Below are 139,004 nucleotides of genomic sequence, written 5' to 3' on the forward strand. Positions count from 1 at the left end.
ATTATCTTTCAGCTTGACATCAATCACCTCGACCAATCTACTCTCTTTAACTGCAAGAGCAAAGTCCCTCGCTAAGCACCTGTTTTGTTGAGTAACCGTCTTCTCACCTGTGATAAGCTCTACCAACACAACACCAAAGCTATAAACGTCGCTCTTGTCCGTGTACAACATCGTTTGGAAATATTCTGGATCCATGTAACCGGCGGTACCTGCTACTTCAGTGATCAAGTGTGTGTTGGCTACATTTACGGACCTTGAAATCCCAAAATCAGACAGTTTGGCTTTACGGTTCTCATCGAGCATGATGTTAGAGCTTTTTATGTCCCGGTGATAGATCTTGATTGAGGCGTCTGAGTGCAGGTACGACAAAGCTCCAGCAATGTCTACTGCGATGGCCAAACGCAGTTCCCAAGGGGAATTATCAGACCCATGATGAAGAAGATTGGACAGGTCTCCGTTGGGGACAAATTCATACACCAAGGTTGGCACTTCTGTCTCGAGGCAACATCCTAAGACTTTGACGATGTTTCTGTGGTTGATCTGCGCGAGGATCACAAGCTCGTTGATGAAATGCTCGAGCCTGTGTTCATCCACGGATGTGGACTTCTTCACAGCGACTATCCTACCATCCACAAGCATACCTTTGTAGACAGTACCTTGACCACCTTTTCCCAGCACCCTGTTAACGCTGAAGTTTTCTGTAGCTCTATTGAGATCGTTCGAAGTGAAGACTATTATCTTGTCAATGCTGCCTGCCGTTGAATTCAGCTGTTGTTGCAAGAGTAGACCACCATTGCGTTTGAAGAATCTCTTTTTTCGGTTGATCTGCCTTTGTCTCTTGATGATAACGTATAGCCAGAAGGCCACACCGACACTTATCAACACACCAAAACTCGTGCCAACACCTGAAAATGCACAAAAGAAAACTGAATAAAGACACTCTGATAACAAGACTCTGATAATTAATACAAACAGATGGGAGAGTGTGTGAACAATAACTTCTTACAATGTGACAATAGTATTCTTTGATTCAAAGCCATAATGAAGATGATTAAGAAACAACTTTTAAAGATCTTAACCATTCTTCTTCGACCAATTAACAACAAAGGAACACAAACTTTATCATACAGAGAGATAAGAAACTGATATTTAACATATCATTATGTACCATTATTATATTTCTCATGCAATTTCGATGGTAAAATCTTTCATATAAAAATAATGATAATAACAATAATTCTCATGCATTTTCACCATCCTGCATCATATATATGTATGTTTATATGTGTGTTCCGTCGCTTTGCATTTTATCCCAAAATATGTTGGATATATATGTATCTTATATTTTCCATAGATCTTCAAGTCAATCTGTGTGTTGAATTAGGTTGTTAAACCTTCTTCTCCCTAAAGGATCCTTTAGTTAATTTGCACAGTAAGATCTACCTAGCTATTGTATTATACATTTCTCATCCAAATCTGGCTTGATTTTTGTCTTTTGACCAGATAAGTTCATCAAAAATACAACAAAAAACAGAATCCAAAAATAATTGAAAATTGTCAGTTTTTAATTGTCTTTTCAATCAAAATTTTTCCCAAAACGTTTCTTCTTAAACTATGGCTGAAACAGAGCTTCACTAACTTTTATTCTTAAACTACGGCTGAAACAGAGCTTCACTAAAACTCTTACCTATTTCTAGACAAGAGATTATGAATACATAGATTTAGTCAAATTTATGTACCTATGATAATTGGTAACGCCTTGTTCTTATGGAACACGCAGTGATACCCTCCCGGAGTGTTAACACACATGCTACCTCCTCTACAGTATCTGGGACGTCCATCATTGTTGAGAATTCGACACTCGTCGATATCTGTAAATGAAAAACCAAATAATTGTTGTACTAAGCAAACATTTATGGTAATACAATAAAACCGAACGAGTCAGTTTCTCACCTTTGCATCCACCTAAAAGATACGGGTTACCATTGTAACCACTGGAACATGCACAAGTTGAATACCCAATCTCATACTCATACTCCGTTAGGTTATGGCACTTGCAACGGTGATCTGAGCACCCGATAGATGAGCGATTCACAGTTTGAATTGACCACCGTAGCTGCACCGTTGTATGTTTCATCGCATAAAACCATCTAGGATCACTGATTTTTGAGGAAGGATATCTATCAAACTCATCCGTCAAAAATGCCACTTTGCACCTTCCTATTGTTGTGTTTATACTATCACCTAGTATACTGAGACCAGTCACCTGTCCGATCACATCAGGTGCTTTCTTTCTGCAGCATATGTAACCGTTGCAGCCTTTTTTATCCATTCTAGCTTCTGGCGCACAAGTGGAGACACAACCAACTATTCTTGGCTCAATTTTTCTCAAAGAAGCCTTGATGTTGCAACCAATACCAACAACGTCGTTAGCGCGACCAATGACAAAAGGTGTGCCCGTCAAGTTCAATACATCTCCAACCTCATTGCCATCAAATTTAAGAAAGACATTGGTTGGAGAGCCGCATCCTGTGGAAAAGATGTCCATTTGTATGCGAATCGACCCATATGGAGTTGATGCCCGTTGCCTTGGAAGATTGATTTGCAAAACTGTTTTATTTATGCCCGGCAAGAATGGCAGAAGCTGACCGGAAGCAGGATTCCTATGGCATTGAACTTCGTGCCATTTACTGAGGTAACATGCCTCTCCGATCCCGAACGGATACGGGATTGAAACACTTCCACAGTTTCTTTGGCAATTGTTCTTAGCTAATGCTGAACCAAATATAGCTAACGCTAAATGCACCAACAAGAGAAACACGTTCTTCATCTTAGACAGAAACATGTTTTTCCTCTCAACAGAAACAGAGCAACGAGACACTTAACCGTAAGCCTTAATTCTTCCTATACCTAAGCAGAGAAAAAATTTCTTCAGTATAGAATACCTTTTCACTTCATAAGCCGATATACTGGATCTTGTGTAATTCCTTCTTTTTTTCGTGGTTTTGATGCAGAGCAATGAGCAGAGAAATCAGAAATGTTTGTTCTGGACTTGATTTGCTTTTACCGGGAAACATTTTGTTCTTTTCATTTCATTAAAACAAGTATACGTAGTTTCCTATAACAGAAGGTTGTTTTGTTGTCAATGTCAACTTTTGTTTCAAATAAAACAAATACCCTGGATTTTTGTATAGCCTCCATATATTTTTTTTTTTTTTTTTAATTTCCATTAGAAAAAACGTCCAACAACATACATGGCAAATGCCCAAATAGAGGCCACAGGCCCACACCAGAAAGAAACAAACCATTTCTTGGAATCAACAACCTACAAAAGAGAGAAACGAAAAGAGCAGAGGAACATCACTGAAACAATGAGAACCAAGTTGCTAGAAGGGTTAGAGCAGGAGGAATACAACGCTGTTTTCTCGAGAGAGGGTCGAGTCTCGCCCTGGCGATCATCTTAATTTCCTTGATGAGCGAAGGCGCAGACCTAGGAGAGGCAGAATGAATGCGCTGGTTCCTTTCCCGCCAGATTAAGTACATGGAGGCTTGATGAAGGAGCTTGATTATGAGAGTGATATTCTTGTTTCTCGAAACAGTATCAACCCAAAGGAGACAGCTCATAAACTTGGTTGGAGGAGTCAGGTTAGCCTTTGAAGTAAAGTAGCCCCAAATGCTAGCACTGAATCTGCAGGCAAAAAACAAATGATCCCTGGACTCATCTTGGGAATTACAAAGGATGCAGAACGCCGGGACAGCCAAGCCCCAGTTCCTCAATCTGTCTCTCGTATGCAGCCTATTCCAAGCAACAATCCAAGAAATGAAGGCATGTTTTGGGATGTTGCCACTGAACCACACAGACTTGTTCCAAGGTACCGTGGCTTGAGGAGGATAGAGGGCAAGCCAAGTCTTAGACGCAGAGAAGGTGTTTGAGGGAGCATGATGATCATATTTCCATAGATATGAATCGTCATTCTGGCTCTCAATCATGTTCTCCGGACTTGGGAGGATATTTCTTAGTAAGGTGATGGTCTGGTTCCTGCTTCTAGAAGAAGAAAGCCTCCAGGAGTTACCAGCCACAGCATCCCTAACCACAGCATCAAGAGGCAACCCAATAGTTTGTGGACCAAGAGGACTTGTTAAATCAATAAGAGGCCCATACCCTGTCCAATTATCCTGCCAAAACTTTGCAGTGATACCAGACCCCAATTCGCAGACAAACACTACAAGAAAACAGTCGTTTTACGACTACGACAATAGTCACTACTTAGTCGTAAAACTGGATAATACGACTAGGTTACGACTAATACCCGTAGTCGTAAATATTTAGTCGCTAAAATAAATAGTCGTAAATTTAGTCGCCTTTTAACGACAAACATACGACTAATATATATGAGTCATATATTAGTCACTCATTAGTCGTAACTTTTGATGACTATTTGGCGACTATGTTACGATTAATCAACACTCATATAAGGTCTGTTTAGTGCAGTCGTATACATAGTCGTTAATTTGTAGTGACTAAATGGCGTCTATTTTACGACTATAAATGCGACTATTGTAAGACAGTCATTACTTAGTCGTTAATAAAAGCGACTATATTGCGACTAATATACGACTTTTTTATGACTAATTGGCGACTATTGTTGCGACTAATATAAGAATTTGGCATTTCGGATTTTGTTTTCAAATTGTTTGGATTCCGATTTTGTTTCATTTCCGATTTTGTTTTGAAATTGTTTGGATTCAGATTTTGTTTCATTTCTAAGTTTGATTCCATAACCCAAACAACATTAATCTAAAACCAAATAAAAAAAAAAGAACTCCAAATCAAATAAAAGCCAAAACACATACAAAAGTACATCATTCACTATCAAAGTACACATACACACCATTCACAATCAAAGACACTTATAAAAAACTGAGAGAGTGATAAAGTTTTTGTTCATGATAAAAGAGAGATGAAAAGGAGAAACCTATGGATCATTTTGAGGAAGAGGCGAGAGAGGGTCTGTGGTTTCTTGAGGAGCTGAATGAGTGGCCATGAAGTCCAGGAAGTGCGGATCGGTTTGCCGCAGATACTTCTCTACCAAAGACAAGTGTGCGAGCTTCTCCTTTTGCTCAGCCGCTACTCGGGTTTGCTCAGCTTTACGGGCAGCTTCCTCAAGATCTCTCTTTTCATTATATGATGCCTGCTCTTCTATCTTGCGTTGAGCTTCCTTCAGCTGTTCTTGCAGATCCAGAAAGGATGTAGATGAAGATGAAGACTGTCCATAGCGCTTGCGCTTGCCAAGAGTCTCTTTGAGGCTTCCAATTCCATACGGAATTCCTCTAGAATCTACCTCAGTGGACTGTAAAAAAGTAAGAGAACAGCTGAGATTAGAGAAGGGTTAATTGAACTCCAGATTATATAAATGTAATTTGGAAAATTGAAACTTAACCTGCAGAAAGATGGTGGTGCAGTCCTCTGTTGTGAGCTCCCGGAGACGTGACTCGCCATCTGAAACACTCGAAGCATCTGCCTCTAGCTGAGACAACCTCAGTTCCAAATTCTGCTGGTATGTTGTTGCTATTTTCTCCTCCTTCCGATCAACATACGTACCATCTGGCTTAGTATGGGTCTTGATGAAAACCTCACCAAGACTGACCGCTCTTCCCAGTTGCTCTTCCTTCATTGTAACCAAATAACATGTGTTAACCAGTCATAATGAAAAGATAAATAAATAACAGATATATGAAGTCACTGACCATTTCATCTTTGATTTGTTGAAACGACTTAGGGCCTGAGAAATGAACGTGAGGACCAAGTCCGCCACGGTCAGACTTGCGAACTTTTGAATATGTTTCACTCCTCTTCTTCGCTTCTTCAGTGTCCCAGTAGGTGCACATTGTTTCCCAGAGAGTGTCACCAATCCATGGAGGTCGCTCTCGACTTGTCCTCGCTCCGCTAACCATATCTTTCATCCGGCGCTGACATATATCCTCAAAATAATATTGCACGGTGCCTGTTATCAAGGGATCCCAATGGTGTGTTTTCTACAAAAAAAAAAAGAAAAAAAAAAAAAAAAAAAAAAAAAAAAGCGGCTCAACAATTACCTCAGACGGCAGTCAGCTTCATGCTGCAGGCCACTCTAGACGAACAAAATTTAACTATGCAACAGGTCTGACGAATAAGTCAAGTAAATTAGCCATCATAGAACAAGAAACAACAACTCCATAAACCATAAAATAAAGGCAGAATAAGAAGTAAGCAAGAATCATACCATGAGGTGTTTTCCACGGGTTCGGGACAGAGCACGGTGGTCCACTGTTCCCTACCAGGCACACTAAGCAACGCATTCAATGCCCGCAGCGAGTCCTCCTGCAGCTCCGGCAACTCGTGAGGAATCTCGTCCTGGAAGTTGTTGCCTTGCGAGGAAGTCGTGTGGGGATGAGCCTCACTATGAGCCGGAGAATCCTGAACAATTGGCTGAGGAGTCGCTTGAGGCTGTGGGTTGTTCTCCACTTCTTCTGAGTGAGTCGCATCAACTCCACGTGGTTGAGTTCCGGAGTTCTGGAATAGTTGCTGAGGCGGTGGATAGTCCCGGACTGTCGTTGCCTGAGCTTGTAAATTAGCAGGTGGTACTTGAGGAGACTGCGTCGGAGGCACTTGGACCGCCGGAGTGAAGTTGTACTGACTGGGTAGACTATTAGGTCGTAGACCAGGCGTCGTCCCTACGACTCTCTGAGAAACGTTAGGCACGTTTCTTCTCCTTCTTCCTCGGCCACCCATCTGAGAGATCTGAGAGAACTGGGGAAGAATATGGAAGTAAATCGATCGATTTCAGTGAGAACTGGGGAAGAAGAAGAAGAAGATCGAAGTAAATCGATCGATTGGGGAAGAAATCGATCGAACAGAGAAAGAAAAAATTAGGGTTTTCAGAGGCGAAAACCGATCGATCGATTGGGGAAGAAGAAGAAGAAGAAGATCGAAAGAAGAAGAAGAAGAAGAAGAAGATCGAAAGAAGAAGAAGAAGAAGAAGAAGAAGATCGAAAGAAGAAGAAGATTAGGGTTGTGTCGTCAATTGGCTCATAAGTTAATGGGCTTATTGGGCTTGGACCGAGTAATTGGCTCATTTCATTTATTTTAGTCGCTATTTAGACGTCAATTAGTCGCATAATGTGATATATAGTCGTTTAAAAGACGGTAAAATGTCGCATTTTTATTTAAAACATAATAAACATAAGTAGATAACCTTAACATATAAACATAATTAATATCATACAAAAAAACACAAGTACAAACATATAGAAAATATTTAGTAAGGTTCATCGGATTCTGGTTCTTCCTCATCAGAAGACGATAAATTGCATCGGAATTCATCTTCTGGTTCAGCATCGCAGACATCGTAATCGAGTACTATTGGGTTTGATCTCTCTACCGGATTGTCTAGTACAAGATCTTCAATTGTAGTCATCAAAACAGCATCATCATTTTCTGTTTGCAAAAGAGTCGGATCATTGGTTTCATATTCTCCTGAAATGTTTCCTCTTGGATTCACTTTTAGAACATTGAGCCAAATTTGCTTCGGTTTCTTTGTATATGGATATGGAATATAACAAACTTGATCTGCTTGAGAGGCTGTAGACATAAAAATTTGCATGAGATTTATAGATATATATATATATATATATATATATATATATATATATGATATCAAGAATAAATGGTTGGTATACATAAGTACATACCTAGAATAAATGGCTCGTATTTATTGTATTTTCTCGATGATAGAACGTCTACTACGCCACCATTTCTCCTCCGAGTACCTCGACCGAGTTTAGGGTCATACCAGTTACACTTAAAAAGAGTGATCCTCAAATTGACCATGCCTTCATACTGGAGTTCAATAATATCCGTTAAGGTTCCATAGAAATCTGCCTCATCTGATGCATCCGTGTAATTTTCACCTTTAACACACACACCATAATTACATGTCTTTCGTCCAGCTCCGTGCTTCTGCGTATGAAACAAATAACCTCTTGTAAAGTACATTGGCCAAGTTTTGACCTTGTTCAAAGGTCCATGGACTATCTCTTGAACCCAAGTAGGAAATGGATTAGTCGAGTTCCAATATGTAACCTGCATATAAATATAAACCAACATCAATACAAAAGTTGAAATCCATGCATGTAGAAGTTATTTAATGACGTACATAGTCTTTCACCCATAAATGATATTCTTCAGCTCTTTTCGTGGAGAGTTCTTTTTCGGTCAAATCTGGATATTTTGTAGATAAAAAATCCTCGAACATACTATGCAAAACAGAAACAAATATATTAGAAATTATCATGTATATTACAAATTAAAGAGTGATTTTAGGAGAGATATTAACTTATATACCTCTCAATTGGTTGAAAATAGTCACAATTTCGTAAAACATATGCATGTGCGCATTGATAGTCTTTTTCGGAAAGCCATTCTTCATGCATTTCCCCACTTGGCCTCCCGACGTGAGTAAAAATAGTAGGTACTCCAGGGACATGATATACAGGTACTTCGCCTTCATCAAATCTTGTTAACCTGATCCAAATGAGTTAATTAAAAGTAATTCACATCAAAAATAGTGATCAATGCATTAAATTACCTTGATTTTGTTTGTATATGATCGGCAAAGTAGTGCTCTGAGAAATAAGCAATCTCGTCATTTATATATGATTCAACAATTGATCCTGCCGCATATCTTTTGTTCTTTGCTTTTCCTTTCAACTTTTTGAAAAACCTCTCATAGGATACATCCACCTATATTGGACAGGTCCACCCAATTCAGCTTCGTACGGGAGATGTATAGGCAGGTGCTCCATCACATCAAAAAATGATGGTGGAAATATCTTCTCCAAGTTGCATATGATTAGGACAATATTCTGCTTTAAAATCTGAACGCGACTACTCTGCAAAGTCCTCGAACATAAGTCCCGGAAAAATGCTCCAATCCCTATACATACAATTAAGAGGTTAAGTGTATCATCAAAACATGTTTAAAGATAAGTAGAATAAATACTATATGGAATGTGTGATTATTAGTACCTGATAACGCAATGTGGACGTTCCGGTCTAGGATTTCTGCAAAGATAAATGGAAGTAGTCGCTCCATAAAAACATGGCAATCATGACTCTTCATGCCTGAAAACTTGCCATTCTCCATATCAACACAACTAGCCAAGTCTGACGAATAACCATCTGGAAATTTAACCGCATGTTTCACACATTCCAATAAACTTGTTTTGGCAGCTGCTGTCAATGTGTAAGCTGGAAAAGGAGCTTTACCCCGACTATCAATATGTAACTGTGGCCGAGAACAAAATTGTTCTATATCCAATCTTGACATGATGTTGTCTTTTGATTTACCCTTCACATTCATAAGAGTATTCATAATGTTGTCCAAAAAATTCTTCTCTGTGTGCATCACATCAATATTATGACGAAGATTGAGGTCCCTCCAATACGGCAGCTCCCATAGTATGCTTTCCTTGTGCCAGTTATGTTGCTTCCCATAACCAGGCATCTTCTTTTCGTGACCGTTTCCACCGACGTCCTTGGTACATGGTGGATTTACACCATTCAACTTCTCGTAATAAACTTGTTCACCGGTCAAAGATTGAGGTGGATACTCTTTAGATGCGTCTCTTCCTCTTAGGAAGTCTTTTTTGTTCTTCCTTAATGGATGACCGTGAGGAAGAAATCTTCGGTGACAATCAAACCAACACGTCTTCCTTCCCTTAGGTAGATAAAAAGACTTTGTATCCTCCATACAAATTGGACAAGATAATTTTCCATGGGTGGTCCATCCTGATAACATGCTATATGCAGGAAAGTCGCTTATCGTCCACATCAGCACTGCCTTCAGATTAAAATTTTGATTCAAAGATACATCGTATGCATCGATCCCAGTAGACCACAACTCTTTTAACTCCTCAATAAGCGGTTGGAGGAAGATATCGAGACTAGCTCGCGGATGATTAGGCCCTGAATTCAGAATTGTAAGAAACAAATACTCTGTATTCATGCACATACCAGGGGGTAAATTGTATGGAGTTAGGATCACTGGCCACAACGAATGATTACGAGACATGCCAAATGGATTGAACCCATCTGTGCATAATCCAAGATAAACGTTACGAGGTTCTTCGGTAAACCGGGGATGTTGCTCTTGGAAATATTTCCACTCGGCCGCATCAGAAGGATGATTCATTTCTCCCTCCTTTGATTGATGCTCTGCATGCCATCGCATTGCCGCTGCTGTCTTGTAGCTCTGATACATTCTCTTCAATCGGTCACCAATAGGTAGATACCACATACGACTATATGGTACTTTGGTTCGTCGACGGTCATCCTTAGGCTTCCATCTTTGTGCACCACAAAACCGACATTGATCTTCCTTTTCATTTTCTTTCCAGAAAAGCATACAATTGTTCATACAAACATCAATTGTATGATAAGGAAGACCTAAATTGCGCATCAATTTCTCGGTATGGTAATGCGAACCGGTTGCCTGGTTTCCTTCTGGTAAAAAATCAGTCAACATTTGGCAAACCGAATCCACACATTTTTCACTCATATTATGATCCGCTTTGTTTTGCATGACTCGAGCAGCTAACGATAACTGCGACTGGCCTTCACGACAACCATCGTATAATGGATTTTTTGCACCTTCTAACAAGTCGTAGAATTTCTTCGAATGGTTTAGTACCGGTTCTTCCACATTCTGATAACTAAGATCCTCATAATAGTTATCATCAACCCCCACATTATAACAAAATGCATCATTCACCATATCCACATATGGATCTTCTGCTACATTACCCCCTACTTCATAATTCTCACTTACATACGTCCTATCAATGTAACTTGGTCCTATATCCATATTGAGTTCCTCTCCATGTTTATACCAAACATAATAATCTACCATAAATCCATGACTAAACAGATGACTCATAACTCTTCTACCCGAGACGATATGTTTATTGTTCTTGCAAACACTACAAGGACAGTGAAATTTACCGCGATTACTCTGGACTATAGGCTGGCTATTTGCAAACGTCAAGAATTCCTCCACACCCGCTTCAAATTCTTTTGAAAAATTTCCCGTTGCTTCATCGAACCTCTTGTACATCCACTCTCGATAATTACCGCCGTCATTACCGCCATAATTGTAATTTCCCGCCATTCCTCTAGAATAAATAACTATAAACGTTTTTTTTTCTTATAAACGCTCTGCTTTTTTTTTTCTTTTAAGTGTTGATTATGTTTGTTGTAATGAAGAGAAGAGAGAGTGATTTTTGTTATATAGACAAATTTGGTGACTAAACAGCGACTAAAATACGACTATTACTTTTACTCGCCAAAAACCGGTACACCAACCCCATCTACCTCTTCATGAAAAAAACATGTTTTTTACCGGCATTTTACGACTATTTACCGACTTTTTAACGACTATTATGCGACCCGCCGAATGAGTCGCTAAATAGTCGCCTATTTAGCGACAACAGTCATTAGTCATTCAATATAGTCGCCTATTTAGCGACTACAGTAATTAGTCATTCAATATAGTCGCCAATTTAGCGACTAAAATACGACTATAGTCGGGGTTTTAATTGTAGTCGTATAATAGTCGCTAATTTACGACTATTAGAATGACTACAGTATGTAGTCGTTAATTAGCGACAATACGACGACTATATAATTGTAGTCGTAACATTAGTCGTATAATAGTCGTATATTAGTCGTCTAATTTAGCGACTATACAATTAGTCGCCGATCGTAGTCGGTAATCGCCTGTTTTCTTGTAGTGAAAGAATGGTCTAGCAAGGGGTCTAAGTTTGCAAAGCTGTCTCCAAATCCAACTACTTGAGGAAGCCGGGTTTAAATCCCAGAAGCATCTATTACCAATCAAATTCAGGCGAATCCAGGAAACCCATAAAGAGCCAGCAGCTGAAAACAAAAGCCAAATCAACTTTAAAGCAAGCACTTTATTCCATGCCGTTAATCTCCTAAGACCAAGACCTCCACAAGCCTTAGAAGTGCAGACCACATCCCAAGCAATTTTTGCCCCTCGGGCTGAATTGGGTGCGCCCTTCCATAAAAAAGCGCAGCACATCTGTTCAAGTTTGAGTAGGCAGTGATTTGGAAGAAGGAAGATAGAGGTCCAGAAGTTTATGGTGGAAAAGATGACCGATTTCAGTAACTGTAATCTTCCCGCATAGGAGAGGTGTCTAGCAGTCCAAGAAGTGAATCTGAGATTAACCTTGTCAATTAGGCGCTGATAATCTTGTTTTCTCATCTTTTGAGCCATTAGCGGGACTCCCAAGTAACGAACAGGGAGAGCACCTTGAGTGAGGTTAAATTGGGCTGCCATGGAACGATTTCTCTCAAAATCGCCACCATCAATCAAGAGGGCGATTTTCTGTATATTGACTCCCAGACCAGAACCAGCTTTGAAGTCGTCTAAAATTTGAAGGATGCCAGCGATAGAGGCAGCAGAACCATCAGAAAAGACTAACACGTCGTCAGCGAAGCTCAGATGAGTGACAAGAGGAGAAAAGCACTTAGGATGAGGCTGGAAAAGACCACTAGCAGCGCCTTTGTCTAAGGATCTAGACAGAACATCCATAACAAGAACAAATAGATGAGACGACATAGGATCCCCTTGTCGTATCCCTTTCTTTCCTTGGAAGAAGCCAATCAATTCTCCATTGAAGGCAATGCTATAAGAAGGAGAAGAAATGCAAACCCAAATCCAGTTGATAAAAATCTCAGGAAGCTGCATTGCCTTAAGGATATTGATGAGGAAGGTCCAATTCACGTTGTCATAGGCCTTTGAGATATCTATTTGCAGGCAGCCTCTAGAAACTGCCCCAATTGTGTGAAAGTTCTCAACTAGTTCAAAAGCAAGAAGAACATTTTCACAGAGCAGTCTCCCTTTTATAAAACCTACCTGATTGCCTTGGACTGCATCCGAGATAAACAACTTGAGCCTCTTGGATAACAGACGAGTGATGATTTTGTAGACTGTGTTACAACAAGCGACAGGTCTGAATTTGGATAACTGGTCAGCCCCTGGATCTTTGGGAATTAACGTGATGGCAGTTGCGTTGAATTTTTTTAGTAGATGACCTGTCCTGAAAAAATCCCTAACCGCCGCCACAGTGTTGTCCTTTACCACAGTCCAAGCCTCCCAAAAGAACTCGGCCGAAAATCCATCTGGTCCAGGAGCTTTGTTTTTTGGCATGGAGAAGAGAGTTTGGATGATTTCTTCATCGCTTGGAATGGCTGTGAGTTTGGCAGCAAGATCAGAGTTACACCGAAATGGTTGAAGCTCTTGTAGCCTTTCAACAGAGAAAGGCTGAGATATGTCACTCGCAGAACCCAAAAGATGAGAGTAGTATGCAATGATCATATCCTTAATCTGATTGACATTATCCACCTTTTCATTGTTCTCACCCCGGAGATAAGTGATAATATTTTTTGCTTGATGAGCAAGAACCGCTCTGTGGAAAAAAGTTGTATTGGCGTCTCCTTCTAGCAACCAGCGAATCCTGGATTTCTGCTTGTAGAAAGACTCTAAGGCAGTCGCAAAAAAATCCCATTTTTTCTAGCAACATGCTCCTCTCTGAAAAGAGAATCAGACGGAGAAGAGAGTAATTCCGATTGGATATTCTCTAAGGCCAACAGAGCATCCTTGGTCTTTTGCTGGATATTACCAAAACCAATCCTGTTCAATCTCTTGCAACAAATCTTAGCCGCCTTTAGGTGTTCACCAAGAGAAAACATAGCTGAGCCCACCATAATCTGTTCTTCCCAAACAGCCAAAATAGAAGAGATGAAATCTGGATGTGTGGAAAGGAAGGAGAAGTACCTGAAACATTTTTTTGATCTCGCAGGTTGAGTGTCTAAATTGATGATGCAAGGAGCATGGTCAGATTCGCCAGGAGGATCAAAAACAGCCACTGCATTAGGGAAAGTAGAGAACCACTCACCATTTGCTAAGGCTCTGTCCAGTTTCCTTATTATGGGATTGTCATCCTGATGATTAGACCAAGTGTAATAAACCCCACGACTAGGAATATCATCCAGCTCATTATCCCTTAAGCAATTCTGCAAATCCTCCATTCCATTTAAAGACATAGTAGAATGAATAACCGAGAAGTGCTCAGAAGAATTCGCAATCTGGTTAAAGTCTCCAACCAAAGCCCAAGGAGTAGTATTTAGGGGAGAAGAAGAAGATAACGCAGAGATATCATCCCACAAAAACCTTCTCGCCGCTGGGGTGTTTCTTCCGTAGACAAAAGCGATCACAAAGGATCGAACAACATTAGGCAGCTTTATACTGCAGAGAATCAGCTGATCTGACTTCTTGAAAACCACACCTGAGACCGATGGATGCCAAACAACCAAAATACGTCCCAAATCTGAGAAACTATAATTATTATCCGAACGCCAACCAGGAAGAGTGGAGGCTAAGACTGAAGAAGCGTTGTCTTCAGAGACATGGGTTTCCAAAAAAGAACCAACCAATAAACTATTGGAAGCAACCCAACTTCTGACCATTCTCTGTCGGCCATGGCTATTCAAGCCTCTTATATTCCAACAAAAAACCCTCATAATGAACAAAAGGGGAGGGGTTGAAAGCTGAGCTTTCAGAGATGAGCTGTTCCGCTCGAGGACGCGCCTTGAACGGGAACATAAACTGCAGGAGACTTAGAACTTATATGGTTATGCCATTTCTTCAATAGTTTTTTCCTCTGTTTTTTTGACATGACGCCCCAGCCTGGTGGTATAGGAAAATTGGGATCAATCTCCTTGCCTTTCTCTCTACTTGTGACTTTGTCCTTCCCATGTTTTTTCTTATCCTCAACAAAACCAGAAAGAGTTCCTTCAGGAGGAGTAGTCTTCGATGGAGCAATCACTGCAGAGTTAACCCGTAAGGCCTTCCCTTTAACAAGATGATCCTGAGGAGGTATGATGATCAAGGTAGAGGTCGCTGGACCTTGAGTAGAAGGTGGGGAGCTTCTTGATCTTTTGCTTGATCGAGATCTCCTTCTTTTTGGCTTAATGGTCTCTGAATCCGGAATAACCTGATTGTCCCCAATTGGCAACACAGAATCTGACCGAGAAGGGAGGATGACTGAAGGATGAGCCACATCAGAAGAACCTGCGGGAATGATTTTCTTGAAAGGAGACTTCTTCAAGAGTGGAGAAGGACATCGACTAAGCAAGTGACCATACTTACCACAATTGAGGCAATGAGGAGGTGGACGCGGATATTCCACCTCAATACGAGCTTTGTTCCCTTGAACATCTCTGACTATGACAGTGGTGGGAAGAATCTTATCAAGCTTAATGACAACTTTCACCTTTGTCATACCCATATTGATCGGATCAAGCCTCGACTTCTCAGTGTGAAGAGGCTCACCTATACCACTGGCGATGACACTAATACCGTCAAAAGAATATAATTGAGGAGGGACGTTTTTCAGAATCGCCCACGTCGGAGCAGTCTGCAACTCTTCTAATTCCGAAAGGCCTTCTGGAGACCAAGGGTAAACTGTGCAAGAACAGTTACCAGCTTGCCAGAATCCCACATCAACAACCCAATCACGAGTGGCAACTGAGGGAATGAAGATCAGAGAGGCCGTTTCTGATATCACTCTCACTGTGATATTACCGTATCTACCCCAGATAGGATTCAGGTCATTGAAAATCCTCAGAAGACGTGGGACAGAGACCATGGAATTGCGCAATCAAATGCCCCTTCCACATCTCAGCCGTCTAAAGAAGAACTGAAGCCGGAGCAGTGACAACAGGAGTACCATCCTCGAGAAAGGTTGGTGAGGACATCTGTTTTAGGTTCCTGAGAGAAGCCTTAAACTTCTGAGCCCAAGGAAGAATCACATTCGACTTGTTTGGTCCGTTTTCTTGCTGCAGAACAACAGAAGGAGATGGAGGCAGGATTGCTTCAGACTTGGTCGAGCTTCCTGGAGGTGAGGGTGAAACCACAGTGGAGGAGATCTCAGACACCGTGTGTACCACGATAGGAGATTCGGCCACAATTTTAGGAGAAACAACAGGAGAATCCTTAATCTCACCAAAATTGTCAGGTCGAAGAGGAATTGAAGACTGAGAGATGGTTGTCGGAATTAACTCCTGTTCCGGAGACGAGGGAAGAATTCCCATTATCTCAACAGTAGAGGAATCAACCAAATCGACCGGAGAGAACTTTATCGGTATGGATCCGGCGGGGGCCGAAACCCGAGAGCGAGAGACTGGCTTAACAGTGGAGGCAGAGGAAACACGAGCAAACTTGGAGGTGACCGGAACATGCCATTTCGGCCGAGCTTTCTTCGCCGGCATCAAGAATTCTCACCCAACGGCGTGTGGCCGGGAGGCGGCGGCGATTAGGGTTACGGAAACTAATCGCCTTTGGAATCGCACGAAGAGAGAGAAAATCCTTTTTTCGTCGACTCAGCTTTTTTATTTTGTTGCTCGTTAGCCTCCATTTTTCATCCAGTAAAAGTTAAAAAGAATTAAAGAACAAAGATTCGTCCCAAGAAGAAAAAAAAAATGTCCCGGCAAAAGCAAATCAAGTCCAGAAAAAACATTCATCTTCTCATTGCTCTACGTCAAAACAGCAAAAAAAGGAATCACACAAGATCATGTATATCTTCTTATGAAGTGAAACGAACAGAGAGATTTAATGCTCCAGCCTACGAGCCTAATAGTCTGTACAGTTGGAATAGGACACAAGCTCCTTATAAAGTACCCGACGAAGGAAACCAAGCTTCCAAGTCATACTTTTTTGCAGCTGCATCATTCAATGCTCCAGAGACGACCAAGACGATTTGGTATGGAAAGGTTTAGCTGGTTAGAAAACTATTGGGAATTCATAAGGTTTCCCATCTCATCATCCGAGTTCTTCATCATCTCATCGACCATTTCCCACGAAGCATTCTCGTAGAGAACTAGTGATGCAAACCTGGTGAACACGGAAAATGCCACGTGTGTCTCTTTCATGGGAACCAGCTTCTGTTCTAAAGCAGGACGAGTAAGAAACGATCGTCTTAAAGCTGCGACTATCTTTATTTATATATTTATATAATATACCTTAGGGGACGATCAGTCGGATGGATCCACTCAGAAGCCGGTCCAAAAGGGCTCTGAGACCAGAAAAGAAACATACGTTTACCAAAGTATGGAAACACAAATCCTTGTGGCTTGTGAGTTGACTAGTGAAGCTAGCATATCCATCAGAAGATCCAAAAATAGCGCTGAGACAAGAAAAGAAACATATATTGATCATCAGTCTCCATTAAACCAGAAGCAGAAAGATAGACAGAAACAAACTCAAGACTTAAAAAGAGACCTGCATTGATTTGAAGAGCTGAAAACTGATCACACCTTCGTTTTTGTTTCCCTTTTAGGCCTGACATTCGAAATCAGAAATCATCAACTTATGCACAAACAACATTAACTGCATCAGCAAACACAACGGTAACTTCTTTCTCAAACTCCGAAGACCTGTCCCAGTCCGGTTTTTATAAATCGTTGGTCAAAACTCAAAATCAAATGTTAACCGATCACTTATCACAAATAATATCACGTCAATGACCGTAACTTATTAAATACGTGTACATTTGGAATTTTTGCCAATTCTTTTGATATCTATCTCTCTCTCTATATATATACTAGATTTACTCGCCCGCGCATCAAATTTTAACTGGCTACAATACAAAATGTTAAAAATAATCATAATCATTTGAATTTCAAAAACTATATATATATATATATATATATATATATATATATATATTCATACTTATTTTACAAAACAATATACAACATAGAAATTATAAAATATATTTGGTAGATACCACGTAATAACAAAAGTTATATAAGATCAATCGGTCTCGGTAGTCATCAATGAACTTTTATCAAAAAGAGAGTTATTTCCATAAACAAATCTTGTAAGTATATTTGTCGTGATGTTTTGTTGATCTATTCGTACCTCATACTAAAAGTAAATTTGCTGAGTTTGAACATCAATTTATGAAAATGTATAAACGTTATATTCATGCCGTTTCAATAGGTTTGGAGAGCACATTTTACCTATTGAAGCAAGACCATCATACCTTAAAGAAAGTTTTGACCAAATCATGAATGTTTTTATCTTATCTATCCTACTACGCTTACATGGCTCGACGATTTAACTCGAGGTTGAATATGTTAGTCTGGTTTATAGTCTGGTTTACTAAACCAAACTATCCAATAATGCATACATATATCTGATGCTTCAAGCATTACTAAATTTCTCTTCAAACATTTTTTCGTCATCTTCTATAATGCACTTGTTCGCTACCCAACATCTACTATTCTTTTATCTTCTATGCTCACTTACATATAATAAAACTTTAAATTGATTCTTAATTCAAAACTATTTCCTCATTTTCATCTTCTTAGTTTATTTTTCTTTTATTAATTATATGGTTTTCACGCTTTAACGTAATATAATTTTACGAAAGATATATATTTGTTAAAATTTCTTCAACAGTATTTATTTAGATTCTTAATTACCTATATTTAAGCAACTTCACCTTTTTATTTAGAAAGCAAACAATAATATAGATATAATTATATTATTTTAATTCTTATATTTTAATATAATTTAATATTAAGATACAATTAATCTTTCTATTTTTTCGTCAATGTGAATTTATACTATTACTCTCTTGAAATATAGTTTTCAATTTTAAATATAAATTATTTCTTATATCTTAAAAAACTTATACAATCATACATTTACTATAACATTTAACCATTTATTTTCTAAATATAAAAATAATATTATTTTAAATAAATTTCTTCCACTTCATTATTATCTCTTAAAGTTAATGTTTCAATGAAATATGAATATCTTCTTATTATTAAAAACAAAAAACTCTTATAGTCTTCCATTTCAATTGAATTCTTTTGTTCATCCTAAATTATATTTGAGGTTTTCTTATTAAACGTTTTTTTATTTTTAATAAGTTCTTATTTGTTTGTAATTGTATAATAAATTTCATTAAGAATCCTTTTGTCCATCTTAAATAGCATTAGTATTCCTATGAAATTTTCAAATATTTTGAAATAATTATTAGTGGGATCCATAATATTAATTTGGTGATGATGTGGACACCCTAAGAGGAGAAAAACTCTCCCATTATATATATAGATTGCTAAGTTAATAAATTTTCTTAATAAATCAGAGTAACACAATTAATGTTTTTTCTTTTCATTTTGAGGGTCAAAGAGTTAAACAGTTAATGATAATCTCTCTACTAATTAATAGTCAACAGTTTCCAAATTAATGAATATCTTTACTAATTAAATCTATACAACTTTTATATATAACACATTAGCCAAAAAAATTAAAAAAAACTCTCGTAGAAAACAAAAATGAAGAACAAGTCAATTTATGGCTATATCATCATCGTCGTCACATTATTGTCGGTCGTGGCTCGAGTCACCCTAGCTCAACCTCCAAAGGGACATCCAGGAGCCGATATCAACCCGCAACAAACTCTTGCGGCTCATAACAAAGCCCGAGCAGAAGATGGGGTGGGTCCAATGGTGTGGAACGATACTCTTGCAGCCTATGCACAGAGCTTTGCTAACAAACGTATCGGAGATTGTGCTCTAACGCATTCCTCGGGACCTTATGGTGAGAATATTATTCTCGGGAGATATCCGGACTCCAACCTGAGCGGACCCGTCGCGGTTGGATATTGGATGGAGGAGAAACCAAATTACAATTATAAACTCAATAAGTGTGATTTTGCGTGCCATGACTATACTCAGATCGTTTGGCGCAATTCGGTCCGGCTCGGTTGCGGTTCGGTGAGATGTCAGAATGATGCGAACGTATGGATCATATGTAGCTACGATCCTCCGGGAAATATCCCTGGTGAACGTCCCTATTGATGTTTACTATAATGAATCTAAAGCATATATTGAGCTATGTGCTTTTATGATATTAATTAAACAAAGAATAAACTAATCAATGAAAATTTTATAGTTATTATGATTAATAATGCCTGGTTACATGATAACATTTGACCTAGTATAAACAATTACATTGCAAATCAATAAAATAAAATAAAAGCAATCATATACGTAATAAATTTACGTACTCCCTATTGACCAATTGTATAGTTAAGCTAAGCCAGTGTGACAACTATAATCACAACTCACAAGAACATTTGAAAAATATCGAAACGACACCGTTTCCACATTTTGTGATCTTTTCGGATTTTTTAATAACCGGAATCCGGTTTGAGATTTATTTGGATTTTGTTAATTTTGATTTGTCTCTGCAATTTCTCAAGAGCCAGAGGCTAGAATGCCACTAAACCAGAAAAATGAATCACACCTGCCATTTTAGAGTATGTATGCCATCATAGTATGTGTTATTTCTATTTTGCCCTTACTGAATATTTTTGATTTAATTAATTTTGAGAAATTAAAACTAAAAGAAAAACAAAAAAATAAAAACAATTTTCTCGCATCCTCACGAGACCTCCGATTTTCTCCTCCCACACCGGAGCGGTTCGCCCACCGATCTCGCCGGCCATCGTCTTCGGCGTCTCATCCTTGCAATCTGTTTGTTCTTCTCTCTCCTCCGCCATTGATGAAACTGAGAGATTCTTTCTTAGTTCCTCAATCTTCCGCCATGGATATCAACAACAACCACCACCGCTCCGACGACGATGACGATTCATTCTGTTGTTATAAGAAGTGGGTTTGGTTCGTTGATATATGCTCAGAAATCTCTGCTTTATTTATACGTCAATTGTGGAGATGTAGCTAATGCATACAAGGTGTTTGATAAAATGCTTGAGAAAGATTTTGTGGCTTGAAATTTTGTGATTAATGGGTTTGGAGAAAACGGTAAACCAAACAAAGCTTTGACGCTTTATACTTAAATGGATTCTAAGGGTATTAAGCCAGTGTGACAACTATAATCACAACTCACAAGAACATTTGAAAAATATCGAAACGACACCGTTTCCACATTTTGTGATCTTTTCGGATTTTTTAATAACTGGAATCCGGTTTGAGATTTATTTGGATTTTGTTAATTTTGATTTGTCTCTGCAATTTCTCAATCCACCATAGCTGAGCTCCGAGATCACTTGTCGCCAATCGCCGTCGTTACTCAGAACAGAGCCATTGTTCTCCACCTTAAGCTGGTTCGTCTCTTATCTCAAATTCGATGATTCGTGATTACTCTTGTTTATTTTCTCCCTCTGTCTAGATTTTAGTTTCGTTGTCTATTAGGTCTAGCTAATGATTCTACTTCGTCAATTTGAATACTCAACTCGTTTGGTGCTCTTCGATTCTATATTCAATTGCATTTTAACACTCGGTATTCAGTTTTTGATTGAATTTATTATCGAGATTCAGATTCTAGGCCTTATGATTGACTGTACACAAGGTCTTGTGTATTGATCTTGAGCCTTTTTAAGAGTTTAGAATCAGTTTGATTGATGTAAGGCTTGTTTAGGGAAGATTTCTTGTTGATATAGTGTATGATATATCTCTCTGTTTTGCAGATGGTTCAAAGCCACCCTACTGGCTTATCCAAAAATAATCTCTTGAAGCTCTTTGAGCCACGGCCGCCATTGGAGTACAAACCACCATCGGAGAAGAGAAAATGCCCACATTGTATATCTGATTGTTTTTTAACTTTATTCTCACGAGCTTTGAATTTGTTTCGTGTATTCATTTTAGGTATGGCTCAGCTTGTGAGTAACTTTGCTGAGCCTGGGGATGCACCTTAGACTTTTTCGAACATGCCAGCTTTAACCAAAGACAGTGTCTTACAGTCACGTGTGGTTTTGTTTCAAGTTCCAGGCACACAAAAAAGGAGAGAATTCATAAATTACGACTAGAGAAAGGAGTTTAAAAAGCTGCTGGGAACTTAAGAAATTGTAATCAACTATATGTTATGTATGTTCCCCTTCATGCCCTCTTACGGTAAGAGGATTTCAGAGTAATTGAATTTTTATATGCAAATTAAATGACCCAAATAATTATCCAAATGCTTCTTGAGATCCATACAAGACATTGTTCATGTCTTAGATCTAAATACCCGAATTATCTTTTGGTGAGTTAGTCTATGGCTTCCTGCTACATTTTTGATTTTAGAAATTTCTGAGGCTTTTTTTTTTGGAATTGTATAGTCAATTGCTATGATTCTGGATTTCATTCTATTTGATTAACCATTTGTTCGTTAATGAGCCAGTGATGTGATTTCATGTATAGACGTTTTGCATTGTTCTCAAATTACAATTCGATGACATGATTTGTAACGCTCCGACCATCCCTACCAGTGAGCACCCACGTCCAATCTCAGGCCTGTGGGCCTCATCCTTGTCCGACGGTCGATTCGCTACGTTCAGGAGGGTTGAAAGACTTGTTTACCGACCCTACAAATCACCACGTGATCTTTCCCCGTGTTTTGTCCCCACTCACACGGTTCCGACAATCATTTTCCGAAAGGTCATCTATCCTGAAACTACTCCAGCATAAGCACGCTTAACTATGGAGTTCTCTCAGGACAGTTGACCGGAAAGATAAGTGCACTTTGGTGACATAGGTGGCCAAATCAATTCTTATAAACCTCTCCGCATGCACCACCATATTCCTGAATTCGGGGTGTTACAATTCACCCCCACTAACTGATCGCAACGTCCTCGTTGCGCACCAAGACCGTCACCCCCGATGGTGTGAGCTCTCTTGACTCCACACTCATCTGGGTTTGGCTCTGATACCACTTGTAACGCCCCAACCGTCCCTGCCAGTGAGCACCCACGTCCAATCTCAGGTCCGTGGGCCCCACTCTTGTCCGACGGTCAATTCGCTACGTCCGAGAGGCTTTAAAGACTTTTTTACCGACCCTACAAATCACCACGTGATCTTTCCCCGTGTTTTGTCCCCACTCACACGGTTCCGACAATCATTTCCCAGAAGGTCACCCATCCTGAAACTACTCCAACATAAGCACGCTTAACTGTGGAGTTCTCTCAGGACAGTTGACCGAAAACATAAGTGCACTTTGGTGACATAGGTAGCCAAATCAATTCTTATAAACCTCTCCGCATGCACCACCATTTTCCTGAATTCGGGGTGCGTGTTACATGATTGTTCCAGGAATGCTATGTCAAAAAAGCTTTATGGGTACTTCATGTTATTGTAGATGATCAGAATGCTGCCTTTGCGTAGAATGTTGCTCAACGTTGTGTCAATGGAGAGAGCTGGACCGGGGAGTTTCCTGTCAAGACCAAATGTTGTGGGGATCATTTCTATCACAAGTGACATATCACCATATAGGAACCCGAGAATCTCTTTGGCTAAATTAAAGGCGCAAGAAGGTGAAACGAGCTCTATCCCTGCAAGGAAAAGTTTTGCCTATAAACTTGGTGCTTATGAGCTTATGAGCTTTTCGAAAAGGAAGGAAACCGACCCATCATGATCGATGAACTCGCTTCGGTCTGTCTCTTTTTATCTAACCCTATCTTTATACAAAAGTCTGTTTCAAGTCTTTGAAAATGCCCAAATTAACTCGTTGGTTAAAATATATTTCAGGAACTTGGTCTTGGTCCTTCTGTACCGGTTCACGCAGTGCTTCACGATTGGCTTAGGCATACCGATGAAAAGCTTAGCTTTCTCGGATTTGTGAAATTGCTACATGGTGTGTCTAGCCGCACGATCAAAGCTCATTAGAAGGGTTTTGAAACATGGAATGATATGTATGAGATTTGTCTGAGATCTCTTTCTCCTAGGAACGCTTTCTTAGGAGTTATAATATGTGGCTTTTGAAATTTGTTATGAAAGCTGAGAAGAAAAGATTAAAAAAGAGTGTAGCAAAAAAAAAAAAAAAGAGAAGTGTGTGTTAGTTTGTAGAGAGAATGAGATATTTTTCCAAATTTGGTAACTTATGACGATTGATGATGTCTCTGACATTTCCTTCTCGATTTGATTTTTTCACTTTTTGACACAAATCTTATTTTCCAATATTTTATCTGTTACAATAAAAGAGCAAATGGGTCTAACTTCTTCAAGTTTTTTTCCCATTTAATCTTCGATTCAAATTCATAAAGAATAACAAACATGAAGAAATGAATTTCCGACGATGATTTTGGTAATTCATTATCACTTTAATCGAGGGATGGAACCCCCAAAAAAGGAGTAAAAATCAAAATAATAAATAGATGGCTTTACCTGTCGAATCTCGATCGTGAAGTGAAACTCTCGTTGCATCTTCTCTTCCACTTCCTGTGACACGAAAGAGTGATGAATCTGATCATTCGCATTTGATAAATATATTGGAGAGGTTAGAGGAACACCGTATTGAGGAAAATCAAAAAAGTCTAAGGGATTATCACTGTAGTTGAAAGCGTTTTATAATTGTCCAATTATATCATTCATTAAGTAACTAAATTTATGGTTTAGAATTTCTGATTATTGTTTAACGCAAATAAGAAGCATAAGTGTGTTGATGTGGCAATCTAAGAGAGAAGTTTGAGAAGCTGATGTGGACACTTTGAGAGGGCTCAAATTGTCCTTTTTATTAGTATAGACTAGGGGCGAACCCGGGCTACGCCCGGGTATATTTAAAATTTGATATTATTATAAAGTTTATAACCAAACATTTTTCTTAATTTTTTTATAATACATTGTGTAAACTCATGTGATGTTGTATTCAACATTTTAATAAAGAAAACATATATGATTTCATTAAAATTATTTATAACCTTTTTGTTATTGTTATTGTTATTTATATTAAAACTTAATGTCTGATTTCTCGAGATTATATGTTACTTCAAAACAGAGGAACTGTTAACTTGTGGACTATTGTTTGAAAACATTTTCTTGACTACACAATTCTTTGATTAGGGATTTAAAATCAGCAATATAGCTAATAATTTTTAACAATAGCCTTGTGTAACATAAGCGCTAGAAACTGAGAGAACTACTATGTATATAATTGGGAGAAAATAGCATGCTTATGGTACGTAGTATGAATTGGAACTTTAGAATCACTAGTAACAAAGCATGTGGTGCCAATTATCTAACCAACAATGTTGAGAATTCTAATATGTTGAGGACCCCACGTTTGTTAAGCTAAGGCTAAGCGTTCATGTTGCTCTTCCGTACGTAATTTTAGCATAACAGATTAACAGTTGACTTCTCTTTTGCTTAAGAATGAATTCACTTTGTTTAAGTCCAACCAAACAGGACTTGCTAAAGCAAATCCTACACTAAAAATGAGACATCTATTTTCAATTTCTAAGATATTTTTGTTTCAGTCCTGGATTTTTTTGTGAAGACTAAACGTAAACCATATATATATAGCAAAATTTGCAAGTTCAGTAACCAACCAAACATAATATATAACTCAATTCGTAACAATTTACAAAAAAAAAATTTCCTAAAAAATACGTTAATGACCTGACCACATAGCACATATGACATATGATAGTAAAACCCCTCAGAATACAACACAGTGTTGAGTTTTTTGCATAAGGAGATAAACATTTTCTGAAATTAATCATCTGTTATTTTCTCTATCGTTGAAACCCCTTATGATTTTTGATATTTAAAAAAAACATCCTTATGGTTAATTTTCCTCTACAATACCTTTGATGCGGACCTTATTTGCAGATCTTTTTTGCAGCCACAAAAATATCTCCAAGAAGGATCACCAAGAGTCATACAAATGAAAGAAACAATTCGTAAGTGACCGAGAAAGAGGGAACCGCTTATCTACACTATAATTTATGATTGCAGAACTAAAAACAAAACGGAAAAACGGGAGTGTAAGCTGACAGAGCTCTTGCTTCTTTTTTATTAAAATGACCGAACCGACCCGAACCGACCCGAACCCGAACCGAACCCGAACCGAATTTTTAGAATACCCGAATGGGTCTCGACCCCCTACTCGAATAAACCCGATACCCGAAAAAAAAGAACCGAACCCGAACGGGTATCCGAATGCCGAGGCCTACCTAAAACCCTCATTAAATTACCACACTAGTATAAAGTTTTTGGTGTAGGTTTGGTTCAGTTCTACAAAACCGATCGGTTTTTCGAGTTCTTAAGATTGAATTTGAGATGGTATTAGTTTGTTTGGTTGGTTTAGCTATTTAACAAGAAAAGTATAATGTACGTAAAACCCTAGAACAGTAGAACCAAAACGTGGTATGGCTTTTTGGCCTAACTTCAAAGAAAAATGTTTAAGAGTTTTTTCACTCTATATAAACAATGATTGTGCCTCACATGGACAATGATAGCTTAAATTTGTAGCTATATGGTGGTCATTGCTCATTTCATTGATATATACAAGTTTGTGTCTGCACATAAAATCATCAATTTTAAGTCTATCTCTAGCTATAAAGGATAGACAATTGGAAAGCACCCAATGAGTTGTTAGGGATATTGAGAAAATGGTTCATATCTGCTATTGATAATTATTGTGTAGTTCTTAAAAATTTATGCATGTCAGATGTGCTACACTGCTACTCATATAGATGAGAGTTCATTTGTTACTAGGAATGTTGTAGTATGAGAGATCTTTTGACCAATAATTTCAGTCTTAAAGAAAAATACTCGATTATTTTTTTAGGTATTTTCTAATGAAATATAAAATATGCAATGTTTTCTATAAAAAAGCGCGAATGAAATCAAGCCGAATAAAAAATATTTGCTAAAGTTAAATATATTGTCAAAAATTTACAATAATTATATTTTTAAAAGAGTTATTTATGCTTATACACCATCAGATCGATAAAATGCACTTGAATGATTTATTTTATTTTCTTTATCATTCCTTCATTTGTGACAATTGGGTTAGAAACAAATTCTTAAATATGCAAAGATGAAAAGCGTTAATATGAAATGAAACAATCCAAACTAAACCCTATATTAAACAAACACCTAGATGATATAGTACCAAAAAGGTTGACCTTGCTTCTAATTTCTTTTCTAGTTTTCTTCATTACTTTACTTCGCGTCTTTAGTTGTCCTAAAGTATAGGAATTTGAAGCTTCTATTGATTTTAAAATTTGTCAATTTCTCTCTTTAAAAACATGAGTAGTTTGGTGGGCTGTCGCCATGTTCCACGGGCCACATTGATGTTCTTATTTGTTTTCTTTTCATGTCATATGTGTCCATCACGACTCATTTCTCTCCATTTTTTTTCTTTAGTTAATTACAAGCTCAACGTATTCTTCTCTTATTTTTTTTCCTTGAAAAATAAAAAATATAATAAATTATGAACAAATTCATTTTTTTTTGGTGAACAATTATGAACAAATTCATTACCCACTCATACATTTTTTTGACAAAAAAATAAATAAAAAAAGTTATTTTTTACATGAAATCTAATTATTTATAACACCAAACAAATGAGTGAACGTTAAAAAAAAAAAAAACAATTAAAAACGTTCAAAGCAGAGAAGAGAAAAAAAAAAGAGATCTGACGAACAAGGAAACCAAAATTGAAACTCTCACGAACAAACAAAAACTTCGTCCTCGTTCTCTTTCAAATCGAAAACCCTAATTTTGATTTCTTTGTTTGAAAATTCCATCGATTTTCGAACCTGTCTTCTCGAGATCTCCCTCTCTGTTTCCCCCACCCAAATTTCAACAATATCTTCTCGATCTTTGCGTCAGGATCTGGGCTCTTTGAATTCGAATCCCTCCTTCACAATCATAACAACGGCGATTTCGGGAATGGCATGGATTCAGTTGTATTTAAAAAGACATTGATTTGAAGCAGTTGGAGAGGGAACATTTCCCTCTTACGAGATTTCAATGGCATCAGCCACTAGTTCCCGGAGGCAAGAGGACGCTGAAGCTGGACGCCGTAAGGTAGATCATCATCATCATACCCTTTTGTTTGATTATCTCGTTACTTTGAATTTGCCCCCTAAAATTTGTCGGTACTGAGTCAGATTGATCCTCTCTTTTCTGGGTTTTTATTGGAATTGAGATTGATCTTCTAACGCATGCAATCAGAGATTTAGATTTATCCACAAATAAAAAAATTTGTTTTTGTTTAGATTAATGCATAAAATTGTGTGTTCTTATTGTTTGATTTCTGGATTTCAGCTTGAGCAGTTTCGTAAACAAAAAGCAGCAGAACGAGCTAAGAAGGCATCACAGAGTAGTACCACACAACCTGTTGTTGATAATAGCCAACAAAGTGTCACAGATTCAGATGGAGTTGTTGCATCTATGTCTAATGGACCTCTCAATCAATCTGCTGAAACTTCCTCTAATGAAACCCATACCAAATCCTCGTTTTCTGGAGATGTATATAATTTATCGTTTTCGAATATAGCACCGGATGATGGGAGCAAAGAAAGAAGTAAACAAGATGATGGGCAGGAATCACTGGGCAAAGTTGATTTTTCTAATAGCTTAGAGGTCATAGGTTCCTTGAAGGACTTAACAGTGAATACTAGGCCTGAGGTTGTACCTTATAGCAATATAGACAAGCAATCGAGTGAAAGTTTCGGTCTTGCTTCTACTCTAAGAGAAAGTGATGCTGTTCCCAATGACACATCTCCTTTTTCTGGAACCTCAATGCAAATGGACGGCTTCATTCACGGCAGTGGATTAATCTCATCTAGAAAAGGTACGTGGCTATCATATGAGGTTGATGTAGTAATTTATTTTGTCCTACACCTTCTTCTTTTCAGCTCCTTTAAGGTGAACAAGCTAATTTACCATTACGGTTTTTCTTGCTAGACTCTCTACAACCTACTACCAGGATGGCAGGGACTTTTCACGAAGTTGCCGAAAACCAACAGGGAAGTGGTGAACTAGGAGGGGGTAGCATTGTGCAGAAGCCAACTTTGTCTAGCAGTTATTTGTTTAGGTCTCCAGACACATCATCTCGACCTTCTGAATCTTCAGATTTCAGTGTAAATTTCACAAGCTCTTCACCGTTAAACTCAGCTAAAAGTGAAGCAATTGTGAAGAGATCTCGTCCGTCTTTCCTTGATTCCCTTAATATTTCAAGAGCTCCAGAGACTCAATATCAACACCCTGAGATAAAAGCGGATTTGGTTACATCCAGTGGTTCCCAACTAACTGGCAGTGATGGTTTTGGGCCATCTTATATATCAGGGAGAAGAGACAGTAATGGACCATCTTTGACAAGCGGAGCATCTGATTCTCCTAATCCATTTGAAAAATTCCGGAGTCCTTTGTATCCTGCTGCCAATGGAGTAATGCCAGGTTTTACTGACTTCTCCATGCCAAAACAAAATGATGATTTCACTGCTCTGGAACAGGTAAGATACTTCTTTCTTGCACCATCTTTTATTTTGTTGATGTATTGTCAATATGCTACTTAGTATGATCTTCTCCTTTAGAAGAATTAAGTGCAGAGTTGATCTGATGTTATATGAAGACGACAATATCGTCAAAGCTTTTGATTCGATGCCTCTCGCTGCTGGATCATAATCTTTTTACTTTGTCGTGCATTGCTCTTTGATTTTACTTTAGGATGTTAGCTAACACTTCTCCTCTTTGTACACCCTTGCCCCTGTGAATTTCTGAGCTACAGTTTCATTTTTTCATTTGTAGCATATTGAGGATTTAACACAAGAAAAGTTTTCATTGCAAAGGGATCTTGATGCTTCACGTGCACTGGCAGAATCCTTAGCATCAGAAAATTCTTCGATGACAGACACTTATAACCAGCAGGTACATGCAAGCTTATGGCATCCTAGTTGGATACTGTCCAACTCTTATTTTTGTACTAGAAAACAATCTTGACCATTTATAGTAGTTGACTAATTATTTGGATTTATCATGCTTTATTGTTGGCAAGAGTATACTGGCATGTGGTTTTGGGATCCTTGGGAGATGGAAAAATTAGAATATTTATTATTCATGATGTGAATGGATGTGATTTGAGTTTCTCAGTAGAGCGTCATGCTCTTGATTAAACCATTTTTAGACTATGTTTCGAAAATACACAGTTTTAGACTATGAGATCATTGCTGCATTCACAAGTGAGACGGAGATGGTTGTTAAAAACAAAGAATTTGGAGAAGGTGCTTCAGGATGTCTATGTTGTTGACATTTACTGGGCTTATCTACTGTTGAGAGTGCATGATGTTATATATTGTTTGCTATAAGACATGGTCTCCACTGACCTTTATAATAATCCTCCCAATGTTTTATGTAATATTTGTTCTCGCTTCTATCATCCAGAGAGGTCTTGTCAACCAACTAAAAGATGACATGGAGAGGCTATATCAACAGATCCAAGTCCAAATGGTAAGTATTAACTACCTCTACAGTCACCAAATTCCAGTTGTATATGCTCGAACAGTATACTTTAGTAAAGCATGATATTGCATTTTGCTACATTCGTATGCTATCAAATTGCTTGATGTTTAACTTACGAAACTCAAAATTTGATTATGATTCTGGATGAGTATTTGTATGCCATGTTCATTCATCCACTGGAGCTATTGTCTAGATTACTTCATAAGCTGTTACTTGATTTAACACTAATTCCGTCCAGGGCGAACTTGAGTCTGTCAGGATTGAGTATGCAAACGCGCAGCTAGAATGTAATGCTGCTGATGAGCGTTCCCAAATACTGGCTTCTGAAGTCATCAGTTTGGAAGATAAGGTATTTGTCTTTGGATGTTCTTTCTTACACTCACATTCGATTTTTAAAAAGTGTGAGAGGACATTTTTAGTTTAGTTTTTGGCTATTTCAGCTGTGAGATATCTGTTTCCTCTACCTTCAGATGCTTATATACATCTGTTTAGCTTAAATTTTTCTTGGAACAAATATTAGGCTCTAAGACTCAGATCTAATGAGTTAAAGCTGGAGAGGGAACTGGAGAATGCACAAGCAGAAATGTTATCTTACAAGTATGCTCTTTACTGGATTGCTATATACCTGTCCTTATCTTAACTTTACATGATGTTTGATCCGAAAAGAATCATGGGACACTGGAAACCCCCCTAAGGATTTAGTCTGTAACTTTTATGGCTTTCTGGGATCTATTTTAATCTTACTTATAATTACCTGTCAACTTTTATAGGAAAAAATTACAGAGCCTAGAGAAAGATCGTCAAGATTTACAATCTACTATTAAAGCTCTTCAGGAAGGTATGCACATTGAAATCTATTCCTTTAAAAAGTAATGTGATTGAACAAATCTATATTTAATTTATATTCTGCATCTACTGTTTCAGAGAAGAAGGTCCTACAGACTATGGTGCAGAAAGCTTCCTCTGGTGGAAAATCCACTGATCTGAGTAAAACCTCAACTAGCAGAAAAAACGCATCAACCTCTACAGAAGGTCTCGGTAATGGTCTTTGCACATTATTTAAGAAATCTGAAGCGTATTTTGGATGTCTAGACTCATATATTTGCTGCATCTTTGGCATCACTTAGATAAAGTTTCAAGTTTAATCTTTGACTTCTCACCAGTCCCATGACTCTTTGGTTTCTTGGTGCAGCAATCTCAGATACTACTCCAAAGAGCTCCAACCAGGAAACAGATTCTGCTACTCTGCTCGAAAGTGATTCATCTAATACAGCTATCATTCCTGAAACTGGACAATTAACTCTTGAAGGTTTTTCATTGAGTGTCCCAGCTGATCAGATGAGAGTGATTCATAACATTAATACGCTGATTGCTGAGGTAGTTTTTTGGATGATTTATTTGATGTTTTCTTTAGCTGTGAGAATCAATACATTTTAAGTCTCAAGGTGCTATCATTTTCTCAATCTGGATAATAACGTGACGATTATTTTGTTTCTTCGGCTACAGTTGGCAATTGAGAAGGAAGAACTGGTGCAAGCACTGTCATCTGAGTTATCTCGAAGTGCGCAGGTGCAGGTACAGTAACATAAATTCATGGGGCTAAAAACATGTCTTCTTTGACTTCAGTAAGAATTTTCTGTCACCACAACATCATGCATAAGTTCTCTGACTAAGATTTCTATATGGTATAGATTTATATCACCAAGTCGGACTTGGCAAGTCCTCATAGACCCAAAATCCCATGCCTAGTTTTCTTCTTATGCTTTTTTTTCATGCTGGTCCCTGCGCTCCTTATTTTATCTGGGTCTTTTATAAGTTGCGTTTTACTGTTTGTGCGTTCCTCATGTATCCCCAAGTCCTCATAGGCTCAAAATCACATGCCATGTCTTCTTCTTAAGCTTCTTTTTTCATGTTGGTGCCTGCGCTCCATATTTTTCTCTGGATCTTTTATAAGTAGCGTATTACTGTTTTTGTGTTTCTCCTGTATCCTCGAGTCATTAATTATATTTCTCATGTTTCTTCATAGGAGCTGAACAAAGAATTATCCAGAAAACTTGAAGCACAGACAAAAAGGTTAGAGCTTGTAACAGCACAGAAGATGGCCATAGACAATGTTTCACCTGAAAAGCAGCAGCTGGATTCTCATGTTGTTCAAGAGAGAACACCGATTGCAGATGAAGGCGATGAGGTACACACACTCTCTCTCTCTCTCTCTCGTTCTCTCTCTGTGTTCAGGTACACACACAATCTTAGAGAGACTACAGATTAATGACATCTCTCTCTCTCTTTAGGTGGTAGAAAGGGTTCTAGGATGGATCATGAAGATGTTCCCAGGAGGACCGTCGAAAAGAAGGACAAGCAAGCTTCTCTAATGCATGGCTTGCTCAGTCATGACCCTTGTTGCCATTCTGTATATCCCGGGCACAGCCATGGATTGCTTCTTCTCCTTTAGTTTTGGAAGAATTCATTTGGTTCTTTTGATCCAAAATTTTGGATTTCATTGGATTGAGCAAAAATGGTATAGTGAGAAACACCTTGAAGGGTTCCAAATGGATAGAGGAGACATGGAAGCTTAAACAGAGAGAAAGGTAGTTTATATGAGTGCGTTTTTGACTGAATTTTGTAATTGTTGATTATATATAGCCAAGTTAAAGTGTTCCTAGCAAATATAATTACCAAAAAGAAAACAAATCTTGTATGGTTTGGATATTTTATCTTCTCGTTTTAAATTGAAGACTTGAGCAAACTATGATGTTGAAATACAAGTGTTAACTATCATGTTGTTACAAATACTGGTATGAGCCATTGAACAAGAGGATGTATATGGTATCTACAAAAGATGAATATATATCTCCACAGACAACATAACGAATTAAGATCACATGATTCTTATTATGATATGAACTTAAGAGCCTAGCAAGCTTTGTTACAAAATCTCAAGCAAAACCCAGAGGTCGCTAGTTCGAGTATCACTCGGGAAGAAACCATATTAAATGCTCTGGTCTTCGGTCTCGGTCTAAGGGGATATACAGGCCTATGCCTAACCTCTTAGTAATTCAAATAAAAATAAAAATACAAGTCATTATGGATTATACTTTATCTTCAGTGACCAATCAGAATTGTAGATAAAACAAATGAGTGGTTGATATAAAAAGATGTACATTAAAGACTTAATTGAGTTACCATAACCTTATTGTTTTCCATTTTGTTATTCTATAAATATGTGTAATCTTTCATTTGACCTCATAATCTCGATAACATAACCTAGTTTGTTCGTCGCCGCCACCCACCATAAAAACCTTCATTTGTCCCGTTTTTTCTTCCTTTTTGACGAATCAGGTAAGATATCTAGTATTTTCTCTCTCGCTACCACTAGTTTGACCATCACAGCAAACTCAATTTAATCTCTTCTCGAAAAACATTTTACATAACAAGCGATCGGTTTTTTTGTCCGCATGGAAAAATATCGTATATTATATTGTCGATATATTTATATGTAGATTCGATTAATTAATTTTAATTTAATTCAATTTTTTTCTTATCCATGAAGTAATGAATCCCCCTTTTTTAATGTGGCTTGATTATTATATTTAACCATTTTTATTATTTGGTTTTTAAGAAAAACAAAAATAATATGTAATTTGAATATTATAAATTTGCATTTCATTTCATTAGTTTTGTGTTGTTTGTTTGCATGCAGAAATGACTATACCAGAAATGATATTCGAAGTCTTGGTGAGACTTCCATTAAAGAGCCTTGCAAGATTCAGATCAGTGTGCAAAGAATGGAAACTCCTGATCGACTCCGAATTCTTCCGAGATCGCTTCATGTCGCTCAACTCTTCCTCAGTCTCATGGTCAATCATCCAAACGAGACCTCATAAACTGACACTCGAAATCTTGGGTCACCATGGATGCAAAACATGGGGACTAACTCGTTCTCCAGGATCTTTAGTGAGTTTCTTTGCCGAGACCACAATCAGGAAACTACAAGTCTTAGCTTGTACCGATGGGTTGGTCCTTCTTTACGTAGAATCTAGCCATGGAACTCCTATGTATTACGTTGGTAATCCTTTGTTTCAAGAATGGTTTCGAATCCCTCTCCGTCCTAAATACACTTCGCAATTTGTTGAGAGATTACGGAACTACGAGCGTTTCAACGACGGTGGATTGGTTACAAAGATGCAGAGTGGTATTGTTGTGAGTTACAAGGTTGTGTGGTTGATCGCTCACGCTTTTGCTAGAGTCGATTTTGGGATTTACTCATCTGATACAGGGGAATGGGAAATTAGAAAAGTGCCTTGTCTTCATTCTGCCTTCTGGTTTAGTCATCACAAGCCCATTGCTTTAAATGGGATTCTTCATTGGCTTTCCAACCTCACCGGTTCTTTTGTAGCTTACGATTTCTATGGAGGTCATAATGATGCGTGTAGTATCATGTATTTCCCCGACATTGCACAAGATTACGAGTTACCGCGTTTTAGGAGAACCATCACGACCTCGGAAGGGTCTATTGTGTATTTCAACGTGTTTGGTGGGAACGCAAACCGCAGATTACGGGTTTGGAAGCTGGTCAAGTACACTGATGGTCCTGAGGCGTGGCAGCTCATGTGGGAAGTCAGCTTGGCGTCTTTGATCAAGCTAGGTGTCCTTTACCCGGTAGTGATGCATCCTTTGAAGTCTGAGATCATCTACTTGTGGAGCAGAATCAAGAAAGGTATGGTCTTGTTTAACTTGAGGACACATAAGTTTAGTCTTCACAAGGAATCCGAAGACGAGAGGAAGTGTATGGATGGTTGCACCTTGAGCTTTAACTGGTGCAACGAGTATATGGAGACCGTTCATAGAGACTTTTCCCCATCGTTTCAAGGTGGTCCTAACCTTCTCCTCGCTTCTCAATATGTTCTCCCTCGTTGGCTGCACCGTCTCCCTCGTCCGCAGCCTTCTTAGTCTATTCTCTGTTTTGAGTACTTGAATCAAATTCCAAATGTGAATGGTTTTATTGTTGTGAATTGTTCTGTTACCAATGATCATAATCTTGAATTAGTAATACAATTATCATGGACCTAAACATACTGTAATTAGTAATCCAATTACCAGATTTATCCGGTCGGGTCGGGTCGGGTCGGGTCGGAAACCACTGATCTAACCTATCCCCTGAGAAGAACCCTAAAACGGAAAAAAAAAATGGAGATTCCAGAAGTGACGTTGGTCAACGTCTTGGTACGATTTCCACTGAAGAGTATCGCGCGATTCAGAACAGTGAGCAAAGAATGGAAATTGTTAATCGATTCAGACTTCTTCAGAGATCTCTACATCTCTCTGAACTCATCTTCCTCAATCTCATGGTCAATCATTCAAACCAAACCTCAAAAGCTGACACTTGAAATCGTTGGCCACCATGGATGCGAAAGATGGGGACTTTCTCGTTCTCCTGGATCTTTAGTAAGTTTCTTTGCAGAGACACCAATCAATAAACTAAATGTCTTAGCTTGTACAGATGGGTTGGTCTCAGTTTGTGCAGAAACTAGTGATGGGTCTCCTATGTATTACATTGGAAACCCTTTGTTGCAGGAATGGTTTCGAATCCCTCAACCTCCTTTCCGTAATTTTGAGAGATTTCGAAAGCACGAGCGTTTTAGCGACAGTGGATTAGTTACAAAGATGAAGAATGGTGTCGTTGTGAGTTACAAGATTGTGTGGTTGTTGACTCATCCTGCTAAGGTTGAGTTTATGATTTACTCATCTGATACAGGGACTTGGGATAGACGAAATGTGACTTGTGTCCATACTGCTTTGTGGACTAGTCGGGACAAGTCGATTGCTTTGAATGGGATTCTTCATTGGCTTTCCAATCTCACCAGTTCTATTATCGCATATGATTTCTATGGAGGTCATGATGATGGTTTTTGTATCATACATTTCCCTGGTGTTGGAAAAGATGATGAGTTACGGCGTTTTCGAAGAACCTTTACAACCTCGGAAGGGTCCATTGTGTATTTCAACGAGTTCCTTGAGAATGTAAACCGCACATTACGGGTTTGGAGGCTGGTCAAGTACACTGATGGTCCTGAGGCATGGCAGCTCTTTAGGGAAGTCAGCTTGGTGTCTTTGATGGAGTCAGGTATCAATTATTTCCCTGTGGTGATGCATCCTTTGAACTCTGAGATCATTTACTTCTGGAATAGGAACAAGAAAGGTCTGATCTTGTTTAACTTGAGGACACAAGTGTTTAGTCTTCACAAGGAAACTGAAGACGTTCGTAAGTGTATGGATGGTTGCGTTTTAAGTTTTAACCGGTGCAGCGAGTATATGGAGAGCATATATACATACTTTCTCTCATCATTTCAAAATGGTCCTAACCATCTCCTCTTTTCACAGTATGTTTTCCCTCGTTGGCTGCACCATCTCCCTGGTCCGAATCCTACTTAGCGTTATATGTTTCAAGTTTCAATCTGATAAGCTACAAAGATTGTATGAGAAGGCACATGTAAGAGCTAAATTGAAGGAAGAAGAGAAGAAGCTCGTAATCAAATTATATTTGTGTGTTAGTTGTTAATAGAAGTTGTGTTCTAGACAGTGGAGCTCTAGAGACTCTTCTTCACTGTATTGATACATTGTGCCATTAGTCATTTACAAGGATAAATACAGAGATTCTACATTCATTCTTCTCAAAATCCCAATGTCTAATGGTTGAAAAATGCAAAGTTCAACCGAAATCTTATGTAAGTAAATACCATTTTTCTCATTCGATCATGTAAGACTGATACATGCACCATGATGGGTATTAAAACCTTTCTAATCAAAACAGCATTTTAGTTCTGAAATTTATATCTGCCTGCATGTACGTTTTCAGCTCTGAAATTTGTATCATTTTTTTACAGATTTCGTAGTTTGGAAAAAGAAAACAAATGGCTTGTGGTTCCAAAGGATTGAGTCAGAGGTTGATGGAAGATAGAATAAGCCAATTACCAGATCCTTTATTGATTCAGATACTTAATCATCTTCCCACAGAGGAAGCTGTTAGGTCCAGCGTCTTATCCTCCAGATGGAGGCCTCTCTGGCTTTGGGTTCCTAATTTAGAATTCTCATTTTCGAAATTCCCAAGTTTCACTGCCTTTTTGAGTTTCGGTAACTGGTTTTTCGATTCCGCTAGGGTTTCATGCATAGACAGCCTCAAGTTATCTATAGATAGAAATGATGCATTCTATTCCTATCTTACATCATGGATTGATGCCTTAGTTAAGCGTAAGATCAAACATCTATATGTTTATCGTACTGTAGGTGGTTATTCTCATGAGATGCCCCTAAGCCTCTATGTTTGTGAGACATTGGTATCTCTAAAACTCTATAGGCTGACTTTGGTTGATGCTGAGTTTGTTTCTTTACCTTGCCTAAAGATCTTGCGTTTAAAAGATATTGAGTTTCACAATGAGGCTACTTTTGAGAGACTTGTCTCGTCCTGCCATGTGCTAGAAGACTTAAAGATTGACGTAGTATGGAATGATGAGAATGTCTATCGGGTGGCGGGTGCACTCTCGGTCACTGAAGAGATTCTGTTTTATACGAAGTTTTTCTCTCCGGTTTGATTCTGTTCCGGGAGTTGTGATTGATGCTCCTCTACTGTGCTGTTTGAGAATCGATGATTGTTTATCACAAAGCTTTATAGTAACCGATCTGGAGTCCAATGCCAAGCCTAGATATTTCTCTCCGTTTTCGTTTGTGGGCTTTTGACGAAAGAAACATGTTTCTCGCTTGGATTTCGAGGGTTAGAGATATGACGATATGTGCAAACACTTTCAAGGTATATATATGTCAACGCAAGTTTTGGACATGCACATTTTTCGTATCGTAACCCACATTCTTCTTATCTCTCTGGTTCCAGCTCATGCAGCTTTACTCAGTATTTAAACCGCTACCTCAATTTGGTTACATGTCCAGTCTATACGTTACTCTCACTGCATATGATTTGAAATGGTTTCCAATCTTTCTGAGTAGCCCGAATCTGAAATCCCTCATCTTGGTAATGATCTTCTATAAACCCTATATATGAAGTTTCTGCATATTGTTTCATTGTGTTTTTCCCTCTCATTTTTCTCCACAGGAACGGATTGGTGGTTCTTTCCATCAACTGTCTCCCAAGGCGATGGAACGAGTTAGTATTTCATCTGTGACTGAGTGTTTGCTATCGTCCCTCGAGTTTGTTGATTTCAAATCCCCAATTTGGGAACTTGCTCCAGAAATGAAGCTCGTATGGTACTTCCTAGAGAATTCTCCCACCCTCAAGAAACTCACTCTACATTTGAAGTCTCATTCAATAACAGATGACTTCATCAAAAAACTCCTCAAAATCCCAAGATGCTCTACCGAATGTGAAGTTGTCTTTCTTTGATTGGTAAAGAGCAGAGAGAAATGCAGGTTTAGGCTTTCTTTTATGTTTGTTTCTTTGGAGTAAAAATAGGGATAAAAACTGTTTAATGGTACCTCTGCAAGAAAAACTCTTGTTGTTGTTGTTGTTTAACAAGAAAAACTCGATTTCATGCATGCTCCCAGGAGGGCCGTCGAAAAGAAGAACAAGCAAGCTTCTTTAATGCATGGCTTGCTCAGTCGTGACCCTTGTTGCCATTCTGTACATCTTCTCCTTAAGTTTTGGAAGAATTCATTTGGTTCTTTTGATCCAAAATTTTGGATTTCATTGGATTGGGCAAACAAAAATGGTATAGTGAGAGACACCTTGAAGAGTTCCAAATGGAAAGAGGAGATACGGAAGCTTAAAGAGAGAGAGGTAGTTGTTTTATGGTATGAGCCATTGAACAAGAGGATGTATATGGTATCTACAAAAGATAAATATATATCTCCAAATACAACATAACGAAATTACGATGATCACATGATCCTTATTATGATGAGAGAACTTAAGAGCATAGCTAGCTTTGTTACAAAATCACAAGATATAAAATTGCAACCTATCCCAAACAGAATTGAACTCAGGGGACCAATTTTCTCAAAATTTTAAGAGGGGTCTCACACACCATTGACCCAAAAACTATAATGCAATGTTCGGTAAACAAACGATTCTAGTTTATTAATTATCGCAACTAAATCATGTCTCATTGAATATATAGGTTAACCTAATGATACCCTAATCTAAAGTTTAAAAACATTTAGAAGCCATTATCACCAAGTGTTAATAAATCAATTGATAAAATATCTTTGCTGGTTGAGTATCACTTGGGAGAAAACCATATTGAATGCTCTGTTTTCCGGCCTAAGGAGATGTACAGGCCTAGGCCCAAAACTTCTTAAAAAAAAAATCATTATGGATTATACCTTATCTTCACTGACCAATCAGAATTGTGGATAAAACAAATGAGTGGTTGATATAAAAAGATGTATATTAAAAACTTAATTGGATTACCATAACCCTACTGTTTTCCATTTTGTTATCGTATAAATATGTGTAATCTTTCATTTAACCTCATAGTCTCGATAACATAAGCTAGTTTGTTCGTCGCCGCCGTCCACCATAAAATCCTTCATTTTTCCTATTTTTCTCCTCCTTTTTGACGAAATCAGGTAAGAGATCTAGTATTTTCTCTCTCTACCATTAGTTAGACCATCACAACAAACTCAAATTAACCTCTTCTCGATAAACAAGCTATCGATTTTCTTTGTCCGCGTGGAAAAATATCGTATATTATATTATCGATATATTTATATGTAGATTCTATTAATTGTTTCTTATATATGAAGTCATAATTCCCTATTTCTTTTTCTAATGTGGTTTGATTGTTATAGGTAAAAAACTTTTTCTTATTTGGTTTTAAAGAAAAACAAAAACAATTTGTTATCTATGGGTAATTTAAATATTATAAATTTTGCATTTTATTCCATTGGTTATGTGTTGTTTATTTGCATGCAGAAATGAATATTCCAGAAATGGCTTTTCAAGTCTTGGTGCGACTTCCACTAAAAAGCCTCGCAAGATTCAGATCAGTGTGCAGAGAATGGAAACTTCTGATCGACTCTGAATTCTTCCGAGACTACTTCATCTCGCTCAACTCTTCCTCAGTCTCATGGTCAATCATTCAAACGAGACATCACATATTGTCACTTGACATCGTTGGTCACCATGGATGCAAAACATGGGGACTTACTCATTTTCCGGGATCTTTTGTGAGTTTCTTTGCCGAGACCACAATCAGGAAACTACAAGTCTTAGCTTGTACCGATGGATTGGTCCTTATTTACGCAGAAGCTAGTGATGGAACTCCTATGCATTACGTTGGTAGTCCTTTGTTTCAAGAATGGTTTCAAATTCCTCTCCCTCCTGACATCCATTTGCAAGATGATCATAAGCGTTTCAACGACAGTGGATTGGTTACAAAGATGCAGAGTGGTACCGTTGTGAGTTACAAGGTTGTGTGGTTGATCGCTCACGCTTTTGCTAGAGTCGATTTTGGGATTTACTCATCTGATACAGGGGAATGGGAAATTAAAAAAGTGCCTTGTCTTCATTCTGCCTTCTGGTTTAGTCATCACAAGCCCATTGCTTTAAATGGGATTCTTCATTGGCTTTCCAACCTCACCGGTTCTTTTGTAGCTTACGATTTCTATGGAGGTCATGATGATGATGATGCGTGTGATATCATACATTTCCCCGATAGTGGAAAAGATGATGAGTTACGGCGTTTTAGGAGAACCTTGTCCACCTCGGAAGGGTCTATTGTGTACTTCAACGAGTTTGGTGGGAACGGAAACCGCATATTACGGGTTTGGAGGCTGGTCAAGTACACAGATGGTCCTAAGGCGTGGCAGCTCTTTAGGGAAGTCAGCTTGGTGACCTTGATCGATTTAGGTATCTATTATTTCCCTGTGGTGATGCATCCTTTGAACTCTGAGATCATCTACTTGTGGAGCAGAAACAAGAAAGGTATGGTATTGTTTAACTTGAGGACACATGTGTTTAGTCTTCACAAGGAATTAGAAGACGAGACCAAGTGTATGGATGGTTGCACCTTGAGCTTTAACAGGTGCAGCGAGTATATGGAGAGCATGTATGGATACTTTTTCCCATCGTCTTACGGTGGTACTAACTGTCTCTTTGCTTCACAGTATGTTCTCCCTCGTTGGCTGCACCGTCTCCCTCGTCCGCAGCCTTCTTAGTAGCTTCTGTTGTGAGTTTGAATCAAATTTCAAATGTGAATGATTTTAATGTTGTCATGTTACCAATCATAATCTTGTATTACTAATACAATTATCATGCCCGAAGCTTTTTCATCGATTAACTGGTTGTGTTTGTTCAATATATTACTGTTGTGATGCATCCTATTCTTATCTCACATCATGGATTGATGCCTTAGTTAAGCGTAAGATCCAACATTTATATGTTCGCCTTACTCAAGGGGGTTGTGTTCATGAGATGCCACTAAGCCTCTATGTTTGTGAGACATTGGTATCTATAAAACTCTATAGCCTGACCTTGGTTGATGCTGATTTTGTTTCTTTACCATGTCTTAATATCTTCCGTTTAAAAGAGATTGAGCTTCGTAATGAGGCTACTTTTGAGAGACTTGTCTCTTCCTGCCCTGTCCTGGAGGAGTTAAAGATTGATGTAGTATGGAATGATGGACGAGTCTATCGGGTGCACTCTCGGTCACTGAAGAGGTTCTGTTTTCAACGAACTTGTTTTATCCGGTTTGAATCTGTTCTGGGAGTTGTGGTTGATGCTCCTCTACTGTGCTGTTTGAGAATCGATGATTGTGTATCACAAAGCTTTATAGTAACCGACCTGGAGTCCAATGCCAAGTTAGATATTTCTCTCTGTTTTCAAGTGTGGGGTTTTACAAAGCAAAAAAAAGTACCATCCACATGTTTCTCGCTGAGGTTTTTTTTTTTTTTTTTGCTAAATTGTAAATATTTTATCGATAATGAAAACAGTTTAGGTTACAATCAAGAGTTTAGCCAGTACTGGCGATCTTTTATTAAACTTTGCATTTATCTTATATATATACTGAAATAGAAATCACAGATTTAGAACAAAGTATTTCCGCTGCTGGGCTTTGAACCCAGAATAGACATCAATTTTTGATGAGTTTAACCAGTGTGCTACATCAGATCTTTTATTAAACTTTGTATTTATCTTATATATATTGAAACAGAAAATTACATATTAAAAAAAAAATGATTTTCACTATCGGGCTTTGAACACGGAAATATATTATCAATGTAGATGAGTTTAGGTAGTGGGCTACGACAGATCTTTTATGAAGGTTTGAATTTATCTTATAGATATTAAAACAGAAAATTACATATTAAAAAAAGAAAGTTTTCCATTGTCGGGCTTTAAACTCGAAATTAAGTCATCAATCTAGATGAGTTTAGCTAGTGTGCTACACATAACGATTTTCATAAACAACAAAAATCCATTGCTGGGCTTTGAACCCGGAAATACATCAATCAAGATTAATTTTGCCAATCTGTTACAGCAAATATTTTGTCAATGTAAGATTTTCTATTATATATGTATATTTTTTAAAGGAAATGAGACGTGTTCATTTCCCGGATATTTTGTTTCTCATGGAGACGAAAAACTCCAGTAATCACGTGTTGGATGTTAAAAAATGGTTAGGTTATGATTCTTCTCATATAGTTGATCCTGAAGGTTTGAGTGGAGGATTAGCTATATTCTGGAAAGCTTCTTATGATGTTGAAATTCTTCACTCAGATAAGAGAATTATCGACACAAAAATCAAGTTTGGGTCCTTATGGTTTTTTGCTTCTTTTATTTATGGAGATCCAGCTTGTAATTTAAGACAAGATGTTTGGGATAAGTTAACAAGTATTGGTCTAACAAGGAATGAACCATGGTTTGTAGTTGGTGATTTAAATGAGATCTGGGACAATTCTGAAAAGCTTGGTGGTCCTGCCCGTGATGAATCTTCTTTTTTACCTTTCCGCAATATGGTTCGGGATTGTCGTCTCCGTGACATCTCATTCACGGGTAACAAGTTTTCTTGGGCAGGTAAACGCAATGATATGTGGATCCAAATCAGATTAGATAGAGCTCTTGGCAATTCTGAATGGTTTCATCTTATTCCGAGAGTTCAAGCTGAATATCTAGAGGGGGTGGGTTCGGATCACAGGCCCTTACTGACCAGGTTCGTCAATGAGAATCAAACATTTAGAGGTCGCTTCATGTTTGATAAACGATGGACTGCTAAACAGGAAACTTTGGAGATTATTAGACACGGTTGGAACAGTGAAGGAATGGATGGTAACACGAGTCTCTTTGATCTAATCGCAGCATGTCGGAAGTCTTTTTCTCTTTGGAAACGTGGTTCTCAATCCAATTCTAAGACAAGAATTAAACAGTTGCGTGAACAACTTGAGGAAGAAGGTTGTAAACAATTTCCACGATTTGTTCTTCTTCAACAATGGAAAGGTGAATTGGCTGCGGCGTATCGAGAAGAAGAGATTTATTGGAAACAACGTAGTCATGAAAATTGGCTTAACGATGGAGATCGCAATACCAAATACTTTCATGGGAGTGTTCAAGGGAGACAAGCTCAGAACAAGATTTTTTCTTTAATTGATGATAATGGTGTGGAACAGTTTGCAGATGGTTCTAAAGGTAATATAGCGGTGGACTACTTTCAAAAGCTTTTTACCTCCTCGCAGCCATGTGATGCAACCTCTTTACTTGATGGTATGTGCCCTCGAGTCACTCCGTGTATGAATGCTGCCTTAACTAAACCCGTCACCAATGAGGAAATTAGACAAGCGGTTTTTGCTATCGGAAGTTGTAGTGCTCCTGGTGCGGATGGCATGACAGGATTATTTTTTCAGTCTTATTGGAGTGTTGTTGGTCAGCAAGTTTGTGAGGAAGTGAAAAAATTCTTTGAATCTGGTTCATTACCGAGTGAATAGAATTTCACACAAATATGTCTCCTTCCTAAAAAACAAAATCCTAACAGAATGACTGATCTACGTCCGATTAGCTTGTGTTCCGTTTCGTATAAAATCATCTCTAAGATTTTATGCTCAAGGTTGAAGGTATGACTGCCGGAGATTGTTTCCGATGCGCAAGGAGCCTTTGTCTCAGGTCGTTTAATCTCAGACAATGTTCTGTTGGCTCATGAGATGGTTCACGCATTATGCACTAATCCGGACTGTAATGAGGATTTTATGGCTATCAAAACCGACATGTCCAAGGCGTACGATCGCGTTGAATGGAATTTTTTGGAGGAGCTTTTTATTAGACTTGATTTTGATAGGAAATGGGTAGATTGGCTCATGGTTTGTGTGAGAAGTGTTACGTACTCGGTCTTGTTGAATGGGAATTCCTATGGTTTTATCAAACCGGAGCGTGGAATAAGACAAGGTGACCCGCTTTCGCCTTTTATCTTTATTTTGTGTGCTGAGGCACTTGTCCATACAATGAAAAAGGCTGAAGTTGAAGGACGTATCACTGGTATTCGTTTGACTAGGAACTGCCCGTCCATCCAACACTTGTTGTTCGCTGATGATAGTCTTTTTCTTTGTCGGGCTACTTTTAAAGAAGGGGCTGAAATTCTCAAGTGTTTGAAACTATATGGTGATGCTTCCGGTCAAGAAATAAATCTTCAGAAATCGTCAATTATTTATGGCACCAAGATGGAGCCGATTATGAGACATTTGCTGGGACTGTTTCTTGGAATTTTCAAGGAAGGTGGTGATGGTATGTATCTAGGTCTTCCGGAATGTTTTAGTGGTTCTAAATGTGATTTGTTATCATACATAACAAAGAAGCTCAAAACCCGACTGACTGGTTGGTTTGCAAAGACGTTGTCATTAGGAGGGAAGGAAGTCCTTCTTAAATCTGTTTCCATGGCTTTACCAGTGTACGCCATGTCTTGTTTTAAATTAACAAAATATCAATGCCAACAGATTACGAGTGCAATGACAAGCTTTTGGTGGAACTCATGTGAAGAACATAAGAAGATGCATTGGGTGTCTTGGGAAAAGATGTGTAAAACAAGGAAAGAAGGTGGTTTAGGATTTCGAGCTGTTGGTGATTTTAATCAAGCTTTACTCGCAAAACAGGCCTGGAGACTTCGTACAAAACCAAACTCTTTGTTGGCGCGGGTATATAAAGCACGTTATTATCACCGTAAGGATTTTATGGATGCTGTTGTTGGGGCTCGACCGTCTTATGCTTGGCGCAGCATTATCCATGGTAGGGCTCTGCTTGGAAAAGGCCTCATAAAAACCATCGGGAATGGACAAACTACTAGTGTGTGGATTGACAAATGGATCTTTGATAACGTCCCGCGTCGTCCTTTCAACAAACAGTCTCTTTTTGATTTAGATTTGCGGGTTTCAAACCTTATTAACCCCAAGGCTCTTGGAACCACAATCTATTATCGGAACTGTTTTTTCCACCGGATGTTGTCAGAATTATGTCTTATCCTCCAAATGTGGATGCAGCAGATAGCTATGTATGGGCTTATAACCGGTCTGGGTGTTACACGGTCAAGAGTGGTAATTGGTTATTGTCTCATTTACAAACTGATCCTACACCTTTATCTGCTCATGACAAGGAGACTCGTATACTTAAAGAGAAGATTTGGGCGATTAAGACTATTCCTAAGATCAAAATGTTTTTATGGAGAGCTTTATCTGGTGCTTTAGCAGTCTCGGTTTGTCTTCAGGCTCATGGTATGAATTCTGCTCTTCAATGTTCTCTTTGTCAAAATGATTTGGAATCCATCAGCCATGTTCTTTTTAACTGTTGGCCGGCGCGAGAAGTTTGGGAGATTGCCAACATTCCCTTACCTTCTCACGGGTTTACAGATTCAACTAATGACAATCTAGCATTTTTGTTGAAAGTTATGAGCAATGATAGTGTTTCACTCTTTATACGTATGGCGATCCCGTGGATCTTATGGGGAATATGGAAGCACCGCAATGAAGTTTTATATGCTGGGAAACAAGGTGATTTGAATGCATTGGTAGTTCATGCAATAGAAGAAGCGGAACTGTGGAATAAGTTAAAGGAGACACAACCGCAGCCTCCTCTTGGTATTGGTTTGAATGCTCGCCGTGAGACCAGATGGGTTAACCTCCCATTAACTTTCTTAAGTGTAATCGTCATGTCTCTTGGTTAAATGAGTCTCATATGTGTGGTGGAGCTTGGATGGTAAGGAATCACCAAGGAGATGCAGTTTTCCATGCGCGAGAAATGTTTCTACCCGCTTCAAATCGTATCGCTGCGGAATTAAGAGGGATCCTTTGGGTTCTACATAGTCTTTCTGACTTGCATTTGGATAACATTGAGATATGGTCTGATTGTCATGCTGCAATTGACGCCATTATTGACCCATCAAATTGGCCAAGGTATCACTCCTTCCTTGACAAGATACATCGGCTAATATCAAGCTTTGGTAAAATTGTGTTTAGGTGTCTTCTATAAAAGCTAATGCGATCGCAAGAGCTATTGCTGCGAGTGTCACAAGTAGGGGTGTCAAAATGAGCTAGCTCGCTCAACTCGGCTCAGCTCATGATGAGCTCGGACATTTCATGAGCTAACTCAGCTCAACTCATTTATTAGATGAGCTTCAATATATAACTCGGACTCAGATCATCTTGGTCACGAGTTAAATGAGCTAGCTCGCGAGCTCATAACAAATAAATATAATAACAGAAATAATGTAAATTTTTTTAAAAAAATTAAAATAACATAATTAATTCTAAAGTTAAATAATGGAAATAAATCCAAGAAAAATAATAATCTCCAAAACACCAAACAAAAAAAATCTCAAATAATAAATCCTAACAATTAAATTAAATTAATTAAAGATAATAGAAATATGGAATGATCAAGAATCTATTCCGTGTTACTCTTGCTCTTGAGATAATCCTAGAGCAACATCTTCATTGTCTTCATCTACAAGTAAACGTTTAAGATAATATTTAAATAGGATAACTCCATTCTTTTTTTTGGGAAATGTTTTAGATAAATTTTTAAAAGGATTATTTCTATATTACTTATATTATCTTCTAAAATTAATATGTAAAAACACACAAATTTTCTAAAAGAATAATTCTATTTTTGTTTAATTTAAATGGAAAAGATATATATAAATATATATATATTTTTAAAAAGTCGAGCTCATGAGCTAGCTCATGTTCATTAAAGCTCGCTCATATAACTCGCGATCTAAAAAAAGCTCGATCACATAACTCATTTATTAAATGAGCCTAAAAAACAGAGCTCGTGCTCATGAAAAATCGATCTGAGCTGAGTCAGCTCATGAGTTGCAAGCTCATTTTGACACCCCTAGTCACAAGTGATGGGCGGGGCCAATCTTATTTAGCTAGTGGCGGTCCGGCTTGGCTATTTTCACGTATTGAAGAGGAGAAGAGGAGATGACATAGTTTGGAAGTCTTTCTAATCATTTATACTCTGTTTTGTGGAGTTCTGTTTCTTATGATGACATGTTCTGTTTTAGACTTTGAATACGTTTCTTATTTTTAATAAAACATATTAGTCGGCAAAAAAAAAAAAAAAAATTAAAAAAGATAATGATAAAGTTTGCCTATTCTCATTTGTAAAAGTAAAAGAACAAAATGAGAGCAGTCAAAAACACATAGATGGCCACCCTTACATCTCTCCACCAGAATTTACTCATTTCTTTTTTCACCACAAAATCATCAAATCCCAAAGTAATGCTAAAACCACTATAAATACACTTTTCATAAAACAAAACAAGAAATTCAATCAAAGCTCATTTACTTGATAAAATCATGTCGAACTTGCAACAAGCCTACAATGCTGGACAGACCAAGGGCCAAGCTCATGTCTCTTCCTCTTCTCTTTTCTTCCATTACAATTATCCTTGTTTTGTAGTTACCTATATATGATGGACTTTGGTTTTGTAATCAATTAGTACTAAATATAATAGATTTGGCCTTTGCAGGAGAAGGCTGAGCAATGGACAGAATCTGCCAAAGAAACTGCACACAGCGCTCGCGACAAGACAGCTAACGCGGCTCAGTCCACCAAAGAATCTGCCCAACACGGCCAACAACAAGCCTCTGGTTTCATCCAACAAGTAATTTTAATTAACTAATGCTTAACCATTAATGCTAATTGTATTAGTAAGACTATAAAACTGTGTTAATCTATATCAATGTTTATGTGAATAGACTGGAGAGTCAGTGAAGAACATGGCTCAAGGTGCTGTTGATGGTGTCAAGAACACTCTTGGCATCAACGAGAAGAAATGAGAAGTCAAAATACTATAAATTTTGCTTATTTTTGGAGATTTTTTTTTTTAAGTTTGAACACTCTTGTAATAAAGTTTGGATTTACTTTTTTGTTTTCTTTATGTGTGGAAGATTTTGACATGAGATCTGAAAAGTAATAAAAAAAATGGTGTAATATTTGCCGATATGGTATATAATATTGCTAGTACTGTGACCGTTTTGTGTTGCGGATTCTTGAAGACGCTGTAAAACATGAATGGTCCAAGCATATATACGTATTGCCTCCTTGGCGGCTTATACTTTGCTGGTATGATTGATACAAATGAAATTGTGTTCTTGCCTTCCCAGCCAGATTATGACCCTTATGTTGTCTACTACAATATCGAGAGAAAGACGATGATAAGAGTTGAAATCCAAGGAACCGAAGCCTTTAAGGTTAGTGGATTCCACATCTTTCTAAACCATGTAGAGAACGTGAAGCTTATTCAAGCATAGCTAGTTTGCCACATTCAATCTCATAGACAAGTATTTATGCAAATCCGTCTTTATTCTGTCTTTATTCGGAATTCGGCCACAATCAAAAGTTTTTATTTTGATAGTTTAGAGAAACAAAATCTTAAAAACCTGCAAATAGCTAATGATCAGTCACAAAGTAACATGATCTAAGAAGCTACAATAAATAAACGCACAAATTCCCTCATGAACACACTACATTCTGCTGCTCATTCACAAAACTCCCTCTTAGATCGTTCACTTACTCATCGGTCACACATCCATTTGAAGCCGATTGCACGTTCTTGATGTACTGTTTTTAGAACATCATAGACCATTCATTAGAACCTAATTAAACAGATGTCAAAGAGACATACATTTATATACATACAAGTGGATTTATAATACCTTGTATAGAACTCCTCGGTTAACCTTGTATGCAGGAGCAGTCCATTTCTTTCTACGGTCATTCATTTCTTCGGGAGAGATTTGTGTGTCTATTCTCTTCTTTCCTATGTCAATGGTGATTATGTCTCCGTTCTCTATCAGACCAATCGGACCACCCTCCTGCAGATATAAATAGTAAGCACACCGGAGAATTGCTTTCAGCTTTATTATCTTCAGATTCTCAAATCACATTAATATCGGTTTTAGTATTTGAAAGATTCCGAAATCATCATAATTGCATAAGAACCGCCAAAAACTATTACAGCATCCCTTTACCATTGTTCCTTTTTGCTAAAGCTAAATATGACTATGACCCCCAGTAGCATTTATTTTATATCCCGGAAGAGGGATATGGATCTATCAAATTTATCTTGTAAGTGCAAAATTCTGATGGAGCCAGTGGACAAAGAGAGAAAAAGGGAGAGGGAGAGAGACCTGAGCTTCAGGGCAAATGTGGCCAACAACAAAACCGTGTGACCCACCGGAGAACCTACCATCAGTCAGTAATGCACATTCCTGCAGCACCCAATAGCAACATGTTGTCATTTTCTAGAAGTGTGTTTTCGGATGTGGATAAAGTAGATAAAATGAATCTGATCACTACCATAAGCATGGATTGCTCAATTAGTCAGACCATGACAAAGGAAAAAACGAGTTCTATAACTTAGAACATAAAAATTGATCAGACTAAGTAAATGTCTCACTAACCCAGTCATACTGGTCATACCTTTCCAAGACCGGCACCCATTATTGCACTTGTCGGTGTCAACATCTCAGGCATACCTGGACCTCCTTTAGGCCCCTCTCCTCTGATAACAACCACTGTTCCCTGAAACACGATACATTTCATCAGATAAAAGGAAATAACCAGCTTTTGAGATTAACTTCATATCAGAAAGGAAATCACCTTAAACCTCATTGGGTCTGCTGATATAGCAGCCAGCATAGATTCCTCTCCTTCAAATACAAGCGCGGGACCTAAAATAAAGAGTTCCATTATATAAGCCCTCAAATTGAGAAGCGTTAGCTAAATATGGAGAGTAAAGGAGGCATTAGAGTGAACCAACATTACCAGAGAAATATAAGCCCTCTTTGCCGGTAATTTTTGCTACAGAACCATCTGGTGCAAGGTCTCCTCTCAAAATTTGTATGTGTCCAGTCTCCTTGATTGGATTTGACAGAGGTCTAATTATCTCCTGGAACATTATCAGAATTAATTAGAAACCTGTATAACTAACATCCATCATAATCAAGAAGAAAAAGCCGGTGAATTCTAATGAGATAACTAATAACATTACAAATAATCCTACCTGCCCTTCTGTTAAGCGGGGGACGTTTTCTAAATTTTGAGCCAAAGTCTGCCCTGTGACTGGTAGGAGATACAACAGCGTAGTTATGTGACCATTTCACATCAACCCAAAAAATGCTAAGTCTGTTTATAAAATGTTTAAGCATTTTTACCTGTCATACAATCCCCATCCATCAATCCTAGCTCTAATAGATACCGGAGAACAGCTGGCGTACCACCTATCTGAAGATCAAACAACAAAACTTACAAACTGACCAATTGAAAACAAATAAGTAATAAGCAAAACGATTTAGCCAAAGCCGCACCTTATGTATATCCTCCATAACATATTTCCCACTGGGTTTAAGATCTGCTAGAAATGGAACCGCATCGCTGACCTTCTGAAAATCGTCAAGAGTCAACTCCAAACCAACAGACCTGAAATCATTTCCATTCATTACTTCGGTCCATAGCTATCCATGGTAAGAATAAGAAAAACATATTAATCTGTCACCTTGCAATAGCAATTAGATGCAATACTGCATTTGTTGATCCCCCAAGGGCCATGACGGAAACCATTGCATTACGAAGTGATTTTGGAGTGATAATGTCCCGTGGTTTCAAGTCCATCTTTAGCAATTCTAGAAGATATTTTCCAGCTAAGCGACACTCGTCCAATTTCAATGGGTCTTCAGCAGGTATTGAAGAACTTCAAAAAAGAAGAAAAACAACTATAAAATTTCGGCAAATACAGTTTAGGATCTCCAATGTTCTTGTGGAAATAACTTACTATTAAGTATAAATCTGTCAAAATAACTTCATAAATGTGGTCTTTAGAGTTGGAAGCCTCACCTGTAAGGAAGTGACATTCCCATGGCTTCGATGGCGGAAGCCATTGTATTCGCTGTGTACATGCCACCACAGGCTCCAGCTCCAGGACATGAATGATGGAGGACAGTCTTTCTTTGTTCATCACTTATAGAGCCACTAACAAATTCTCCATAACTCTGAAATACAAAATTGAAAAACATGATGAATCCCACAAGTACTGGAGCGATTTGACACCATAGTCACAAAGATTTTTGTAACTTAATCCCAAAATTGAAAACCTGAATGAAGTCTCATTGAATAAACAACAGAATTTAGAAACAAGGAGTAGTATATTGTTATAACCAAGCTTGTAGTAGATAGAAGAAAAGATACCTGGAAAGCAGATACTATGTCATATGTCTTGTCTTGAAAATGGCCAGGCTGCAATAAAATCAAACCTCTGTGAATAAGCTACCCAACTAGTCACAAGGGTTTAGGGTTTAAGAAACTATCTTCTCATCAATTTGATAAAAGTAAAGTACCTTAATGGTTCCACCATAAACCATAATGCCTGGTCTGTTAAGCCTTCCCATGGCCATAATAGTTCCAGGCATCTAAAAAATAGCACAAAAACAACATTATAGCAAACAAATCACATAACCATGGAGATAAAGACAACACAAAGAACGATGATTCGAAAAAAAAAAGCTTACATTTTTATCACAACCAGGAATAGATATGTTACCATCATACCATTGAGCACTCATAACAGTCTCAATACTATCAGCAATCAAATCCCTAGATTGCAAACTAAAACACATCCCTCTAGTTCCCATCGAAATAGCATCACTCACACCAATAGTATTAAACCTAAACCCAACCATTCCTGCATTTTCAACTCCTTCTTTCACAGCCTCAGACAATTTCAACAAATGCATGTTACAAGTGTTCCCTTCGTACCAAACCGACGAGATACCAATTTGGGGTTTTAGCAAATCGTCGTCTGATAAACCAACACCGTGAAGAATTGCTTGAGACCCACCTTGGGATTTGGGTTCAGTGATTCTTGAGCTGTATTTGTTGAGCTTGTTGGAGTCAGTGAGAGGTGGGGAAGGATCAGCGGTTACGGATTGAACGGAGCAGGAGATGGTTGAGGGGCGGTTACGAGAGTTGACATTGTGGGGATGGAGGAGAGGTTTACAGGGGAAGAGAGTGGCGCGTGGGGAGAGGATGGTGGCGTGCATGGCGGCGCGTGGAGAAGAGGGTTTAAAGAAGGTTTTTTTGGCGGCGCAGTGCGTGTGGAGAGACACTCACTTCAAAAGTGAAGACTTTGAGAGTGAGAAGGAAGATTCTGAATTCAGATAGATACAGAAAAATAGGGTTTTTTTGGTAATTTGTGAAACGGTATCGTTTAGTATAATAATTTGGAAAAGTTTTGGTTTGCGGCTTTCTCCGACTCTAATCTCAGGTTTTTCAACTCCCCGGTTTGGTAAGGTGCCAAATGGGGGGGGACTAATCGTATCTGAATCAAAACCAAAATCGTATTGAAATAACCAATACATAGAAAATGAAATAAGAGAAATCATTTCGGTTTAACTCGCCGGTTTGGTATATGTGATTGTTTTTTTTTTTTTTTTCATCATGTGATTGTTTAAAATGGGACATGTGCTTTTTGAACTCATAGTGATATGATTTACTGTTTCCAACATATAGAGTGTAAAATAACAAAAAGAGATATAAATATAATTATATGACATTGTGGATCAAGATTCTCTGACGAGTGATATGACTGTTGCAGAAGACTATATGACTACAAGTGTTTGTTTATGTACATTCGACACATTTGGTCTTCAGTATCAACAGATTTATTGATGCAAATGATCCTGTCTTCTTCTTCTTATTATTGCTTCCAAGAATCCTCAAACTCTGTCTCAATATATCAATCTCTCTTTCTTTCTCATACTTTTGTCTATCCATCAAAACTATTTTCTCTTGAAGTGTCTCAATTGTCTTTTCTTTAGCTCTAACTTCATCTCTCAGTTCTTCAACTCTCTTTGCTTCTTTTTCTTCTTCTTCTTGTTCCTCAAGTTTCCTTTGCATTATTGCTTCTCCTACAAACACACACTTTAAAGATCCATACTTTTTTTTTCTGAAATTAAGTTGAAATGAGTTATGTTTTTACCGGAGGAAGAAGTAGTGTGGGTGATGAGATGATCAAGCTCATTCTTGATAGCTAAATAGAGTTGTTTCCATTTCTCAATGGCTTCATCTCTCACTGCTCTCTCTACACACATCTCCTCAACTACCCACTTCCAATACTCTCTTTCCTCTGATGTTGTTGTCTTTGCTTCCTCTCTTTCCTCTAGTTTCTTCCTTAGTCTCCTCACTTCCTCTCTCAGCTTCTTCCTCTCTTTCCTCCACTCTCTCTCCGCCTCTCTAAGTTGATCAAACATCACTCTCTCCTTCTCATCTCTCTCTTTTATCAAGGGTCTTCTTCCTCTACTATGGTCTTTTGATGTCTCCTTCACACTTCTCATACTTCTTCTCTCTTGCTTGCTTGTGCATCCACCCATCTCTACTCCTTTAGACACTTCTTCGTCTTTTTTTTTATAACATGTAGAAGAATATGTTAATGAAGGAGAATCTCACTCTATCTCTCTCTGAAAGCTATGTTCTTGTTTTATTTATGATATAGAGACCCTCTCCTTCATTCAATGAAGAAAAGTCATAAGTGTGAATGAAGAAGCTCCACTAGTACTACTACACTACCATTTATATATGGCCCTTTCTAAAAAGAGCATCTCAAAACAGTAATTTCTCTAGCTTTATTTTTCACTCACTCACATGTGTAAACAGAAAACACACTACAGTAAAAAAAGTGAAACTAAAATTTTGGTGGAATGGAATAAATTAAGAGAGAAGTGATGGGAGATGTCAGAAGGGAAGGTGGAGAATTGTGTTAGAAGATTAGGTTTAAGGACATGGAAAACTACAAGACTATATTCTCATCCTTTACCTCAATTAATGGTGTGGGCTTTCATTGTTTTTTTCACATGGTCCATCATCAACTATTTGGACCCATTCCTCTCTTCTATACTCTATAACTCTACACTAATTATTTTCTTTTCATATTACTATTTACTAATCAGTTTCTACTGTCACAGGTTTCCAAAAAAGAGATAATATGTGTGTAGATGTCATAATAGGCATACCTGTTTTTGAGTGGCTCAAGGGTCAAATTAAACATATTGAGGAAGAGACAAATGTAAGACTGTTGCCTAATCAAAATCTTATTCACATGAATAGTTTATGTTTTTCTGTTTTACAGCCACATAATCAATTAAAACGATTAGATTGGTCCCACGATTTTTGTTTGCGAGAATGAGAATTTAGTATATGTGTTTGGCTCAACTGGTTTAAGCTGTACCTTCACGTGAACTTCCCTATTAATCCGGCTCCTCTATCTGTCCTTAATTATTTGTTAAGTATAATATCTCATCTTTTCCTTTTATTAGAAGAATCCCTAATTATTACTTAGTGCTTTGTCTCCCTAATTTAGTCGTTCTTTAATTTGGTGAAAACATGGATTAAGAACTGAGAAAAAAGATAGTAATAGCTTTTAATTTTGGTTTACCTTAATTTACTCTTAGTGGCAAAGTAAATGTAAGAGTGCTTTTTGTTTTTCGTCAGGAGTAACGTAGGAGATTAAGGTCTTGGTTTTATATATTTGCTTTTTTTTTGTCGGCAATATTGTGAACAAGAGTTACTTACTAGTTACTAGTAAGTAGTAACTATTGTTTCCGACTAGTTGTGGCCTTGTGTCTAAATATTGTTTAGCAGATAGTTTCATATACAACCTCACCAGTCACCACATGTAAAGAGCCGAATCACAAACGTACACAATCCAAATGACCCACATATTGTTTGTATGTGGAACTATAGGATATACCGTCAATACCCGTGTGTGGTTTTTGGTGGCTATTTTACGGTCTAAGTTTTACATTTTACACCCATCCACTAAATGAAGAACATATGATTTTTCACTTATTAGTAAATTATACAAATTACACAACAAAGCTTAACTAAAAAAGCATCTATGCAATTGCAACATTGTTACAAGTTTACATGATACATATTATTTTATTCATTCATAATTCTATGTATTCAAAGAAATGCTATTTATTTTTGGCTTCATTAAATAATTTGTACATCTCTTAGCTTATATTAAAAGCAGTAGAAATGCCACAACCTGACCAGAAAAAAACCAGAGCTGTGGCATACATTTCATTTTTACAAACAGTACATACACAAATTCCAACAAGCCTAAACATCTTTTTCGGCATCGTCATATAAACCATTTCATTATAATCGCATACAAACATAAACCGTCGAACCATGCCACAATCTATCTCTCTAGTGAGTGAGAGCCACTGCAACTTCTTGAACCAGCGGCTGAGTAACGTGCACAAAATGCTCAGTCTCACGCTCAACTTCTTCCCAACACCTATGGGAGTCTCTCCCTTCAACCATTTTCTTCACAAACGCTACGAATTTCCCCCAGTTATCTGCTTGAAACAACTCCGGGTTCATCCTTAGGTAAGTAAATGCACACATCTCTCGGGGTTCTCCCTGGTTGTTTTGATCAAGGTTCAGCACGGAGGCCTTGAGAATCTGCTCGTGCGCGTAGTCGTCGTACCTAGGCAATGCGTTTTCACCAGCTAGAGGAACTTCTGCAGCCAGCGTGGCTAGAGCCACCTGGTTAACTAGCTTCTCTGGTGCACAAAGTGCGTCTTGAGGTTGCTCGTGGTCTCTCATCTCGATACATGTGAAGTTGAATATGGCGTTGTGTCTGGCTAACATTTGGGCTATTGGGAGGTACCCATCTCTGAACCTTGTGTTGTAGTATCCTGCTGTGAGCTCAGGAGCGTGAGAACGGGTCCCATAGTGCCAGTGGATTCCAGCGATTTTGACCGATATTTTGACACCGGTGTTTTCGAATATTGACTTGGCTGAGGATAGGATCCGCTCGCCGTGATCTAACAGCATCTGGGAGTACCATGAGAGGAAGAAATCTCCATACTCCGTGTTCCAACCACCACCTTCTTTTTTGAAGAACTGAGTGTCTTCTGGCCAGTTATTGTAGTGACCGGCATCGGTTGGGCCAGTACTGCCCCATTCTGGCTTCCCATAAGCCTCAGCTGCTGCTTTCAAGCTGCTTAATGAGTACTACATCAATCATAGCAAGTAAAACAATTTAGTATGACATTCTTTGCAAAATGAATCAGAGGCTATTCATGTGTGATTAGTGGTAAAATTACCTTATCATAGCACTGGAAGGCTCCAATCCCTGGGAACTTCCATGTCCCCTCTTGCTCGGGGTACGAAGGGTAACGCAGTTCTCCTGCAGGTCCCATTCCCACTTGGATTTCCTGAAAAAAAATAAAAACAATGCAAACTCAGACTTCCAACCAAACAGAGTAGAGAAACAGAGAGAGTCAAAGACGCATGTTCTTTGATGAAACAAGAAATGAATAAGAGAAGCGGAAACATACCACAATGGTCTCTCCAAGAAGATGCTTGAAGTTGTCTCTGAAAGCACGCATGAAATCCGCGTAGCATTGCACGGGAGTTCTACCTTTGAGAACCGGGAGTGTATCAGCGCCAAGTGATATATACTCACAGTTCCTTCTTCCCCACTGATCAGTGTACGCAAGGTCTGGGTCCTTGTCAACCTCTTCAATAACCCACTGAGGCAGAGGAATACTGCAGAACAAAAAGATTTCCAAATTAAAACACACAAAACCTCATTACTGAATGATAAGACAATGACATCTTCACTCCTATATGAAGTAACTCTATATTTAAAACAAACAAATAATCCACAGGTCCATCTAAAAGAAACGTCGTTACCACAGAATCCATCTTTTGTAGTCAATCTTGAAAGAGACGTAAAGGCCTTAAGTTAAGAGTTTCGTAAGGAGAAAAAGACGAATTTAATTTGAGACGCTCACGTAACAAAGAAAAAGATGTGGCTTTTACACTCTTGAACCTATCACTCTCTTCTCGAATATTGTATCATCAAGAGTCACGTACACGTTACTCCATCAATCAATTAAAAAAATGAACAATCCTGCCTACTCAAACTTCAATCAATCAGTTCCAAGATTGATCATAATCTCAAATCTAATCTTTCCAATTCCAAAATTCTTCAAGATCTTTAAAGACCTCACTCAAATTTCCTAATCTCTGTAAAACCAAAGCTAAACTAGCCTAAAAATCCAATCTTGACTATCAAAATACTAACAAACACACGAATTAAGAGAGAATCACGTACGTGACAGAATCACCAACGTTACCACCACACTGATGAAACGACATCACAGCTTGAACCTTAAGTCCAAGCTTCTTAGCCATCTCAAGCAATTCATTATAACCTCCCCAATTATAACTTCCCGGAGATTCCTTCTCCACCAAACCCCACCATACATCAATCATAATCCCTTCAACACCAGCACTCTTCAACGCTTGCAAACTCGCTTTCATCGCCTTTCTCCGATTCACCGTGTTCCCCATCGTAACACTATCAAGCGGCATCATCACAAACACAGGAACACCTCCTCCTCCTTCTCCACCAATCCCTCCTTCTTTATACGTTCTCTGTTCTTCAATGGTTTCGACTCCATTCTCCACCGCGAAAGCCTTACACGCCACCGACAGATCCGCACGCGTCCCCCCTAAAATTGGACTCATCGGTGGTGATGGATCTGTTCCATGAGCTTTGTAGTTTCGATTCATTGCTTTAGGTGTCATCATCCTCGCTGATGGTGGTGAAATTGATAACGATGAATCGGTCATTTCACCGGATTTGATCGGAGTTCCGGCGAGTACTCCGAGCTGATGCGATAAATTAAGCGCCATTTTCTCTCTATACGAGAAAACGAATCAAAAGAATATTCCTTCTTCACAAAATTCAAATTGATTTTTTTTTTTTTTTGTAATCAGAACTTTTGTGTGACGGAGGAGAGATCGGAGAATGAAGAAGGAGAGATATTTATAGGGAAGCAAAAAAGGATAAGATTAAAATAATATTTTTGATAGAATCGATAATCGTGTGACACGTGTATAAACGTATGATGTGGATAAAGACACGGTTGAGATCTAAAGAGTCAGAATGGACGGTGGGGTTAGCAGAGCGCGTGAACTTTCCAGTAGACGCGCTTTTAACCTCACATTATTTTTTGTGGTCACCAAAATAGATTTTTATTTAATTTATTATTGTTAGAGTACAATACAAAGCAATATATAAAAATATGACTTTATTTGTTATCACGAGTTTATAGGTGAGATTAGCTTTTTTTTTGTTACAAGCAAACGGTGATAGTGTTCTACAATGTTCTCTTTCATGAAAATAAATATATGAAGGAAACAAATATGTAATGGTGAATACAAGTAGTATTTTCCTAAATGTTCTCTATAATACATACGTCTATGTGTAAAACAAATGTTTAGGTCTTGGTTCGAGTTATTTCGAGAACATTTAGCAAATGACTCGCATTACAAATAATTGTTTTCTTGTCAACCATAAAAATATTGTTGTTTAGAAACTTGAAATGCTTTGCACAATCCGTGATTTATTTTGGCTTTTAAAGGCTTTTGGGATTAACATGAAGGGGTGAAATGTATTATATTAAACTATGCATGTACAATTTTGAGCTCAAAACAAGGTATCACAGTGGATAATTGATACTAAAGAATTAGAGATAGTCAAATTGTTTCCATTCTTATTCCACATGACTACGTTTAAACAATACATGACTAAAGAACTAGTTCTGTTATGTCTACGTTTTCATATTTGACAAGAAAATATTTAAGCAATATTAGAATCCACTTAATCAGATTTATATTATACAAAGACAGATCCTATGTTCGTCATTGACCAATTGTTAGATTTCTTAGTCACATGTCGTTGTGTACCGAAACTTTAGGTTCTCGACTAATTCCCTTTTGGAAAGCCTGACACATATACTATACTATATATACCTAGCAAATTTCTTGTGATTAATTGTCTTCTCAATAAGATTGATACACCAAAAATCCTTTGATAAAGCTTGTCATAATTTAATTTGGATTTTTATATATAGTTTTTTAAAAATAGTATCACGTTATAATTTTTAAAGATTTGGAATGAAGTCTTTACGCCAACAAGGCAACAACTTCATGTGCTACACAATCCACTTCATATTTACATCCATGGGAAAAAAGATCACATAAGATTTGGTTATAGAGAATAAAAGATGAGCATTTGAAGAAAGAGAGTTGTTTTGGAACGGAAAGGAGACATCATAATTTAAGTATTTCTAAAGAACTAAAAACTTTTTTTACTACTAGAGTTCTTATCGAAATTGAAAATAATTTTTGTAATTGAAAATAATTAACGTTTGGCTGAAACCAAAAGAAACTACTCTAATATATGAATTAAACAACAACCTTTTCTACCATTCAATTTCATCACTTTTTTTTTTTTGGTTAAAAATTTCAGTTCCATCACTTAAATTGTTCTTGTAGTTTATTGATGTTATATAGTTCAATGAAAATTCTATATGACCAAATAGCACTTGGCCCAGTGATACATGTATATTGTATGGTCCTTCCAAAAAAAAAAAAAAAAAAAAAACAAAAATTGGGATTTCTTAGATTCGAGTGCTGGATAGTGTAAATTTTGAACTACTAATTCGACTTAATTAGAAGATGCACGGATCTACTTGAATATTTTTTGGATGATCAAAAGAAAAAAAAATAAAAAAAAAACTCAGTACTTTCTTTCTAAAGTATACTAGAATTTCAAAATTTTAACCTAGTCGTCTGAGGAAAAATGAATCGAATACCTTAATCAGTAAGGAACAGATCAGAGTACTTGCCAGCACACGCTAAGACCAATCAACATGAATTATTGCCTTAATCTAAAAGATATGCATAGTAACAATCAAAATCCAGTGAACATTAGTTTACTCTAGAAGAATTATGGCATGAAATAATACAAATGCGCTTGTTTTCCAAACATAAACTTTAGTACATTTTTCATTATAGAATTGTATCGTTGAGAAAAGGTTTGACAAGTTTATGTTTAAACTCGAGTTTCTTAATGCTAATGATATACAAGTAATTTTCGATTTTTCTTCTCTACAAAAATATAGATATATTTCTTTTGTTAATATTTTGATTCTAGTCAATATTTTTGTAATATGCAATGCTTTTATATAACTACACTATACTTCAAACATAGAAAATAAATATCCTTGACGAAAAAAGCAGAAAATGTCTACCATAGATTAATAATACACGGACACAAAACAGCAGGCACGAACAAACAAAATGTTGAGTGGTGGAGAAAGTAAACCAACATTGAAGTTTTCTTCTGTAAGCTTAACACGTGCCACGGTGATGTGGAGTGGCAAGTTCCCACCTTTTGGGATGACTTTTCCTGACTACTTAATCAATCCGACGGCTGAGATTGAACCGGTTCGTTGCTCGTCAAATCTTTTTAGGACAAAAACTGTCTACCTTTTACAAGATTGGATTATGAATTTCTGACAAAGACTAGAACCTTCTTTTCTTTTCATGAAAGATCAATGAGTCATTTTAAGAGTATTTAGATGTAGTATTATTAGTATTTAGTAATCTTTTATACAAAACGCAATTAGTAGAAACAAATTATGTATTTATGTGACATGATATTAAAATCACATGAAAGAGTTGTTGCAATCCACTTTGATAACTGCATCAATCTCATCCCTCTCGCTGGCAGTTTCTTCACCGTTCGTGATATATTATTGAATCCATTTCATTTACAAAGCACTTTATATCCAAGTTTTCAATGGTGAAAGGATAAACCACGTATATTCGATACAATCGGTAGTTCGGTACTATAAATCTATATATAAATATCAAAATCTTTAGATTGAAGTAAAGAAGATTTTTTTATTAGGCATTTTAGTGGGTGCAGATTTATTGAAAGCTAAAATAAAATAAAATAAATGGGGCTACGTGGGAGTCGAACTTAGGAGTTGAGGGAACATATGTAGAGATTTACCATCTCATCTTATGACCTAAACACCATAGTTCAATTTGATTAAAAAATTAATAATATATATATTACTTTTTACATATAACAAAAATTATGTACTTTTTAAATGTAAATAATTTTTTTTAACAAATTAATAAAATATATATACTTTACTACAAATAAGACTATTCATAAAATTAAATTATATAAAATTTCTCGGTGGTATACAACTGTTTTTATTTAGTATAGTAAAAAATGATATGAATGATATATACACAATGGATTATTCTATATGAATCATATATACAATGATGAGATAATGTTTAGATTTCTCTTCTATCTATATTCTATATACGGCTCTTCTATATACGAATGATCTATATTTTCAAGATTTCTCTTATATCTACTTTCTATTTTCTAATTCTCTTCTATTTTTAATACTTTTTTGCCAAAAATATTTCAGTGAAACCTTTATAAATTAATATTCGATAAATTAATATCTCGTTATACTAATAATTTTTTTATGGTCGTAAATAGATATTTATCGTATTTTTGCCCCTGCTCGGTTCCGTAGCAGGTAGTTTTTTCGGACGTATCTCGTTATACTAATAATTTTTTTATGGTCGTAAATAGATATTTTAGCTTAAATATCATTTCTATAAATTAATAAACACGGTAAATTAATAAATTTAGTAAAATACATTGGTCCCAATATTATTAATTTATAGAGGTTTTACTGTATATGGCCTTCTTACCACGTGTAGACGTTGGTAGCAGTCCAAGTCCATCGTCTTTGATCGCCTGAAAATATATTAGACAAATTTTGGAAAGTCATGGTTAATTTACACCGAAATATAAACATAATTTGGCATTGGCTTTGTCATTGTCTAATAAAAATGTTTATCAAGACTGAGTGTCGTTAGCTCAACTGGTAAAGATCGTAGGCTATGCTTAGAGGTCATCGGTTCGAGTGACGCTTGAAACGAAATTAATATTACATACCGTGGTTTCGGATATAAAGGGGTTACTGATTTTGCTCCAGAACTTTCTGGTATTCAAAAAAAAAATGAATTAAATTTTAGGGGGGAGAGGACTACTGGGGGTATTGGATGAAAGACTTTAATAGAATTCAGTTGGATAGAATTAGAGACGTAAGCTACAGATTTTTAAAGAATTATTTAATGATAGCTATTGTAATTTTTAACATTTTAATAGAATTTGCTAGAAATTACAAACCGAAACTTTTAACCCATCTACCCAATCCATAATATTCATCTTCATAATCTGGTCATGAACAGAGGAGGCATCATCATCTCTCTTTCGTCACATAATTCTTACACTCCCTGATCCATAGAAGATTCAATATTCATCTTTCTCTCTCTTGCTTGTATTTTCTACGGGAAAGAGGAGTCGATGGATGAGGAAAATGAAAAAGATGAAGAAAAAAAAGATACTTTTAGAAGTACTTATCTTTACTTTGATAAATAAGTCTTGATGAATGTGACATCCCCAAGCTTGCCTGAATTGATAAGTTAAAATTTGTCTTCGTAATTGAATAATCACCTCTACAACAGATTCGACAAGTTTGGAAACAAACTTGTGTACCGGAAACTCTCTGTTCTGCTTGGAGTTATGTTCTATCCGAATCCACAACAAATGAAAACCTCCTTTCGTTATCATGTATTATCATTTATCACAGAATAAAAGTTTGAATAGAGAGAATAGAGGGGATTGAGATCGACATTGAAGCTTGGTTTTATTTTTCCTGGTGAAACAGATGAAAAGCCTCTTTTTCGTCTCATATTATTAGAAGGAACCCCTGTTCTAAAAATCCCCGCCTAGCCCCGATTACTCCCCGCTTAATCGCTAGGCCCACTCTATCCGCCTCGATTAATGACTAATCCCCTAAAAAATCAGTAACCCGATTATTCTCCGCCTAATCCGATTACTTCCCGCCTAATCTTATATACCCCGATTATTTTTTAGATTGCAAGTATAAAAAACTTTTTATTTTTGTTATTCAATCATTTGAATGGAGAGTTTGTGATGTTTTACAATAATTTGTGTTCAAATTTAATAAAAATCATAAATTTGTAATAAAAATCATAAATTTTTACAATATTGGATTAATATATTTTAAAAATATTAAAATAACCCTAAAACTAATCCCCGATTAATCCCCGATTTTAATCCGATTTTCCGATTAATCGCTAGGCCCATGCCGAGCGCCCGAGTAGCGCCTAGCGATTTTTCAAACAATGGAAGGAACCGAACAAAAGTTAGGTAAACTAAAAACAAAAGCCCAAAGCCCATCAAAAAGTCTAATATCCCACGAGAAGGATACCACGTATAGGGCACATGTGTTAGATGGAGAAATCAGATTAAAAGCCATTTAGTATTATTGTTATTTTGAGTTTTTGGTCAAATCTGTATATTAAGTTATTAACTTGATGACGGAAATTAGCCCTTTTCTTTGCCCAAAAGAAATGAATATACATAAAGTTTTTAACTTTGATTTATTCAACGTTTATATAGTAAACAAAAAACTTAGCTTATTAACATACAAAGAAATAGCTATAAAATTTGAAGAATATTATTTTAAATTAACAAATAAAACATCTATAAATTTATATCCACCATACACCGTACTATATGAAATGTAAGTTTTAATACTTTACTACAATTAAGACTATTCATAAAATTAAATAATATATGATTTATCCGTGATATACACATGTTCTCATTTAGTACAGTAAAAATTGATATGAATGATATATACAAAATGGGTTATTCTATACGAATCATAATATTACCATGATGAGATAATGTTTAGATTTCTCTTCTATCTATATTTTATATACAAATGATCTATATTTTTAAAAAAGTTCTTATATCTATTTTCTATTTACGAATGATATACACAACGATAAACAATCTCAAGGCTATGACAAAATAGAACAGTTGTTTGACATAGAAACGGTTGAGGAAGGTTCATGTATGATAAGCCTAACGTGAATTGATATATTTAGGTGTAGCTCCTTGTTCTTCATCCTTGGACTGGATTCATGTGATATTCAAAAGCAGGAGTTGGTAACCAGACTTGCTCTTGTTTTCAAACAATGCTCTTGTTTTCAAACAACTCTTACTGTCTGATCCCCCCAAATAGCATAGAAACTCTTCCTTCTTGTGCGTACATAGATCCAAAACATTGAGGAGCGTTTTGATACTGAAAAAAAAAAAAAAAAAAAAAAGAGAGAGTAAATTGAAGTTCAAACAACACAAATCAGAGAAGAAAAAAAAAACACGAATCCAACAGAGCATACCCAATGTTGTACCCTAGAACATCAATGGACAATAGTTAAGAGAATACTCCATCAACTTCGCTCACTAAGTTCATGGACCGGAGAAGGTTCACCAAAAACCATGAACCATACTGGTTCATGGCTATTTCATGAATATCGCGACGGATTTCATCCAGGACACTCTTCAATTCGCCACGGCTCGCCTGATTCAGACGAATTAGCGCAGAAACCTGCTGAGAAAGCGCCGAATCTATAGCAATCGCCGAAAATTGCCCCTTGTAGTCTGCAAGACGCGCCATTGATCAATTAGGGTTTATAAAGAAAGCGACGAGTAGAAAAGTTGAGTAAAGGAACTTGCATTAGAAGAAAACACATATTATATACTGTACCTTGGGATCAAAGGTTTTCACTCTAGGATTGAGTGATAGCAGTCGCCAGATTCATCTAATCTGACGGTTCAGGACTCACCCCGCCACACTGAAGATGCCAAGCAGAGCCGTTGATCTTCGTATCAAACAGCTAAGATAATATTTCAGTTCAAAGAGTACCTTAGGATCCAAGTTTCTGACTTCAGGATTGAGCAATCGACCAATAGCCATCGTCGGATTCATCTAATCTAACGGTTCAGGAGCCACTGGCTATATTGAAAATGTCAGCAGAAGCGTTGATCCTTTTAGATCAAACGGCTGAGATGAGATTTCAGATCTCGTCGAGACAGAGAAGTAGAAGAAGCAGAAGAACAAGAAGAAGAAACACACTCTGGTTCTTCTTTTTTTGTTTTCTCTCGCTCTTATGTCTATATAAAGTCAAAACAAATAAAAAAATACACGTAGAAATTTATTTGCATTTATTATTTTCCCGTTACAACAAATAACCAGTTACCTTATTTAAATTTACTAGGTCGAAACCCACGCTACGCTGCGGGTATTTTTTTGAAATTTGTTTTATTTAAACAATCAAAACCAAAACAATATTACTCCCTCCGTTTCATAATATAATTCGTTTTAGGTACAAGAAAACATGCCTTTTGCGACTCCCAAACGAGTCCTTAAACGGTCACTAATCGTTGTTTGCGACTTCTTTGCGACTACTCAAGTTGGTCGCTAAAAAACGGTCGCTAAATTAAATGGTCGCATTGTAGTCGCATATTTGTGACGGTATTGAGACTTATTTATGTCATCGCAGATAAGCGACGACATAAAGACTGACATTAAGAGTCGTATATTTACGACGTCTTAGCTACGCCTGTTAGTTAGCGACTAATTAGTGACAAACATTGCAGTCGTTTAATTGAGACTAATTTGGGTTTTGAGAGACTATTAATTAGTCGCAAATAAGCTTTATTTTGATTCTAAAAATAACAAAACCGAATTCATATAAATCCAAATGTTGCTAATCAAATCGTTAATGTTGCTAACCAAAAGCCCTAATGTAATCAAAAGCCTTACATAACCTTAAACATTAACAATATTCATCATGTTCATAAGAGAAAGAAAAAATTACAAAAGCACTTAGAAGGATGAAGAAGGTGTTGTTGTGGCTGCGACGGTTCATGTTGGTGCAGTGGCGCCTGTGGCTGGTGCATTGGCGGTGGCTGGTGCATTGGCGGTGGCTGTTGCATTGGTGGCTGTTGCATTGGCGGCTTGTGTGTTGGCTGGTGCAGTTGGTTGTGGCTGAGATGCAACAAAAGCTGCAAAGGCAGGATCATTCTCTTTCCAATACATAACAAGCCTCTCCAAGTTTGCAATCCGAGTTTGAGATGCTTGTTGCTCCGCATCACGTCGAGCATTCTCTGCGTCGTGCTCAGCCATCTTTTGACGAAGTTGATCATGAAGCTCGGTAATGGAGGAAGAAGAGCTGCTAGCATAGCTTTCTTTTCTTTTCCCTTTCTTAAGGGTCACCTTAAGAGATCCAATGCCAAAATAGTTCCCCTTCACATCTGTTTCAGTACACTTAAGAAAAAAAAACAGAATCATGCTCAAGCAAAAATAATCAGTCAAGTATTCAAGTATTAGCAAATAGAGTCATTCAAGATCAAAAACAGAATCATTCAAGTATTAATCATAAATACATGGACTGATTCTATATATGATTACAAAACAGTGATGATGATATGCAAACTCTAAACAAAAACTTACACGAGATTACCTTAAGAAAGAGTTCATTCTTTTCTTCAATGGTGAGAGTCCGGTGAGTTGACTGCTGAGAGGAATCATCTGAAGCGTCTTCACCATCTTCAGCCAGTTCAGACAGTCTCTCTTCTATGCTCTTATTATAGACCTCAGCTACTTGTTTGGCTTTAGCATCTACAAAAGTACCATCTGCTCTTGTGTGTGTTTGCATAAACACTTCTCCATATGACACAGGACGCCCCAATTCTTCCTCCTATAATGATACAAAGACATCATTAAAATCACAGAACAGAGGTAACAACATATAGTGATCTAAGTGCAATATTTAAAAACAAAGTGAAAGGTTATATAGATTCATACCAGCTCTTAGTGAACTTGCATGAATGATTTTTGCCCTGATACGTGTTTGTGGACTCCAAGACCATTACGATCACTGTTTCTGGACTGTGATGCAGTTTCACTCTTTTCAATTGCTTCCTCAGTTTTCCAATAAGCACACATTTGTGCCCACAGGTCATTACTGGTAATCCAATACGGTTGGAGACCAGAAAGCTTCGCTTGACTAACAATTCCTTTAAGCCTTTTCTTGGCGATGACCAAGAATCCTTCTCTGACTAGCTCCGTAATCCCAATATCCCAATTGAACTTCCCCTACACAGATTAGTATGAATTAGTATAACTCATACTAATTCATTGCAACATATACTATTACACATTGATAGGAATATCAAACATTACCGCAAATGATCTCAAATATCGCTCTTGAATGGCTGTAGGAGTCACCTTCCAGCTATAGTAAGGTCCATCAAATTTTCTCCGAAATATTCCAGCAATACTCCTAGACAATTTTCCTTTGTCTCGGCCAAACCTATAGATAAAAACAGACATTAGACATAAGATAACAAACAATTAGTAAGACATTTGATAAAAACAGACATTAGACCATTAGTAAGACACTTGATAAAAAACAGACATTAGACAATGAACAAGTGATCTAAACAGACAATGATTAACCTAATAGCCTTAATTTATGATAATCAAGCTAGAACATTACACATGAGAACTAATTTAATGAAAAAAATTAACCAAACATTAAGCTAAACATAGAGGAGGTTTATACCATATAGTCTCAACGCCTGGAATTGGGACATTACTCAGCCGTGGAAGATGCTCTCGGCCAGGCAGAACCAACAGAACCGGAGATTCTACTATTGATATCCATTGCTTGCAAACCAATTTGGAAGAGGTGATGCTCCTAAGTGGTAATCTCGCAAGTATAATTCCCCATAGATCCTCTGTGAAGGGATCCATCTTTTTTTTTTTTTTTTTTTGATAACCCAGGTGTCTGGACCTTTAGGGCCCAACTAGCACCGCGTCCAAACGGATCTGGTGTGGTCCTGGAAGCCAAACGGAAGCCATGTTAAATCCGTTGTGGCCAGGAATCGAACCCTGGTGGCGGTACTCACAGCTGTGAGCCCATTACCACCAGACCACGACCGCCTGGTTAAGGGATCCATCTTTCTTTTTCGATGGCGTTTATGCTTTTATGTATCTTCTTTTCTCTCTTTCAATGATCGTATATCTATATTCCTAAAGCCTGGTCGTGTATTACATACTAGATCCGGACCCGCATGTACGTGCGGGATATTATATTTTACGAAATGTGTTTTATAAAATATATAATTTCGTTTTGTTTAGTATTATTTAACAATCTTTTTCTCCTTTTTGTAGTGTATTAGATAATTGTATATATTTCATAAAATTATAAATTTAATGGGGAAATTATATTTTGTGTTTTTAATAAACTTTGGTACACAAATTTATTTTCTGTTTGATATAATATAAATTTTGAATAGAAAAATTAGTATAACTCATACCAAAAAAAAGAAAGATAAGTATAATTGTTTTAGACAATTAATATATTGGTTTTGGTGATTGATTAATAATTTGGACAGTAGCAGAATATTGGTGTATACTTAGTTTTCCAGGAGAAATTCTGGAAAATGTTACGTTTTAATTTGAACTGTAGTTCGTCTAATTTTTACGACACTGTAGACAGAGGGGAATTTGCATGAACATATTCAAAGTTGAAGGATTTTTCCACTAAATATATAATTGAGGGGTTTTCTTACTATTTATCTTTAGTTGAGGGGTTTTATTACTAAAAACCCATTATGTAATTTTAATTAAATGCCAAACAATTGTTTTGCTCCAACAAAAAATAATAGATACCAATTGTCATTAAAAGGGTATTATTACCCAACGAAATATTTATGAGCCCATTAATGAATCAGATAACAATATTCTTTTGGGCCGAAACCCACGAAATTGTCTTGAGATCGTTTCAGATATACGTCTGAATTTTTTTTATTGAATAGATCAATGTATTCTTTTTTTCATAACAGATAACTCTAGAACAGTTCTTGTCTTATCGTCTTCATTAAAACACAAAAAAAAAAAAAGCAGACGGTTGTTCGTAATAAGAATCATTCGCAAAATTGTCCGATAATTAAGATACCATGTCTTCGTTTATCATCTGTGAATCGCAACACCGGAATTCTACAAAGAGGTAAGCTTATTATTGTTTCAGATTTTGACTTTATCTTTTCCAAGTGTTTCGATTAAAATTCCAATCTTTGAAATTTTTTGTTTGAACAGAGCTCTTGAGCATTGATTGTCAAGAACCCGACCTTATATGGGTTAGGATTGCTAATTTTGTATCTAAATTGTGATTTCAATTATGATTTGAACAGAGCTCTTGAGGTTATTTTTAGATTGGTTAGTTTTAAAACAAATCTCTTATTATAAATCTACAATGAATAGAGTTAATACATTTTGTAATTGGATAGTGTATAGATTTTAACAGTCAATTTTGTTACATGAGAAGAGTTATAATTAATTTTGCTTCCAAAATATTTCAGTTTTGTCTGAAGGTGATTTTGTTGGCAAAAGAAAATGATTTCCCAGATTAATTTTCTGATACGATTATGAGTTTATAAGATCTGTTTATAAATTTGTGGTCATGATGATACAAAGATCAATTTATACCAGGCTAAAGATCATCTCCGTGTTTAATTCTTTTGGAGGAGGCTGTATTTATGGCATCTTTGTAGCAAATCAAAAATATGAAAGTATATATGCAAAAGGTTAGTGAGGCTTTGTGGCTATTCAGTCTGTTAAATTCAGTAAGTAGAACTGATTTAGTAAATTCGAGGCTTTAATAGGTTACATGCATACAAGCTAATCATCATGTCCGAGTATAATTGGAACACTGTGTGCGGCTTCTAATGATGTTGTCTTTGGAGCTATTCAGAAAGCTTGAAGCAATGTTAAGGTTATTTAGATGATAAGGATTGCATACTTTTTTTAGGTCTTACGAATATTTAGTTGCTGTTAAACTTTTGAATGAGTAGAATTGTGATAGAAAACATTGATTTGTCAATCTTTGTTAAAATGAGTTTTCTAAAGTCTCGTGATTACAACTATCTGTTTTCTAAAGTTTCCATTAGCAATAAATTGCTTTCTTATATTGTTTGATGATACTTAATCATCGTAACTGCTTCTGTATATGATTTATATAACTTCATATTGCTTAATATGAAGTTAGTAAAGCAAACTTTTGAAAACAAAGTTAAGCTGTTTTGAATTGGATTTTGATATTCTGGAAAAAAGAGAAGATGAAAAGAACAGATAGATTCAAAACAACATTATTTCTTATCTAGAAAATGATTTCAGTAACCACAATACTTTCCAAATGCCTTTAGATTCCAGCTTTTCCCTGTTAAACATATAAAAGAAATGATTATTATAGGATAGCATATTTCTAAAAATATTCAATCCTTGCAGATTATTAGTATAGATTGTTACCTCTTGCATATCATGTCGCTTGCAAAGAAAATTGTTATATGTTTTGAAAAACTTCTTTGAACACCACATTCATCGTTGCTTTCGGTGGGTTTCCTTCTTTGTCCAGTATGAGGATTTTTTATCCTTTCTTATTACCCTAGAGATTGCACATAGAGTTGGCCATGTGAAAGGTTTGATGTCAGCAAGGTTGGTGATCCCAAGCTTTAACGTGAAGAGAATAGATGAAAGCTTTAAAAGGTGAGTTCAATAGAATTCTTTACCCTATATTTATAGTAATCCAAAGTCGCCTAGCATTTTCTTAGGGTTTAGAGAATTACCTCCAAAGAGGATAATTTCGAATAAGAATATTTAAGGTATATGCTTGATTTGTGGCGATTTTTTGTATAGCTATTATGATTTTTTTGGGTAGAATTTACAACTGAATATGGATTTTTTTTTTTAACGTCTGGATTTATTATTTATTGCAAATTATGATAACTGTTACATAGACGATTCTACAACGGACAATTCCTTCCGACCCTTATTAGATCCACGACAGACGACACCTTCTTCACCTTCTTCTTCATACTCACCTCCTTCACCTCCTTCTTTATACTCTTGATGGACACTTCCCTCTCTGCGTAGAATCCTGGCGAACGGCTATAATTGTACATCGCTGGAGATCTCCTGCACACTTGCCTCCAATAATCTGCAAATTTATTAATAAATCGCAGTATCTGGGACTCGAACCCCAGACCTCTGGGTGTAGAAGCATTAATTAACCCTTGTTCAACCAATGGGCCAAGGGAGCTTCCACAACTGAATATGGATTTGAAGAGATTTTGTTATTTTAAATAAAAACTAATAAATGAAATCGAATATCAATGAATTAGTTTTCTTCCAATATATGGAATATGTGGGATTGGGTTTGTATAGAATAATCCGTGAACTGATTTTTTAAAATTCGAATTTATAGTTTTACTTGTTATGGAATGATTTTGAAGCAATTGAATCTAATTTTTTGAAACTTTAATTGCTAACATATTCTCGATTAAAAATAGCTAAGGAATATGCTTGATTTGTTCCTATATGAATATATAGATTCATATAGATTTACTTTTATTTTTGTAAAACTCATAAATGAATATTTCAATAAACGGATTTTGTTATTTGTGGTAAAAACTCATAAATGAAATTGAATATAAAGAAATAAATTTTTTCTTTTAATCATCGGAATATATGGGTTTGGGTTGTTATAGAAATATAAGAGAAGTGATATTATTCTAATCCGAATTTTAAGCTTTTCTTGTTATGGTAATATATTTAAAGGTAATGAATCTAATTACTATTATCTTTAATTGCTGTAGATCCGGATCATAAATGCAAGAGCTTCATATCGGGCCTATTGATTGTAAGCCCAATAGGACCACTAAAAAATTGCACAAATCGGGTCTGCTAGGATCCGCGTGTTTTACCGAGTGTAGACCCGAGATCCGCGTGTTTATCCGAATGATGATCTGACTAAAGGATCCAAGATCCGCGTCCCAGTTCGAGCCTATTGTCCATTATACCCCTCGTCTAAATCTTTTTTTTAGTCGTAGAATCAAAAATTTCTAATGACATTTTTTGTAATTCTTTACCCTTGATAAGGTTATTTATTATCCAATGCTTCCCAATTAATAGTATAGATGTAGGAAAACACTTTTCCTGTTTTTGTTGAAATGTACTTAGGTTTCTTGTACACATCATCTAAATATATAATATTTGACAAGCGTCTTTGACCTAGGCCTGGGCGTTCGGATATTCGGGTCGGGTTCGGGTCGGATTTTTCGGGTTCGGGTTTTTCGGGTTTAGAAAACGAAGACCCGTTCGGGTATTTTAAAACTTCGGGTTCGGGTCGGGTTTGGATCGGGTATTTCGGGTTCGGATTCGGGTTTACCCGAAGTATCCAAATATTAGAAATTTTGTATCCGATTCTATGCAAAGTATTGAAAAATACTCAAAAAAATCTATAAAACCCAAGTATTTTAACCTATATCTAACCCAAAGTAGCTAAAACATCCGAAAATATCTTAACATCCGAATAATTTAGGCACTTAGGTTATTACAAGTATAAATATTACTAATATATTATAACTATGTACTTATATTTTGGGTATGTTCGGGTACTTGTTCGGGTTCGAGTTCGGGTCGGGTTCGGGTTCGGGTTTTCGGGTTGTGAAGTTTAGAACCCGTTTAGATATTTTAAAACTTCGGGTTCGGATTCGGATCGGATTTTTCGGGTCGGGTTCGGTTCGGTTCTTCGGGTTTGGGTATTATGCCCAGGCCTACTTTGACCCATCCCTGGCCATCTAGGCTATCCTCAGCCTGAGCAATTATCAGTTTGCCCCTGTCCATTAAATATTTAATTAGGAAAAAAAGATTCTGGCCGTTAGATCGATAAAGAAAAAAAAGAAAAAATCTAGGCCGTGCGATCTAAACTTTGACACTTGCCCATGCCTTCCCTAATATAATAATCAACTTTATTTGTGACCGTCCGATTATAATAAAAATAAAGGGATGAATGTTAGCCGTCTGATTTAAATCCTTCGATTTATCTCTATAGAAATGAATTCCAATAGATTTATAATGAGTGAATAATCAAACAAAACAATTTACATTATACAAACTAATCAATCCTGTTAAATATCAAAATAATTCCTTACTTTTGTAAGAAACTGCGGTATACCTTACTTTTGCATGCTTTTGTAGGAGCTAGATCAAGGCAAGAGCAATAGTCCAAGTTTTTCTATTTAAGAACGACCATCCCAAGGAGTTTTTCTTATCAAGTGATCCACATGCTCTTGTTGAGCATACAAAGAAAGTTTTGGTGATTCAAGATGGCCAAGTTGTTAACCTCTAGGTACAACTGATCATGGTTATAAAACCGATTTTCAAACAAAAAAGTAACAAAGAGTAATATATAGTTGGGAACTCTGTTTTGATGAATCCCAGTTGCGTGTCCATATCTAGTGACTCCCACTAATTCTGTGAACTTGATGTTGCAGCTTCTTGTGTTGGGGAGAGTCAGGACACAGGTTCATCTTCAACATCATCATTGAGAATGGCGCAGCAGGAGTATGGTTACCTCCTTATTTGTTTCTGTGCCAGGGGGGGTTACCAAGTCACTGGAAGCTCTACGTGCTCAGATGGAAGTCCAAAGAAGACTACACGAGCAATTGGAGGTTAGTTTTCTTCATTTCTCTTGCCATTGATCTTGAAGATGCAAACCACCATGTGTACAAAAACATTTGGCTCAAAAGTTACAAATTAGGGTAGAACCGTTATCCTAAGTTCTTAACCAATGTCCAATCCAAAGATTAGAATGTTGTTGTTACCAAATTATTCTTTCCTTTTCTGCTGAAACAAATGAACAGTATTCCTTGTTTCCCTCTGTCCTTGAGATGAAAACAATGGCCACTTTTGTAGGAGTTTATGCAACATGCTGTGCTGTTAAAATGCAAACCTCTGATTGGTCTTTTGGTATGGGCAGGTGCAACGGAGACTCCAGCTAAGGATAGAGGCACAAGAAAAGTACCTGCAATCAATTCTTGAAAAAGCTTGCAAGCTGCTGCTTTTACTGGGCTTGAGGCTGCTAGGAAGAGCTATCAGAGCACTTACGGACTATTTAAAATTCTTCAATAGCTCTCAAGGAACAACAGTCCCGTACTTCCGATGCAATAAAAATGATGATGATGCCATCTTTGTCAGAGCTTGCAGTAGCAGTAGACAACAATAAACAACATCACAACCAACTGTTCAGTAGAAAGCTCTCTAACTTCCATCACTAATGGGAGCTCGATATCTGCTGCATCGATATCGATGAAGAAGCGGGGCAACGTGGTGACAATTTGGGAGTCGGGTATGAAGCGGGCTGGAATATGCCTAGTAGTACCCATTGGATAAAATTTAGGAAGGGGAAAAAAAATCAATATGGGAAAGGTAGAGATAAGATTTAACTCTTATTTACTTGCTTTGAGGGGCCTTTATTATTATTATTCGATACAAACTTGCCATCAAAATTTCATCTCAGCCTACTCATGTATATATTTTGATGAAGCTTTAGTGTTTCCTTTAACCTTGCTTTTTAATTATTCTTGTACATCACCAAGTCTAAGTTTTGATACAAACGAAGCCCAAACATTCTCACCAGAAACACCAAATTTTCACATTCAAACATGGAAGCATGGATCATTATTTATGTTTGTACTTCTTCAGCTTTTGCTTATTTTGAGATAATAGGCAAGTAAATTTTATGGATGGACTCGTCTGATCTGATTTAAATACGGTGGTGCGTCTGAATGTGTGACAAAAATTGATGAATTATTACAGCAGTGTTATGCGTCTACGGAATCATTTAGTTTTGAATACTAGCTAGAGACTAAAGTATGCCCATGAAAAGATATCAAAGAACAACAAAGAATCAAAAAAGAAGATCACTAATTTTTATAACATGAATGAAAACTTCGGTTCTGACACGCAGCTTATTGCTTATTGTCAATAAAGTTGAAAAAAGAAAGATTAAAACCTGACGCATGACCTGAAATAATACGAAAGTATTCAAGAGAAAATGAAAACGACACTCCAACTCAAGATAAAAATCAAGCACCAAGCGAATACTTTTGTCTCACCACCAACAACAAGATATAATATAAATACTTCATGCAAATAACCTTTGTTCACCAATTGATCGAGCTTTTCCATGATCAGGATCATGTTTTGTAAACATGCATGCATGAGTTTGCCTTGCGTTTCGACATTTGCATAGTTACAAGAAGTATATATATGTATATATGAAAGGTAGAGATAATATAATTTACAGGCTCGTTTTATATAGTTCATATATGCAAGTTAAGTTAACTAACCAATCCATACTTGACATTTAGATGCAGAAATCAATGTGTTGTACAAGTTCTTATATATGTTTTATTGTTAAACATCAATCAAGCAATCAAAGCTTCCATTAATATCTCAAGGCTCACAACCATGATGATCATTATCTTCTCTATCATTTTATAAGACCAAAAAAAAATATAGAACAAAAAAGGAAGCTCAAAATAAACGAAACACCACCCTACACTTTCTTCCTCTAGCATAAAGAAATATTAATGGTGAATAGGAAAAAAAATAAAGAAGCAATAGAAACTTGTCTCATGAAGGCGAGGAAGGGATCGGATGCAGCCAGCGGGGAAGAAGAAACCTCGAAATGAAGGGTATATAGATTCTGTCCTCATCTGGATCCCACTCTCTGGCAAAGCGAAGAGTGCGACCGTGGCTGCTACGTTCCAAGTTATTGTGCCGCCCAATCTGTCCCTTGTACAAGTTAATAGATGAAAAATGTCTATCCATCTTGCTCCACATGTACATTATATCACCATGAAAAGGGTTTATGCCTAAGGGAAAATAATCCAAACTGGTCACCGAGGGGATTTCAGAAACTAATTGCCATTCACCGCTCTTTAGCCTCCACACACGTAATTTATAGGCACGGTTTTCATAGACCATGTTCATATAAATGAGGAAATCTTGAGATATAGTGCAATTTCTTGGAAATTTCTTGCCTGTTCCATCATTAGGGAAAAGTATAACTCGGCATTGATCAGATTCTGAGTATAGATCATGGGATACAAGCAACTCACCAACGTCAAGGTTGAATCCCATCCAGTAAATGTTTCCGTTCAAGGTAATGGGATCGATGTAAGTCATAGAGTGCAACTGGGGATGACTCTGGAGAGTGTTGAAACTCCACAAGCCTGTCTCAGATGAATATACGACTAAACTTAAGACACCTGTTCTGATGTTAGTCCTATCCATCAACACAATTTTGTAACTTAAAAGGACGTCTTTTTCAATGCGTGTGACGAGTCCAGGTCTGAAACATTCCTCTTGTTGACCTAGAGGACGAAGAGGCCGAGGTGGGATTTTCACACATTGTTGTGAAATCGGATTAGCCACGTAGTAAGTTGGATTCTTCAAGTCAGATCCCAAACCAATCAAAATCAATCCAACGTTGGTGTAAGCCAGGACTCTGACCTTTTCATTGTCTGTCTCGAATGTTTTGGTTAGGAAAGACGACAAGTAAGAACCTAGAGATCGTGTAAGTCCCCAGATTGCACATCGTAGTGAGCCACGACTTCTACCGGACCATACTTGTAGATGAGCGACCACGAAGAATGCGAGTTTTGATGATGAGATAGAAATAGGTGGCGGAAATACGGAGATTCCACTGTTGATTTCCATTGCTTGCAAACCAATTTGGAAGAGGTGACGCTCCTAAGCGGTAATCTCGCAAGTATAATTCCCCATAAATCCTCTGTGAAGGACTCCATATTTCTCTTTCGTTGGCGTTTATGCTTTTACGTACCTTCTTTTCTCTCTTTCAATGATTGTATATCTCCAAGGGCGGATCCACTAAAGAGAGGGAGGTCGTACGTTACAGTTTTCAAATAGCAATCCACTCTATATGGAGAGAGCGCAATGGGAGGAGGCATGGCGAGCATCCGACTTCAGCGACACAACTTGCAATCTGGATTGAGAAACAGATTCGTAACAAACTCTCTGCGATTCGGGCGGCGGGCGATCAAAGATTCAACTCAAGCCTACAAGCTTGGTTTGCATCAAGACACTAAGTCCAAATCCATGTATCCCTAGTTTTTAAGCTTTTCAGCACACATTTGCATAATTATGTACCCAAAAACTGTTTTTTTTTCTTGAATATAATTTAACATTACATTCAAAAAAAAAAAAAAAGAGGGAGGTCAACTAACCTGGTAAAATAATGATATAAGCTTTTTTATATGTAAGAATCCGATTAAAATTTGTAACATTACATATTGTATTTAGGAAATTGTCCTTTTTCCTTGCAATTGTTTCAGAAATTTTTACAAGATATGCGGGAAAAAATGTAAATTTTTGTTACGGAATATCTATTCTAAAATATGATTTTGTTCCCATATTTTCTAATATTTTACTTATATTATTAGTTAATAATATACGTAGTTATTCTAATTGCCGGCAGATTTGCTATATATACTTAAGTAGGGGTAGTTTTTTTTGTTAAAATATACTTAGGATATTCTTGTAGACACATCATTCTGTATGAAATTTACACGATGAAAAACACTCGGCCACGAACGAGTCGTTTTGTTGTGTGAAGAGAAAATATGAGTCACGTACGGGTTTTAAATTCAGCAATCTGAAAATAATTCATTGACTAAGTATTAACGTGAATATGGTAGATAAACCATATACTTACATAACTAATCATGAAAGGAATTGATAGTCTTATACTACATGCACTAACCAACCTTGCTTAGCATTTCTAAACACTAATTTACAAACTGTTAAAATCTCGTGGCGTTTGACAACATCCGATAATGACAATGGCGATATGAAGAAACAAAAGCAGAGGGCTAGACGAAGCATGAAGTTCTTTAACGTTATTTTTTGTTAAGAGAATGAAGAAGAAAGTAGGATTCTATGAAGATTGGAGAGAGTGGTTGAGCTCGGGGCAAGAGAATAAACCAATGTACCCAGTGGCGGACCCATAAATTTTTTTTAGCCGGTGCAAAATATATCGTAAATAATTTATTTTGTTATATATATGTTATAAATAAAATATCAGAAAAATCCCTTTATAAATAAGAACTATATTTTGAGAAAAACTATTGTACTTTTAAATATTATTCAAAGTTAAACTATTATAATGATAAAATGAAAAATGTTGAAAATGATTAGTTTGAATAGAAGAAAACTTAACATATCCTTGAATATCTAATAAAATTTTTTCACATTTATAGATTAATTTTGTTAATTATAAATTATTGATAGTCGTATTTAATGGATCGGATGCAGCCAGCGGGGAAGAAGAAACCTCGAAATGAAGGGTATATAGATTCTGTCCTCATCTGGATCCCACTCTCTGGCAAAGCGAAGAGTGCGACCGTGGCTGCTACGTTCCAAGTTATTGTGACGCCAAAACTGCCTCTTGTACAAGTCAATAGATGAAAAATGTCTATCCATCTTGCTCCACATGTACATTATATTACCATGAAAAGGGTTTATGCCCATGGTAGTTGGGGACCAAAACAATAAAACTTTTCACACGGCTGCGAAGCTCAGGGACATACGAAATAATATCAAGGAAATACACTGTGAAGATGGTCGAATTGCAGATACTCAAGAGAGCACTAAAACTGAAGCGGAAAGACACTTTAAAGACTTCCTTTCAATAAAACCTCAGGATTATGTTGAATGGTCGTGCGAGGATCTACAAAGCATTCTTGATTTCAAATGTGATGACAATGATAAGAGTATGCTCACGAGGGAAGTAACAGAGGAAGAAGTCAGAAAGGTGTTATTTGCAATGCCAAACAATAAGTCTCCAGGTCCTGATGGATTTACATGTGAATTCTTCAAAGACTCATGGTCAATAGTGGGGAATGATTTTGTGGTAGCAATCCAGTCCTTTTTTAAGACAGGATTTTTATCGAAAGGAGTCAACTCTATTATTTTAGCCCTAATCCCAAAGAAAAAAGAAGCACAAGTTATGAAAGACTACAGGCCGATATCATGCTGCAACGTTCTCTACAAAATCATCTCCAAAATTCTGGCGAACCGGTTAAAGATTATTCTCCCAAAGTTCATCCCCTCAAACCAATCTGACTTTGTTAAAGATAGATTGCTAATGGAGAATCTCTTACTCGCAACAGAAATCATCAAAGACTACCACAAGGACTCTATCTCTCCGCGATGCGCAATGAAAATAGATATATCGAAGGCTTTTGACTCAGTGCAATGGAGCTTTTTGTTGAACACTTTGCGGGCTCTTGATTTCCCGGAGCAATACGTAAGTTGGATCCAAACTTGCATATCCACAGCTTCATTCTCAGTTCAAGTAAATGGAGAACTAGCAGGCTATTTCGGAAGTGAGCGAGGACTTCGACAAGGCTGCTCACTTAGCCCTTACCTGTTTGTTATTTGCATGAATGTGCTCTCTCTCAAGATAGACAAAGCTGCAATGGACAAGAGTATCGGGTATCATCCAAACTGTAAACATCTTAAACTCACCCATCTCTGTTTCGCCGATGATTTGATGGTGTTTGTGGCTGGGGATAAGAAATCTATCAAAGGAACTCTCGAGGTATTTGATGATTTCGCTATCCATTCGGGCTTAAAGATCAGTCTAGAAAAATCAACTCTGTATATGGCGGGTGTTCCCGCAGCCATTAAAGAAGACATTCTTCAAGAATTCCCGTTTGAGTATGGCTTGTTGCCGGTTAGATATCTGGGACTGCCGCTATTAACACGCAGGATGACCTCGTCGGACTACTCTCCGCTGCTGGAGAAGATACGGTCTCAGATAAGCACATGGACAGCGAGAACACTTTCTTTCGCCGGGAGATTGCAATTACTCAGATCTGTCACGTTTAGCCTTACTAATTTCTGGATTGCAGCGTTTAGACTGCCTAAAGCCTGCATTCAGGAAATAGACAAAATGTGCTCTGCTTTTTTGTGGTCAGGTCCCTCCTTGAACAGTAAGAAAGCAAAGGTTGCATGGGTTGATGTTTGTACACCAAAGAGCGAAGGTGGATTAGGGCTTAGATCCATTGAGGAAGCAAATAAGGTCAGTGTTTTGAAGTTGATTTGGCGCTTATTGTTGGTAAAAGGGTCCTTATGGGTGGATTGGGTGCAAAGATATTTGATTCGTCATGGTTCCTTTTGGGCTGTCAAAGGAAACACAACATGCGGCTCTTGGATATGGAGAAAAATGCTTAAGTACCGCAACATGGCCAAAAATTTTCATCGGGTAGAAGTAAGGAGTGGAGAAACCACGTCTTTTTGGTATGATTCATGGAGTAACTTGGGTTGTCTCATGGAGAAGCTTGGGGAAAGGGGCTGTATTGACCTGGGGATTCCTTTAACCAGTACAGTAAAGGAAGTGCTGACTATGACTCGCAGAAGGAACCATCGACATGATATCCTTAATCTGGTGGAAGAAGAAATTCGAAAACAAAGGTTAACTCAGAGAACAATGGACCGTGATATAGCATTGTGGAAAGGGAAGAATGGCTGCTTTCGGAAGAAGTTTATAACAGGAGAAACATGGTCGTTGCTGCGTATTGCTAAGCCACCGATGGAGGGACATAAGGAGATATGGTTCTCTTATGCAACCCCAAAATATCCGTTTCTTACTTGGCTGGTGTTGAAAAACAGAATCTCAACGGGGGAGAGAAGTTGAAATGGAATAGTAATGTGAATCCAAGTTGTGTTTTTTGTAATGCACAGATGGAGACAAGGGAACACCTATTCTTTACATGTCATTACTCAAAACAGATTTGGAGGCTTTTGGCAAAAGGGATTCTCTTAAACAGATTCTCGGAGAGTTGGAGGGAGATATTGAAGATACTCGCAGAAAACGTACTTGACAAAACAAAGAGCTTCTTGCTAAGGTATATTTTCCAGAACTCCATACATTCGATTTGGTGTGAACGGAATAGAAGAAGGCACGGAGAGCAGCCCTCATCGATAGAGGTACTTGTGAAGATGATAGATAAAAATGTCTGAAACCGGTTGAGCACGATCCAAGGAGGTGGAGACTTGAGATTTGAAGGTGGCATCCAAGTTAGGTTTGAATCAAGGCAATAGAGTTTACAAGATAAAAAGTTCTTTTCAATTTGTTTTTTGAAAAGTTAGCATTCTATATGTATAAACGTTTATTTTTCTTTTGAATATAATTTAACATTAAATTCAAAAAAAAAAAATAATCCCAACTGGTCACCGGGGAGATTTCGGAAACTAATTGCCATTCCCCGCTCTTTAGCCTCCACACACGTAATTTATACACATTGTTTTCATAGACCATGTTCATATAAATGAGGAAATCTTGAGATATTGTGCAAGTTCTTGTGAATTTCTGGTTTCTCCCTTCATTAGGGAAAAGTATAACTCGGCATTGATCAGATTCTGAGTATAAATCATGGGATACAAGATGTTCAGAGTCAAGGTTGACGCCCATCCAGTAAATGTTTCCGTTCAAGGTAATGGGATCGATGTAAGTCATAGAGTGCAACTGGGGATGACTCTGGAGAGTGTTGAAACTCCACAAGCCTGTCTCAGATGAATATACGACTAAACTTAAGACACCTGTTCTGATGTTAGTCCTATCCATCAACACAATTTTGTAACTTAAAAGGACGTCTTTTTCAATGCGTGTGACGAGTCCAGGTCTGAAACATTCCTCTTGTTGACCTAGAGGACGAAGAGGCCGAGGTGGGATTTTCACACATTGTTGTGAAATCGGATTAGCCACGTAGTAAGTTGGATTCTTCAAGTCAGATCCCAAACCAATCAAAATCAATCCAACGTTGGTGTAAGCCAGGACTCTGACCTTTTCATTATGTGTCTCGAATGTTTTGGATAGGAAAGACGACAAGTAAGAACCTAGAGATCGTGTAAGTCCCCATATCGCACATCCGTAGTGAGCCACGACTTCTACCGGCCAATGCTTGTAGATGAGCGACCACGAAGAATGCGAGTTTTGATGATGAGACAAGAACAGCTGGCGGAACACCGGAGATTCTACTATTGATTTCCATTGCTTGCAAACCAATTTGGAAGAGGTGATGCTCCTAAGTGGTAATCTCGCAAGTATAATTCCCCATAGATCCTCTGTGAAGGACTCCATCTTTCTCTTTCGTTGGCGTTTATGCTTTTACGTACCCTCTTTTCTCTCTTTCAATGATCGTATATCTCTCATTCCCAAAGCATGATCGTGTATTACATAGTAGGAAAACACTTTTCCAATTTCCTTGCAATTTTTTTAGAAATTTGTTACAAGATAATGCGGGGAAAATGTAAATTTTGTTACGGAATAACTATTGTAAAATACGATTTAGATTTACTTATATTATTAGTTAACGATATACGTAATTATTCTAATTGGCGGTAGACTTGCTATACATAATTAGGGTTTTTGTTTTTTGTTGAAATATACTTATAGGTTTCTTGTACACATCATTGTATATGAAAAAATCAGCAATCTGAAATGAATTCATTGACTAAGTTTTGACGTGAGTATGGTAGATATATACAATAAACCATATATACTTACATAACTAATCGTGAAAGGAATTGATAGTCTTTTACTACATGCACTAACCAACCTGGCTTAGCATTTCTAAACACGAATTTACAAACTGTTAAAATCTCTTGGCGTTTGACAACATTCGATAATGACAATGTCGATATGAAGAAACAAAAGCAGAGACTAGACGAAGCATGAAATTCTATGGTACTATTATTATGACACTATAGTAGAATTCTATGGAGAGAGTTGTTGAACTCTGGCCAAGACAAGAGACCAATGTACCACTTTCAATAGTATTTTTATGAGCTTTTTGAAAACAAAAAATAAAAGGAAAACGAGATCCACTACTAAACAAACAATAGCCTTTCAATCATCATAGTGCAATATCAAGATGGGATCCAGCAGTTTCACCAGATCTCGATCCGGGTCGCTCCAGATATCGGATTGGAGCAGATCCCGAATAGGATCTCGAATCTCATATAATAATTCTAACCGTATCTTCATCAAGACACAACAACCATAAATATAAGAACAATCACAACGAGAGTAATTTAAGAGAAATCAATACAATACATAAGATGTAATTGAGTGACAAGGGTTTATCAATTATTGAGTACGAACAACGAACACCTATAACAATAATCTCTAGAGATAAAAGTCATGGTAAATCGAAAATAAACCCTAAAGAGAATGATAAGGTGAGAAATAATCGAAATCAATTGATATCGGAATCATCAAAATCATCCTCGAATTTGTGAAAGAAAATGGTGTAATCAGGCTTCTTTGGGGAGGATAGAAGTCCTCCACCTTCAAACAACTCCATGGGGTAGAAGTCATCATCATCGATCTCCATCTGCATAGGCATCGAGGATCCTGAATATTCCATCTCATTCAGAAAGTCATACTGCATCATCGGCCTCCTCGGGTCTCGTCGCCAATATCTATCCATCGCTTCGCTTCCTTTGCGTGAAATCAACCAAACCCTAAGGACAAAGAGAAAGAGAGGTGTTCTACGTTTTGAGGGTTAGGACACGCTTAAGTAATATCCTGTACATTATAAAGGCCCATTAGTAGAGGATATTGGGCCACCGCCTCAATTTTATATTGCTAAAAACATATATTACAGTATTTGTATTATTTCCATATAGTATTTAGCAAAATTATATAAACACTATGTAAATTAGTTAACAATATTATTAATTTAATATATGTTACTATAAGAATATATTCAAAGATAAATTATGAGATTTTTTTCTTTATGTGTCATCACCAAATAGTTTTTAAGATCTTCTTTTTAAAACATACCTTTTGTATTAGATTCTTTTCAACATATGTCATTATAACTATCTATTAAAAATAAGCCTTTCTAATAATTATGGTGGCCATTAGAATCATCATTTTTTGTATTGATCAAAATCATCATTTTTTTTTGGTGGGAATCAAAATCTACATATTTGACGTATATAAGAAACATGTGTATGAATTTATGCAAGAGGAGATATTATGTATCATCACTAATATTAGACAACTATGGATTTTCTTCCATGATGTTACGATTCACTCTTTTTAAAAGTTCTCCTTTTACATCACTAGAGCAATAGATTTTGTGTAACTTTAGTTTCTAAAAGGAGAAAGCAACAGAGAAACACATTAAGCTGAGTCTAAGTATTAACAGAATTCGGGAAAATTAATGAAATAAATAAAAGATACATAAGAACACAAACATATATAGATCACTCAAAACAAAACAAAACGCAAAAAAAATTCCAAACAAGATTTGTATTTCAAAAGCAAAATATTGGGATATAAATTTCAAAAAATCTTGAAAATTAAACGTCTGGAGGGTTAGGCGCACGAGGTATTGGAGATCCAGGCACTCGAATGGAGTCATCATCATTATCATGGTAGATATAAGCAAAACCACCGTGACGTGCTATATCCATTCCTTGCATCTCATCCTCATTCGAGATCCTAAGCAAATTGAGCTTTTTAAGCATAAAGAAGAGTGTTCCCATTGTGGCACTAACCCATCCAACAATCACAATTATTTGGACCAATTGTGCTCCCAATAGCTTCCCTCCTCCTCCCATAAATAGTCCGTAGTGCCTTCCCGGGCTTGCGCCGTAAACCTCATTTACATACTTCTCTTTTGCAAATAGTCCTACAAATATCAAACCCCAAGCACCACACCCTCCGTGTAGTTGTGCGGCCTCTAGCGGATCATCGTATTTTAAAAGCTCCGCGAGCTTGTTGCATCCGATAAGGACGAGGGAAGCCATGAAGCCGCATACGATCGCTGCCCATGGATCAACCACGGAGCAACCTGCGGTTATGGCCGCAAACCCGCCAAGTAAACCGTTGCAAACATCGGTTACGTTCCAGTGGCCTGATAGGAGACGTTTTCCGAAGAGGGTGGTTAGAGCCGCTGTGCATCCCGAGAGTGTAGTTGTAACCGCCGTGCGGCCTATTCCACTCCATTGGCCATAGTTGGATCCAGAATTGTAAGGAATGAGTATCTTGGTGAAGGAACCAGGGTTGAACCCATACCAACCAAACCAGAGAAGGAAGGTCCCTAAGACGACGAGTGAGGCAGAGTGGCCGCGCAGAGCAATAGCATGACCCCCATCAGGGAACCGGCCAATCCGAGGACCTTCGATAAGGGCTCCCCATAATCCAGCGATACCACCAACCATGTGAACAACACCTGACCCCGCAAAGTCGATGGCTCCGGTGCCAAACAAACGGTCTTCTGAACGAAACGGACTAGCCCATCCGTCCGGAGACCAGAACCAGTGAGAAACGACCGGGTAAACAAACCCGGTCAAAAAAGAAGAGTATATCAAATACGCCACGAACTTAGTCCTCTCGGCAATGGAACCGCTGGTGATTCCAGCGGCTGCGATTGCAAACGCCCATTGGTAGAGGAAGAAGGAGTAATCCGAAGTGAGAGTCGGAAAGTCTTTAAGACCAAAGTTGTGTCTTCCAATGAATCCATCAGAGGATTCGCCAAAGGCAAAGGCATAACCAAAGAGATAGTAGAAGAGTCCTCCAGCTGCAGCATCAAGGACATTAGTGAGCATGATGTTCATCGTGTTCTTGGCTCTAACGGAGCCAGCACAAAGCATAGCGAAACCAAGCTGCATCGCGAAGACGAGATAGGCGGAGAAGAGGAGGTAAGTGTTGTCTATAGCGTAGGCTGCATCGGTAAACTTGTTGTTAACGGTACCCAATTGGCCGCAAATGTAGTTAGCCGCCGCGGTTGCATTGGGGCCGAGTAGGGCAGAGAGATCAGCTGCAGAGCAAGTTATAGCTCCCGACATGCTTAGAGACTTGAGAGAGAAGCGACACGAAGAAGAGAGATTGTCTCTTGTGCATCTATAAAAAGAAAAAGAGGAGGAGTTTGGGGTGACTTTTTATTCTGGCTTGACCAATCAAATTCGTAGTTAAGTGGAGAGATATTCATTATTTAATTTTATTAGAGATGGAATCTAACAAATCTTATAAACTACGTGCAATATACGAGAATCTTATACGGTTTTAGAAATTTAGTGATTGGCATGTACTTCTGTGAATTTAAGAAGCCAAAGGATATAAATTAAAAAAAATACTATTGTATGTGATGAATTTATAAATAAATAAATATAAAACCTTTTGTTAAATAAATAAATATTTACTTGTAATCAATATCCTGTTTTTTCTTTTCTTTTTTGGTAACAAACTCAATCTTCTAAAAACAATAAAAGAAGAGAGGTTTAGATTCTCTGATCATACTTCATTTAGTAATCTAAGCAAGCTGATGATGGAAGCAAATTTAACCCAAAACATGAATGACGACTTTAAAATATTGCAAAAAAATATTAAAATAAAAAATATGATCTGTTCAAGTGTAGCATACGAAAGCAAAACATATTTGACCAAGGAATCAAAGAAGATTCCCGTAGAGAGAGTTGGTCGTCGTTTTCGACTCACACTGTCACACCTCACACGAAAGGGAAGCTCATTCGTGCTTTGTCTTTCGGGGAAAAAACGTTTACATGTACTTGAGTATCTTCCAATTTCTGTTTAATAGAATTATATAAACAAAATTAGTACTTTTAGGGTTTCTAGCAAATCAAATGATGGCACCTTGCCACCTTGCTAGTTACAGATCAGCAATGTTTTTGGGAAATCAGGTCAAAATTCAGCATTCTTAATAAAATCTTAAATATAATGATCTTGTAAAGTATTAATAAATTTGCTGACGAAACCGCAAATGATAACATGGATTAGAGGGAACCACGTTTTATTAGTTGAAAATTGCACTTACGATCTCAAATTCAACAAATCAATGGCGTTTAATGTGATTCTATTAGCAACCATTATGGTCGAATAACAATAAGTAACGTTCTAACTTTGCCTATATGCAAACTTAATCATTGTAGGACATATATACTTGTAATCTATAATCACTAATGGGTTTACAAGATTACTAAATTAGCTGATGAAAAACTACTAGGAAAACAAAAAGTATACGATTTTGATTACATTAACATTATATTGAGATTCTACCCTCAGGAAAATAGACAAAAGCGAAAAATTTCTTTTATCTAATGTCTTCGACAAAGGATAAATTATGCGCATATATTTAATAGCAATGGTAGCTTTTAAAATCGTACAAAATAACATGACATCATGGATTACCACATAACACAAATTGATTATTTGATAATACGTAGTAATTACTGATTAATTATAGTGCATACTATATTTTAATTTAGGTCAACTGACAATTAACTATAAAAACTAAAAATGTTTACTAAACACGAAAAGCCACATTTGGGACGTTTACTGTTTTATCAAATTACGCAACGGCACATTGCGGCGTCTCTAGCTATCATCCTCTACGCATATCAAACTTTAAAAGATTTGTCCGTGAAATACTTTTTATATTGGGGATATATGTGTATAATCCGGTTAGGATTAGATCATATCTTTTGTGATAGAGTTTATGTCCTACATTTTAGGATCTTAAGCTTATCTTGTTATCAAAGCTCTCGTGAGCTCTCATGTATAAATACCATTGTTTGGTGAATGAATAAAGCAAGTTGGTTTGTTACCTAATTCTACATGGTATCAGAGCCAAAGATCCAACAAAATCTCAAAAATCTTTTTTTTCTCTTTACGATAGTTTCGTTCCTCTGTTCTTAAAACTTTGTTTCTTGCGTGTCAAGCAACAATGTCTCTCACAGAAGATGGCTCGTCGGCATCAAAATCCACGGTTGGTCAATCAGATACAACAAAGGTGTCACCGTATACTCTTGCAAACACAGACAATCCAGGGGCCATGATCTCATCAGTTATGTTAACTGGTGACAATTTCAATGAATGGTCCACGGAGATGTTGAATGCCCTTCAAGCCAAACGTAAGACCGGATTCATCAATGGCTCGATTCCAAAACCACCATGTGATGATCCGAATTATGAGAATTGGACTGCAGTCAATTCGATGATCGTGGGATGGATTCGAACCTCCATTGAACCGAAAGTTAAATCAACAGTTACCTTCATATCTGATGCTCATCAACTATGGGTGGAATTGAAGCAGCGTTTCTCGGTGGGAAACAAAGTTCGTGTTCATCAACTCAAGGCTCAGCTTGCATCGTGTCGGCAAGATGGACAGCCTGTTGTTGAATACTATGGTCGCTTGTGTAAACTTTGGGAAGAATACCAAATTTACAAACCTATTACCGTGTGTAAGTGTGGTTTGTGTACCTGTGGTGCTACTCTTGAACCTTCAAAAGAAAGGGAAGAAGAGAAGATTCATCAATTCGTGCTAGGACTTGACGATTCTCGCTTTGGAGGACTCTCCGCACTCCTCATAGCAATTGATCCGTTTCCGCCTCTTGGAGAAATCTACTCTCGGGTTGTGAGAGAAGAACAGAGGCTTGCATCAGCTCAGGTTCGTGAACAACAACAGTCAGCAATTGGATTTGTCACTCGCAGCAATCAACAAAATGCAGAGCATACCATGGAAGGAAAAACAGAGACTTCTATTGTGAGATCTCGAGATCGTTCCATTCTCTGCTCACACTGTGGTCGTAGTGGCCATGAAAAGAAAGAGTGCTGGCAGATCGTAGGATTCTCTGACTGGTGGATGGAGCGTAATAATGGCAGTGGTCGTGGGTCCAACGCTCGTGGTAGAGGTGGTCGTGGCTCAGGTTTCACCAATTCTGGTCGTGGAAAGGGACAAGTCACAGCAGCTCATGCTACAACTTCCAACTTCTCCTCATTTCCAGAATTCACACCAGATCAATTGAGAGTTATCACACAGATGATTCAAAACAAAGATAATGCCAACTCCGATAAATTGTCTGGTAAGGCACAGTTTGGCGATGTTATTCTCGATACCGGAGCTTCCCATCATATGACTGGGCAGCTTTCTTTCTTGACTAACATTGTCTCTATACCACCGTGTTCGGTGGGATTTGCGGATGGACGTAAAACGTTCGTTGTGAGCATGGGAGCGTTCCCGCTTTCGGATAAAGTCAAGTTGACTAATGTTCTTTATGTGCCTGCGTTGAATTGCACATTAATATCTGTTTTAAAGATAGTAAAACAGACTAAGTGTTTGGCATTGTTCACTGATACAATTTGTGTTTTACAGGACCGGTTTTCGAAGACTTTGATTGGAACCGGGGAAGAACGTGATGGGGTGTATTATCTAACGGATGTGGCTACGACAAAGATTCATACAGTGGCAGTCACCTCCGATCAAGCTTTGTGGCATCAACGTTTAGGACATCCAAGTTTTTCAGTGCTTTCCAATTTACCTTTGTTTACGGGTTCCTCTACCGCTGTTAGCTCTCGTTCGTGTGACGTATGTTTTAGAGCAAAACAGACAAGAGAAGTTTTTCCCGATAGTATTAATAAAACATTATAGTGTTTTTCTTTAATACATTGTGACGTTTGGGGACCGTATCGCGTGCCCTCATCTTGTGGAGCAGTTTATTTTTTAACAATCGTCGATGATTTTTCAAGAACCGTTTGGACGTATCTCTTACTTGCAAAATCAGAAGTGCGTGGCGTGCTCACTAACTTCTTGGCTTACACGGAAAAACAGTTTGGCAAATCCGTGAAAACAATTCGCAGCGACAATGGGACGGAATTTATGTGTCTCTCGTCTTATTTCAGAGAACATGGTATAACTCATCAGACTTCTTGCGTAGGGACTCCACAACAAAATGGTAGAGTAGAACGAAAGCATCGACATATTCTCAACGTCTCTAGAGCATTGTTGTTTCAAGCGAATCTACCTATTAAATTTTGGGGTGAAGCAGTTTTGACGGCTGCTTATTTAATCAATCGTACACCATCTTCTATTCATAACGGCCTCTCTCCTTACGAGATACTTCATGGCAGCAAGCCGAGTTATGATCAGCTCCGCGTCTTTGGGTGTGCTTGTTATACTCACCGCGTTACACGGGATAAAGACAAGTTTGGCGAAAGAAGTCGCTTATGCATGTTTGTTGGTTATCCTTTTGGACAAAAGGGGTGGAAAGTGTATGACATGAAGACTAATGAATTCTTAATCTCACGTGATGTTGTCTTTAGAGAGGATGTGTTTCCTTTTATGTCAAGTGTTGCTGATTCAGTCTCGAGGCCGTTAGCCTCAGTTCCAGTTATATGTGATGAAGATTGGCTGCCTTCTCCGCCGTTGGTCGACAGGGGGAGCATTGAAAATGTGGTTCCAACCACTGCAGCTACACCCGGAGCTTTGCCAGGTGCTTCCTCTGAATCTCTCATAGCACCAGTCGTCGATTATGATGTAGCAACAAGTGTTGCCCCGACTGTTACCTCCGGCGATGACTCTGTTTTGGACTCTGTTCCGAATCCGAGTACAGAGCCTGCTTCTCCGCCACAAGAAACCATCTCATCTCCAAGTGATACGGCTGAGTCTCCGAATGAAACTCTGTCAGTTTCTCCGACTTCTAAGCCCTCCCCGTTATCGGCGGCTTCTTCTCCTTTTGTTGAGAAAACTCCTCCGCGTCAAGGAAAACGTCAAGTCATACAACCTGTACGATTGAAAGACTATGTCTTGTACAATGCTACTGCCACTCCGGATACCCATCACGCTCTCCTCACTTCCACTTCTCAGTCCTCGACACCGCTCCCAGGTAATTCACACTACCCTTTGACAGACTGTATCTCCGATGAATATTTTTCCACAGGTCATAAAGCTTATCTCGCTGCAATCACTACAAATGTTGAGCCCAAGCATTTTAAAGAGGCTGTTCAAATAAAGGTGTGGAATGATGCAATGTTTAAAGAAGTTGATGCATTGGAAATTAATAAGACATGGGATATAGTGGATTTGCCAACAGGAAAAGTAGCTATTGGGAGTCAATGGGTCCACAAGACCAAGTACAATGCTGATGGTTCCATCGAGAGATACAAAGCTCGTTTAGTTGTTCAAGGAAATAAACAAGTTGAAGGAGAGGATTACAATGAAACATTTGCGCCAGTGGTAAAAATGACAACGGTTCGTACTCTTCTTCGTCTCGTTGCTGCAAATCAATGGGAGGTATATCAAATGGATGTAAATAATGCCTTCCTTCATGGTGATCTAGAAGAGGAGGTTTACATGAAACTGCCTCCTGGGTTTCGTCATTCTTTTCCCGACAAAGTTTGTCGTCTTCGCAAGTCATTGTATGGCTTGAAACAAGCTCCTCGGTGTTGGTTTAAAAAGTTATCTGACGCTCTCTTACGTTTTGGTTTTGTTCAAGCTTACGAGGATCACTCTCTCTTCTCATATACACGCAACGGAATTGAACTTCGCGTGTTGATTTATGTTGACGATCTCGTGATTTGTGGTAACAACGGGTACATGATTTAAAAGTTCAAGGAGTATTTGGGTCGTTCTTTCTCCATGAAAGATTTGGGAAAGCTTAAATATTTTTTGGGAATTGAAGTAAGTCGTGGCCCTGATGGCATTTTCTTATCTCAGCGCAAGTATGCTCTTGACATTATATCAGATAGTGGTAATCTTGGTTCTCGTCCTGCTCATACACCTTTGGAACAAAATCATAACCTTGCCTCCGATGATGGTCCGTTCCTTCTGGATCCCAAGCCATACCGGCGCCTAGTTGGTCGCCTTCTCTATCTTCTTCATACTCGGCCTGAGTTGAGTTATTCAGTCCATGTCCTGTCACAATTTATGCAAGCACCTCGGGAGTCTCATTTGCAAGCTGCGATACGCATTGTTCGTTTTTTAAAAGGCTCTCCAGGTCAAGGCATTATGCTTAAAGCAGATTCAGATTTAACTCTTGAAGTTTATTGCGATTCTGATTTTCAAACATGTCCTTTGACTAGACGTTCTCTTAGTGCTTATATTGTGTTTCTTGGTGGTTCGCCTATTTCATGGAAGACAAAGAAGCAAGACACTGTTTCTCATTCTTCAGCAGAAGCCGAATATCGAGCTATGTCAGTTGCTCTTCGAGAAATAAAGTGGTTACGGAAGTTGTTAAGAGAATTAGGCATCGACCAATCCGCTCCTGCGCGCTTGTTTTGTGATAGTAAAGCTGCTATTTACATTGCTGCTAATCCGGTTTTTCACGAGCGTACCAAGCACATTGAATCCGATTGTCATTCGGTTAGAGATGCGGTTCGCGACGGCATTATCACGACGCATCATGTTAGGACTGAGGAGCAGCTCGCCGACATCTTTACCAAAGCTCTTGGTCGCTCACAGTTTCTTTATTTAATGTCCAAGTTGGGCGTTCAGAATCTTCACACTCCAACGTGAGGGGGAGTATTGGGGATATATGTGTATAATCCGGTTAGGATTAGATCATATCTTTTTTGATAGAGTTTATGTCCTACATTTTAGGATCTTAAGCTTATCTTGTTATCAAAGCTCTCGTGAGCTCTCATGTATAAATACCATTGTTTGGTGAATGAATAAAGCAAGTTGGTTTGTTACCTAATTCTACATTTTATTTTCTATATTACGTGCAGTGACAGTGATTTAGTGTTTAACAATCAAAAACATCAAAAGAAAATCTATAGATAATCATGATTATCGAACTAACATGTTTGCCAAAACAAATTAACTCAATAGTGGTTAACTTGCATTGCTAGAGGATCTTAAAGAACCACCCTGAATTCTATGTAGTACCATCGAAACATATTTCAGCATCTAGCTGTAGTTCTATAAATACCAATTTAAAGTCTCTAAATATAAACAATTACGGCAAGAATATTTTAAGGGTTCCTACTTGGTTTAATAAATTTTCTTACAACGACCCACTATAATGTAATTACAGTGTATATGAAAGGTTCTCATGTTCTGTCTTTGTTTAGGTGACATATGAAAGATACGTCTGACAATATTTAAGTACAATATGCACAAAAAGATGATGTGTAAGGTAAAAGCTAATGGAATCACATCGTAAGTTTATGATTCTACAGGTCTCTAAACTGTATATAAATAAGGAATAATTGATTAGTATATGTTTTTAATTTTTGGTTTAGGAGAATTTGAAATAAATAAATAAATGCTATTAAAATATTAGGTGCTAAAATTAATCCACCACAAAATATGGGTCATACTCCTTTGTTTAAAGTTAAACGAGGACGCAAGAATTTGATTTATATTGTAATTTTTAGTCTCTGTAACGATTAATAGCAACAATTGTTAGGCTAATAAAAGTCCGTTAGGCTTAGTTCTAAACAAGTGACCACTTACTTCAATGTAATGACATGTCAGATTTCTTCTATTATTTATCAAGCTATATACAGTACCTTGGTTGGTAAAAGCTAAAATCTACGTGTACCTAAACGTGGCTAGTTAACTAATTGGAAAAAATCGTTCAAGTTACATATTGGATCCCACTTGGACTCATTTTATATGGTCGAAAACAAAATTTTATGTTTGAGAGACTTTTCTTTATCAAAACATTAATGTTGCATTTAAGTTAAACTAGAGGCTTATTAAGAGAGCGGAGTGTACATACCGGAATCCTAGTGACTATATCTTACAAACAAAACAACCAAATTTAGAAAAGTTACATATTGGATCAACCAAATTTAGAAAAGTTACATATCTTACAAACAAAACAACCAAACATAAGATGAATAAACAAGATTTCTAGAAAAAAAAAAAAAAAATTTAGAAAAGTTTTATTTTTGCTCAAATAAAGAAAAAGTTTCATTGATTTATAAGAAATCTCATTAGAATAATCCAAATTGGAATAATCTACTTAACCTACACCATCCATATACTTTCAATTCCACATCACTCTTTTAACTAGCTAGGCACTAAGGCACATCTCAAATGAGCTTCTTATATATCACCACACACATTTCGTACCAAAGCTACTTACAAATATCTGGAAAAGAAGAAACCATCCAAACTCAAACTCGACAAAAAAAAAACCTAAAACACGCATCAACGATAAAGGTCACATAAAACAAACCAAAATATCCAAGATTTGTAGTTCTACAAAAGCATTACTCCAACAATAAACGGTAATAAATTACAAAAGCGTGAAAATTAAACACGAGGAGGAGTAACCGACCGAGGGAAAGGAGATCCAGGACCCACTCTATTAGAATCGTCATCATTATTATCATGGTAGATATAAGCAAAGCCACCGTGACGTGTCATATCCATTCCTTGCATTTCATCCTTCTCCGAGATCCTAAGCAGATTGAGTTTTTTGAGGATGAAGAAGAGTGTTCCCATTGTGGCACTAACCCATCCCGCAATCACAAGTATTTGTACCAATTGTGCTCCCAACAGCTTCCCTCCTCCGCCCATAAATAGTCCATAGGGCCTTCCCGGGGTGGCGCCATAAACCTCGTTTAGATACTTCTCTTTGGCAAACAATCCTACAAATACCAACCCCCACGCGCCACACCCTCCGTGTAGTTGGGCCGCCTCGAGTGGATCATCATATTGTACGAGCTCCGCGAGCTTGTTGCATCCGATAAGAACGAGGGAAGCCATGAAGCCGCAGACGATAGCTGCCCATGGCTCTACCACGGAGCAACCTGCGGTTATGGCCGCAAATCCACCGAGTAACCCGTTGCAAACGTCCGTTACGTTCCAGTGGCCTGATAGAAGACGTTTACCAAAGAGTGTGGTTAGAGCTGCGGTGCATCCTGAGAGTGTGGTGTTAACCGCTGTGCGGCCAATTCCGCTCCATTGGCCGTAGTTGGAACCAGAATTATACGGAACGAGTATCTTAGTGAAGGAACCCGGGTTGAAACCATACCAGCCGAACCATAGGAGGAAGGTTCCTAACACTACAAGCGAGGCAGAGTGGCCGCGCAGAGCAATAGCGCGACCACCTTTCTCGAACCTACCACGACGAGGACCTTCGATAAGAGCACCCCACAAACCTGCTATGCCACCAACCATGTGAACAACTCCGGAGCCAGCAAAGTCGATGGCTCCGGTGCTAAACAAACGATCTTCCGCTGAACGGAAGGGACTGGCCCATCCATCCGGGGACCAAAACCAGTGAGAGACAATAGGGTAAACAAATCCGGTTAAGAAAGAAGAGTATATCAAGTAAGCCACGAACTGAGTCCTCTCCGCTATGGAACCACTTGTGATTCCAGCGGCCGCGATTGCGAACGCCCATTGATAGAGGAAGAAAGAGTAATCAGCTGTGGGAGTCGGGAAGTCTCTAAGAGCAAAGTTGTGTCTTCCAATGAATCCTTCGGAAGATCCGCCGAAGGCAAAGGCGTAACCAAAGAGATAGTAAAAGAGTCCTCCGGCTGCAGCATCAAGAACATTGGTAAGCATGATGTTCATTGTATTCTTGGCTCTAACGGAGCCAGCGCAAAGCATAGCGAAGCCGAGCTGCATGGCGAAGACAAGGTAGGCAGAGAAGAGGAGGTAGGTGTTGTCTATGGCAAAGGCTGCATCGGTGAACTTGTTGTTAACGGTACCTAACTGGCTGCAAATGTAGTCGGCCGCCGCGGTGGCGTTGGGACCAAGTAGGGTGGCGAGATCGGCCGCAGAGCATGTTATAGCTCCTGACATGTTTGAGAGAGCTGAGAGAGAGAAAGAGAGACACGGAGAAGAATGGTTGCCTCTTGTGTGTCTCTTAAAAGGAAGGAGGAGGAGTTTAGGGTTGACTTTAGACTCCGGCTGGACCAATTAAATTTGTATTTAAGAGGAGAGATTTTAAATTATTAATTATTAAAAAAGTTATGTGACGTAACAACATTATTGAATTAATTAGAGATGTAATCTGCCAAATCTTCTTAACGACTTGCAAATTGCGATGCTAATCCTATACGGTTTTTGGTGATTAAGTGATTGGCATGTAGTAATCTATGAATATAAAAAGGCAAATTAAAGGAATATATAGAAATTTAAAAACTACTGTATGTGATGAATATATGAAAATAAACTGATAGTATTGAAAATCACAAACCAGCTGATTTTCTAGTTGTATTCAAAGTTCTTCTTTATACTATCAGTTTTGTAAATTAAGTCAAGATCAGCACTCTTTATACAACAATCTTATGATAATCTTGCAAAACTTTTGAGAAATTAATTAAGTTTGCTGAAGGTTGAAACCGCAAATGATAACATGGGTTAGCGGGAACCACGTTTTATTTGCTGAAAATTGCACTTAAGCCCTTAACTTCTAGATATGTCCAAAATTACTCAGCGGCATTAGAAATTTTAATCTTGCATCTATACTATTCCTCATGGAGTCATATGGTTGTGTATAATAATACTACATGTATAATGAATGTATTCAAGCAAAAGACAGTTCTATACTTCTATACAACTGACATTAGAGTAAGAGCCCTATCAACTATAACTATTCATGAATGAGTCTTGTTTAAACCAAAAACAAAAACCATTCGTGAATGATTGAAAAAACATTTATCTCAGTTTGTGCCAAGCCATGAAAATTCAAGTCAAGTATTACTTTTAGGAACATGATGCTGCTCTCTTTTGATCAAGAATCTTTTATATATGATGTATGAATCGAATAAATATACTTAAAAATAGTTGTTCCAAACCAGGGTCGTCTCTCACCCATGGCAACATAGGCATTTGCCATGAGTCCAAAACTATTTTTTTTAAAAAAAATATTGAAGAAAAAAGGCTGAATTTTTAAAAAATTTTTTAGTAAGAGATTTTTTTTTTTTTTTTTTTTACTTTTGCCAAAAGTCCTCCCATAGGTTGAGACGGCACTGCAAACGCTGATGTTTCACCAACATGATTTAGGCTTTTTATTGCCACTAACTAGTTTTTAAAAATGAAAGCTTTCTATATATGTATGTGTGTGTCTAAACTTAATCATTTTTAAGTCAACTATAGGAGAAACTTGTGACTTGTAATCTATATTTACTGATGACTTGTAAATGAGAGTTGACCCTCAGCAAAATAGACAAAAGCAAACTTTTTTTAATAACGGACGTTAAATTATTCACATATTTTAGTAGACGGTAGCTTTTAAAATCTTACAAAATAATGTCAAGAATTGACGTGACATCATGGATTACCACAACAAATTTTGATTATAGTAATACACTAATACGTAGTAACTATTAATTAAGTGTAGTACATAAGTGTAAAATTGTTTAATAAATACGAAAAGCCATAGTAAGTGATGTACATTAGTGATTTATGAAATAAGACTAAAAGCAGGCTTGTGTATTGGGTAAGTAGGGAAGTACCCATGGCTCGACCCAATGGCACGTCTAAAGCTCTCCTCTATACATATTACATATATATCAAAATTCACAATTCTTGTTCATGAAATTATTTTTTATCCTTTGATGTTAGAAACCAAAAGAATCATCATAAGAAAAAAATTCGATAATCAAGATTTTCGCATTAACTTTTTTGCCAAACAAAATTAAGCCAAGAGTGGTGGACTTTGCTTTGCTTCATGAGGACCTTAAAGAACCCTGCTGGATTCTAAGTAGTACCATTCAAATCTATTAATGTTTCCAGCTAGTTCTAATAATTTTAATGAATGAGTTATTGACTCTTTTTTTTTTTTTTTTTTTTTTTTGGACAAAGAATGAGTTATTGACTCTAAGTCTCTAAATTAAATACATTATTTTGTTGTTTCAAAATTCACGGCAAGATTATTTGAAGTGCCGTACGTATTTCTGCAACCATGTAATTCAAATTATTGTACAGTATAATTGAAAGTTTCGCATTTGTTGTCTTTGTTTGGCTGACATATGAAAGATACGTTGTTTAACAAGAAAAGAAAAAAGATACAAATACAGTTTGACTAATATGCAGATAACATGATGTGTAAGGAAACACTAATGAACTCGCAAAAGACCCTTAGATTTAATGACATTTCCTTATCTATTTTTATTATTTATCAGCCTACTTTGGTTGGTAAAAGTCTAAAAGATAACATCCACGTATACCTAAACGCGGCAAGTTAACTAGTTGAGAAACAATCGTTCAAGTTACATATTAGATGTTTGACAAAAAAAAAAAGTTACATATTAGATCATACTTTGAATAACTTTTCTTTGAGAGATAATTTGTTTGTCAAAATTTTGCATCAATTCTTGATTCGAAACGATATACCATCAGAGGTCCGGGCAGAGGCGACCCATAAATTATAAGAGCCACAACCTCAAAAAAGTTTTAGGGTCAAGTTTCTTTACTGAGTCAAACAAAACAAAAAATTGATATTAAATGATGTGGTTTTGGATCTGGGGAGATAACAACATGCTTTGACCCAAAACCTTCTGGTATTCAAAAAAAAAAAAAAAAAAACTAATGGTGAAAATGGTCTAACACTAAACTTCAAGAACATTTTTGCAGTCCTTTACCAATAGATTAATGGAACTTTCGTTCGATTTAAGGACCCGATAACATATGCTTCACCAGCTAATTGTGCTTAGTGCCAGCTCTGGGTCCATGATTCTAGACAGCGTATATATTTTTAAGCCTCTATAAAAAAGAGGAATTATCAAGAGGTAATGTTGAATCCAAGCCTAAATTAAAAGTAAGACATTCATTTGCTCTAATGAGTTCAAAGGGAATTTCAAACATTCGTTTTTACTTAGTGGAAGTAGGATTCATAACTTTTTGTTCCTACAAATCGGATTCATGTTTACCATATTTATTTGCTAAAGTAGTAATAATAAATATGGCTCAAACCGTGTTCTTGTTTTACTTTTCAGTTGCACTATCACTATGCCACTATCTTTATACAAAGGCTTCGGAAATTGGATGGGAAACGTTTAGCCAGATCCAAATGAGAGATATAGACTCCTTTTTTCTTTTCTTTTTTAAAAAAAAATATTTTTTGTCGTCTACTTTATCATAATCACAAGATATTAATATTTTGCTATCTGGTAAAACTTACTTCCATTAACATACAAAATTCGCATTTTCAATTGAACAAACATATCAAGTAAACTTTTTGGCCAGACACTTAGTGACATCAGCTTCCAAAAAATATTAATACACATTTAAGATCTAAATAATTTTTGGAAAGAAAGCTAAATAAATATAAACAAACAAGGGAAATTAACTAGAAATTTTCTGTAAAGGTGTATCACTGGTCTTAAAAATTACAAAATAATTTTTATGTTTAACTAGATTCTAAACCCACACTACAAGTGGGTCTATATTTAATATTTATAGTAAATTTTTGTGTAGCTAATAATATTTAATAAAAATTTGAAATATATTTTTATATGGCTAATAATTGTTAATAGTTTAAATTCTTTGAATTTTAAAATTACCATGGCAAATAGGTTAATTTAAATACACAATTAAAAAAAAAACTCTAATACAATTTTTAGGTTTGTACAACATTTATTAAAAATATACTTTTGTTTAATAGCTACCTCTTTAGCTTTAAATATTTTGGATGACTGAGTCTTTTCACGTTTTGACTGAATCTCATGAAATAAATTGTTATAAGAGGATATAGTTCGACGATTTTCTCATTTTGGTATGCGCAAATTCAATATTATCTTCACTGCATTCTTCACTGCATTAGTTGGTATAGCTCTTCTAAAATTAAGATTCTATAAAAAAAATTATTCTCAAAAGCTTCTATTAAGAAAATTTTCCATATTTCATTATCATTTATGTTATTTAAAATTTAAATAAGAAAGAAAAGATTTTATAGGATAAGATTACAAATATGATGTGTGATTTTTTTCTTATTTGTTTTATATTATTAAAAAAAATTCTATTAGTAAAACAATTATATAAATATTAAATCTCCTACGAAAAATACATTTCGTAACACATGCGTAGGATTTTGGTAGGAATTTTTTCCTACCAAATATTTGGTAGGAAATTTGGTAAGAAAAACCTATGTTTTCTTGTAGTGATAATTTGGGAAAATAGCAACGTCCCAAAAAAACTCATGTGCCAGCCGCTGCAAAAAAAAAAAAGCAAAAAAGCAAATCGTGACAGGTGAAAATCTAATCAAAGCCATAAAATTTCGAAAAAGACATCTATCTTATCGAAGAATTTTGAGTTGGCCAAAAACATGGTGGCCATGTAAAACTAAAAAAAAATTAGAGATACAATTATGTATAGTTGGGAATGAAATCACTACCTTATAAGTTACAATTAACAATTTTTAATATAATATTGTTAATATTTGTTTCTTATATAAATTATGCCATAATTTTCTTATTTTCTAAGCTTTCTCACGTTAATTAACTATATTATTTTTGAATTAGAAAAGTTTCTTAATATATTTGGAAGCTAACGTTATGAGACTAATAATTATATTTTCTTTTTATATTTGATTCACTACAAGAAATTTGTTCATTGTTAACGCTAAAAATATGCTATCTTACGTTATATATAGCGAATTCACAAACGCTATGTTCTCGGCAGCTATGGTAGGTGTCACTCATAAGATAGCATTGTTTGAAACGCTATTATAGTTAATGATATAATAGCAAAATTTAAACGCTGTGTTAAAGTTTAATATAGCACTTTAATTTTTTGTTAAAAAGTAACGATGATTGTAATTTCGTGTCATAATAGGTGATTCAATGTTAGCAATTAGTTCATGCTGCAAAATATATTTTAGTAGCTTTACGTTTTACGCTATGATATATGATTCTTCTACAATGACAGTGAATAATTGCTAAGTTTTGTTTAATTACGCTGTTTAATTATGCTGTAATACAATCTATCACAACTTGTTTTTTTTGCTATTATATGCATTCCCAGAACCCAACATAGACAAAAAAAAGTCTGAATAGAAATTTCATCTTAAGTCTGAATCCAATCCAACATAGAGAAAAAATCCATACAAATCATTCAACATAACATAAGTCTAAATCCAAAGTAGACAACAAGTCTGATTCCGAATTTCATAACACAAGTTGATTAGTCTAGTCTTAAACTAATTTAAACTAGCTAACCTGGACCAAAGTGTCTTCATTCCCTGCAATAATCAACAATGTCTCCTTTCAGTTTCAGATATAATACGAAAGTACAAGGATCACAGTAATCACAAAACTTACCCCAGTTTATTCTTAAACTCAATAGATGACCAACTTATCCATTGGCCATGCAATAGCTGAACCAAGTGAATCTCTCATATACTCGATTTCATCTGATGGCCTCCAAACTGCTGCATCATCTATTTTCACTATATCCACCCAAACTCTAGCTGCATTAGCCCCCAAGCGAACATGGTGTACCTTTAGGTCTGGGTCGATTGAATGCACACGTCCTTCAGCAACCACCTGCTTCTTTCCACTAATATCCATTAACTTACACTTCTGATTGGCCTTGATAACTTCAGCTACACTTTTACGCTGCAATGTTACAATATAAACCAGGTTTAATGCATGTAGAAAAATAACCAGATTCAATAGGTAAAAACAACAAACAAAATACCGGAGATCTTCTCAGAGGGAGTTGTGAATCCAGCAGCTGACTTTTCTTGACAAGAGACTTTGAACCTGTAGCTGTGGACTTCTCAACTAGAGCTTTTGAAACTGTTGCAACGGATTTTGTACCTTTTATTGTAGATATCTCAAGGGATGGCTTATAACCTGCTGCTGCAGTTTGTGAACCTGATCCTGCTGCTTTCCCTGATGCTGCTGTAGTTTGTGAACCTGTTGCTGCTGCTTTCCCTGATGCTGCTGTTTTCCCTGATGCTGCTGATTTTCCTACTGATGCTGCTGCTTACAATGGTGATTTTCCTCTTGCAGCAGAAGTCTGAAGTGGAGATTTCTGACATGTTGCATCTGTAGGGTTTTCAAAGATCACTTTGTGGACAGGCCATGCTACATAAGACATTAAACAGTCCTCAAAGTATGTCACATCCATCGTTGGCCTCCATATAAAAGTCTTTGGTTGAAGAACTGCATCGACAAATATCTTTACTGCTACTGGTCCGAGAGGAAGCCCATTGACTAATGCGTTTTGTTCTTGTGTTTGCCAACGTCCTTCTGCAACAACAACCTCATCTGAAGACAAATCCAGTAGTTTGCATTTGTTCACAGAGTTAGGTCTTGGTCCCTGTCAAAAACATTGAAACCCAAAAATACATTGTGTTAAAAGAAGATCATTATTCTATATATGAGTATGAGAATGAATAATAAACTTTACCTGGGCTTCAATGTCTTCTTGTTGGAGATCCTCTTCTAGGTTAACACACATAGCAGCAGGCCATGCAATCATATGTCCAACAGCTTTCTCAATGGTGAACATGTTAGCCGCAGGTCTCCAAAGGAATGCTTCTGGTTCAATAGCAGTGTCAATCAAGACTTTAACATCCGTAGGGCCTAAGGGACAGTCATTAACTAATTCACCCGGATCAGAAGAAATAATACATCCCTCAGCAACTTTTACATCAGAACCAGCCCAATCAAGTAAGACACATTTTGGTTGTGATTTTTTGTTCACACTCTGTAAAAACAATAGGTAGACAAAATATCAGGTGATTGTATCTGTTAGAATAAATCAAAGCATCTGATATGAGTGACTTACTCTTGCAGCTGAGTTTTCACCTACTTCAGGTGATTGTCTCTGTTACAAAAAAAAAGAAAGAAGTCAAATGTTATATATATATATAAAGCTTCTTTATATAAATAGATATAAATAGTTAAGTGCACTAACCTGGTTCTTCATTTTCTCAATTACATCTTGTAGCTCATTGACCTTCTTCTGGAGATGAAGCTGATTCTCTTGCATTTCAGCCATACACTTGTGCTTCACTTGGAAACAAGCTAACTTGGTCTTATTCATATTGCGACCCATTGCTCTCATTCTACCAGGATTGTCAGGCCCTAATAGTTGGCTTAGTGAATCTTGTGCTTCATTTGTTGCATGTGATGGATTATCACTGTTAACAATCTCCTCTGCCTTTTTCTGAAACTCATAAGATACATATTAAAATATCAAGTGTGATTCAAATGCCAAAATGCAAATCATTAGAAGCAAAATAACTCACAATCTTTTCAGCAGCATTCGTATTCACTGGTGTACCATCTTTCTTAGTACGTGACTTAACCCAAACCTTTAGGCGTGTCACTTCAGATGGGTCTGCACTAGCAGTTTTCTAAACAAAAAGAAAAGAAACAAAAGATTACACAAGTGTTTGGACTTTGGGAAAAGGCTGAGCAATATGAACAATATAAGTGTAGCAATATTACCATATCTTCTGCTAGTCTAACCATTCCCCTGCGACTACAAGTGTGTGGAATCTGATTGCGCCTTCTTTCCTTGTAGCTATCGCTTACAACCTAACAGATGAATGTTAATTTCTAAGGAAAGATAAGTGAACCTACTCATAATAGATAAATTTACAAATTCCAAATGCATACCTTAAATTCTTTGCTAGTTTTGAGCTTCACAAATTTACGCCAATCAAATGGAGAAATATTTTTAGGTCGCATGTTCATCCTCTCTTGGTTAGTCTTAGCTTCTCTAATGTTTGTAACTTGCCTTGATTTCCAGGACCTCCAAAAGCATCCCATCTGCTTAAGCACTGTAACCTTTTGGTACTCTTCATCTAGTTCAAACCTTGCCTGCACTCAAAAACAAAACAGCTAAGTACTCACACCAATATCTAATAAACTTGTAAATTTTACACAAATCTTACCTGGACAGATTTCCAGAGAACCGTCCTGACTTCTTCACCTATTTTTGTCCAACGATCAATTGTGATTGGAACGTGTTCTCTTACCAATGCGCCTACATATGATGCTAGTTTAACTGAGCCTTTACTAATAGGCTCTCCCATGTTAGTGAACTCTACTCTTACTCTGGTATTTGGATCCTTGGCAATATCCTTCAGCCTAGTTGGTCCTCGATGTCTCTTACGCTTTGGATCAGCACAATCATAATCCTCAGATAATACAAGCTCTCCTTCAGCCTCTTCCACTTGATTTGGATCTGCTACTTGAACTTTAGCCTCTTCCACTTGATCTGGATCTGCTACTTGAACTTCAGCCTCTTCCACTTGATCTGGATCTGCTACTTGAACTTCAGCTGGTGCTACATGTTCGACCTCATCATTGACTTGTGGTTCAACTGTACCCATATACTCGACCTCCTCATTGGCATGCTTTGCTTCCTTTTTTTTGTTACTTCTGCATCGCTTTTTCTTCTGTTGTCCCATTTTAAATCACCTGAGAAAAATGAAAGAAGAAAGAGTTAAGTATATACTGAAAATAAGACATCAAACACACTATGGAAATCAGACATCAGACATAGAGCAGGCAACAAAGAATGAAACCAAGACTTCTTCATTCTGAAATGATGTGTTGGTGGCAGCCGCTTCCTGTGGCACATGTAGACATGTTTTCTGCTGAACTTCAACCACATGCTATCGGTATTTTTCCCACATAGAGGACATCCCATTTTTCCCTTTGCTTTGCAGCCAGCTAGATTCCCGTAAGCAGGGAAATCACTAATCGTCCAAAGCAACATTACCTTAAGAGTAAATGTTGATTTACTGAAAGCGTCATATGTCAACTCCCCATTGTCCCACAGGTGGCATAGATCCTCTATAAGTGGTTCTAGGTATACGTCAATGTTATTACCAGGCTGTTGTGGACCAGGAATTAGCAAAGTCAACATGATGTTCTCCTTCTTCATGCATAAATCAGGAGGCAGATTGTAGTTAACCAACAAAACGGGCCAGCAACTATATCTAGTGTTCTTCATGTTGAATGGATTAAATCCATCTGTTGAAAGTCCAAGCCTCAGGTTTCTTTCCTCAGCTGCAAATGACGGGTATTTGGCATTCATCTGATCCCATGTTACTGAATCTACAGGGTGACGGAGTTTTCCATCGCTGCTTTTGTTGCTAAAATGCCACCTTAAATCCTTAGCCATTTCCTCAGACCTAAACATTCTCTTAAGGCGTGGGATTATCGGAAAGTACCTTAATACTTTCTGTGGGACACCTTTCTTTATTTCACCAGTGTGCAAGTTAGTCTTCCATCTTGAAGCGCTGCATTTAGGACAACTGTCGAGCTTCTTGTAATTCTTTCTGAATAGGCAGCAGTCATTAACACATGCATGGATCTTCTCGTAACCCATATCAAAGGATTTCAAAAATTTCTTCACCTCGTATAGTGATGTGTGTAGCACATTATCCGCTGGTAACATCTCCGGAAGTGTCTCTAGGAGTTCATTGAAGCTCTTGTCAGACCAGCCATTCTTTGTCTTAAGTCTGAAAAGTGTTACAATAGCCGACAGCTTGCTATGGTTGAGACAACTTGGATATAGTGGTGTTTCGGCATCTGCATGGCTTCGCAAGGAACTCATCTTCTTCCTTGTCCAAACCCTCTGCAATCTCAACTTTGGAAGCAAACTCTTCATCCAAATATTCAGCTGCTTCATATAACCCAACAATTTCATCATTCCACTGATTTTGATTGCTTTCACCTCCAACCACTGGATTCAATTCTCCATGATGATACCAATCAGACCGCATCTTGTAAGGCTCGTCCATTCCCCTTGTTACAAGATGATCAACTACAACACTGGCTGAGTGACGATCTATATTACGACAATCAATGCAAGGACATACAATCATATCAACGTCTCTCATTGCCGCAGCCACAGTCCGTACAAAGTTTGCAGCCCCTCTCTCATAAGCAGGATCAACTCTTCATATAAGATGAAGAGTTAAAAGAGAAAAAAGAAGAAAAAAAAACAAGCAAAGTCTCCAAATTCCCTAATCTAATATATAAAAAAAATCTTACCTGCAAAGGTGCACCCAACCCTTGTCCATCATTTTATAATGCAACCGTAATTAAAACCTTTGTTGATATAGGAACTTATTCAGATTTAATTAAAGAGTCTACACACATCACACAGTAATATTCAGACTAATTAACAAATAAATCAAACTCAGATTTTAGCTAAATCAAACTCAAATCAGATCAAAGCATATGTGATAAAAGAACTAAGTCAGATTTAATGAAATAGTCTAAACACATCACAGAACCACTTACTTTTCAGACTAATTAACAAATTAAGCAAACTCAAATTTTAACTCAATGTAAACAATATATATAACTCAATCTCAGACAAGATCAAAGCATATGTGATATAAAAACTTATTCAGATTTAATGAAAGAGTCTTCACACATCACAGGATCACTTAATATTCAGACTAATTAATAAATCAAACACAAATTTTATGCAGATAAACTAATCTCAGACCATATCAAAGCATATGTCAAACACATATAACCATATTTAAAACGATTAATCAAAGTAAAATATCTATTACCAATCACATAGCAAACACAGTAATGTACAAGACAAAGGAAAAGATGGTCTAACCTGTCGTGTAATAAGAGCCAAAGATAACCTTCAGATTCCCATTACTTCAAACAGCAACACTTGCAAAACAAAATGAGAGAATGAGTATATCTAGTTTCATGTGTTTGGTAATGCAAGAATGTGTTAGAAAAGCACTTAAAAGATCTAAAGATTCAGATAACAGATCAATACAAAAAGTCAGAACTTACAAGACCAACCAATTGTATCCGACAATAAGAACAAGTCAATACAAATAGTTTTAATAGAATGTCAACAAAAACTTCTAAATCTCGAGAATAGGTCAATACAAGTTATCTAAAAATCTAAGATTTCCGAAAGCAAAATTGTGCATCCTATTTATCAAGCTACGCCTAAATCAAACCACACAAACAAATAGTTCTAATTAAGCAAAGAACACGGACATGCAAAAGACAAAAACTTTGAAGAATCGAATCAGAGAAACCCTTAAATCCAGACTTTAAGAAACAAAACAGTTGTCGAGCTTCACGACAGCTAAAAGAAATCTAGCTAGGTTAACGAAAGGGAAGAAATAAATCTACAGATTCAGAGAGACATGCCTTCGATTTGGGACTCAGAGAGATGGTTTAATCGGAGAATTAGGGCCGAAATCAGGTTTTCTGTCGCGGCTACAGCTTTGACGGTGGCTAACTTCAACGACGGCGGTGGCGAGTTCAATCGGTGGCTCCAGGAATCGATTCGTCGGTTTGAGAGAGTGTGGTTAAGCCTTAGGGTTTTCTCGAGCAAAGAGGGAAAAAATTAGTCTGTTCGCAAAAAGAAAAAATATTCTTTAAGTGTTTCGCGGTATGAGTCATTTTAGTTTCCCGGGCTAAAGGAATTCTATCATAGCGTTAAAACCTTGCTATATTATTAAATTTATTTATTAGCATTTATAAAACGCTATCATACGAAAACAAAATTTGTAAATAATCTTCAATAGCAGTTGAGTAATCCGTGCTATTACGTTATGCTATCAATGAACAAATTTCTTGTAGTGATTACAATAATTAAATCTTACATTTTTTAATTTACATATTTCGTGTTTCAAAAATTTACATTTCTATTATTTAAGTGTATGCAATAATCGAGCATGATCAATATTGTGGAAGTCGAAACTAACACAATCTAGATTTGTCTAGGGTTTTAATTTAGGGATACGATAAATGTGAATTCTCAAAGAACAACAGAAACAATTGTAACCAAAGATGGTGTTCTTGATCTTATTGATGAAAAGAGTAGTTTTGATCGTACAAGAGTTTGATCGTAAAAGGAAAGATGTTTGTGCTATGAGAGCTTTGCGTAGTGTAAATTCTAGAGCGATATTGCTTGCCTTCTGCGAGAGCCTTGAGTCTCTTTATATAGGGGTGATAAACCGCCTCTCCAGCGATATTCTCGGAAGATTTCCATTTATCTTGAAGTCGGTGTAGAATATCGCGGATCAGGATAATTTCCTTATTCTTCGGAGTTTTTGGAAGATTTCCTGATTTAAGTTGATCCTTCATGATTCTTCTTTATCATTTCCGGGTTTACCGGAAATGATCCTTCTTGTTTGGAAATGAAGCCTTGCTTGGAAATGGTACTTTTACTAAGTCTTTGCCTCGGGATACTCCATGAATTTCTGCTCGGTGAACGATGTCCTTTTTGCCTCGGGTGACTTGGTTCTTTGTCTCGGGTGATTTTGCGAAACCGGCTCGGGACGAAGGGAGAATTCAGCTCGGGTGAGGATGTTCTGGGTCTCGTCTCCGAGCTGACGCAGGATGACCCGAACCGGTTTAATCATGTCCTAACCCGAGCCGATTCGGTGATTGATCCCGAGCCGATTTGATCGTCGTTCACCGAGCCAGTTCGGCGAGTGATCCCGAGCTGGCCTAGTCATAGTTCCCCGAGCCGTTCTGGTGGTAGATCCCGAGGTGTCATATCTTGGCTCGGTCTTAACGCGGGTGGAATCCGACCCCAACAGTTAGCCCCCCAGCTTGTTAGTTTGGAGAACCAAGCGTGACGAGCTTTATGATAATTGGGCCGAGCCGTTTACTTCGGACAGTTCGGTCCCTTCAAAGTTTTTGGCGATTCGAATTCCTCTGTCGTTTCATCTTCTCTTGGCGTGTGACGGTTGGGATTCCTTCTCGAGAAGTGGAAGGGTCCTTTCGCTGATTCCCGAGACTTCGGACACGATGTGTTTTATTTGGCTCGTTCGTACCCGACGCGCCCTAAATCTCTATAAATGTTAAGTCTCCGACTCATTTTTTCATTTCGCAACTGCAAAGGAAAATTTTCAAGGTTTGTTCTCTTCTCTCTGATCTTGAGCTCTTGCATTTTATACTTTTTCCGTTATACTTCCGTCGTAGCGACACCGTTATTAGATCTAGGTTGGTTTCTCCGATCTGTCAAGCTTTGTTCTTCCGATCAACTCCTTCAATTGCCCGAGCCGGAAAATGTCTCTCTCTGATTCCAGTGATTCGCCCCGAGGCGACACTCATCTCCCTGTCTACAAGAGAAAGATGGTTTGGAGTTCTTCGAGTGACCCCGAGGCGGGAACCACGGACCGTCAGATCGAGTTGTACCGCGGTAGTGATGCAGAGTCGGCCTCACGGGAGGAAGACCCGAGCCGTTTCGTTGCTCGGGAAGACACGATTGCGGATGTGGCTCGGGATCAGGATTTGCCTGATGACCCCGAGGCGATTTTGAGTAGAAGGAGGATCCATCCACCGGCAGCTGGTGAAGCTGGAGTCTCGTGCTGGCGAAATGCCCCCGAGGCGCCTCTACTTCCTATTAAGGCCGAGGAGGTTCACTACGATTCTGACGAGGCAGCTAGGTTGCTCCAAGCTAAAGTCCAAGCAGCCAAGGGTCAACAGAAGAGAAAACGAGCCAAGAAAGCTAAGAAACCTGATCCCCCGGGTTCCACTTTATGCACGGAGGATTCCCTTCGGGATCTCAAGGCTCGATTTGGTTTTAGCGAGGGGATTGAACTAAGACTTCCAACTCCGAATGAGCGAGCAGATGATCCACCCGAGGGGTTTTTCACCCTTTACGAGGGGTTCTTCTACCATTGCTACCTCTGGCTTCCGATTCCGAGGCCTATATTCGCGTTTCTATGGTCGTACAAGATCGCTTTGTCTCAGATCACAACCCGAGGCTTGCGCCATCTTATAGGGATTCTAGTCCGGAGTATTGAGACGGTCAACCTTGTCGACCTTAGCCACTTAAGGAATCTCCTAGAGATCCGACGCATACCAGGCCCTGTTGAAAGATTTTACATATCTCCGAGGCCAAATAGGAGGGTTATCGGTGGTTTCCCGAGCAAGGATGAGAAGTACACCGACCATTTCTTCTACGTAGCCTTGAATGAGTGTAGTGTCCACGAGGAATTCTTAGGGAAAGTTGTTGGAAACTGAAGAAAAATCGGTACTACGCCCGAAGCCGTATTTGCTGTTTTGTTTTGCTTTAAACTTTTCACTGAACGTTTTCTTGTTTTCGCAGATCGGAATCCATCATTTCTCGAAGACGTTCCCGAAGGCTTTTTAGATCTGCACGACGAACTAATAGCTCGGAAGTGCGATTGGTCGAAACACTTCTCCCAAGAAAATATTGAGAGAGCCCTGCATCTACTGCACGGAGCTCCTTGTCAATCCTCTTCCGAATCGTCCGATCATCGCCTAGATCATCTTATCGAGATGCAGGGCGCCGCGCAGTCTGTGAGAGCTAGGAAAGCTGCCGAAAAGAAGGCGGCTAAGGAAATAACTGTTTTGGAGGCAAATTTCAGACCTCCTACTTCTTCCGAGGCCAGCCTTGAGGTCGTCGTCGGTGCCGAGGCGACTGATGAAGCTCGGGATATGACTTCAATCGTGCCCGAGGTGGCCGGGCATATCTCCCCTTCGACCGATGTCCCCGAGGTGGTAGGGGCTCTGGTTATTGCTGCTCCAGCCGCCGAGGCGAAATCCAAAACTAGGGGAAAAAGACCCCGAGGTGACGGCTCGGGAGTTTCCAGGAAGGAGAAGAGGAGTCGTAGTGAAACTCCATTGTACAAGGACAAGATCGCGTCAGCGAATTTTGTCGCTTCTTGCTCGGGTCCACCACTGCCTGCTCCCGAGGCCTTGTTGGAGGCTCAAAACTACCGCGAAACCGCTGCGGGATTCCTGAAGGTATTGGTTCATTTCCGAGGCATCCTCGGTCTTTTAAAATTTAGAATTCTTAGTACTAACTTAAGTTTTTGCGTCCCAGGCTTTTCATTCGATGAACAGCATGGTTCGAGCCTACGACTCTTCGAACCGGAAATACGAGACTTCCCGAGCCAAGGCGGAGGTCAGGATTGCTGAGGCCGATGCCAGGATAGTCGAGGCGGATGCCAAGAGTGCCGAGGCTGAGGCCAAGATTGCCGAGGCGGCGACCATGATTGCTGAGGCAGATGAGGCCAGGCGGAAAGCCGAAGCGTTGGCCAAAGCAAAGAAGGTCGAGCGATTAAAGACGGCCGAGGATGGTCTTCGCCTTCGTCGGAAGTTGGAGGCTGAAGTCGAACGCTTGAACCGACTATTCACCGAGGAGAAGTCTCTTCGGGAGAAGGAAGTAGGTCGGGAGAGGAAAGCGGCTAAGAAGGAGTTCGCCAAGAAGATTGAGGCTATAGAGGCGAAGATGGACCTGTACGGGAAGGCGTCCGAGCGCTACATGTTCCTGGTCCAGGCTAGGGCTAATGCCAAATTGATTACCGATCTTGAAGGCGGCAAAAACGTCGAAGATGAGAAGGAGGAAGTGCTCCAGTGGAAAGCGGAGTACGGAGATGCCGAGGAAGAGTTCGTGCGGATTGGAACCGAGCTGCGAGAGGATCTGAGGCTTCCTCCGGCTTCTCCAGATTCTGTTGAATATAATTTCGGAAACAGATCAATCGAGGGAGTTACCGCGGGGATTGGTATTACGGTTCAGGCGGGCACATTTCTGCAGCCCGTGGCAGCGCATATATATCCACAGAATATATGTTCTTTCTCAAGTACTTGAATAGTCTTATTTATCTTGAAATATTTCTGAACTAAATTCGATACCAGTGCTAAGTAACTGGGTTTAATAATTGTTCATCGATAAATTAATCCTTTGCGAGTCGTTTTAACTTCCAAACCGAATTATACACCAATGTCAATGTAATTGGGTTTTGGTAAAAATGAGTTTCGGTTCAGTAGAAGTTAACTTTCGGAATAGCGAACCAGTGTTAAGATAACTGGGTTTTTGTAAGTGTGACGTGAAAAAGTTAAATTCTCCCGAACCGTTTCAACTTCCGAACTGAAAGTGAAATGGATCGTTTACCAGTGTTAAGGTAACTGGGTTTTGGTCATATGGGACTAATCTTTATCGGTTGCGACCCGAGCTGATATAGTCGATGCCAGTGCTTAGAAGCGAACTGGGGTACCAGTGTTGAAGTTAACTGGGTTTTCTGAAGACAATTTATTTGGCAAGATATCTCCGACCGAATTGTCTTGAATGCTTATATAGCGCGCTGTAACCGAAGCGGTGAAATGAGCTCTCTGTTCGTGGGCGTGGCCATCGTCCGAACGAACTGTTGGCTTTGTGGGTCGATAAGGAGACCGTAAAGGTTCCCGAGATGAATTTTGGGATAGATGTCGAGGTGGATAAAAATGAAAATCCGAAGGGTAAAAACTTAGAAAATTTGAAAAATTTAGTGGGAGTATATGTATACGGACCCACTCCCCCCTTTTTTAATTAGGGGGGGTAGCTGAACTCGTCCGAGGACGAGCTGCCTACGTACCCTTTTCAGGGATCAAGCCACCCCGTAGTTCGAGTACATGCGTACCTTAGGTTTTTAGCGGTAATATTTCCTTAGATGCATTGCGTTCCAGGATCTAGGTACCGCTTTGCCATTCATGTTGATAAGTTCGTAGACGCCGGGACGGATTACCTTTGCGATCGTGTAAGGTCCCTCCCAATTCGCGCCGAGCTTACCTGCGTTCTGCTCGGCGGTATTCTGGAAAACTTTGCGCAGTACGAGATCTCCTTCGTGGAAACGGCGATGCTTAACGTGAGAATTGTAATACCGAGCCGTTGCAATATGATAGTTCTGCATACGGATCAAAGCCGAATCTCTTCTTTCGTCAATTAAGTCCAGCTCGTCCAGCATCATCTGAGTGTTGGAATTTTCATGCTCGGGGAGAAAACGTCTTCTTAGTCCTGGGATCTCGGCTTCGGTGGGAATCACACACTCTGTGTCGTAGATAAGGGCGAAAGGCGTTTCTCCCGTGGCCCGCCGCGGCGTGGTTCTGTGCGACCATAGTACTCCTTCCAATTCGTCGGCCCAGCGGCCTTTCTTCGCGTCGAGGTGCTCTTTTATTCTGTCGAGAATCGTCTTATTTGCCGCTTCGGCTTGACCGTTTCCCTGAGGGTACCGAGGCGTAGACTTGTTGAGGCGAATTCCCCATTTCTCGCAGAATCCTTCGAACCGAGCCGAAATAAACTACGATCCGTTATCTGTAACGATCTCGTAAGGTATCCCGTGGCGGCATATGATGTTCTTCCAGACGAAGCTCTCGACCTGCGCGTCTTTGATGCTGGCATAGGAGTCCGCCTCGATCCATTTGGAGAAGTAGTTTGTCAGTACAAGGACGAGTTTCTTCTGCTTGGAGTTGTGTAGAGGTCCAATGATGTCCATGGACCATCGCATGAACGGATAAGGCGAAGTGATGGAAGAGAGGAGCTCGGCGGGTTGATGAATGGTTGGTGCGTGCCTCTGGCATTTGTCACACCGTTGAGAAAACTTCTCGCAGTCTTTGACCATTGTCGGCCAAAAATATCTGTGGCGTTTGATCTTTATAGCTAGGGCTCTCCCGCCAGAATGGTTTCCGCAAGATCCACCGTGTACTTTTTCCATGACTCTCCGAGCTTTATTTCCTTCGACACAGATAAGGAGGGGACCGGAAAATCGCCATTTAAAGAGTTCTCCGTCGATCAGAGTATACCGAGCCGCTTTTGCCTTAAGCTTCCGAGCTGCCCATTTTTCAGTAGGAACTTCTCCATCGGCAATGTAGCTTCGGATGGCTCCGATCCATTTGGCGTCGCTTCCGTATTCGGGCTCGGTTGCGTCTGTAGTTTGCTGGTTTAGCAGTTCGATGTCCATTTCTTCCGGTTCTTCTGTCTCCCAAGCTGTTAGAACTTGATCCTTGCTATTATCTTCGATGCTCGGCTTTTCGATGAACTCGACCGGTATGATTCTCTTCAGATTCGGGTCGGAGGTTGAAGCTAGAGCCGCTAAGGCATCGGCCGATGTGTTTTCACCATGTGGGATACTAACATGTCGTCAATATAAACTTCCATCGTCTTCCCGAGCTGCTCGGAGAACATCCTGTTGACGAGCCGTTGATACGTTGCGCCAGCATTCTTGAGTCCGAAGGGCATGACTTTGTAACAGTAGATACCTCGGTCTGTGATGAATGCTGTCTTCTCGCGATCGTCGGGGTGCATGAGAATCTGATTGTATCCTGCGAAAGCATCCATGAATGATAGCAACTTATTTCCCGCGGTTGCTTCCACTAAGCGATCGATATGTGGGAGTAGAAAACTGTCTTTAGGGCAAGCTTTGTTCAGATCGGTGAAATCGACGCAGACTCTCCACTTGCCGTTCTTATTTTTAACCACGACAGGATTTGCTAACCAGTCCGGATATCTTGCTTCGGAGATCGAGCCGATCTTCAAGAGCTTTTCTACTTCGGCGTTCACGGCATCTGCGCGATCCCGACCCAATTTTCTTCGCTTCTGCTTGATGGGCTTGAAAGATGGGTCAACATTCAGCTCGTGGCAGATTACGTCGATGCTTACCCCAGGTAGATCTTCAGCTGACCAGGCGAAGGTGTTGATGTTCTCTTTGAGGAATGAGATGAGCTCGGTCTTGATTTCCTCGGTTAAGTCGCTGCCAATTTCCACGCATCGTTCAGGCCGTTCGTCGTCGAGGCTAATGGAGATTATAGGATCCGAGGTAGGCTTCTTCTCCTCGCGCGCCTCCTCGATCTGTAATTGCTATAACTGTTTAGATATAGCCTTCTCTTCACTCCGGCCAAGTTTTGATTTCTTGTGATCGGTTTCAGCCTTCGCTTCAGTGACAGGGTTTCGGAGTTTGTGTGCTGCCATGAAACACATCCGAGAATTTTTCTGACTGCCCCAGATCGTTTTCACGCCATTGGGGGTCGAGAATTTGACACACAGATGATATGTTGATGCGACAGCTCGCATTAGATTTAACCACGGAGTTCCCATTATGACGTTGTAGATGGTAGGTTGATCGGTGACTGAGAAGTTGACTATCTTTGTTACCCCGCCGGCTCGGACTGGTAGTTGGATGGTTCCAAGCGTCATCAAAGTTTCCCCTGAAAATCCGAGGACAGGCCTCGGGGTCGGAATCACTTGTGACATGTCGATGTTCATTTGTCGGAGCGTTTCGCGAAAGATTACGTCGATGGTGCTGCCGGTGTCAATTAATACTCGGTAAATATCATGGTCTCCTATCGCTAATGTGACGACGATTGGATCGTTATGAGGCATGTCAAGCCCGTTTGTCTCGCTTTCTTCGAATGTGATCACGTCGTTAGGTCGATCGAAGCGTCTTGTCCAGTTGCTAGGCGTCTCGGCTCGGCGTTGATAAGCTTTGATTACCGCTACGGTGTCAGGACAGTATGGCGATCCACCCATTATGGTAAGAACCTTCTGCCGCGTACCATCTCGGTCTTCGTCTTCCGACCCCCGGGTTCTTTTCTGAGACTCCTGGTTCCTTGGTTCGGGGTCTGTTCCCGGGTTGGTCTGCGCGGGCTCTGCCTCTGGCTCGAGATCCTTAAGAGTGACAATCGTCTCGAGCTCTCCAGCTAGGAATTTGGTTGCTAACTTAGCTCCGAGGCTTCGGCATCTCGAGGTATGGTGGCCGAAAATTTTGTGGTGTTCGCAATATTCTTGATCATTGCTCGGTGGCTGATCCCTTGTCCAGGTGAAGGACTCTCTTCCTTGCCCACGGCCTCGGCCTCTACCGCGGCCACGGCCTCGGGGCGTGTCAATCTGGTAGTTATGGTATCCTGAGAAATTGCGCCCTTCGTGATGCGTATACGTACCGCTCTCACGTGTCTTCTTCTGGATCGGAGGTGTCGCTTGGGCTTTCTCGGTTTTCTCGGCTCGGGGCGCCTGTTTCGTTGGCTCATGCCTCTTTGCTAGCAGCGCCATCTCTTCTTCGTGGGCGACAAAATCCGAGGCTCGATGCAGCGCGTCGCGAATTGTTGTCGGTTTAGACAGGTTCAACTCTTTCCTGAATTCTGACTTGTACCAGAGAGCTTTCTTTAAAGCCGAAAGAGCGGCTACATCTGTAATTCCTTCGACCTTGGCTAGCGTCGATTTGAAGGTTGTGAGGAAATCTCTTAACGGCTTGGTGGGCTGTTGAGACAGGGACCACAGATCCACGTAGGAGGTTCCGGGGTCGATGAGCACGGAGTATTGCTTGAGGAACAGTGTCGACAGCTCGTCGAAACTGTCAATCGAGTTTCGTTCCAATCTTGTAAACCACTCTAATGCGGGTCCTTTGAGGTGTTCCACGAACAGTATGCATAGACCTGCATCCTTTTCCCCGGGCTTGAACCTGGCTCAGGCCACAGATATCACGAACGATTTAATGTGGCACTTCGGGTCGGTTGATCCGTTGTAAGAGTCGATTTTGAACTTTCCCAAATTGGACATCGTCGTTTCGGAAATTCTTTTGGTGAAAGGCGTATTCCGAGATTCTTCCAAAATTCGGTCGATGTTCGGTGCGGAGGATGAAACGCTATGTATCTGGGTTTTGACGAGCTTCATATCAGCTTCCGCCTTGGCTAGGGAGGCTCGGATCTTGCTTAGCTCGTCTTCTCTTTCGGATTCTTCGGCCCACCTTATGTTTTCCTCAGTTTCTTCGTCATCAGTAAGGTCCGTTCGCTCGGCGGAGTTAGCTCCGGCTCGGGTGCGCTCGTCTTGCAAATCATCTGGCTCGTCCGTCACGTCCACTGCGTCTGGCTCGGTGGGATCATCTTAATTCTCGCGTCTGGCAGGGTCGGCTCGGGTTGCGACTCTGGTGTTGTCGGTTGGTGTCGCGAACGTGAGTCTTGTTGGGTTGATGCCAGGCAAGTCCCTCCGAGCTCGTGGCGGCCGAGTCTGGAAACGCGTGGTTTTTTGTTGCCCACGTGTTGCGATTTCGTCGACTCGCTGCGCCAAGGTTTTGTTAGCTTTCTCTTGGTCGTCAGCTTTCTTCTGGAATTTAACCATCAGGTCTTTCAGTTCGGCTAAAGTCGCTATGATCGTCGGATCGGCTTGAGGATTCTGAGGGTTCGGAGGGTTCGGGTTCCCTCCTCCAGCTGGTGGTGTCTGACGACCGTCTTCGTTCATCGTCCTTTTCGGTAATCGAGTTCTGCGTCTTAGGGTAAGAGAATTCTAAAGTATCCCCACAGACGGCGCCAAACTGTGGAAGTCGAAACTAACACAATCGAGATTTGTCTAGGGTTTTAATTTAGGGATACGATAAATGTGAATTCTCAAAGAACAACAGAAACAATTGTAACCAAAGATGGTGTTCTTGATCTTATTGATGAAAAGAGTAGTTTTGATCGTACAAGAGTTTGATCGTAAAAGGAAAGATGTTTGTGCTATGAGAGCTTTGCGTAGTGTAAATTCTAGAGCGATATTGCTTGCCTTCTGCGAGAGCCTTGAGTCTCTTTATATAGGGGTGATAAATCGCCTCTCCAGCGATATTCTCGGAAGATTTCCATTTATCTTGAAGTCGGTGTAGAATATCGCGGATCAGGATAATTTCCTTATTCTTCGGAGTTTTTGGAAGATTTCCTGATTTAAGTTGATCCTTCGTGATTCTTCTTTATCATTTCCGGGTTTACCGGAAATGATCCTTCTTGTTCGGAAATGAAGCCTTGCTTGGAAATGGTACTTTTACTAAGTCTTTGCCTCGGGATACTCCATGAATATCTGCTCGGTGAACGAAGTTTTTTTTGCCTCGGGTGACTTGGTTCTTTGTCTCGGGTGATTTTGTCAAACCGGCTCGGGACGAAGGGAGAATTCAGCTCGGGTGAGGATGTTCTGGGTCTCGTCTCCGAGCTGACGCAGGATGACCCGAACCGGTTTAATCATGTCCTAACCCGAGCTGATTCGGTGATTGATCCCGAGCCGATTTGATCGTCGTTCACCGAGCCAGTTCGGCGAGTGATCCCGAGCTGGCCTAGTCATAGTTCCCCGAGCCGTTCTGGTGGTAGATCCCAAGGTGTCATGTCTTGGCTCGGTCTTAACGCGGGTGGAATCCAACCCCAACAAATATAGTTATGATTCTTGAATAAGAGTCAAATACTATTAATTGAATCGAGATCATATATAGAACCACAGAAAATGCTTTACATAAAAATAAACTATGATCTTGCACAAATCCTTTATACAAAATTTAGTAACCTTTTCGGTTTCTCTCACCCTTCATCTTTAATCTGGTAACTCGAAACGACACAATGGATGGACATGAATTCTCACAAACCACTCTATAACACACTCCTCGTCAAACTCGTGTCCCCATGGTAAAGTCACGATACTTGTTCAGTTATTCCATCGTCAAACTCTTCCAAACAAATAGTACACATGTCATTCTCACCGACGACATCACTATTTGATAATCAAAGTCAAAGCTAACATTGTTCTCAACTAATAAACGCGACAACCCGTAGAATGGAACAACTTCTCCAAACTTTGGTTTCAAACAAAAAAAATTCTCCAAGCTGAGATGGAGCTCCTTTGTCGTAGATAAAGTTAAGCTCGTACTCATCCTCAAAGTCAAAACCTAGATCCTCTTCTTCAAAAGTCTCATTGAGAGAGACTCGAAAGACTTCTACAAACTGAGGTCGAGCTGCTTCTTCAGTTTGATGATCAAAATCAAAAATATTATGTTTAATTTTACTTTCTAATTAATAATGAACTAGTGTATGATGATGATCCGGAAGACTATCCAACTAACTATGCAGATGAGTGTAGATAAAAAATGAAATTAAGTTTACGAGAGGCTTTAATATAGAGCTAAGTACATACTGGAATCCACGTCAACGTCACTAATATCTCACAAAAGATAAGTCCGAAACTATTAAAAGCAACCAAGTTCAGAAAACTTTCTATTAATCTACAAGAAAATCATTAAGAGTAATCCAAGTTGGAATAATCTACAATAATATCGTAATCTCATCAAGAAGATATTTTTCTCTAAAATATGCAAGTGACAAAACTTTTATTTGATATATTGGAGTGAGTTGTGTTGTACTACGATTGACATAGCATTCTTCTACATACTTTCTACTACATCACTCTTTTATGATAAACCAAATGAGCTTCTTACATCACACACAATTCAATAACAAAACTATTTATGTTTAAACCAAAAATCTCAAATAGATGAAACCGCAAACTAAACTCAAACTCGACCTAACTTGTCGGTCAAGTTTTTCTCTTTCATTATCCGGCAGATAAGAGATATTTAAAAGGTCAAGTTAATAGAAGGGAATGACCATGTTCTGGAAATATTGCTTCCTTGGGGCACAAGCAGCACCACCAAAACTTCCTTGTCCTTCAAAATCCACATTCCATAAATTGTCCCAAATAGCGTTATCTTCATTCACGTTAGCCTCAGGCATTGTCACCGGAACCACAGGGTAGTACCCGTTACTATTTGGGTCACAACCAGAAGTTGTTGTTGAATGTGTGATCTGATGAGGCACATAGAACGCACCACCTTCACCGCTGCTGCCGCTACTGCTACTGCTGAAGGTATTATTATCACCATTGTTGTTGTTGTCGTCGTCTAGTAAAGACATGATCTTTTTCATGTCGATTTGATTGAATTGAAGCAACTGTTGTTCTTGCTGCAACTCCATTTGTCTTTGCTGCTGAAATTGTTGCCTCTTCAAGATTCGGTTCTTCGTCTTTTCCGCATTGTTAGTTGGAGACTTTGTCTTCTTCTTGAAATGGGTTCGCCAATAGTTCTTGATTTCGTTGTCTGTTCTTCCCGGTAAACTACGTGCAATTGTGGACCACCTACAAATACAAATAATCAGACAAAAAACTTTAGAATAAGAAAAAAGAGACGAGTTACTAAAGCTACAACTGTTTTATATAGCAAAGTTACATTTAACATACTAGAGGATGCGGATAAACAACCAAAAGCTGAAATTAATTACCTATTGCCCCACTTAGCATGTAACTCAAGGATAATGGTTTCTTCATGAGGAGTGATTTGTCCTCTCTTGAGGTCTGGTCTTAAGTAGTTAACCCATCTTAACCTACAGCTTTTCCCATTTCTCTTCAACCCGGCGAGTCTAGCCACAGAGTTCCATCGCCCTTCGCCGTGAAGCCGTACATAATCGATCAAAAGGCGGTCTTCTTCAGCAGTCCAAGGCCCTTTTCTCCAACCTTCTTCTACCATTCCCCATCCTCCTCCCATCACTCCCCACAAACTCATTCTTTCTTCTTAGTTTTTTTTTTTTCTTTAGTGAAAGCTAAAAAAATAGAAGTTGTGTCTTCTCCTTCTCTCGCAGACCCACCAATCTCTTTTTGTCTCTCTGTCTTATGAAACCTAAGTGTTCCTCTGTTTTGTCTTTGTGTTGTGTTGTGTTCTGTTTTTCCTCTTCCCCTTTGTTATTTATATATGCACTCACTCTAGCTCCTTGGCTCCACCACTTTTTTTGTTTGTTTGTTTTCTATAGAGATATAGACTAGTGACAAGACAAAGATCTTTTAACATTTTAGAGTTGTGTTCCTTATAGAATCATAAATATAATCTAACCACTAACTAAAAGAAAATTCCGTGTAATATATATATATACTTTTTCCATCTCAAACTATAAAAATAGTTCTACAAACTCTTGATTAATTAGCAATAATGAGAGTTTAATGTAAACACAAAAGAATTACGAAAACTTGGGTGCTCTCGCTACCCCTTTTGACAGGTCGTTTTCATAAGGCTTTCGTATATATCCTTTCCTCTGTCCATTCAACTCTTGATCTCCAAAGGCATCATCGTACACAAATTATTAAATTACCCCTCATGTTGGTATATTTCTTTTGAGTTAAAATTAGGGATGAAAACATTGATACATTAAACCAAAACTACCAAAGTTTTGTTTTTTCTTTTCTCCAACGACATTTTATAACTAGAAAACCACTCCCCACTTGCTAACCAAACTTAAAGATAAAAGTTTACAAGTTTAAAAAAAATTCTAAAAATCTAAGCTAAATAGTCTGTATGGAGATTACAAGAATAGAAATTACCAAAAACCGAGAAATTAGAAAAGTTAACACATAGTAAACTAGTGTCATTGTAGGTTGAAATGATTTGGATGAATTCCCAACAATGGTGAGTTGTGACAACTTCATCACAATCTGTTTCAAAAACATATCAATTTATCCTTATAGAAAAATATTCTTCATAACCTATAATAAAATTTTCATCTTCAAATGAAGCAGGCCCAGCTCTATACATGTGCCCTTGGTGCTCATGCACAGGATCCTTGTAATTTTGTGTCTTTTATCATAACTAAATTTACTAAAATTAGGGTCTAAAATTTTTTTTTTTTTGAAAAGCATAAGAAATAAGGGCTAATTTTTTTTTCAGCTCAGGGTCCTTAAATTTTTTGAGCCGGCCCTGAAATGAAGCAGTGAAGGGTCCAATGAAATTTTGCCGTAGAAGCCCTATCTGATCGTCTCCCTATAAGCAAATACTTCTTACGCATGTGGTGGGATCAGAAGACTTCTACGAGCTATCGATCCGACATAAAATTTCTAAAAAGGTCTTCCCAATGAGTATCTTTCCACCATGAAATCGACAGACCAAGATAACCGTTCACTTACTACAAAAGTTTTAAACTCAAGAAAAAGAAAAAAAGAGAGGTTTTAAACTCATTAGTTTTAGGGTATTTTTTAATATGTTAAACTAAAAAACAGAAAAATAAATCAAATCGAACCGAAATTATAACTAAAATGTATCAAATTTTTATATTTTAATTATATATGTTACAAATAATTATAATATATTTGTATATTACATATATATAATTTTAGTCAACATAATTATTTTCAAATATATAACTAAATTACAATAAATCAAAAACTAATTAAACAGAACCAAAGAATAATTTAATTAAATCAGACCAAAATTTAACTAAATTACAAATGATGTTATTTGATTTCAGCTTGAATATTCTATTAAAAAGTTCAAGAAACTAAATCAAATTTAAATGTTCTAATTAATTAGTCACCCAAGCTTCATCACTCTCATGTAATATCCGTTCATGTACACCAAACGAGGATATTACAGGGCTATTCATTTTGATCCATTATATTATTCATGCAAGATTAAAGAAATAATGTTAAGGCATTAGGTAACATGGTGTAACAAGGCATCAAATCCAATAGAATAATCCTTTAATCTAAAGTCTTATTTTTTTGATAGGGTTAAGCTAAAGTTATTTACAACTTGTGTTTTGTTGCCACGTATATGATCTAGGGGTTTAATGCAGGGACATATATTATGATTATTGTAATTATTTAACTTCCTTAATGAAAATTTTCTTAGAAAGCATAATTAAAAGTAAAAGAATATCATGGTGCTGGATTATTTTAAGGTTATACACATAATTAAACCACTAAGGTTTCTCCAAGTATCGAGAATATTTATACATGCGATCTTACACTAATCTTTGTTGTTGTCGTATAAGATTCGTTGGATTCCACATAAGGAACTATGACAATAAACTATAGAAATAAACCAAATAATTATGAAAGAGTTTATGGTTGTTGTACGTCACCATGGGACAGGTGGTCTTATAATTATCTTTCGCTTAGATATTTGTACATGTCTCTTCTTATTTATTTTTAAGTATTGTGATCATTCCAAAAATACAATGTCTCAGCGTTTCCATCTTTTTTCCATAGTAAATATCAAACATAAATATGCTTCAAATTACTAAAAAACATTTGGCTGGGTACGTATTCAAATGAACTTAAAACCAAAACTATCGGTTGGTTTCCGTTTCTAAAATGCACATAACATTTTTCAGTAACATCAAAAATAATGGGACATGTCAAGTTTACGTATATATGTTGGAACTTGGAAGTTATTTATCAAAATATTAATAGGACTGTTGATTTTTTTTTTTTGTTGTCTATGACAAAACTAACGTCAATTCCAAATTTTGATGCGACAAAAAAACATAGTAGTTTAATATTTAGCACTACAAACATTAGAATAATTTTCTAGAACTAGGGTCAGATTTGGTGTATTTCATGCCAATCGTGACCGACTGACCGATCCACTTGCTAGTCAAAGGTAATAGAACTTTTTTTTCTTTTCATATAGATTACCAATAAATCTCTTAAACGCCAAAATAAGGTACATCATCATAACTTCAATAATGAGTAAACTGATCGTATGGAATTTGAATCCCTCAGGCTGTTACGGTGGAACTAATGGGGCACTTCGAAGATTAGGACACTTTTTTTTTTATATATCCGATCGACTGATCCGGTCAGCCTCGACAGGAACGCATCGGAGTGCTACAGAGTGGACTCACTACCACTCCGAAAGATGGGCTACCACACTACCTGATACGAGTTTGGAATGTTTTCCGACTAATGCCCGGGGGTAGCTGGATCGCCTGTTACCAGACTACCAGGTAAACTAAAACACTTTCTAGATTAGGACACTTTCTAGGAAGCAAATGAACCGAAATACGTTAAGTCCAAATGTCTTTCCAAAGACATTGTGATGCTCAAACTAGAACTGAGATTGAGATCACATGGCTGATCGGAAGAGTTGAAAAACGGTAATAGAACACTAGGGGTTAAAATTCAAAGTGATAATTTGGGCAAAACCGAAAACATAACAAAGAAAAACGAGTATATTTGAAACGAATACTCTTTTCCCTCTAGAGTTCACTTTTTATTAATTTTCTGAGTACTAAATTACAAAATTGTAGACACGATTATATAGACCTCAACTTCTGATGATACAACAAATGATCTAAAATTCTGAAAATATTCTACGCCTAGGACTCGAAAAACTTATACAGAGAATTTTGAGTCACCTTCACTTACGCGAAGGAAATTAAGGACTTTTGAGAGTTTGGACAATTGGACTGAGAGGTCAAGTTTTCAAGAAATTGACACGTAAATGGTTATGAATTTAGAGCATTTTATGAATCCACTCCCTTTATTCTAAGGTACACCATATTTTTTTAAAAATAAATATTTTAATAGATTTTGTTCACAATGCAAATCTCAAATTTGTGTACTTCAACGGCTCAGAGACTACATAAACAAAGGCGTGCCTATAAGACGTCAGCAATACCATTCACTGATTATACATAAAAACAATTTTTAATTGTGATTAGACACTAATCACTTTTTTAATTCGACATTATTAATTATTTAATTGAATCATCTAATAAATATTTGTCGTTGGAGATGATTTGAACTCCGTGTTTCGTACGGGTTTTCATATTATTTATGACTTTTGTACTGCAAAGACATGTTTAGCAGCTAAGCATGTGATTTTGCTAGATATGCTTTTACGTAAGAGTATTTCTTTTATTTTAATGTATGTCTTTTCAGGAGAAATACGTTTCTTATTGTCATATCATATCCGTCTCAAATTATTTTAGGTTATTTGTGAATCTTTTGGTATATGTAATGTGTGATAAGATTTTTTAGAAACATTAGACTTTGGTTGACATGTTTATTTATATTAATCTGTGGAATTAATTTTTATAGAATTGGAGCTATGTTTAAGTATTCTAACTGCACATGCTAAAAGAAGGTTTTGGTCTATATCAGAAAATAAATTATCAAAAATTACCCCTAATATATATTGGCTTAAAGTACTTGAAATCATACTTTCTCCTTTTTATAATAAGTGATATTTTTGTCTTTTAAGTGATTTTATATATTTAATACATTTTTTTTATGTTTTGTGATTATTTGCATTATGTAGTTTGATTTACTATTGGTTGAATGATGTTTATGTAGATATTAAAAGGGGTGTATTGAAGAAAGAATTTGGAGTGATTTGAGTTTTAATGAGTTTTGAGATGATTTCGGTGAATTTTGGTGAATTAGGGAATTTGATATTAAAACTCTCCCAAATCCCACCTAAAATCATGGGATTTGGATATTTGAATTTTTAACTAAGATGTTCTTTGAAATCCCACCAAAAATCACTCAAGTCATTTCAAATCCACAACTTAAAATGTTTCCAATAACAGAAGATTTGATTGTAGATTTTAAAATCACTAATCCAATAACACTTGATTTTAAAAAGATTTTTAAACGTCATGTTTGAATAACATAGGATTTATCTTTTTAATATAAATCATTTCAAATCCTTTATTGAATACACCCCCCTAATAGATGTTTGATTTTTTAAAAAAAATTGAATAATTTTTTAATTTACGTGTAAAAACCTTAAACTTATAATAATAATTTTAAAATATACACAATTTGTAATTTCTATATAAATGTTTTATCTGTTATTATTGTTTTGTCATTTAGATACCCGAAATATATATAGAGTAGTAATAGATGTGAAAAAAGATTACATAGATTAGAAAACTAAGACTAATTATTATTGATTAGATTAGATACGACAATTTAACCCAACAAAAAGATATACCAACTATTTAGAATCGTACTAGTAAATAAAATAAAGAAAATTTTGAATTGAACGTCTCCGCGTGAGATTGCAACTTGGCAAGTACTTTGATCAAATCATCGTATTCTTTTGTGTTAACTATATAATATTTTCATCATTTTTTTAAGTTTTCCTCCTTTTTGGTGACTTTCTTTAATTTGTTGTCGATCAAAGATAAAGTTTGCACGATTCTGTGAAATAGTTTTAAATTATACTGTAATAATTTTGTTCATATCTTAAGTTGGAAGTGCAGGGATGTGTACTTGCCAATAAGCTTCTAGAACCACAGTGAATCATTGTTATTCTCACAACTTTAGTTACAAACATTTCCTCAAAAGATAAATAATATACAAAAACCATATATCAGTTGCAAATCTATGGGTTCATATATGGTTTTTGTACCAGGATTCAAAAAACCATATGCTTTAAGTAGATTCCCAAATTTCAGCAGGATCATCCCCTTAGTTCTATGTATATCATTTAAGTATGTATTCCCGGACAACTTTCTAATGTGTCAACAAAATACTTTATTAAGAAATAGTTACCTTGGTTATAAATATAATTAACTTTCTCCGAAAGCCGCTAGTCTAACATAACTAATAATTGTAACAAAATTTGTAGCAAGAAAAACAATTATATCATGAAGCGTTTTTGGGCCCCTATAAAAATGCAGTCGATTATTTTATTGATGATGATTAAGAGTTTCACTAGTATATAAATATAGATATTAGCATATTTTTATAGTTTCATTTTGTTGCTATATCCACATAAATCTTCTCACTTTTATATATTATAAACGTATTGTTATTGCGGCTATATACGTTTGTCGTGAATCCTGATAATAAGTTAAAAAAAAACAACAAAGCATTTAGGTTGTATAGTTTACGAACTAAGTAAGTATGCTTTAAGTAGAATGATTCCCAAATCTTCACATGTATGGATTAGATAATCTATTTGAGATTTGATGTCCAAAATACTTATCTATATACCTTTTCTCTAAAAGTTCTAATCTCAATTCTCCACCGTCCGCTCCTACGAGATATGCAATAAATTATACAAATTAAAATAACCAGTAATTAAGGACATGATTAATTTTTGTTAAAAGAATAAACAACATATAGGAGCGACTGAATTTTTTTGTCTTTAAAAATGGAAATTTTGATGGAGGATATATAAATGAATAATTTTCATCAGGTAGTTTTCAAACCAACACTATAATAGTCCATTATCAGCAAAGTGAAATATTGATGGATATATATAGTTTTCACTTTTGTAGTTACTCAAGTAACATTTTTCAAAAGAAGTTTTGTTTTTGTGAATGTAATGATTTATGAACATATTTTACCTTGAAAATAGATATACGTCACAAACATAAAAATATTGAATAAATTTGCCCTACTTCTAAAAAATATTATAGTAACAAATAAGTATCTCATTACAATGAATTATAAGTATGGATTCACAAGGGATAAGTTTACGACAAAGTACAATAAATTTATATTTTTACTGAATTTGTTTCAAGTAAGTGTTACTTTAGTAATTATGAAAATACTAAAATCGTAAAACTAAGTTTGCATTCTTAAAAATTTTTTCGTAAATAACATATTTCGTAATAATGTTTTAATATATAACTTATGGTTATCCCACAAATTGAACCATTTTTGATCTATTTCTTTTTATGCGTCGGAGAAGACGTTTGATTTTTTGCAGGACATATTCCTCACGTGTCTTTTTCCAAAACTTTTTTCGTCACTGCTCTTCTTTTAATAATAACTATTGTGTCGAAGAATAAATTCAAAACAGACAATATTATTAACAAGCTGATCGAGCTAATCGCACTTTCACAAAAGGTGTTTAGTATAATAAATCCATCATAGATGTAGATACGTTATCTCTTACAATAATAAATAACTCATTTTTGACCAAATTAATTCATAAGCTGGAATGTTAAACTCTTTATGTTTAATTTCGCATATACACCTCAAACCTTAGAGTATAAACATTGGAATAATTCCGAGTGAAAGGATGAGAAATTATCGTATTTATATTTTAGTATTCTTCTAATTTTTGGAAAACAAGAAACGAGCGTTTCAGGACAGGGTTACGCTATGTTACATAAAACATAATACATGTTTATTTTCAAACAACATAAACAATAATGTTATCATGAGAACCAACTTTTTTCATGAAAGAACATTAGGTGACATAGTAAAATTAGAAATTCCATTATTATTATTATATTATAAAGGTACAGTCACTAGACCAATCTTAGGATAAATTTCACTTTACATCACCAGCCTAGCGTTATGTAGATTTCGTGTTTTTTTTTTTAATAGATGATCTCAGTCTTTTGAGTCCAAAGCAATTGTCATGATAAAGTAGTTCGGACATGAAGGAACTAGAAAACTCTACTAACTTTGGAAGAAATTCAGTTTAAAATAGTTTATGATATAATCCATGCATAGTTATAATCAATTAATTTTCTATTTCCTGGTCTATTTCGCCTAGAATGATATACGCATTATATATCTTATTTGATACAAGAAAAAACAAAATGTTATTAGGCACGCAAAAATGATTGAAGGTGGTAGATAAGTTAGAAATCTAGAATACATGATAAATACATGATAAATCTAGATAAATCTAGATAAGTTAGAAATCTAGAATACATGTTATCAATTCTTATTCTTCTTCTTTTTTAATAACTTGTGATTTTGTATATGTTAGTGGATTTTCTAATCATTCGGTAAAAGTGTGGTCATTTAGTTTAACAAAAATTGTAAATATCTAATTTTATACAAAATGAAAATAATGAGTGTAAAAAGAGACAAAACACGAAGAATAAAAATTAGATAGTTTCATTTTGATGCAAGAAAAAGTATCCAACTATCCAAGGATGGTAAATGGCTTAGAATTTCATGAATACGTTGTTGGGGGGCTGGATTGCATCCCTTATTTTAGCTCGGCCCAAATCAAGAATAACTTAATAAACATCAAGCCCCAAAAAATCCCATAAAAATTGGTCCATGTTTCTCTCACCAGCTTAGTTTTCCTATAAATAGAGAGGCATCTCATTGAAGAAAGGGAGAGGAAAAAAGGAGAAGAAATCCATACTAAAAACGTCTTCAAGCTCTTCAGCTCGTCATCAAGCTCTTCAGCTCGTCTTCAAGCTCTTCAGCTCGTCATCAAGCTCTTCAGCTCGTCATCAAACTCTTCAGCTCGTCATCAAACTCTTCAGCTCTTCAGCTAGCTCTTCAGCTCGTCATCAAACTCTTCAGCTCGTCATAAAGCTCTTCAGCTCGTCATCAAGCTCTTTAGCTCGTCATCAAGCTCTTCAGCTCGTCATCAAGCTCTTCAGCTCGTCTGCAAGCTATTCAGCTCGTCATCAAGCTCTTCAGCTCGTCATCAAGCTCTTCAGCTCGCCTAACGATCCAGATCGTCAATCTCATCTCCCGGCTCGTCTAGCTTCTCAGCTGCTCGTCATCAAGCTCTTCAGCTCGTCATCAAGCTCTTCAGCTCGTCTGCAAGCTCTTCAGCTCATCTTCAAGCTATTCAGCTCGTCTTCAAGCTCCTCAGCTCGTCATCAAGCTCTTCAGCTCGTCTTCAAGCTCTTCAGCTCGCCTAACGATCCAGATCGTCAATCTCATCTCCCGGCTCATCTAGCTTCTCAGCTGACTGCTCAGCTCATCCAGCTTCTCAGTTAAACAGCTCAGCTCGTCCAGCTTCTCTACTGACTGCTCAGCTCGTCCAACTTCTCAGTTAAACAGCTCAGCTCGTCCAGCTTCTCTGCTGACTGCTCAGCTCATCCAGCTTCTCAGTTAACAGCTCGGCTCGTCCAAATCGTCCCCAAGCTATCCATCACGTCAACAGATCTCCTAGCTGCAAATATGGCCTAGCTCCCACTTGTTTTAATATGAACTACGAATGGCTTGATCCCTTTCTAAGGGTACGTAGGCAGTCTTTCACAAGACGCAGCTATAAAACAAATAAACTCTATGTTTATCGCGAGAACGGCCTAGCTCCCGACCTTCAACGCAATGAGAATGTTTTTCCCTTATCAAAAAACTTACAAATATACTTTGTTGAAATTCGTGCATCAACATACGTGATGAACCCAAGCTTGTATCATATGAAAATATTTAGGGAAAATTGTCAATTCTGAATTTCTTACAATGAGTCAATAGCAAGAAAGTTTTGTAATAGTTTTATAAAATTTGGGTTAAATTTGTAAGCAGAAAAAACATTGAAGGACCACTACATATTCAACTATATTTTATTTTAGTTTAGTAATCGGAGGTGGTGTTGGAAACAACGTAAGGTTGGATTAAGCAAATGTGAAGCATCCAAATCGTTAATTAATTAATGACAGCAAATCAAGTTTGGCTGTTAAACACTAAAGACCAATCCACCTGTAGCTACCTTTTTTACTTTGACGAAACCCATTTATGAGTTGTGAAATAGATATACTCTTTGATTACTTTATAAAACCTTAACCTAACAAGTAACACTCTTTTAATTACCTTTCCTTAGCTCAAGTCAATTGGTTGAAAGAAAAGTTACATTGTCTTTTCGATATCCCAAGTTCGAGTGTAGTGAATGGATTGAAAACTCTAGAAGATAGAGAGATATGAGTCATCTAAAAGTTAGGAAAGTGAGAGATATTGAGAAGAAGTGCAAAACCTTAGGTTGAGTTTCGAGGGTGGTGGGGTTTATTTCATCATCATTTTGCGCACGAATGCCAAAACAAATATTCTCAATTTTTTGGCTTAGTATATCTAATTAGTGTTGTTAGGCAAGTACTTACATCATTCTTCTAAAATATTCTTTCTTCATTCTTCTAAAATATTCTTTCTTCTTTTTGTTATAAAGAAAGAAATAATGATTTTTTTTCTTCCTTTCCCACAGATTCATCGTATTTCATGACCATCTCATTTCTTAAAATAACTTAAAATAACTATTTGTAGAAGATCTATTTTGACTATTAAATTAAAGATGTTTTTTTTTGTTGCTAAATGAGTATATATCATATAAATGAAAAAAGTTTGGATTTACATGTCGATTAACAAAAGCTTGATTCCTTAGCAAACAAAAGATAAAAACAAGGAAGTAAAGACGAATTAGCTAGGTAGATTTTCAAAGCCAAAGACCCATTAAGTTTCTAAATTTTCTCCGATGTCTTCTAGCATTAATGGACTTGATGATTACTCGATCAATAAGCTTGAAGATATTAAGCGGAGGGATCACTTGCGAGTTGTGTAGGATATTATTACGCTCCTTCCAAATCGCATGGAGTGTTGCCTAAGCCACTAGCTTCCTAAGAGTTGGAGGAGAGGTAGTGTTCCTGATCATAGTCCAAGAGATTAGATTTTCCCAGCCAAGGAAGGGTGTGAGAGATAGCTTGAGTCTTGTAAGCATCAGACTCCAAATAAGACGACTGAATTGGCATGATAACAACAGGTGGTCTCTTGTCTCTAAAGAACATGAGCGTAAACAACACCAAGGTGACACTTGCTGATGCAAGATTGGAATCACTCCAAATTGATGCTCCCTGAGTCACTTCTTGAGTGACTTTCTGTACTACTCGTGGATTTGTGCGAAAGTACTTGTCTCTCGATTTTCACTTGACGTGAGGCTGTAGACACTTGGTGTGAAAAGATGTGGTGGCCGGGCTTCTCTTTACACCTTGGAGTATGTTGGTAATGATATTCCTTTGTTGTTGCTCCTCCATACTCCATGTCGTCTTCGCGCTTAAGGTAATTATCTTTTTCTAAAATAGACATAATTTGGGCAATAGAGATTTCGAACAATGATTATAAAAATCATCATTTAATTTAATCCATGGTTTAGAATAGCCTTTATTGGTGTTGTGTGAGTCAGGCGGTTCTAGTTTTGGTGCTTCACGGCTTGGTTCATCTCTTGATTAAGAATCTGAATAATCATTTTGATGCCAAGAGATTTTTCCAAAGTTGTTTTCCTCATCCGACATGACTTGGTAGGACTTTTCTCCTTGGATTTTTTTCTCTGAATAGAACTCAATAGATTCTATAGCTGCTCTAGTCTTCGTGAAAGAAAAATCTCACAAAAGCAAAATAAAGATGTATCAAAAGTAAATAAGTAAATATGACAAGAACAAAAAAAATAAGTAAACCAAAATATTTTTACTTTTTTTGAAAAACAAAATCGAAAATTCAAATTAATATAATGTAAAAACAATTTTTATTTTCTTTTCTGATTTTATAAAACAAAATTTGAAATTTAATTAAAACCAACAAAAGGCAATTTTTATGTCTTTTTTTATCCCAAATAAATAGTAAAACAAAGAAAATAATTTTTTTTACTTTTATTTTATTTTTTATTTTTAAGCTGAAGCAAATAAACGATAAAAAGCAAGAAACAAACATATTTATTTGGTTTTCAAATTTATAAAAATTAAATAATAAAACTGAAAAATCAAAAAAGATATATGTTGAAGATATACAACCTTGGGGATATGAGCTTTTGAAGCTCTGATAGCAGATGATACAAGATTGGAACTAAATCAATGGTATGAATAAGAATTTTGAATCGCTCAACAAGCTTAATCCGCAGGTCTTCAATAGTACTTAATGAATCACTCAATAAGAACTAAAGAATAACAACACAAAGAATTCAATAACTTTGTGAAAAGAGAAACTATTTCTATTACTTCAAAAGATCAAGGGTGATTTTATAAAGAATGAAATAATGAGCTTATGTAGGCTCATATACAATATTCTACTACTCAAAAACAAGAAACAAATCACAACATTTAATGAAATATGGCCGTTGGACATTAATTGAATAATCTGTTCAAATAAGGCAAGTGAGTTGTGCCTTGTATCTTATCAACTTGGGGAAGAAGTTGTGACGTCTTGGAAGCTTCTGAAGGGTCTCAAGAGTCTCACCGAAGCGCATAAGAAAAGAAGGAAAGAGCCATTGTGAATTGATGGCAATCGGGTCCAAATAAGGTAAGTGGAGCTTGGACTTGATCTGCCTGATCAAGTGTGATGTGGTGTATCTTAGAGTGTATAGTGAATCCTCTAAGTGATCTAGAAACTATCCAGGTCGCCAAACAAAACTTTGAGGCGCGTCCAAGTGTAGAACAAGGAAGATTTTCTTGTTTGGCTTCATTTGGTCCAGCACATCAGCAGGTAGTTCAGCGAGTAGTGCAGCAGGTAGATTAGCGAGTGGTTCAGCCTGTTCGTCAGCGAGTAGTGCAGCGGGTAGATTAGCGAGTAGTTCAGCCGGTTCGTTGGCAAGTACATCAGCTATATGTACTTGTAATATCATCGAATCAATTACTTGGTAAATGATTCCTGGATGACTTGATGTTGCCTCGTTAAAAACGTTTCCAAGTAAACCTATTGGGACAAACCCTAGATAAGGGAATAAGAGTGCAACGGTCAAATTCCTCCTAATATGGTGATTCAGCTCGCTGATCTTTGATTTCTCTTGAACCATAGTTAGTTTTCTTAGGGTTAATTTGCTGGTGAATAATTAACCTTAGGCCTTGTGCTTGATTGGGACTCCATTTGGGCAAGAATCTTCCAAAATGCTCCATAATCAGTTTGATACATGTACCAGCTGGTTTGGTATGCTCCCGGTTTGGTTTGGCTTGGATGTCTGCATCACTTGCATACCCAGGATAAAAGTCTAGACCTAGTAGGTAGTCTGTCATGGTGACTGATCCACATGTTAAAAGGATTACGAGGAGTAGCACCTTTAAACGAAATAGATGCAATCCATTTTTTAATGTCTTCCTTCTGTCTGATAGAGTTCCAAGTCAAAGAGGAGGAAAACCCATTGCAGCAGACATTATCAACAAACCAATCAAAGATTTCCTAGACGATCTTGCATTCTTCTTCTTCCATTCCTCATGATGGGGTCCAAACCCAGTAAATTAGTGTACATATGCCTTTGAATAAGCTGAAGAGTAGATGGTTTCTGACATGTCTGCAATCCTTGAAAAGGCACAGAATAAAAAATCAGTATATCTATATTGTGATTGTGTGCATCAGTCAAGTTGTATCATCAATAGTAATCCAAGAAGACCATGTGAAAAACAAGCTTTACCTCCTTCCACCAAACCAAATGAGAGAGATCTTTGTCAGTGAGAACATCACTTGACGTCTTGACTTTCTTAGAAGCCGTTGTGATTCCTTTCAGAGACATTCCATCTCTAAGATAGAATATCCCCTCAGAGTACCTTCTATAATGTCAATACAAAACAAAGAAACACAAAAACATCATCTTAAAACAGTTTCATGACAAGATTCTGTCAAGAACTAGACCAACAACCTTAACAAGTCCAAACACCAAACTCAAGGAGATTGAGCTCGTAATAACAGAAAAACACCATGTACAATTCCCCAATGACATAATCAAAGAGCCCTCGATTCTAATTCAAGAAAGAAACTGAGTTCAATATTCAAAATTACAGGAATTCATAAATACAAAAATCTAAACTTGGTAACATGTTATCTAGAAGATTATACAAAGGAGAGGATTACAGTAGAATTGTTGAGGAGGGTTTGAGGGAAGAGTAAGTGTGATATGAGGAGCGGAAGAGGAATCACCATTTGGGGTAGGCCTGGGATAAAAACCCGACCCGAATTTTCCGACCCGACCGAACCCGAAGAAACGAAATTCGGCATGCTTCGGGTATGAGAGATATACCGATCGGAATAGATGAAATTAGGACTTCGGTTTTCTATTCGGTCGGTTCGGTTCGGGTATTCCGATCGGTTACCGACGAAAACCGAAACCGGTCCCGCCGTGATGAACGCAGCCGCCATAGCTGTAGTATTTGGTCCCGCCGTGATGAACGCAGCCGCCATCAAACCGGTTCCGATAAGACCCGACAGCGTAATCGGGTCATGGATTAAGCTGCAGCTCCGGATACCACTTTCGTTTAAGGTGGTGAGAGGAGAAGATGAACGGCTCTGAGACGGAATTCGCCGGAAATTGGGTTTGGCGCAGCAGAAGAGAACGGTGGCTGTTGAAGCAATCGCCATGGAAATTTTTCTCCAATTTCCAAGTTCTGGTTTAATTTAAACCGGGTTTACCGTCGAACCGTCTTTTATTAATTTCCCAATACACACAAACAAATCAGAAATTTAAATGATATAATTTTGGTTGCATTTCGGTTTAAATTGGTTAAATTTTGAAAAACCGAAATAACCGATTTCCGAACCGACCAAACTGAAATCAATTTCGGTTATCTTCGGCAACATTTATAATTTCACAATTAACCCGAAACCCGAATAAACCGACCCGACCCGACCCGACCCGACAACCCGAACTCGCAGGCCTATTTTGGGGAATGAAACGACGGCGTTTCTCGTCGCAATCCAATGCAATTCACAATTTCACAGTCCTCACAAATTGAAAACATTGTTCTCTTCTTTGTCAATAGTTTAAAGGTAATTAGGATTTTAGCCCTTTTTAATAACTCATTTTTCGAATTACACAGACTATAATTTAGATTTTTGACTTCTTTGAAAACCATTTTCTTACTTAAGACTTACCCATAGAACAGAGCATTGAACTTGTTTCTTAGAGCCATCTAGTTAAGACTTGTGTCGTGTGTTTCCACAACAAATCCAATGGCTATTTTACATGTTGTGTGAACAAATCACAAAGATATCATTTCATCTTCAAACCCATAAAGAGAGAAAAAAATATTCTATCAAGAGAGAAAAATGGCCGAAGAGAGATCAATATTAACAAAATGCTTCTTTCCTCTTGAGATTATTCTCTGTTTTCTTTTTCTTTTTTCACAAGTTGTTTCTACTGCATCTAGCAACACTAGTATAGTACTATTAAAGATAGATTCTTGAAGAACTCGGATCCAAACTCGTGACCAACAATCGCATGGAGATTAAACATCTTAAGTTCCAAAACGGTCATCTCAAGCTCCTTAGCAGTAGCTGAGGTAACGAGTGTAGATAAGCGACGAGAATGCTCCGGAATAAGAAGAGCTTCTGCGAATTTTCCCTTGTAGTTGTTCAAGTCTGCCATGAAAGCGATTTTAGGGTTTGAGAATAGAAAGGCTAGAAACTGACAGAGAATAAACGAAGAGACAGTTAGTTAGTTAGTAAACAGAGAGAGACTACCTCAATCCCAATGAAGCATTGCCTTGTGATGATCAGAGTGAATCATGACCGTCGATTGATTGTAATCGACGGTCCAAGGCTCAACTGTATGGATCCACATCCCGAGCTATTAGATCTAAGAGATCGACGCTGTAGATGAAGCCGTTCATCGTCGACGGAGAGACGGAGAAGAAGGCTTTGTGTTTTCTTTCTTCTCAACTCTCTCTCTGTGTTTTACAAGGCGGCAGATTTTACGAGATGATTCGCATACTTGTGTGTGGCAAAATGGAAAAAGAAACTGGAAATCCTTTGGACCAACATTGCCTCAACCTCTGGTATATGGAAGGCTATCGGAACCTGAAGCAAATGGCAACTACAAAAAAGAAGAGTATCATTAAAATGTCAAAAGAATTCAAGAAAGATGACATATGTATGAATATAAAGAGGCAATATACCCATTATTGTCATATGCAATTTTAACAATGTTAGGTACAAGGGAAAACGGCGACTGATATTGGAAACTGAGATAATATATATATATATATACGGTTTATGTATGTGGGTGTGTGTATATGTGCATGGTACGTACGAAGCAAAAAAACAAAAATCAATTGGAGCTATAAAGGTTTGTTTTAGCATTGAGTAAAGAAATTGATTGTCAAAAATAATACTAGCAAATCTTACTAGTACATGTTAAGTTGGTTAGTGACTTGATGATAAGAGGTCTAAGAATTTTGATTTCAATTATTGTTTGACTTTAATAGTTAAAATAAGGGAAAATCCCAGAAAAAATCTCCAAGTTGAAACATTTTCCCAAGCAAACCTCCAACTTTTTTCGTTCTTATATAAAACCTCCAAATTGAAAACTTTTCCCAATTAAAACCTCCAACAAATTAATTTTCTCTAAAGAAACTTTCAAGTCGTCAAACTTGAGCCCGATCAATGGTTGACCAATGATTGCTGGTAATTTGGTTCGGAATAGTTAATATTCGTTGACGACATCTATTTTTCGTTGATTTAGTTTCCAAAATTTTATATGAACCCTAAAAATTAGAAAAAATGTATAGAGTTCGTAATTAAGATTTTCATCTTTTCTATTGTAACTAACACATGTGAATTTTGAAAACTAAATAAATGGAAAACATGTCGTTAAAAGCTGTTTACCGTTAGTTAATCATTGATCAGGCACAAATTTGACGACTTAAAGGGTTTTTTAGAAAAAATTAATTAGTTGGAGGTTTTATTTGGAAACATAAAAAGTTGGAGGTTTAAATTGGGAAAAAAAATCAATTTGGATGTTTTATATGGGAACGGAAAAAGTTTGAGATTTTAGTTGGGAAAATTTTTTAATTTGGAGGTTTTTTCTGGGATTTTCCCTTAAAATAAATATAATAAAATCCCAAATTTATAAATTATCTTATGTTTTCGGCAATTTTCAAAGACTTATTGAATGCTACCTTTGGTTAGCATAACGAACAAAAGAGGTAAATGATTATATATTGCTACGAAAATTATGTGATCCAAACAATCATTAGCCATTATGCAGGAGACCAAAATCTGAGGGCTTGCAAGGTTCAAGAAGATCATCACATTGTTCAATCCATTACGGTTATTTGCAAGATCAAGGATTTGGTTTGCTATCATGGATAATAATGGCTGAAAAGAAACAAAAGAGGAGTTGAAAGTTGATATTAAGTTCTTTAAACAAAGAGAAAGGAAAGGCAAAACAAGCTTACCTCAAGCTCATCAAAGGAAAACTCATGAACCACCTTTTGAAGAAATGGATCAATCTTGGAAGATTGAAACAACATGTCTACCAAGCAACCACTCTTCAAAGTGGAAATAAGTTCTGGTTTCATGAATTCGGAGAATTGAAGTGATGTAAACAATGAATCCACACTACAATTCCAAACAAAAATAAAAACGTTAAGAGCCAAATGGGAGAAAAACGAAAACACGAAAACGAAAACAGTAGATTAAAATCTAGTAGATTAGTATAGCACCATCTTTCGACTTTTAAGATATTTATTTCTACGAATATATCACAAAGCATCGTCTTATTATGTCTAAATAATAATTAAAGACACGTTATATGGGGCAGTTTTCATCTACACGAGACTTTTAATTTTTGTAACATGTGTGTCCGTACGTCATCTACTCCAATTATAATTACTAGATTTTGTGTCCGCGCGTTGCGTGGAATTTTAATTTAAAATTATTTTGTATTAAAAAAAATTTTGATCATAAAATATAATCATTTAAATTTAAAAGATAAATATTTGAGCATAATATAATAATTCAAATTTTAACATCATTTCATATAAAATTTGAATATACTCAGTTTCATGAACATTATTTAGTGTAAAGATACATCTATAATATCATGTTGCTATAACAACTTTATCGATCATGTTTTACCCATTGAAGCAAGTGCATTCTGCCATAAGAGAATTCTCGACGAAGTCATCAATGTGCCTATTTTATCTAACTTTTCATCATTACACCACCAAACGGTTAAACCCAATTTTGAATCTAATAATCTGTTTAATAATGTATGTCATGTATTTTTCCAAAAACTCATTCATTTCACACAATGAATGAGATCTCAAAGAATTTAACCTTAGTCATGTGCATTATTTCTAAGTTTTAGAAATTTATTTTCAAACACTTTTAACTACCAATTCTTTCGTTATCTTCTATGATGAACTCGTTGATTCTCGACATCTACTTTCTTTTCACCTTCTATTGACTCACATATTATATATATTGATTGGACTATGAATTGATTTTCAAGACATATCATTAATTATTTTCTCCTTAATTACTATCTTCAATACTCAAATTTTTGGGTCAAAAGCATTTGATGAAATATCAATCTTGTTTTGCTTTTTGATCAAGTTATAAATTTGTAGTTTCAATTGAGAATATGCTATACAAATTACATATACTTTTTCTAATGGCTTACATTTCATTTTCTGTATATTTTGTGTAGAACTCATGAATAATATGATCATTGATTATTTTTTTATTTTTTTTAAAGATGGATGATAATGTTTCAAAATTTTCAAGAATTTTTTTTATAATTTCACAAGATAAAGTGTGACTCTTACAATACCTTCGTCTTAAATTTTAAATTTAAGTTGAGTTTAGTAATCTTTTATTTTTCTTGAAGTGAAAATTTAATAATAAATAAAAATATGTAGTAGATTGTTCTTAGCAACTAATGTTTCACTTTAAATTTTATGTTTTTTAAAAAAAAT

The 139,004-nt window shown here is 37.4% G+C and overlaps 21 protein-coding genes, 1 long non-coding RNA gene and 2 pseudogenes across 26 annotated transcripts in view; 11 read left to right on the top strand and 13 right to left on the bottom strand.

The window, feature by feature from the left end:
* LOC9319573 (wall-associated receptor kinase-like 10) overlaps positions 1-2,830 on the bottom strand; it is a 3,265-nt gene extending 435 nt beyond the window's left edge. The window contains exons 1-3 of the mRNA XM_002885580.2: positions 1,954-2,830; positions 1,740-1,871; positions 1-905 (exon numbers count right to left, since the gene is read on the bottom strand). The exon at positions 1-905 is cut by the window's left edge and continues 435 nt beyond it. Coding sequence (XP_002885626.2) covers positions 1-905; positions 1,740-1,871; positions 1,954-2,830 — 1,914 coding nt within the window. The remainder of the gene's footprint in view (positions 906-1,739; positions 1,872-1,953) is intronic.
* A 386-nt stretch (positions 2,831-3,216) lies between these two features.
* Positions 3,217-15,786, bottom strand: LOC110230072. The gene is given in 4 exon segments (XM_021032058.1): positions 3,217-4,223; positions 11,816-13,627; positions 13,630-14,312; positions 14,759-15,786. Coding segments are annotated over 4 exon segments (4,368 nt in total). The 5' UTR covers positions 15,769-15,786; the 3' UTR covers positions 3,217-3,360.
* A 3,634-nt stretch (positions 15,787-19,420) lies between these two features.
* Positions 19,421-20,106, top strand: LOC9321693 (pathogenesis-related protein 1). Its single transcript, XM_021030685.1, has one exon. It carries the CDS (start codon positions 19,472-19,474, stop codon positions 19,994-19,996), a length of 525 nt encoding a protein of 174 aa, XP_020886344.1. The 5' UTR covers positions 19,421-19,471; the 3' UTR covers positions 19,997-20,106.
* Positions 20,107-27,521: 7,415 nt separating this feature from the next.
* Positions 27,522-33,145, top strand: LOC9319575. 2 transcript variants are annotated; one of them, XM_002883462.2, is made up of 13 exons: positions 27,522-27,949; positions 28,190-28,718; positions 28,832-29,379; positions 29,675-29,794; positions 30,308-30,373; positions 30,624-30,734; positions 30,906-30,982; positions 31,156-31,223; positions 31,310-31,423; positions 31,578-31,762; positions 31,892-31,960; positions 32,412-32,573; positions 32,677-33,145. In XM_002883462.2, the coding sequence occupies exons 1-13, from the start codon at positions 27,893-27,895 to the stop codon at positions 32,755-32,757; spliced, it is 2,187 nt and encodes a 728-aa protein (XP_002883508.1). In that variant the 5' UTR covers positions 27,522-27,892; the 3' UTR covers positions 32,758-33,145. The 2 variants fall into 2 exon arrangements, with proteins under 2 accessions (XP_002883508.1, XP_020886928.1); XM_021031269.1 differs by having other exon boundaries at positions 31,310-31,417.
* Positions 33,146-34,071: 926 nt separating this feature from the next.
* Positions 34,072-35,356, top strand: LOC9319576 (putative F-box protein At3g23950). Its single transcript, XM_002883463.2, has one exon. The coding sequence runs from the start codon at positions 34,088-34,090 to the stop codon at positions 35,333-35,335; it is 1,248 nt and encodes a 415-aa protein (XP_002883509.2). The 5' UTR covers positions 34,072-34,087; the 3' UTR covers positions 35,336-35,356.
* Positions 35,357-35,532: 176 nt separating this feature from the next.
* Positions 35,533-37,131, top strand: LOC9319577 (putative F-box protein At3g23950). Its single transcript, XM_002883464.2, has one exon. It carries the CDS (start codon positions 35,573-35,575, stop codon positions 36,815-36,817), a length of 1,245 nt encoding a protein of 414 aa, XP_002883510.1. The 5' UTR covers positions 35,533-35,572; the 3' UTR covers positions 36,818-37,131.
* Positions 37,132-37,269: 138 nt separating this feature from the next.
* On the top strand, positions 37,270-38,916 carry LOC9319578 (putative F-box/FBD/LRR-repeat protein At2g05300). Its single transcript, XM_021031270.1, is given in 5 exon segments — positions 37,270-37,896; positions 37,898-38,080; positions 38,082-38,189; positions 38,271-38,408; positions 38,490-38,916. Coding segments are annotated over 5 exon segments (1,317 nt in total). The 5' UTR covers positions 37,270-37,296; the 3' UTR covers positions 38,778-38,916.
* Positions 38,917-39,253: 337 nt separating this feature from the next.
* LOC9319579 (putative F-box protein At3g23950) lies at positions 39,254-41,663 on the top strand. Its single transcript, XM_002883466.2, has 2 exons — positions 39,254-39,961; positions 40,308-41,663. The coding sequence occupies exon 2, from the start codon at positions 40,310-40,312 to the stop codon at positions 41,549-41,551; it is 1,242 nt and encodes a 413-aa protein (XP_002883512.2). The 5' UTR covers positions 39,254-39,961; positions 40,308-40,309; the 3' UTR covers positions 41,552-41,663.
* Positions 41,664-45,783: 4,120 nt separating this feature from the next.
* Positions 45,784-46,838, top strand: LOC110230073 (annotated as a pseudogene).
* A 1,277-nt stretch (positions 46,839-48,115) lies between these two features.
* On the top strand, positions 48,116-48,850 carry LOC9319581 (late embryogenesis abundant protein 1). Its single transcript, XM_021030518.1, has 3 exons — positions 48,116-48,226; positions 48,346-48,480; positions 48,575-48,850. Exons 1-3 carry the CDS (start codon positions 48,173-48,175, stop codon positions 48,653-48,655), a joined length of 270 nt encoding a protein of 89 aa, XP_020886177.1. The 5' UTR covers positions 48,116-48,172; the 3' UTR covers positions 48,656-48,850.
* Positions 48,851-49,162: 312 nt separating this feature from the next.
* Positions 49,163-53,017, bottom strand: LOC9319583 (dihydroxy-acid dehydratase, chloroplastic). The gene is made up of 14 exons (XM_002885581.2): positions 52,385-53,017; positions 52,214-52,285; positions 52,065-52,112; positions 51,714-51,868; positions 51,376-51,570; positions 51,188-51,299; positions 51,035-51,104; positions 50,884-50,942; positions 50,646-50,769; positions 50,481-50,551; positions 50,301-50,402; positions 50,009-50,089; positions 49,535-49,693; positions 49,163-49,439 (listed from the first exon to the last, which is right to left on the bottom strand). Exons 1-14 carry the CDS (start codon positions 52,913-52,915, stop codon positions 49,389-49,391), a joined length of 1,830 nt encoding a protein of 609 aa, XP_002885627.1. The 5' UTR covers positions 52,916-53,017; the 3' UTR covers positions 49,163-49,388.
* A 376-nt stretch (positions 53,018-53,393) lies between these two features.
* Positions 53,394-54,878, bottom strand: LOC9321694 (troponin T, skeletal muscle). The gene is made up of 2 exons (XM_002885582.2): positions 53,854-54,878; positions 53,394-53,782 (listed from the first exon to the last, which is right to left on the bottom strand). The coding sequence occupies exons 1-2, from the start codon at positions 54,242-54,244 to the stop codon at positions 53,496-53,498; spliced, it is 678 nt and encodes a 225-aa protein (XP_002885628.1). The 5' UTR covers positions 54,245-54,878; the 3' UTR covers positions 53,394-53,495.
* A 969-nt stretch (positions 54,879-55,847) lies between these two features.
* On the bottom strand, positions 55,848-58,692 carry LOC9321695 (beta-amylase 1, chloroplastic). The gene is made up of 4 exons (XM_002885583.2): positions 58,006-58,692; positions 57,224-57,434; positions 56,990-57,100; positions 55,848-56,897 (listed from the first exon to the last, which is right to left on the bottom strand). Exons 1-4 carry the CDS (start codon positions 58,587-58,589, stop codon positions 56,085-56,087), a joined length of 1,719 nt encoding a protein of 572 aa, XP_002885629.1. The 5' UTR covers positions 58,590-58,692; the 3' UTR covers positions 55,848-56,084.
* Positions 58,693-66,586: 7,894 nt separating this feature from the next.
* Positions 66,587-67,525, bottom strand: LOC110230074. The gene is made up of 2 exons (XM_021032059.1): positions 67,185-67,525; positions 66,587-66,988 (listed from the first exon to the last, which is right to left on the bottom strand). The coding sequence occupies exons 1-2, from the start codon at positions 67,377-67,379 to the stop codon at positions 66,587-66,589; spliced, it is 597 nt and encodes a 198-aa protein (XP_020887718.1). The 5' UTR covers positions 67,380-67,525.
* Positions 67,526-69,591: 2,066 nt separating this feature from the next.
* Positions 69,592-72,754, top strand: LOC110229719. 4 transcript variants are annotated; one of them, XR_002333105.1, is made up of 3 exons: positions 69,592-70,502; positions 71,142-71,272; positions 72,382-72,693. It is a non-coding gene; the product is annotated as an uncharacterized LOC110229719 (long non-coding RNA). The 4 variants fall into 4 exon arrangements; XR_002333102.1 differs by having other exon boundaries at positions 69,646-69,737; positions 69,827-71,272; positions 72,382-72,754; XR_002333103.1 differs by having other exon boundaries at positions 69,657-69,737; positions 70,220-71,272; positions 72,382-72,751.
* A 972-nt stretch (positions 72,755-73,726) lies between these two features.
* LOC9321698 lies at positions 73,727-76,643 on the top strand (annotated as a pseudogene).
* LOC110230075 (F-box protein At3g28330-like) lies at positions 76,205-77,293 on the bottom strand. Its single transcript, XM_021032060.1, has one exon. The coding sequence runs from the start codon at positions 77,291-77,293 to the stop codon at positions 76,205-76,207; it is 1,089 nt and encodes a 362-aa protein (XP_020887719.1).
* A 4,760-nt stretch (positions 77,294-82,053) lies between these two features.
* LOC9319584 (F-box protein At3g28330) lies at positions 82,054-82,739 on the bottom strand. The gene is made up of 2 exons (XM_021032061.1): positions 82,199-82,739; positions 82,054-82,136 (listed from the first exon to the last, which is right to left on the bottom strand). Exons 1-2 carry the CDS (start codon positions 82,737-82,739, stop codon positions 82,054-82,056), a joined length of 624 nt encoding a protein of 207 aa, XP_020887720.1.
* An 885-nt stretch (positions 82,740-83,624) lies between these two features.
* On the bottom strand, positions 83,625-84,182 carry LOC9321699 (small acidic protein 2). Its single transcript, XM_002885587.2, has one exon. The coding sequence runs from the start codon at positions 84,088-84,090 to the stop codon at positions 83,857-83,859; it is 234 nt and encodes a 77-aa protein (XP_002885633.1). The 5' UTR covers positions 84,091-84,182; the 3' UTR covers positions 83,625-83,856.
* Positions 84,183-84,970: 788 nt separating this feature from the next.
* Positions 84,971-86,699, bottom strand: LOC9321700 (putative ammonium transporter 1 member 5). Its single transcript, XM_002885588.2, has one exon. It carries the CDS (start codon positions 86,459-86,461, stop codon positions 84,971-84,973), a length of 1,491 nt encoding a protein of 496 aa, XP_002885634.1. The 5' UTR covers positions 86,462-86,699.
* Positions 86,700-94,444: 7,745 nt separating this feature from the next.
* On the bottom strand, positions 94,445-96,291 carry LOC9321701 (ammonium transporter 1 member 3). Its single transcript, XM_021030418.1, has one exon. The coding sequence runs from the start codon at positions 96,169-96,171 to the stop codon at positions 94,672-94,674; it is 1,500 nt and encodes a 499-aa protein (XP_020886077.1). The 5' UTR covers positions 96,172-96,291; the 3' UTR covers positions 94,445-94,671.
* Positions 96,292-102,265: 5,974 nt separating this feature from the next.
* On the bottom strand, positions 102,266-103,151 carry LOC110230497. The gene is made up of 2 exons (XM_021033703.1): positions 102,730-103,151; positions 102,266-102,639 (listed from the first exon to the last, which is right to left on the bottom strand). Exons 1-2 carry the CDS (start codon positions 102,829-102,831, stop codon positions 102,304-102,306), a joined length of 438 nt encoding a protein of 145 aa, XP_020889362.1. The 5' UTR covers positions 102,832-103,151; the 3' UTR covers positions 102,266-102,303.
* A 7,440-nt stretch (positions 103,152-110,591) lies between these two features.
* On the top strand, positions 110,592-111,906 carry LOC110230076 (uncharacterized protein At3g60930, chloroplastic-like). Its single transcript, XM_021032062.1, has 2 exons — positions 110,592-111,059; positions 111,139-111,906. Exons 1-2 carry the CDS (start codon positions 110,592-110,594, stop codon positions 111,904-111,906), a joined length of 1,236 nt encoding a protein of 411 aa, XP_020887721.1.
* A 7,244-nt stretch (positions 111,907-119,150) lies between these two features.
* LOC9321702 (transcription factor WER) lies at positions 119,151-120,635 on the bottom strand. The gene is made up of 2 exons (XM_002885590.2): positions 120,129-120,635; positions 119,151-119,985 (listed from the first exon to the last, which is right to left on the bottom strand). Exons 1-2 carry the CDS (start codon positions 120,407-120,409, stop codon positions 119,442-119,444), a joined length of 825 nt encoding a protein of 274 aa, XP_002885636.1. The 5' UTR covers positions 120,410-120,635; the 3' UTR covers positions 119,151-119,441.
* Positions 120,636-139,004: the final 18,369 nt, after the last annotated feature.

Source organism: Arabidopsis lyrata (genome assembly GCF_000004255.2).
Source record: "Arabidopsis lyrata subsp. lyrata unplaced genomic scaffold ARALYscaffold_3, whole genome shotgun sequence".
Classification (NCBI taxonomy): Eukaryota; Viridiplantae; Streptophyta; class Magnoliopsida; order Brassicales; family Brassicaceae; genus Arabidopsis; species Arabidopsis lyrata.

Coding starts and splice junctions, on each gene's coding strand:
- LOC9321702 (XM_002885590.2), bottom strand. CDS start 120,409: ATGAGTTTGTGGGGAGTGATGGGAGGAGGATGGGGAATGGTAGAAGAA. Junction 119,986..120,128: donor CATGCTAAGTGGGGCAATAG/GTAATTAATTTC, acceptor TTGTATTTGTAG/GTGGTCCACAATTGCACGTA.
- LOC9321695 (XM_002885583.2), bottom strand. CDS start 58,589: ATGGCGCTTAATTTATCGCATCAGCTCGGAGTACTCGCCGGAACTCCG. Junction 57,101..57,223: donor TTCTTGGAGAGACCATTGTG/GTATGTTTCCGC, acceptor ATTTTTTTTCAG/GAAATCCAAGTGGGAATGGG. Junction 56,898..56,989: donor CCTTCCAGTGCTATGATAAG/GTAATTTTACCA, acceptor TGATTGATGTAG/TACTCATTAAGCAGCTTGAA.
- LOC110230076 (XM_021032062.1), top strand. CDS start 110,592: ATGCAGGGCGCCGCGCAGTCTGTGAGAGCTAGGAAAGCTGCCGAAAAG. Junction 111,060..111,138: donor CCGCTGCGGGATTCCTGAAG/GTATTGGTTCAT, acceptor TTTGCGTCCCAG/GCTTTTCATTCGATGAACAG.
- LOC110230074 (XM_021032059.1), bottom strand. CDS start 67,379: ATGCAAACACACACAAGAGCAGATGGTACTTTTGTAGATGCTAAAGCC. Junction 66,989..67,184: donor AGAATGAACTCTTTCTTAAG/GTAATCTCGTGT, acceptor TTTTTTCTTAAG/TGTACTGAAACAGATGTGAA.
- LOC9319583 (XM_002885581.2), bottom strand. CDS start 52,915: ATGCACGCCACCATCCTCTCCCCACGCGCCACTCTCTTCCCCTGTAAA. Junction 51,571..51,713: donor GGAATGTCACTTCCTTACAG/GTGAGGCTTCCA, acceptor TCTTTTTTGAAG/TTCTTCAATACCTGCTGAAG. Junction 50,943..51,034: donor GGATGGGGATTGTATGACAG/GTAAAAATGCTT, acceptor ATCTCCTACCAG/TCACAGGGCAGACTTTGGCT.
- LOC9321701 (XM_021030418.1), bottom strand. CDS start 96,171: ATGTCAGGAGCTATAACATGCTCTGCGGCCGATCTCGCCACCCTACTT.
- LOC9319579 (XM_002883466.2), top strand. CDS start 40,310: ATGAATATTCCAGAAATGGCTTTTCAAGTCTTGGTGCGACTTCCACTA.
- LOC9319581 (XM_021030518.1), top strand. CDS start 48,173: ATGTCGAACTTGCAACAAGCCTACAATGCTGGACAGACCAAGGGCCAA. Junction 48,227..48,345: donor AGACCAAGGGCCAAGCTCAT/GTCTCTTCCTCT, acceptor TGGCCTTTGCAG/GAGAAGGCTGAGCAATGGAC. Junction 48,481..48,574: donor CCTCTGGTTTCATCCAACAA/GTAATTTTAATT, acceptor TTATGTGAATAG/ACTGGAGAGTCAGTGAAGAA.
- LOC110230075 (XM_021032060.1), bottom strand. CDS start 77,293: ATGGAAATCAACAGTGGAATCTCCGTATTTCCGCCACCTATTTCTATC.
- LOC9319576 (XM_002883463.2), top strand. CDS start 34,088: ATGACTATACCAGAAATGATATTCGAAGTCTTGGTGAGACTTCCATTA.
- LOC9321699 (XM_002885587.2), bottom strand. CDS start 84,090: ATGGATAGATATTGGCGACGAGACCCGAGGAGGCCGATGATGCAGTAT.
- LOC9321700 (XM_002885588.2), bottom strand. CDS start 86,461: ATGTCGGGAGCTATAACTTGCTCTGCAGCTGATCTCTCTGCCCTACTC.
- LOC9319577 (XM_002883464.2), top strand. CDS start 35,573: ATGGAGATTCCAGAAGTGACGTTGGTCAACGTCTTGGTACGATTTCCA.
- LOC9319575 (XM_002883462.2), top strand. CDS start 27,893: ATGGCATCAGCCACTAGTTCCCGGAGGCAAGAGGACGCTGAAGCTGGA. Junction 30,735..30,905: donor TCATCAGTTTGGAAGATAAG/GTATTTGTCTTT, acceptor AACAAATATTAG/GCTCTAAGACTCAGATCTAA. Junction 31,961..32,411: donor CTCGAAGTGCGCAGGTGCAG/GTACAGTAACAT, acceptor GTTTCTTCATAG/GAGCTGAACAAAGAATTATC.
- LOC9319584 (XM_021032061.1), bottom strand. CDS start 82,739: ATGGAGTCCTTCACAGAGGATCTATGGGGAATTATACTTGCGAGATTA. Junction 82,137..82,198: donor TAGGACTAACATCAGAACAG/GTGTCTTAAGTT, acceptor AACACTCTCCAG/AGTCATCCCCAGTTGCACTC.
- LOC9321694 (XM_002885582.2), bottom strand. CDS start 54,244: ATGGGTGGATGCACAAGCAAGCAAGAGAGAAGAAGTATGAGAAGTGTG. Junction 53,783..53,853: donor CCACACTACTTCTTCCTCCG/GTAAAAACATAA, acceptor GTGTGTTTGTAG/GAGAAGCAATAATGCAAAGG.
- LOC110230497 (XM_021033703.1), bottom strand. CDS start 102,831: ATGTTCACCATTGAGAAAGCTGTTGGACATATGATTGCATGGCCTGCT. Junction 102,640..102,729: donor AAGAAGACATTGAAGCCCAG/GTAAAGTTTATT, acceptor TGTTTTTGACAG/GGACCAAGACCTAACTCTGT.
- LOC9321693 (XM_021030685.1), top strand. CDS start 19,472: ATGAAGAACAAGTCAATTTATGGCTATATCATCATCGTCGTCACATTA.